At 46.6% G+C, this 144,179-nt stretch overlaps 1 protein-coding gene across 3 annotated transcripts; it reads left to right on the top strand.

Moving 5' to 3' along the window:
- Positions 1-15,139: 15,139 nt before the first annotated feature.
- Positions 15,140-101,422, top strand: HIPK1 (homeodomain interacting protein kinase 1). 3 transcript variants are annotated; one of them, XM_073587070.1, is made up of 17 exons: positions 15,140-15,398; positions 18,169-18,228; positions 55,466-56,546; positions 63,547-63,670; positions 71,584-71,703; positions 71,978-72,064; positions 73,098-73,282; positions 73,486-73,648; positions 73,854-74,076; positions 75,090-75,214; positions 85,287-85,421; positions 92,436-92,575; positions 93,020-93,196; positions 94,044-94,256; positions 94,468-94,712; positions 95,505-95,635; positions 95,829-101,422. In XM_073587070.1, the coding sequence occupies exons 3-17, from the start codon at positions 55,468-55,470 to the stop codon at positions 96,324-96,326; spliced, it is 3,645 nt and encodes a 1,214-aa protein (XP_073443171.1). In that variant the 5' UTR covers positions 15,140-15,398; positions 18,169-18,228; positions 55,466-55,467; the 3' UTR covers positions 96,327-101,422. The 3 variants fall into 3 exon arrangements, with proteins under 3 accessions (XP_073443171.1, XP_073443173.1, XP_073443172.1); XM_073587072.1 differs by lacking the exon at positions 85,287-85,421; XM_073587071.1 differs by lacking the exons at positions 15,140-15,398; positions 18,169-18,228 and adding an exon at positions 40,342-40,747.
- Positions 101,423-144,179: the final 42,757 nt, after the last annotated feature.

Here is a 144,179-nt window from a genome sequence, read left to right on the forward strand (position 1 = left end):
CGAAGGTTTGGATTATGGATGATGTTAGTCTTTGATCAGTTGCACAGCGGAAGGCATGTGTAGGGTGATAGATATGAGGGAGGAAATGTATTGAGGTGCAGAACTGTGGAAAGATTTGTGTGTGAAAATGATACGTTTATATTGTACTATGTAGTGGATGGGTAACCAGTGCAATGACTGGCACAGGGTGGAGACATCGGTGTAGAAGAGGGATGGAAATATGCTTCTTCCTGCTGCATTCAGGATGTATTGGAGCACAGAGAGTTTAGTAAGCGGGAGACCAAACAGCATAGAGTTGCAATAGTCCAGACAGGAATGAATAGGAGCTTCAGTAAGAGTTTTTGCTTTTCAAAGGTGACAAAGGTGAGAAAAGATACAGTTGTGGCCAAAAGTATTGACACCCCTGCAATTCTGTCAGATAATACTCAGTTTCTTCCTGAAAATGATTGCAAACACAAATTCTTTGGTATTATTATCTTCATTTAATTTGTCTTAAATGAAAAAACACAAAAGAGAATGAAGCAAAAAGCAAAACATTGATCATTTCACACAAAACTCCAAAAATGGGCCAGACAAAAGTATTGGCACCCTCAGCCTAATACTTGGTTGCACAACCTTTAGCCAAAATAGCTGCGACCAACCGCTTCCAGTAACCATCAATGAGTTTCTTACAATGCTCTGCTGGAATTTTAGACCATTCTTCTTTGGCAAACTGCTCCAGGTCCCTGATATTTGAAGGGTGCCTTCTCCAAACTGCCATATTTAGATCTCTCCACAGGCGTTCTATGGGATTCAGGTCTGGACTCATTGCTGGCCACCTTAGAAGTCTCCAGTGCTTTCTCTCAAACCATTTTCTAGTGCTTTTTGAAGTGTGTTTTGGGTCATTGTCCTGCTAGAAGACTCATGACCTCTGAGGGAGACCCAGCTTTCTCACACTGGGCCCTACATTATGCTGCAAAATTTGTTGATAGTCTTCAGACTTCATAATGCCATGCACACGGTCAAGCAGTCCAGTGCCAGAGGCAGCAAAGCAACCCCAAAACATCAGGGAACCTCCGCCATATTTGACTGTAGGGACCGTGTTCTTTTCTTTGAATGCCTCTTTTTTTCTCCTGTAAACTCTATGTTGATGCCTTTGCCCAAAAAGCTCTACTTTTGCATCATCTGACCAGAGAACATTCTTCCAAAATGTTTTAGGCTTTTTCAGGTAAGTTTTGGCAAACTCCACCTTTTTTATGTCTCGGGGTAAGAAATGGGGTCTTCCTGGGTCTCCTACCATACAGTCCCTTTTCATTCAGACGCCAACGGATAGTACGGGTTGACACTGTTGTACCCTCGGACTGCAGGGCAACTTGAACTTGTTTGGATGATAGTCGAGGTTCTTTATCCAACATCCGCACAATCTTGCGTTGAAATCTCTTGTCAATTTTTCTTTTCCGTCCACATCTAGGGAGGTTAGCCACAGTGCCATGGGCTTTAAATTTCTTGATGACACTGCGCACAGTAGACACAGGAACATTCAGGTCTTTGGAGATGGACTTCTAGCCTTGAGATTGCTCATGCTTCCTCACAATTTGGTTTCTCAAGTCCTCAGACAGTTCTTTGGTCTTCTTTCTTTTCTCCATGCTCAATGTGGTACACACAAGGACACAGGACAGAAGTTGAGTCAACTTTAATCCATGTCAACTGGCTGCAAGTGTGATTTAGTTATTGCCAACACCTGTTAGGTGCCACAGATAAGTTACAGGTGCTGTTAATTACACAAATTAGAGAAGCATCACATGATTTTTCGAACAGTGCCAATACTTTTGTCCACCCTCTTTTTTATGTTTGGTGTGGAATTATATCCAATTTGGCTTTAGAACAATTATTTTTGTGTTTTTTCATTTAAGAAAAATTAAATGAAGATAATAATACCAAAGAATTTGTGTTTGCAATCATTTTCAGGAAGATTGCATTATCTGACGAATTGCAGGGGTGACGATACTTTTGGCCACAACTGTAGAATTCTGGAAATGTTTTCTTATGGTGCAGGTGGCATGATCAAGTGAGTGATTGAATATAGGGAATAAAGGAAAGTTCTGTGTCAAATATAACCCAATGACATTCATGCTGCTTGGGAGTTATGATTGAACCACTTAAGGAAATTGCAATTTTATGTATAGGTCTGTTAGTAGAGGGAGGAAACACTAGAATTTCAGTTTTGGAGAAATTCAGTTTTACGAAGGCAGCAGGTATGCAGATGCAGACCAGGAGCTGATAGAGAAGCACAGCAACCAGATAGAATAAAGGAATAGGTGTCATAATACCAATATACAGGTGTGTGTCTAAGTGATCTTAAATAGGCAGATGATGTCATGGCGGGTAATTTGTAAACTCAACGTGGGGAACAGAAAAGGGCAGTGGCCATAGGGGAAGGTGGTGAAGCCCTGCTGAGCCGAGGCAGTTATGTAACAGAGGCAGTGTATAGAGAGAAGAGGAGGGGGCCTAGGACTAAATCTTGTGGAACCCTGACAGCGTGATTGACATCCAACACAGCAGCATGTCACCATCGGGCCCCTGCAAATCTTGGCACATGTGCCTCCCTAGTCATGCACAACTGTACAATGAAGCCGAATAGTGTACAATCAGGTTCACTACATGACTAGAGAACAGAATGCCACACACGCACTGAGAGTTGCAGAGACTCATGGTACTGTCACTGTGCAGGATGTCAATCACAACCAGGAAGGTGTGCTTACAAGATTTGAGGCCAGACTAGTTGAGGTTGAGGTTGAACGCAGTCCTCTCTGCACTGTAGTAATAGGTAGCAATAGATTTATATAAAGTCATAGCAGTGGTGTACAAGGGGTTGAGGAGCTGACTAGTTCCCTTTAAAACCAATGGGATTGTCTGAGATTGGATACTTTTTCTGGTAAGTGTAAGCCAATCAAAAGAAGCAGTCCTACATATATTATTCAGTTTTGCCCAAAATTAAATTTATCATTTATTTTGGGGGGCATTAAAAAGCACATAAAGATTGTAATGATGAGGAACGCCAGTGTACAGAAAGATTGGATTTGGCTAAGGCTGGCAACACAAGTTTGAGTTTCACGGTCCACATACAAATTGCGACTTTTAGATTGGCTGTGAGTTTCTTGGCCTCAAGTCAACAGTCCTATAGACATATAAGAGCCTGTTGAGTTCTGGTGGGGAGACCACAAGGTTGGTACGGAAATGGCTGTCAATAGATTTGTCATATAAAAGGCATTTTATTACATACATATAACAAAAAACCTACACACATTAAGTATCCACACAACTGTACCAACTTGGAGAATTCATTCAACAATTTACTTGGTATGAAACATGAACTATAAAAAATAGAAACCAAAATAAAATATAGTAAAAAAAAAAAAGAAAAACTACTTTGAGTACTTGTGTAAAAGTGTATCACATTTTATTAATAGGTTATTGCAAAGTTATTACAGTTACACATGCATCAGTACTTTCCAAAAACTTTTACACTATGTGCGCACATTGCGGATTTGCTTGCGGAAATATTTGCGCGGTTTCGGCATCTCTTGGCAGAAAATGCAGTGGAAATTCATGCGTTTTTGGTGCGGATTTACATGCTGATTTGTACGTGGATTTGTTAGCTAAATAAAGATATATTATTTAAAAAACAATTCTGGATTCTCAGTGATTAACCTTGCTTTAGGACTCCTTTGCGTTTTTGGTGCAGTTCCGTTCAGAAAAAAACGCTGCGGAAACGCAACAAATCTGCATCGTGTGCAAATAGCCTTAATATATATGACATATCACAGACTACAGGATTCATATAACACACATTTTTGTATGTGTATCCAGTGGAAGTTTCTATATGTATATCAGCTGCCTGCTCAGTTACTCTGTATTCCTAATTATTGTTTCACTTGCTTACAAAACCTCACAATGAGCATTGAAATCAGCCTTTTCAATAGATTTTCATTTGTCTTCACAACATTAGAAGTTTTTAGTTTAACATTTGTCAGGCAAAACAGAGCTAAAAAAAAAGCAAACACACCCCATGATCAAATAATTGCACATCAATGAGCCCTTAAGTGATAGCTCTGCAGCTGCTACAAGAAGGACCCTCCCGGGAGACTACTATATTTTATGCTGTTGTTTAGATTCACTCCCTCGACCCAAAGGAATCTCTACAAGTTTAATATCTATTACCATGAATATTTCTAGAAAAATAGTAGTTGTCTGTTTATATTATCAACATGGTTGTACTTGTGTATAATAACAGTAGAGACCAAAAGCCTCTCACTTATTCTGCCATATGTTGCATTGTTTTTCAATTTAATCAAATTTTTCTCAATACAAATTATACTACTAGAGTAACCCAATGGCCGGAAAATAAAATCTTTCCTAAATTTTCATGATTTGTTTGATAGATTTCAGCATTTGTTACCGTATATTTCCTTTTGCTTTAGCAATACAGAGCTAAATAATTAAAGCGTCCAATGTTCCATGCCAGAATTATTTTTTCGTTGGCGGAAAATAATTTTTACTGCCTTCATATGAAATCTATGGGTGCCCGAGTATTCGCTATGGGTGCCAAATTATGACAAAATGAAGCTAGAATGCACACATGTTCTAAGAATGTAAGTGATCTAAGTATGAAGAGGTAAATCTCATGAGAATATAGGATATGATAGGCTGAAATCCAACATATCCAATTCTTTTTCCCGCAACATCTGTTGCCTGGGGACAATTGACACAACATTAACTGGTTATCAGGTTTTGCTAAAATAATTGGGTTCCGCTGGTCTTCATCTAATCTTTATAGGCATCATAAAGGGGTTCTACTGTCATATGATATTGAGGACCTAAGGCCGGGATCACACACAGCGAGATACAGCCGAGTCTCGCAGGTTAAAACCAAGCTCTGGCACCGGCACTCCGGAGCGCAGTGTGCAGCCGCACAGCAATACATGGAGCTGCACGCTCCGCTCCGGAGTGCCGGTGCCAGAGCTTGGTTTTAACCTGCGAGTCTCGGCCGTATCTCGCTGTAGTGTGACTCCGGCCTATCTCTAAAAAAGGTCATCAATATCAGATTAATGGGGTTGCCAGGTGTCAAACCTCCTCAAATGAGATATTGATGACCTATCCTAAAGATAGGACATCAATATTATATGACCAGAAAACAGTACAGCAAACATTGGACCTAACATTGTATGTTATAATTCTGAGTAATACACACTTGATCTTTTTGAAATCCTTATAACATAGAATAGACACTACATGTGTTATTTTTTTTTTAGTATGTGACTGATTCCATGTAGGATTTTTCTGTCTGGATTATGATTTGTTCATTATATTTGGAACTTCATGTACCAGTTGTGTAGACCAAAAAAAAGCAGAAATGTAGCATGCAAATCACAGGGATCATGTACCAGTTGTGTAATGAAGTTGGTGTTACAGGGGTATTCACGTTTTATAATGTTATGACGTATTACTATTAAATGCCGTAACATTATTATTTGATCCAAGCAACAAAGGAACACAGGGACACCAGCACTTCTCCAAAACATCGGTGCTCCCATCCATTCATTGTGCAGAGAATTTAAACAGCTCAGTTTAAATAAATATGGATTTGTGGTTTTGGTGCTTTTTTTTTCTATAGGTTTCCATGTGGAGCCTGAAAAAACCGCATCTAAAAAAAAAATGTGTTGCATCTTTAAACGCATAAATAAACCCTTTCTGTAGGACTAAAGAAGCATTAAAACACAGATTCATATCTGCACCAAAAATGCATTAAATATGGGGGAACAGGCATAAAAGACACAAAGCAAACACACAATAGTCGGAGAAGATGGTTATTGCGTTGTGGTGCAGAAAATGCACAGAAAAAGACGTAGAAAAAGCGTAGCATTTAAACTATATACAGTATGAACACGGCCTTAGTTACATTTTTGGTACATTTTTTATTGTTTTAGTAGAGAAAAATATCAATCACGTCATTTTTTTTTTTACACCATTTATCGATCCCCGTAAATAATCTGATTGCTGTGTTGTGCACATTTTTACGATCACAGGGACACCAAATATGTCTGTGATTTGTGATGTTTATTTTTTTTAAAAAAAAGCAGTAAAATGACATTTATGTAATTGTTTTACATTATTTTTTAGCAATGTAATAGGAAGAAAACAACATTTCTTTTACTATCCCTCTAGAATACAGGGACATATAAATACACTGCTAAATACTATGCAACTCGATGTCTCAGTATAATCTGCCTGTGGGGTTAGTGGCTGCATTACAGATCAAGTATACAAAATTCCCCCAATGATTTCACTTGTGAGTGTGGTTCAACAGCTTTACCTCCTGCATGCTTTATAGAGGATGGTGGTTTGAGTCCTGGCAGACTCACAAAAGAAAAAAGTGACTTCTTTGTAATTGATTTTCATTACTTTTAGCATTATTATAGGAACAAAAAATCTGACTTTTTCTTCAGGTGTAGAATACAAATACATAGCAATACATAGCAGTATACAATGTATGTATATGTATAATATGCATCTGGTTTCACTGACTGCAATACAGCTCAAGATTACCAAATTCTCCAGTCAATGTCATAGCGGGCTGTGGCTCATCGCTAGTAGCTGCAAACTGTGACGATGAGATCATTGGTTTAAGTCTCAGTGAGAACAGATCACATGACATAATGGGAATTAGTTAATTTAATTTATGCAGAGAGAAAAGCTGCCCCATCCCATAGGAGCAGGAGCCACAGAGCAATGAAGGCATCGGATAGAGATGAGTATTGGAAGCCGGGAATGAGCCCTCAAACTGGGACAGTCCGACTGAATCCAGGATGGTTGGAAGCCTTTAGGGTATATGCACACGTTGCGGATTTGGCTAAATCCACAGGTAAAATTACCTGCACTTTACCTGTGGATTCCTATAATGGAGCATGTGTAAAAACGCTGCGAATCCGCACAAAGAATTGACATGCTGCGGATTCAAATCTGCGCAGAAAAACCCGCAGCATATGCACAGTGTTTTTTTGTTTTAAATTTGATAAAATGGCACTGTACAATGCAGCAGAATCTGCTACGGATCCGCAGCAGAATCCGCAACGTGTGCACATACCCTTAGGCTACGTTCCCACGGTGGATTTTCCACTTGTGGAAAAACTGCTGCAATTTACAATGCCAGCAAAGCGTATGAGATTTTAAGAAATCTCATGGACATGCTGTGAAATATATCCACAGAGTAAACTGACAGCGATGTGATTTGAGATCCCCAGCATGTCAGTTAATACTGTGGTTATAGGTGTGAGTTTCATCCTCTGCCATGCAAAGTTTGAGATGTGCTGCTTCTCTGCATCTTTTTTGCATATCCTCTGCTGTCAGAGGTCCGCAGCGAATACGTTCTGTGGGAAACAGTCGTGCTTTTGGTATATAGTATTAGGCCTCATTTACATGGCAGTTTTTACATCTGTATCCTGCATCAGTATTTGTAAGCCAAAGCTAGAAGTGGAACCTAAACTCAGCGTACACACAGAGAAAACGTATTAGGCCGGGGTCACACTGGCGAGGAATACGGCCGAGTGAGAGGCGCAAAAAGCACGCATTAGACACGGACCAATGATTCTCTATGGGGTCCCTCGCACCAGCCGTATATTTCTCATCCGTATTCTACGCTCCGTGCCACTCGCAGCATGCTGCGATTGTCAGCGTACTACGCCCGTAGTACGCCAATGCAAGTCTATGGGTGCGCAAAAAATACGGATTACACACGGAACACACGTGTGACTTGCGAGAAATACGCACCAGGTGTCTTTTAGAAACCCTGTCATAGGGCTCCATTATATGTCCATTTTGCAAGCCTGCGAGAAAATCTCGCCATACGGATTACATACGGATGCTGATATGCGCAAAATACGCGACCACACCTTGATTACGGATGACATACGGAGCACTATTTAGGGGTCTGTCATCCGTATTACGCATGTAAAATACTGACCGTATTTTGCGCAGGTTAGTGTGACTCCAGCCTTAGGGTACCGTTACACTTAGCGATGCACCAGTGATCCCGATAACGATATGGATCGCTGGTGCATCGCTAAGTGGTCGCTCGTGAGCTGCCATACAGGCAGATCTCACCAGCGACATAGCAGCGGTCGGGCGTCGCTACTTACCTGTCAGACGCGGCGATTCTGACGTCCTCCCGCCCGCGTCCACGCCTCGCTCGTCGGCGCCACAGGAAGCCCAGCAGGAAGCTGACGACGAGAAACAACCCAGGACGTTCTCGCACGACCAGCGATGAGCAGCGGGGGAGACGGTAGGAGGTAAGTATCAGACATAGTGATATCGCTAGCAATATCACTGCTACATCACAAAATCGGTGACGTTACAGCGATATTGCTAGCGATATCGCTATGTGTAACGGGGGCTTAAGACCAGGCTAGTTTTATTACGTCCACATTTCTTTGCCTACATTACACATACAAGTCCTAGCCAGACCTCAAGTCAAAGGACAGAAATTGACAGTGTCATAAATCCCTATGAAGCTGTTAGTTCAGGGCTTAAGTCGCACGCTCGAGCTGGGACTTGTATCCTTAATACGTCTGCACATCTAAGATCGGATACAGGCTGTATAGATGGATTTGTACCATTTCAGTTTATAGGTTCCTCTCCTGGTTTTGTCTTAAAATTACTGAAGCAAAATAGTTCCCATACACTGCTGCCTGAATGAATGTGAAGGTAGCAAGGTTTCTGATTTTTGCTTACAATGTAGGAAGCTTAATGGAAAATTGAAATAAAACATGATCGCTTTAAAAAAAAAAATACATTTACCGTAACTTAAAATCCTGATTTAAGCAATAAGCCAATTTCTGATGCATTCCCTTTCACCAGAACATAGCTTTTCATTGAGCGGCTTGCTAGCCATTCCATGTGGGATCACAGGTAACTTGAATGTGAATAATGTACTAAATTGCAAGGACGATGAAGAGAAAACAGCAATGCAATATTTTACATACAATGTAAAAGTTTTAGGCAGGTGTGAAAGAAATGCTGCAAAGCAGAATTGCTCTCAAAGCTATATGTTAATGGATTATTTACATTAATTAACTAAATGCAAATTGCAAATTCTGTCAACAACAGAGAAATCTAAATTAAAGGGATACTTGGTGTGGCAACCGTTTGCATTGAAAATAGGGTTAATTCTTCTAGTGCACTTGTACAAAGTCAGAGATTTTATAGAATTATAGTAATCTGTCTGAGTAATCAATTTTATTCAAACAGTTGATAATGATTATTATTTTGATGGGTAGATTGAAGCATGATCATTAGCTGTAACAGGAACAGCTGTGTAGGATGCTTAACCCATGTAGGAGGAAGAACAGTCAAATGGCTACAAAGGTGAGATTGTGGAAGACAGTTTAATGTCACATGTCATACATCCTGGCAAGACTGAAGCACATCAACTAGACACAAGGTTGTTATACTGCATTGGCAAAGTCTATTCTAAGCAATGATTTCAAAGCAGATTTCAAAGCAGCGGCTGGACAGACATCTGTCTGGGATGATTTAGCGAATCCTGCTTTGAGCAGGGGGTTGGACCAGATGGCCTCTATGATTCTATGATTCTATGGGGTTTCAAGAAGCTCGCTTGAAAAAGCACCAATAAAATGGTCATCATTGAAGATCGTAGCAGAAAACTTAATACAACAAATGAAAGACACATCATGCTTACTTCCCTTCCAAATCGGAAAATGCCCAGCAGTGCCATCAGCTTATAACTGGTAACATCTAGTGGGACATTGGTACACCCATATAATGTTGGGAAAAGTGTCTAACTTGGCCAAAGGGTCCTTCATGGAAGTATATTTGCAACCAAAAATCCAGACCTAAGCCATGGAAACAATGCCAAGCAACTCAAGTATGCACAAATACAGTACATAGGATCTGGGATGCAGAAAAATGGCAACAGGTTCTGTGGACTGATGAATCAACCTGTGAAATATTTTTCTCTAACAGAAGGCAGTTGAGTCATGAAGGACAGGAGAGCTGTACAATAATGAGTGTCTGCAGATAACAGTGAAACATGGTGGAAGTTCCTTGCAAGTTTTGGGCTACATTTCAGCAAGTTGAGTTTTCAAAACTTCATCCCTATGTAGCAGAAACATTGTGCATCAAAATAAGAGTATTCTGCAGATATTTAACTGCCATGCTATTTACTCATTCTTGGCCAAGAAAAGCAGTACAGAATAGATCAATCATGGAACCAGTGGAAAGAACATTTCTCCAATGTGTCCTGGGAGCCAATATTAAACACAACATTAGCCCCAATGTTGGTCTTGCTACTGTGAGCAGCCTGCATAGCCTAAAGTGCTACCATGGCCTGCAGCATCTCCGGACATGTCTCCCATCATAAACTTTCTTGGTTGGTAATGGCAAAGGGCACTATCAACTGTGGATCTTGATGATTTGCATACAGCACGGCAGGACATTCCTCAGAAAAACATCAATAACATCACTGATAAAAGCCAAGGCATGTAAGTTCATGGATTTTTACACTTGGCAATCATACTGGATATTGAATAAATCCAGATGTTTGGAACATTTTTCCATATTTCATCATTTGCATATCATTAGCATGTCTATCCATCCTATGATTTCCATAATTCTTCAACTGTTCTTTCTTGGTCCTGCAATTTCAATATTGAAGAATGTAGTTTTGCTTCTAATCAAGTAACTAGTGCAGCCACACTGAGGATACTGTGCACAATTTTGGGCTCCAGTGCATGAGAAGGACATAGATGAACGAGAGAAGATACTGAGAGGAGCAACCAAGGTTATTATGGGAATGGGTCGACTCTAATACCAACACAGAGTATCAAATTTGAGGTTATTAAGTTTGAAAAAATGAAAGTTTAGCTCTCAACCATCTAGGATTCAGAGAGACTTTCCCAATTAGAGGGCTCCGTCCCTGTACCTTTTGGGCAGGCACACAATTCTCTGCTCAGTGCATAAACTAAATCACAACATTCAGACCTCTCCAGTGATTGGGTCTCTCTGGGACCTAAACTTGCATCTCCACATGCTCAGGCTGCAGCTCTAGCTATGAGCCATAGCCCACAACAATGAGTGTGGGAGAATTTGATAATTTTGACCTCTATTGCAGGCAGTGAACACAGAAGTAGATTATGGGTCCATAGAGATACATTGTATAAAACAATGTATTTCTATGGTCCCTGTATACTGAGGAGAAAAAAAAGTCAGATTTTTTTTGTTCCTATAAAACTACTTAAAATAATAAACATTTTTTCAGTTTCACGAGTCTCCCCTGCATTTGGACCCACAGCATTACAGGTAGGAGCTAAAGTTACTAACCCACAAGTTCAGGTGATATAAGTTTGCATACTTGAGCTGTATTGCAGGCACTGACTCCACAGGCAGATTATACTGATATTTATATTCTAGAGAGAGAGCAAAAGATTTTTTCATCCTATAAAATTACTAAAAAATAAGGAAAAGCACTTGATAATAAAATATATAGATATTTTTAATGCGTACTTTTAGAAAATAATGACCATCACAAATCAGCAAATAACAGATATATTTGGTGTCTCAGTAATCGTGACGACCCAAACAACACAGTAATCAGGTTATTTATAGAGACAAGTAAATGACATAAAAAATGGCGTGATTGTTATTTTTCTCTATTAAACACATAAAAAATGTAATAAAAATGTAACGCAGAGTTCGTGTTCACATGTAGCGTAAATGCTGCGTTTTTTCTACTGCTTTTTTTCTACAGGTGCCCTCATCACACAACGAATTACAATCTTCTTGATTATTGCATGTTTTCTGAGTTTCTTTTATGCATTTTCCCCCTTATGTGATGAATTTTTGGTGCAGATGCGAAGCAGACTTTTTAACGTCTTTTTTTAACGGTACAAAAAAGCTTTGATTCGGCGATTTTTTTTTCATGTGTTTTTTCAGAAGAAGCCTACAGAGAAAAAATGCACCAAAACTGCAGGAATCAGCAGCGTCTTTACTAGAATTGAGCGAATTTGTTCGGTTCCCCGTTTATTTGGCACGCTATAGCGCTAACCGAATAAGCTACAGTGGAAACCCAGACACGTGGAATGTGCAGGCTGATCCACTGATAGGCGCCGCAGCTGCATGTATCACCGCTCTCCATGCATGCGCTGTGACTGTGACACAGCCTCGAGACATGCAGCTGCAGCGCCAATTAGCGGGAGTCTAAAAAAAGCACATGTAAAAAATGACGTTTTTAAGTGCAGAATCAAAGCTTTTCTGCTCTATAAAAAAACACATTAAAAACGCAGTTTCACATCTACACAAAATATGCATCAAATAAGGGTGAAAAGGCTAAAAGATGCAATAACCAGAGAAGATTGTTATAGTGTAGTTTGGCGCGGACACCTGCAAAAACAAAAGACACAGTATTTCTGTAACGTGTGAACACGGCCTTATAGACACAAAAAAGCCAGATGTCATAAGTGAAGGCCACAAAGGTGACCATAAAGTTGAGAAAGTTCTGATGGCTATGACTGTGAATGAACAAAAACTGAGCCCATAGTTCCCAACCGGAGACAAGCAGGACGCATGGATGATGTCGCTCCAGCCCTGGATAATCTAAAGCTGTGGCGGGAGGTAAGAGATTCGCAGCCTCCCATTCAGCTGCTTGGGGGGACCACTGCATCAGAGACCTATGAATTGATCCACTCATCTCCAGTCACAAGTGTCCTGGATACAGTGGACAATTCTGGATTTGGATCTGCGCCCTACAGTCTTGGGCATCTGCTGATTTTCCCTCACTGCCAGCGCCCCTCTGACATCTCCTAATGCCAGGGTAGAAAGAAATGGTAAATGGATGTGACCAAAATTTTCCGCTAAGTGCAACACATAATTTGTCTTTCTGTTCTTCAAAAGTTGGGAGGTATAACATAGGGGCAATCTTATTACTATATGCAAATATATGATGGGTCAGTATGGCGATCTTTCCAATTAATTGTTTACACCTAGGTCTGCAACAATGACAATGGAGAATCTTCTACGCTTGTCGAAAAGAAGGTTTTATTATCATCACAGACATCGATTCTTTACTGTAAGAGCAGTGAGATTATTTAACTCTGGTACACCATGTTTTGTTGCTTTGCAGTTCTGGGGTCCTGGATTCAAATCCCACCGAGGACAACATCTGCAAGGAGTTTGTATGTTCTCCTCGTGTTTGCATGGGTTTCCTCATACACTCCAAAGACAAACTGATAGAGAATTTAGATTGTGAGCCCCAATGGGGAGAGTGATGACAAGATCTGTAAAGTGCTGTGCAATTTGATAGTTCTATGTAAGTTAGCATAGTAAATGAATTAATAATGATAACTGAATAATCAAAAAAGTACAAGGAGGGTATGTGTGTCAAGGTTGCTGATTAGACAGAGCATGCACTGCTTGCCGCCTCTAAACTTTAGAGTCTGCAATGAAAAAGCCTGGATCCAGCCCTGTGCTTCACCCACGCTTCAAAGGCAATGCGACCACTGCTGGCAGAGCGCCCGTTGCAGACCAGCCACAGGCTAGGCTGCTTGCCTAGCAGCCCACCACCTCCTACCAAACTGGAAGCCAGTATGCAATACAGTGGTGTGGCCCTAAAGACAGAAGATTAGAACGCTCCTTTAGGCTGGGTTCACATAGCGTTCGGGTGCTGCGCTTAATGCATCCATTACATAGCGGCATTAGCGCTATGTAACGGATGCGTTTACGCACCCATACACTGCTATAGATGAGCGTATCACTAACGCATGTCATAATCGGCATGCCTTAGCGATGTGCCGTCATTCGGTGACAGACCCTCGGACGCGGTCTGCAGCGTCCGAGGGTCCGTCACTGCTAGCGCAGATGCTCTGCGCTAGCACGATCGCATAACGCGATCGCGGGAGGGAGTAGCGTTATCGCAGTCCATCTATGCTATGCATTGAATGGACTACCTTAACGCTATGTGAACCTGGCCTTAAGGATGAAGTGAAAATAGTATTCTCAAGCTTAATAATGCTAAAACAGGATGTGAGTTTTGGGCCTGGACAGTACCTATATACAGTAAATACATAACATAAAAAAAAAAAAAGCACCATTGGCGGGATACAAGCCCAGGCTTCCCGCATCGGAAGGTAACAGCACTACCTATGGTGCCACAATGCTGTTGTTATTTCTTTTGGCTAAAATAAATTTATTTTGAACATATACATTTTGCACACTTCTTGCTGCATTTTTTGAGTGGAGTTGTGACGACTGAAAAAAAAAATCTCAATTTTGACATTTCAATTTCTTTAGTTTTAGTGGGGAAAAAGTGAGGTGACGGAGTTTTTATCATTTTCTTAAAACTCTTATTTAGTCTATTTTGGCAACTTGAACCTGCAATCATCTGATCTCTTGCTTCAATACCACAGCTCTATATGAAGCCCAGTCACAGGGTGCCCTTCACGACATTGCCATCAAGGCCTGCGCGAAAGCATTATACATGACAAAACCACATGGACGTGCCAGTAAATCCAAAGTTGGGAAGTGGTTAAATTCAGAAATATTATTTTTAAGGATAAAGAAAATTTCTTCTAGGAGAAAGTCTACTTGGTCCGAAGGCATGTGGGGGTCATGTGGCAAGAAATGATTGATAACTTCTAATCAATTAAGTTGTTGAAAGTTTTTTTAGGTTATTGATTGTTTTTATCATTTTAAGGCTATTTATTGAGGTGTGCTAGTCTTACAACTCCATTGAACATACTTTATATCATCTTACTTTTCTATATTATTTTGTGTATACACTCGTGCACAGAAATTTTTATGTTTGCATGTACCTATATCTGTGTATATGCATGGTATCATTTTCTTCAAGGATCAGACCCTTTTATTTATTTAATTTAACAAATGAAATGTGGATTTGTGCTTGGGTTCAGTGGTGCATTGTATAGGGCTCTTACACTCTACTGCTGGAACCCTGGGTTCAAATCCAACCAGTGACATTACAACAGTTTTTTTTTTATATTTTACTCCCACAGTGTTGTGAGACTTTTGACCTAACCCGATGATGTCATTTCCTTTTCCTGTTTTATCTTGTATATAACTCCATTTTCATCCTGCCCCATGGCCTAGGGGGGTTTACTGGTCCTGTGTCAGAAGGCATAGCCTGGGTTTAGTGTGAATAAACATAGTACCGGCTGTCTGTTTTCTTATGCTAATTGTGCCATTTTAATTTTTTAACTATTTATTTTTTTAAACATTTATTGTTTGACTGGCGGTTTTTATAACTTATCTGCATTGTACTTGACCTACAACTGATTTTTCCGTATTTTGGCCTTGGAACTGCATTGTGCCTCGTCATAGCACATCCCCATAAGGTGAGCTTATGATTTTATTCCTTTGGTGTTGCTGTTATTTCTCGTTTCACTAAGATTAGTGATGAGTAAATGTGCTCAGGTAAGGTGCTTTCTGAGCATGCCTGGATGCTACCTGAGTGACTTCCGCATGCTCGAAGTATGTTTGAGACTCTGCAGCTGCGCGTCTCATGGCTGTTAAACCACAACAACACATGCAGGGATTGCCTAACAGGCGATCACTGCATGTGTTGCGACTGTCAAACATTCAGCCATTGTCTTGAGTGTATTTTTCGAGCATGCCCAAGATATTCAGTTAGCACCTGCGCATGCTCAGCTAACCCCTTATCTGAGCACGTTCACTCATCACTAACTCAGATGCCCACACAATGGAGTGCCCTGTATCCCTCTCCTTTTCTTAGGTGCACTTTTATTGTGAGACTATGTATGTATTTCTGCCTCCATCAATTTCTATGTGACAAGCAACAATGCTGGTGTAATATATTCAGGTCTCTTGTTTGTATAGGCCTTCTTAAATATCACACTAGCCATATCCTACAGCTTTCTTTATCACCTAGATGTAGGATCTGGTGTTGGGGTACAGGAGGGGGGATCATGTGGGCGAGCAGAAAACCTAAGTCACAAACCCCAAAACATACTCTTGAGCTTAAAATAACTGTTGCACCTAACTATGCTCCAGTTTATTTTATTTTTTTATTTTTTTTTTAGCGCCAACATGTGTTCATGAGATTTAAGACCTGTTAAAGTTCATAAAAAATGGAGTTTAATCTACTGTGAACCCCAAGCCTGTGCTATTATAATATTGTATGTTTTTTATTGCATTGTTCCCATCCCACCTCCTAGCTGTTCCAGATGGCGTCTACCTGACGCTCCTCCTGTATGGTAGAGTGGTGTACCCTTCAAGCGTCTCGGACTATGAGCAATCTATGCCAATTATTACTTGATGTAAAATTCTGCTATATTTAAGCCATGTCTGCAAAACCTCCCCATTTATTTTTTTTTTTTTCTTTAAAAGTGGTAAAAGCTTTTGAAAGAGGACAGTTGCCACATGTCCTCCAATGTGGAACCACCGAGAGCTTTTCATATACACTTACATTGGGAATATGCTGTATTTTCCTTTATAATCCTTAATATTGATACCTTCAAGCAACATTTTCTGCAAGGCACTTGCCCCCCAGCAGGCTCAGACTGGCCCACAGGGTAACAGAGGAATCCCCCGGTGGGCCCCTGTGCAGATCTGGGCCTCCAACCCCACTATATGGGCATAATTCACTTGATTCACTCTGTACAGAAAAAAACAGCATCTCATCAATCATTAACCAAGCTATCTAGTTTATTATTATATAGAAATATAGGTAAATTTGTGAACACGGGTAGTGTAATATTTGTATGCAGATGAAAAGTGGGCCCCTCACAAAGTCAATGTTACTGGTGGGCCCTTGGCACCCAGTCCGACACTGCCCCCAACATGATGCAAGTCAGCGCAAATATACAATACGGAGGAGAATGCTTGGGCTCCTGATCCCTTCAAATCTTACTCCAGATACCCACACATCCCATTTGGGCTTCAGGATAATGGATTGGGTTCTGCTTTCTAGGAGTGCGGTGGTGACAGGAAAGCAACAGCTCCAGAGTTTGGAGAGCTTTGAGCTGAAAAACCTGAAGGTGTGAAGTTTAAGGCCCCGTTCACATATTCAGTATTTTACCTCAGTATTTGGAAGCCAAAACAAGGAGTGGAACGTCAGAAGAAAAGTATCATAGAAACATGTCACCACTTCTGGTTTTGGCTTACAAATACTAAACATATGAACGTGGCATAAGGCTATGGGCCCACGTAGCGTTTTATTCCAGACACTAAAAACCGGACTCCTTTCCAGAAATCGCACGTTTATTCCATGCGATTTCGCCACGATTTAGCCGCGATTATGTTCACGATTTTGCTGCGATTTTCGCGTGCGATATTCAAGCACTTTCCAAGCGATTTGAAGCATCGCTTGGAAAGTGATTGACAGGTTGGTCACACTCGTCAAACATAGTGTTTGACAAGTGTGAGCAGGTTTTTACTATTGAGGCCGCCTATGCGGCCTCAATAGTAAAAGAATGTTAAAATGCTAAAAAACATAAAAAAATCGGGGTATATTTACCTTCCTGTGTCACGCGCTGCCAACCTGGGCCTCAGCGTTCCCAGTAATGCCTTGCAAGACCTGTGATTACGTTGGTCTCGCGTTGCTATAGCGATCTTGCGAGACCACATCATCACAGGACCTTGCCGCAAGGTATTACTGGGAACGCTGAGGCCGGGAATGCAGCGCGTGACGCCGGAAGGTAAATATACCCCGATTCTTTTTTTTACAGGGGTATGGTATCCAGGGCCTGGAGGACAGTCTCCTCTCCTCCACACCGTGGGTACCAACCGCACATGAGACGCTTAACTTCTCGCATGGTGGGCATAGCCACATGCGGGAAGTAAGCGGTTCTCATGCATTCCTATGGGTGCGGAATCGCGGCAATTCTTTGCGATTCCGCACAAAAGAATGACCATGCTGCGATTCCGCCGCGGAAAAAAGCGCAGCATTAGCACAGCATGTGCGGAATGCCATAGGAATGCATGGGGGGGCGTTCTGTACACGATTTTTAAATGTTTTTGCACAGAAAATCGAGGCAAAAATGCTTAAAAATCGCTACGTGGGCACACAGCCTTAGTGTGACATAGGTAGTGACCTGACGACATAGGCTGTGAATCTTGTTTTTAATTATTTTTATTAATGCACAGGTTCATCCATACAAGAACATCTACTAGAACGCAATGGATCCCTCTGCAGTCATGGACAAGGTACCACCTTACAACTATATCATTTATGTCACTTACTGCCCCATAAAATCCTGACTAAATGTACAAACGATGCAACTCTTCTGTACTCATCACTATATTTTTGATCTATACATTAATTTTGATCAGTTTATGTAACTGGGACCAAGATGTGCTGGGGGGGGGGGAGTGGATCGCAGATAGTCTAACTCCTGGCAGTGTATGGGAAATGTGGTGTACTTCAGTCGCTATTTTATACTTGTCTGTGTGAATGGAACACTTATATCTACAGGGGGTTTCCATACTAGAGGAATCATGATGCTATACATTTTTAATAAAGATATGTACAAAATACAGATTCGTGATTGGAAACCCGAGCAAAATTTTATAAAATTGGTAAAAATCAGTAACATTTGGTAAAAGGCGGGAAGATATTTGCATTGCCACAAAAATATTTTCAGCACTTAGCAACGATAATGGTGGTGTATTATGAGTGTTTGGCATGTCTTTGAGGGGAGGGGGTTTTCAGAGCCCAGAGGCGCGGTGTTCTTGTAAGCACAGCAGTCATTTCCCCCCAACTTAACTTTGTGTGCACATTGCGGCTAGCCAATCAGGGCGCAGGAAAAACCCACAATGTCCTGACACAACGGCTTGTGCCATTGGCTGCTGAAATCACATGTTCCTCTCCATACAAAGAGCGGACATCTTGTTTTAGCGCCACTTGACACTGTAACAGCGCAGAGAGGCCGCTCCTGATGCTGCCACTGTTAACAGCAAGATTTTAGCTAGTTAGGTGGTTGCATATCAGTCAGATAGTGTAGTTAGCTCTGTCCAGTGTGGCTGTAAAAATTTCCCTTCTGGAATTTGTTTTCTTATGGGGCATTACTGAGGTCCACAGACAAAGCCAGCAGGGCACGTGTTGTGCTCCGTGCACAAGTATAGCATTCTAACTAATATTTTTTCAATAGCTAAATGTGGAACAGCCTGCTGTATCCCACCTTGTCATGTTGTGGCATTGATATGAAGCTGTCTGCAGACCTAAGGCACATTAAAACATGTATTTTTTTCTGTTGATAAACATGATACTGCTCACTATATCCAATCTTTTCATTAGTGGCGTTGAAATTGTTCTGTGTACAGAGCTGTTGCACATTAAAATTAATTTGTATTTTTATTTACAAATGTGATACAGCAGCTGAGATCTGTGTTTGAAATTGTTTAGAGCCTATCTTCTAGATTATGTGCTTCTTTGGCATCCAATTTCTCACGGGCTTCATTTACACCAGGCTTGAGACACGCATCTGTTAGACCTATCTTCTGGTGAGCATCAAACGCTCTCTGGTAATTGGTGTTGGGTAGATGAGTAATAGTTGTAGGCTGGATCCTGGATCTTCAACTTCCCATAGCCGCCGTGTTATTGATCCTGTTCGTTTCCATTCCCGCCCCCAAAAATTCTTCTGTTACTAACGTCATACAGTAGCGGACATGTCACTTTTAAATTGTTTGGAGCATCCACTCCATCTTATACAGGCCTTATCGACAGGCCCCCAAAATTCTTCTGCTACTAATGTCATGCAGTAGAGGACTTGTGACTTTGAAATTGTTTGGAGCACATCTTCTTTGTCATCCACACAGAATTTTTTTTTCTGTGACGAACTCTATTCAGCATGTCATATTTCACCTTCTCATTTAGTACCACTGAAATTCAGCAGAGTAAAAAAAATCTTTATTTTTAGTGTGCTATGGGCACAGTTTTAGCAACTATCTGAGCAACATGACTGGGGAAAAAGCGAGGTCATGGGGGTAGGGGGATTAGGCTTGGTGTTCGAGGTCTAAATGGAGCAGTTGGTGAAATTGATGCCACTTTATTGGTGTCTGCCACTAATTTTTGGAAACGTGTACTCGTGGTTGGGTGTTCATCTGCTGGGTTGGCTGTATTGGAAGGTCCCTATTACTGTGGTGAAATTGATGTCACTTTGTTGGTGTCTGCCAATACATTTTTGGAAATGTGTAGACTCCTGGTTGAGTCTCCTTCATGTGTGTTGCCTGTAGCAGTAGGCTTCTGAGACCAGCAGTCCTCCACTCATTGCGTCAACTACCCGTGTTACTATTCTTACATTTTTCTGACAATAGTAATCTACGAAACTGATATTTGTGCCATCTGAGTGTGGCTGAGCATCAATTTCAAATGTTGTGTGGTTTTTTTTTTTTGTTTTTTTTTTAATCACTTGTATAGCGCCAATAATTCAACATTCGCTTTACAGACATTTGCAGACATTACTGCCAATGTCACCATGGGGACTCAATCGAAATTTACTATCTATATGTATTTTGAGTGTGGATAGTATAAGTACTGAGAGGAAACCCTTCCATACATGGCTAGAACACACAAACTCTGCAGATGCTGTCCTCGGTGGGGTTGGAACACAGCAGCCTTGCAGCGCTGGAGTCCTAATGTTTTTGCATTGACGACTCAATGTTTCGCTGATTGGAAGCCGATCACTGTGATGCAAACTGTGTACCTCACTGCTATCTTAGACTAGGTTCACATTGTGTTTAACCAGCCCATTCAACGCATAGCGTTGACGGGCTGGTTAAACTGTATAGCATAACACGATCGCATTATGCTATTCCTGCTAGAGCAGGTGATTCATCTGTGCTAGCGGTGATGGAGCCTCAGACGCTGCAGCCCGCGTCCGAGGCTCTGTCACTGAATGACGGCACATCATGAATGCATGCCGCTTTACCGCATGCGTCGCGATGCGCCCGACAATGGGGGTCAGTGGCAGCGTTAACGGACTGCGTTGCACCGCATTATGCAATGGTGTAAGGCTAGTTTCACATTTGCGCTTCTGAGCGCAGCGACGGCCTGTGCACGGCCGCCGCTAAGCCCCTGCCGCGCCTCCGCTGGTAGCTCCGCCTACCGGCGCATGATGCTGCATGCGTCCTGTGTCCCCTATCTTTATCACTGGGGGCGCAGGCCGTGCGCAGTATGCGTTTGGCGGCGCATGCGTCCTTTTCACGGTGCGCCGAGCGCAACCAAACTGCAGCAGGTTGTGTTTGGCGCTGGTCGGCGCACCGTGAAAAGGACGCATGCACCGCCAAACGCATACTGCGCACGGCCTGCGCCCCCAGTGATAAAGATAGGGGACGCATGCAGCGTCAGCTACCGGCGGAGGCGCGGCAGGGAACGGGGCTTAGCAGCGGCCGTGCGCAGGCCGTCGCTGCGCTCAAAAGCGCAAATCTGAAACTAGCCTAACGCAGTCCGTCTAACGGACTGCCATAACGCAGTGACACCCCCGGCCTTAGAGAAAATTACTGTCAAGATTGTCTTCAAGCATATTTTGATACTGAAGAATGGGTGTCCCTTTTTAAGGGGGGCGGCAACTGGTAAAATGTACTTTTAGATCATGGATAGGACACGCTGGCACCCAGAAGTCAGCACTATGGCTAGTTTCACACTAGCGTTTTGGAGCGCAGCGACGGCCTGCGCACGGCTGCCGCTAAGCCCGCCCCCTGCCACGCCTCCGCCGGTAGCTCCGCCTACCGGCGCATGACGCTGCATGCGTCCTGCGTCCCCTATCTTTATCACTGGGGGCGCAGGCCGTGCGCAGTATGCGTTTGGCGGCGCATGCGCCTTTTGACGGTGCGCAGACCTGCGCCAAACGCAACCTGCTGCAGTTTGGTTGCGCCGGCGCACCGTCAAAAAGGCGCATGCGCCGCCAAACGCATGCTGCACACGGCCTGCGCCCCCAGTGATAAAGATAGGGGATGCAGGACGCATGCAGCGTCATGCGCCGGTAGGCGGAGCTACCGGCGGAGGCGTGGCAGGGGGCGGGGCTTAGCGGCGGCCGTGCACAGGCCGTCGCTGCGCTCCAAAACGCTAGTGTGAAACTAGCCTATTTTGAATCATAACTATACGGGTAACAATCATGTTGCAGATAGTGCTGCAAGAAGGTGCACATGGGTCAGTCTCTTTCATGAGGTCCAACTCCACAGTGGTGGCGGGATAACACTCAAACTTTCTTACTCCATCCCCTTGTGGCAACCATGGGCAACAGAGGGAATCATTATCCTCTTCATCTCGTAACTGGTGCGCTTCCATCACTTCTTCCTTCTCGTCCTTTTCATGGTCCTTCTCCATTTGTTCCTCGCATGGCAACCGCCTGTGACATGACAGACCTGAACTTAGAGATATTATATTGCTAACCCTAAAGCCATCCTCCTCTGCTTCCTAGTCTTCCCCCAGAACCACCACCACCTCCTCACCCAGACTATTTAAAGTGTGGTCCAATATTTAGATGACAGTAATAGTGATGCTGATAACATCGACATCGCTAACCACCTTAGCAGCCATTTTGAAAACATGCAGAAGGGTGCAGATGTGTCCACTGTGCAAGTGTGAATTGCACCACGTCCATACTGTGATGTGCCAGGCTATGCAAAATGTCATTTTGCACCAGATCTCGGCGCTACTGCCAAAGTTGCTGCAACATGTGCAGAGTTGAATTCCACGGTGTGGTCACTAAGTGTATCAATCAGTTAACCAGTAGTTCAAAAGATCTCTATGCCAACTTAAGTGGAATAGTGAATGTGCGCGCACAACAGTGTTTTCTACAGCAGTGCATCCATGCTGGGACAGTGGTGTAGGAATTGCTGTACCATCTGGTTGAGGATTTGAACCATGCAAGGCACGTATGTAAGGTTGGCCCGGCATGTTTGCACAGTTATCGCACATGACCTTCCCTGGCTCCAGGTTGACTGCAGGCAGCCATTGCTCAACCTCTGCATGGATAGCTGTCCACAACTGTTGATCTGTATGACTTCGGCCTCCAAGGCATATAAATTTAAACACTGCCTGATTGCGGTGAACCATGGCTGCGCAGTACAGAGGTGGGGGGATTCCCTCTGCAGTGTTGTAACGTCTGTTTCATTAAGGCAGATGTTGAGGGTACAGGTGGAGGCCCTAAAGGAGGTGGAGGAGGCAGAAGCACTGGAGGAAGTATTGGATACCGACGCTTGTTCTGCAAGCCCTGAGGATTCTAAGACTTGGTGTCTAGTGACACCTTGCTGTCTAGTGCTTTAAATCTCCATCCCCTGGTGTGTAGTAGTTTAGTTCTCCAACTCAAGCTTTTTAGTAGTTTAGTTATCCATCGTATGATGTGTTGTGGTTTAGTTCTCAAACCCCTGTTGTCCAGTAGTTTAGTTATTCATCTTATGGCGTGTTTTTCTCCATCCCCAAGCTCCCTGCAAGCCTTGGGGATTGCAAGACTTGTGGATCAGCCCCTTCCATGTCTGCCTCTACAGCCACCAGAGTCACCAAGTGCTCAGTCGTCTAGCTGTAACTCCATGCTTGCTCCTCCAGGTGTCATTGTTCAAATGCAACCTGGCAGGCAACTGGTATTGGGGGGACTGCGACGGCCATCAGCTCTCGGAAACTGTCTGTTTTCATAAGGCGGAAAGGCTGTATTTCCGTGGCCAACAGATTGGAGTGGCCATGCAATAATCAGAGATGATAGCCCATGAGTCATACAGAGACAAGTGTTATGATTTTAGTAGCGAATAGCTCTCAGCTGGCCCCTATCGTCCAGACAATGGCACAATTGGGTGATGAATCACCAGAGGAGGCTACAGGCTGTTAACAATAATTATTTCTCAGAAAAGTAATAGTGAGTGTACAGCTTATCCACGTTAAGATTACAACACATGGAATATGCATATATCCCGCTGTACGATCACTGCTAACTCCACGATAACTCTACACTCCTCGCTGCCAACAACAATCCTGTTTTAACCCAATAGATAAATGCAGGCTGATTGGTTGCTCGTCATTCATTTTTTTTTTTTTTTTGAGGTTCACACCATCAGGGTGTGTCTTCCCTCTCTCACTCAGAGTAGCAATCATATACTGGGACCCCAGGCTCACCCACTTCCTTGACCACTTTTATGCATTGTGGCCACGTTTGAAATCCTCATGACAACTCTTATCCTGGGAGACTTCAACTCTCATCTAAGCTGGACACTTTGCCTCACTACCTGTGAACTTGACACAGTAACGTCCCACCTCATTCCGAACTTTAACAGTCTTCATCACAAGCATAACCCACCTCTTCAACCTGTCACTAACAATTGGTGTCTTCCATCCTGATTGAAACATACCTCGATCACACATTCTCAAAAAGCCCAATCATTACCCTACCTCTGTCTACCTATCTCCTCATATCATTTCTCCCCTATGCCACCAAGCTACTGGAATAACATATCCATTTTGAACTGTCCTCCCATCTCTGTTGCTCACTCTTTGACTGCATACAATCTGATTTCAGACTGCACCCTTCCACTGAAACTGCCCTGATTAAAGTCCCCAACGATCTACTAACTGCAAAATGAAAGCTACGCGTGTTTGTCCTTCTCCTGGACCTGGAAGCTGTCTTTGACCCAGTGGACCATTACCTCTTACTACAGACTTTCTGATCTGTTGACATTACAGACTTGGCCCTTTGTTGGATCTTCTCATAGCGAACAGACAGGACATTCATTGTCTCCCACTCGCACACTACCTCCTCATCTCGCCCCCTATGTGTCAGTGTCCACCAAGGTTCAGTTGTAGGATGGGAATCTATGCTTAGAGGGCGTGCTCCCTCCATCTTAAATGGACCATCCGCATCAACCTAAGGTATTCCCAACCTAAAGCTGGCAACACCTTCTATTTATGGCTTCTCCTCCAATATAAGTGCCTGAGCTACATTGTTAGTTTGCCTTGCATGCTTGCTAGTTGTAAGGTTCTTCAGGTCTGCCTGTCTGCTTTTCTACCCTGTACCCATCTGCTCTTACCGGTCTGTGCCCATCTGCTCATACCTGTCTGCGCTCTTCTGTCCATCAGCTGGTCCAGATCGCACCTGCCAGCACCCATCTAACACCCTGTCCAGCCTGCAACTGCCAGTGCTTTTGTTCCTCAGCTGGTCCCATCTGCACCCATGGTTCCTGAGTCCCTACAGTGCCTGCCTGCATTTTTCATCCCTCCTTTGGACCTTAGCCGCTTACCTGCTGTAGGGGGTCAGCTGCCACATTCTGTAGGTCAGCCATGGAGTAGCACCTGGTGTCACCTCTTTGTACCTCCCATGGGTTGCAGTTTTCGCCTGCTGCTACTAGTCTGAGTAGGAATTTGGTAGGCTACCTAGTTACCCCCCTTCCAGACTTTCAGAGGGATACGGAACAATGATTATACCACCTTGCCCATTAGTCTCCATCTGCTGGGTTGGCTGTACTGGAAGAGGGGTCGGTCCCCGCTTTACTAATTCTACTTGATTGCAATTGATGACACTTTGGTGTCTGCAACTAATTTTTTGTAAATGTGTAGACTCCTGGTTGGGTCTCCTTCATGCGTGCTTCCTGTAGCAGTAGGCCTCCGACACCGTCAGGCCTCTACTTCGTTTGACTCAACTGCCCGTGTTACTATCCTTACATTTTTCTGACAATGGTAGTCTACAAAACTGATATTTCTCTCTCACCCATGACAGCAGCACGGAGAGAGGGGATCCGCCCTTCAGGGACAGGAACCTACAGAAAAAGGGTGGTACCTCTCCTCCGCCTTCAGTTGGGTTCCTGTCCCTGACGGAGGGACCCACAGGACTGTACCTGTGCATCCAAGAGTCCGGGGCCGGCCTGTCCGATAACACAGGTCAACGAAAAAAAATTTTTTTTCTGGTGTCCAAAATATTTTAATGAATTTGGGGTATTTTTGGGGTGCTGATTCTGAATATGTCATCAGTTTTGCCAGATTGGCTCAAGTTTTTGAGATTTTTGGTATCTTATTTATAGCACTTGTTGGTAAATGCGACGCATCATCTCATTAATTTCTTTGGATTAGTACTTGAACTGAGCAGTTCTCAATATAGTTTTGTGTTAATTAGTGTTCTAAAAGTTTGTTCATAGCTTGATTTTTGCACTAACTTTATGTTGTTGTCTGTTTTCCAGTGAAAAGCATGAACTCATCATGAAGAAGTTGTCTTAACGATCCAGACTCATTCTGTTACATTTGTGGTGAATATACACTGCCAAAACATAGAAGAAACATAACAGACTTCGTAAAAAAAGTGTATTTTGCCTATTTTGGGGTTATGCTTGGGGACCAAGACAAGTTTTGGGCACCACACATAGTGTGCAAAGCATGTATCGAATTATTACGAAAATGGAGCAAAGGACAAAGAAAAAGCTTCAAATTTGGTGTTCCAATGGTGTGGAGAGAGCCAAAAAATCATCATGATGACTGTTATTTCTGTGCAGTGCAAGTGCAAGGATTCAATAAGCATAAGAAACGAAAATGGGAGTAACATGGAATCTGCAAGAAGGCCTGTCCCTCATTGTGAAGATGTGCCTGTACCTGTGTTTACCATAAATAACAGTCATCATGATGATTTTTTGGCTCTCTCCACACCATTGGAACACCAAATTTGAAGCTTTTTCTTTGTCCTTTGCTCCATTTTCGTAATAATTCGATACATGCTTTGCACACTATGTGTGGTGCCCAAAACTTGTCTTGGTCCCCAAGCATAACCCCAAAATAGGCAAAATACACTTTTTTTACGAAGTCTGTTATGTTTCTTCTATGTTTTGGCAGTGTGTATTCACCACAAATGTAACAGAATGAGTCTGGATCGTTAAGACAACTTCTTCTTGATGAGTTCATGCTTTTCACTGGAAAACAGACAACAACATAAAGTTAGTGCAAAAATCAAGCTATGAACAAACTTTTAGAACACTAATTAACACAAAACTATATTGAGAACTGCTCAGTTCAAGTACTAATCCAAAGAAATTAATGAGATGATGCGTCGCATTTACCAACAAGTGCTATAAATAAGATACCAAAAATCTCAAAAACTTGAGCCAATCTGGCAAAACTGATGACATATTCAGAATCAGCACCCCAAAAATACCCTAAATTCGATGAAATATCTTTGGCACCAAAAATGCTGTTGACCAGTGTAATCGACAGCGGGGAGGCCCCTGTCGCGGCAGGTGCGGTGCCCGAAGCCGCCACCGCCGGGGCCGATGCGGGCTGCCGGGTGAGGGGGGGGGAGAGACGCCGGAGTCGCCGCTCCAGAAAGGAGATCGGGGCTCAGCGGGACCCGGTGGAGCGTGGGCAGTGCCATGGTATGGAGAGTACCAAGATGGCCGCTGCCCCGGAAGTAGAGCAGTGACTTCCGGGTCCCGGAACCGGGCGCATGCACAGGAGCGTGCTCCCCGACCAGCGCGTGCAGGGGGAGCGGTGACGTCACGGGGCGCTAAGTTTAAAAAGGTGAGGCGCAGAAACTCCTGGCTGGAAGCGATCCTAATAATGGAGGATAGCGACCAGCAACAGGAGCAGAGGCAGCAGCTGAAACAGCAGCACCAACACCACCACTGACAAAAGGAACGAAACAGAGTGCCGTTCCAGCAGTCACTCCATGTGGCGTACGTCAGCGGCGAGGAGCAAAACGCCACCAGGAGATCAGCCAATATTGGACCTGACTCCGTCTCCCGAACCAGTACCTGCAGCCACGCGCCTTTTCTGGGGTAAGTGATCTTCGTGAATGTTACCCTTGTAATGCAATCCCTCTCCCTTATTAGGGAAAGAAGGCCAAAAAGAACAGGGAATGTCCCACTTGCACTAAACCCCTACCGGTATCATGGGAGAAAAAAACTATGCGAGTCCTGTACAAAAGAAATTGTTTGTCAGGAGACTCCGGATTTTGCATCTGACCTGAGGGCCGCAATTAAATCAGAGGTCCAGAGTGCCCTCGAATCCCTTAAACATAAGGATAAAACGAGGAAAAAAGACACGGTAGAAACCTCCCAGTCAGATTCTTCCACATCGGGAGAAATCTCGTCTAAATCCTCAGAATCCGGCCACTCATCCTCAGACGAGGAAACAGGAGGGCACCATTGTTTTCCCCTAGAAGAGGTAGACAAACTAGTGAAAGCTGTAAGGTCTACCATGGGGGTATTGGACCCGAGGCTGGATAAAACAGTCCAGGACATAATGTTCGGGGGACTAGGCCAGAAAAAACAGAGTATTTCCGCTGAACGAAATCGTCAAGGGTCTAATCAAAAAGGAATGGGATAAGCCAGATAGGAAAAATACTAAGGTCCCTTCCCTTAAAAGGAAATATCCCTTTGAGGAGGAGGCATCCACGTCTTGGGATAGAGCCCCGAAACTCGATGTAGCAGTTGCTAAGGCCTCAAAGAAATTCGCCCTTCCCTTTGAGGACATGGGCACCCTCAGGGACCCCCTAGATAAGAAGGCGGATACCTTTCTAAAGGGGGCTTGGGAGTCGGCAGGCGGTAACCTCAGGCCAGCGATAGCGGCGACATGTACCTCAAGAGCCCTAATGGTATGGGTGGACCAACTTGAGAAACAGCTGAGGGAAAGGACACCTAGAGATAAAATTTTAGATTCTATCCCAGTAGAGTCAGCATGGGTTTGTAACTAATAAGTCATGTCAGACTAACTTAATTTCCTTCTATGACGGAATCACTGATTGGGTGGATCAAGGAAATGGTGTAGATATAGTATATCCTGACTTCAGCAAAGCATTTGACCAAGTATCTCATACAATCCTTATTGAAAAAATGACTAAGTATGGAATGGACAAGGCAACTGTTAGGTGGATTCATAACTGGCTTAGTGATCGGACCCAAAGAGTGGTCATAAATGGCTGCACATCCAGTTGGAAGAATGTCTCAACTGGGGTACCACAGGGCTCTGTCCTGGGCCCTGTATTGTTCAACATCTTTAGCAATGATTTAGATTTAGGAATTGAGGGTAAACTGATTAAATTTGCAGATGACACAAAGCTAGGAGGGATAGCTAATACTAGAGAAGAGAGAGAGAGGATTCAAAAAGATATAAATAAACTGGAGAAGTGGGCAGCAACTAATAGAATGGTTTTTAACAGGGAAAAATGCAAAGTACTACATCTGGGCAATAAAAATGAAAAAAAAGTATATACAGAATGGGAGGAATAGGCCTAAGCAACAGCACATGTGAAAAAGACTTGGGTGTACTAATAGATCACAAACTGAATGAGTCAACAGTGTGATGCAGCAGCAAAAAAGGCAAATGCAATTCTAGGATGTATTAACAGAAGCATACAGTCTAGATCACGTGAAGTCATTATTTCCCTCTACTCCTCTTTGGTCAGACCTCATCTGGAATATTGTGTCCAGTTTTGGGCACCACACTTTAAAAAAGACAAACTGGAGCAAGTTCAGAAAAGAGCGACCAGAATGGTGACCGGTCTGCAAACCCTGTCTTATGAGGAAAGGTTGCAGGATTTGGGATTGTTTAGTTTGCAAAAGAGAAGACTGAGAGGAGGCTTAATAGCTGTCTACAAATATCTAAAGGGCTGTCACATTGTAGAAGGATCAACTTTATTCTCATTTGCACAAGGAAAGACTAGAAGCAATGGGATGAAATTGAATGGGAGGAGACACAGATTAGATATTAGAAAAAAACTTTTTGACAGAGTGATCAATGAGTGGAACAAGCTGCCATGAGAAGTGGTGAGTTCTCCTTCAATGGAAGTCTTCAAACAGAGGCTGGACAGACATCTGACTGGGATGATTTAGCGAATCCTGCTTTGAGCAGGGGGTTGGACCAGATGGCCCAGGAGGTCCCTTCCAACTCTACGATTCTATGAATAAGGGGAGCGGCTGCATTCCTAGTGGACTCATCGGCCGATTCAGTCAGACTATCATCCAAAACAGCAGCACTTTCAAACGCGGCCCGAAGGACACTATGGCTACAGACCAAAATGAAATTATGCTCCATCCCCGTGAAGGAAAATTCCTTTTTGGGGAAACGTTAGATGACATCCTCCAGAAAGCAGGGGACAAGAAAAAAGGATTCCCAAATTTAGGGCCAGCGGCATTTAAGAGACCCTTTCGGAATAGGAGGTTTTTTCAGAGAAGACCACCAAGGGAACAAAAGTGGGATGACAAAAGGAGAGAGGCTTCTTCTTTAATAACTCTCCCGGAGACAAAAAGCCCTCCAAGTGACAGTACGCCCAGGGTGGGGGGGGAGGTTATCCTTTTTTTCTTCCAGCCTGGAGGAGAATTTCAACAAACCCATGGATAATAAACCTAATCCAGGAGGGCCTAAGGATAGACTTTCTCCCGCCTCAAAAATATGTAACAACGCCGCTGAGATCCAGCATGCGAGAACAGGAAGCGCTAGAAAGCGAGGTTCTAGGCCTAGTAAAAAAAGGAGTCCTCCAGGAGGTTCCCTTGCAGGATATGGGCAGAGGGTTCTACTCCCCGCTTTTTCTAGTGACCAAACCAGACGGCACCTTTCGTACAATTATAAATGATGGCTCATATAAGGGAACAAGATATAATAATAATCCCGTATCTAGACGATTTCCTAATAGCAGGCAGTTTGGCTCAAAAATGCAGGGAACAGAGAGACAGGGTGATGAACACTCTACAAGACCTGGGCTGGCTTCTAAATCTAAAAAAAATCAAGATTGGAGCCCAGCAGGGTACAAGAATTCTTGGGCCTAAAGGTACCGTCACACCTAGCGACGCTATAACGATCCCAACAGCGATACGACACGACAGGGATCGTTGCTGCATCGCTATGTGGTCGCTATTGAGATGTCACAGTTCAATCTACCCAACAACAGAGCAACGATCTAGCGTGTCATAGCGACCTTTGTAACGATGTCGGGAACGCTAATCCCCACCTTGTCTTGCTTCTGAGTCGCTAACGAGGTCGTTAGGCTAGGTGTCAAACGTGAAGATACAAGCGACTCAGCGGGACATGAGCGACCAAAGAAATGTCCAGACACTTCGGGCACGATCAGCGATACCCGGCAGGGGGGCTGGTCGCTGGTCACGGTCGCAACTACCCTGAAATACATTGGGGAACCGAAACCTGCAGTTCCAGCAAAGGTAATAGGTTTCTGACAACGATGAGAGACAATTACCTTTCACAACTGGTTCAGGACCCAACAAGAGGGGGGGCACTGCTAGACCTAATATTAACCAACAGGCCAGACCGCATATCAAATGTAAGGGTTGAGGGTCACTTGGGTAATAGTGATCACAAATTAATAAGTTTTCATGTATCCTTTAATAAGATGTGTAGTAGAGGGGTTACAAGGACACTAAACTTCAGGAAGGCAAATTTCCAACGGATGAGAGATGATCTTGATGCAATTAACTGGGACGATATCCTGAGACATAAAAATACACAAAGAAAATGGGAGACATTTATTAGCATCCTGAATAGGACCTGTGCACAATATATACCGTATGGGAATAAACATGCGAGAAATAGGAGGAAACCACTATGGCTAAATAGAGCTGTAAGGGGCGCAATAAGAGATAAAAATAAAGCATTTAGAGAATTAAAGCAAGTAGGTAGTGATGAGGCATTAAATAAATACAGAAGATTAAATAAATTCTGTAAAAAGCAAATCAAGACAGCAAAGATTGAGACAGAGAGACTCATTGCCAGAGAAAGTAAAAATAATCCCAAAATATTCTTTAACTACATAAATAGTAAGAAGCTAAAAAATGATAGTGTTGGTCCCCTTAAAAATAGTCTGGGTGAAATGGTGGATGAGGATGAGGAAAAAGCCAATATGCTAAATGACTTTTTTTCAACAGTATTTACACAAGAAAATCCCATGACGGATAACATGATCAGGGATAAAAATTCTCCATTAAATGTCACCTGCTTAACCCAGCAGGAAGTACGGCGGCGTCTACAAATCACTAAAATTGACAAATCCCCGGGCCCGGATGGGATACACCCCCGAGTACTGCAGGAATTAAGCACAGTCATAGATAGACCACTATTTTTAATCTTTAAAGATTCCATAATAACAGGGTCTGTACCACAGGACTGGCGTATAGCAAATGTGGTGCCAATATTCAAAAAGGGGACAAAAACTGAACTTGGAAATTATAGGCCAGTAAGTTTAACCTCAACTGTGGGTAAAATCCTGGAGGGTTTTCTAAGAGATACTATACTGGAGTATCTGGAGAAGAATAACCTTATGACCCAATATCAACATGGGTTTACAAGAGACCGTTCCTGTCAGACTAATCTGATAAGCTTTTATGAAGAGGTAAGTTCCGGACTGGACCAAGGGAATGCAGTGGACGTGGTGTACATGGACTTTTCAAAAGCTTTTGATACGGTGCCACACAAAAGGTTGATACATAAAATGAGAACAATGGGGATAGGGGAAAATATGTGTAGGTGGGTTAAGAGCTGGCTCAGGGATAGGAAACAAAGGGTGGTTATTAATGGAGCACACTCGGACTGGGTCACGGTTAGCAGTGGGGTACCACAGGGGTCAGTTTTGGGCCCGCTTCTTTTTAACATATTTATTAATGACCTTGTAGGGGGCATAGAGAGTAGAATTTCAATATTTGCAGATGACACTAAACTCTGCAGGGTAATTAATACAGAGGAGGACAATTTTATATTACAGGAGGATTTATGTAAACTAGAAGCTTGGGCTGATAAATGGCAAATGAGCTTTAATTGGGAAAAATGTAAGGTCATGCACTTGGGTAGAACGAACAAGTTGTATAATTATGTGCTTAATTGTAAAACACTGGGCAAAACAGTCACTGAAAGACCTGGGTGTATGGGTGGACGACAAACTCACATTTAGTGGCCAGAGTCAAGCAGCTGCTGCAAAGGCAAATAAAATAATGGGATGCATTAAAAGAGGCATAGATGCTCATGAGGAGAACATAATTTTACCTCTATATAAGTCACTAGTGCGACCACACTTAGAATACTGTGTACAGTTCTGGTCTCCGGTGTATAAGAAAGACATAGCTGAACTGGAGCGGGTGCAGAGAAGAGCGACCAAGGTTATTAGGGAACTAGGGGGTCTGCAATACCAAGACAGGTTATTACACTTGGGGTTATTTAGTTTGGAGAATCGAAGGCTTAGGGGTGATCTTATTACAATGTATAAATATATGTGGGGACAATACAAAGACCTTTCTAATGATCTTTTTACTCTTAGACCTGTGACGGGTACAAGGGGGCATCCTCTACGTCTGGAGGAAAGAAGGTTTAAGCATACTCAGACGCGGATTCTTTACTGTAAGAGCAGTGAGACTATGGAACTCTCTGCCATATGATGTTGTAATGAGTGATTCACTACTAAAATTTAAGAAGGGACTGGATGCCTTTCTTGAAAAGTATAATATTACAGGGTATATACATTAGTCTCCTTAATATTGCGTTGATCCAGGGAGCTAGTCTGATTGCCGTATGTGGAGTCGGGAAGGAATTTTTTCCCCCAATGTGAAGCTTACTGTTGCCACATGGGGTTTTTTTTCCTTCCTCTGGATCAACATGTTAGGGCAAGTTAGGATAGGATATGGGTTGAACTAGATGGACTTAAAGTCTCCCTTCAACCTTAATAACTATGTTACTATGTTACTATGTTACGACACGACAGGGATCGTTGCTGCATCGCTATGTGGTCGCTATTGAGATGTCACAGTTCAATCTACCCAACAACAGAGCAACGATCTAGCGTGTCATAGCGACCTTTGTAACGATGTCGGGAACGCTAATCCCCACCTTGTCTTGCTTCTGAGTCGCTAACGAGGTCGTTAGGCTAGGTGTCAAACGTGATGATACAAGCGACTCAGCGGGACATGAGCGACCAAAGAAATGTCCAGACACTTCGGGCACGATCAGCGATACCCGGCAGGGGGGCTGGTCGCTGGTCACTGTCACAGACAGCGATCTCGCTGGTAAGATCGCTATAACGTCACAGTTCTAGTGACTCAGCAGCGATCTCCCTAGCGATCTCGCTTGGTGTGACAGGGCCTTAACACTAGATTCAAACATTCAGGAGTGTCTCCTCCCAGACCACAAAAAGATCGCTCAAATTATAGCAAGAGCAATACAAAATCCCTCCATGACACTAAGGAAGGCCATGTCACTGTTGGGTTCACTATCCGCCTGCCTGCCAGCAGTTCAATGGGCTCAGTTACACACGAGAAATCTCCAGTGGGACGTATTGGCCAACCAGGCAGTAATAGGAGGACACCTAGAGGGTCGCATTACCCTAAATTCAAGCACTATTCATTCCCTAGCTTGGTGGGAAAACCGGGAGAATCTATCCAAAGGGATCCCCTGGGCATCAAAGATAACACACATAGTGACAACGGATGCCAGTCCCACAGGATGAGGAGCGCACATGAACGAGGTGACTCAGAGCGTATGGGGAAATCAAGAACTAAAAGCCTCCTCAAATCAAAAGGAGCTTCTAGCAGTAGGCTATGCCCTAACACACTTCCTACCCCTACTCCAGATCCACCATGTCCGTATCCTTTCGGACAATCGGGTCACAGTGGCCTATATAAATCACCAGGGGGGAACCAGGTCCCGAGCCCTAATGGACACATCCGCCAAAATCCTCAAACTAGCGGAGGAAAACCTGTTATCTGACAGCCCTACACATCCGCGGTACAGAGAATCAAAGGGCAGACTTTCTGAGCCGCACCCAATTACGACAGGGGGAATGGGTACTAAAGCAGTCCATTTTTCGGCAGATTGTAAAAATGTGGGGGACCCCAGACGTAGATCTGTTCGCCGACTTCAAAAACAAAAAAGTAGACGCCTTCTGCTCCCTAGATCCCAGGGGGAATCCTTTAACTCTGGATGCATTTATGCTCCCATGGACACAGAGTCTAACATATGCCTTTCCCCCAATCATGCTCATTCCAGCGGTCCTAAAGAAAGTCAGGGAGGACAGGGTGAGAATGATACTGATAGCCCCCTTCTGGCCCAAAAGAACCCGGTTTTCCTGGCTAGGAATGCTCTCAGTAACCGACCCATGGGTCCTACCGGATCTCCCGGACCTGCTATCGCAGGGCCCAGTGCAACATCCTCAGGCACCGAACCTCCATTTAACAGCATGGAATTTGAAAGGGCACTGATGAGGGACAGGGGTTTTTCAGAAAACCTGATAACTACAGTACAAACAAGTAGAAAACTGGTTACCATGAGAGCTTATGGCAGAACATGGAAAAAATTTCTATCCACCTCTAGGGCAAAGGTTCAGGACGGGGTTCAGATTGATAAGATCCTAGAATTTCTACAAAAGGGCCTAGAACAGGGTCTGGCGGTCAACACATTAAGTACAAATAGCGGCGTTGGGCGCTCTCTATAACCATGATGTGGTAGGTGACCCCTGGGTAGCACGGTTTATTAAAGCCGCAACCAGATCTAGGCCAATAGCCAGTCAAGATTACCATCATGGGACCTGAATCTTGCACTTTCAACACTGACAGGCCCTCCATTTGAACCAATTCACTCGGCACCCCTAAAAATCCTATCTCTTAAAACTGTGCTTCTGGTGGCACTAGCATCAGCCCGAAGAGTGAGCGATATTCAAGCCTTGTCAGCGGGGCCTCCTCTTACAAAAATTCTAGAGGAGAGTCATCCTAAAACCTGACCCAGCCTATTTACCTAAAGTGTCATCACATTTTCACAGGTCCCAGGAGGTAGTCCTTCCTTCTGCCCAAATCCAAAAAATAAGGGGGAAGAAAAGTTCAACACTTTAGATGTTAAAAGGTGCCTAGTACAGTACTTAGAGGCCACCAAAAAGTGTAGGAAGGAAGGCTCTCTTTGTATGTTTCCAGGGTCCTCGGAAGGGGCTCAAAGCATCCAAGAGTACCCTGGCAACATGGATAAGGGATGCGATTGCCCTGGCATATTCATCCAGTGGGAATACCATCCCAGAGGGGCTGAGAGCTCATTCCACAAGGGCAATGGCGACCTCATGGGCTGAAAAATCTGAGGTATCAATAGAACAAATCTGTAAGGCGGCCACCTGGTCATCACCTTCGACCTTTTTTAGGCACTATAGATTAGATCTAGCCTCTACATCTGACCTGACCTTCGGGAGAAGGGTCCTTCAGGCGGTGGTCCCTCCCTAAGCTACCAATCTCTGAAATTCTCTCTGTGGTGCTGTCATGGGTGAGCGAGAATAGCTTAGTTACTCACTGATAACGGTGTTTCTCGGAACCCATGACAGCACCCGCTTATTCCCCTCCCCTTCACGAGTATGGTGAGCACATTTTACTGTTAGTAGAGTGTTTCCGTTTAGGCACGGTGCTTTGATAAGTAAGCAGTATTAAAATATTGTGTATATATTTCTGTTGTCTAACTAACCTGGAGACCCTCTGATGCTCTGTAACCAACTGAAGGTGGAGGAGAGGTGCCGCCCTTTTTGTGTAGGTTCCTGTCCCTGAAGGGCGGAACCCCTCTCTCCGTGGTGCTGTCATGGGTTCCGAGAAACACCGTTATCGGTGAGTAACTAAGCTATTGTGCCACCTGAGTGTGGCTCAGCATCAAATCAGGTAGACGTGTTGCCTGTGGTATCAGGGCTCCGAGCAAAGGGGGCCTATACCGATCCCTCACACACCTTGTCTTACTGTGATGTTCAATTGAAAGCTGTAAATGCTGTCCCAGACCCCGATACCTCATGCCTGGCTGACTACTGCAGTGCCATGCTAAAATCTGTACTGTGGGTGAATTGAGGCCACTTTCCTGGTGTCTGTCCCTCATTTGATGTGTTTTGGCAGCATTTGGGGCCGTTATAAGGTCTTGTGTGTGTTTGTTTTTGCCTCGTATTGAGGTGAATGGCGTTCGGTTATGTTCAACGAATATTGTAAATTTGGCGAACATAATCAGAACCGAACATTTAAATATTCGCTCATCTCTAGTCTTCAGCAGGCTTCTCATCGGTCACTTAAATCTGCCAATAACTCTTCCTCAAAAACAAAAGGTGCGCCCATTGGTCATTGTGAAAGCTGTGAGTTTTTATTTTTTTTCTAGTGAATAGTGGTGGAGCCCATATAGCTAGTAGGCTAGTATCACTGCACACAACATTTAACCACAAGTCTGCGTTTGACAGCTGCATTTAAATTAATATTTTTTTAGTTCTGGTGACCTTTAAAAACAAATTTTGGCTATTTAAAATGGCTCTGAAATTGAGCCATCATATGCCTGTACGGGATAATGCGCTTTGGGGTCTTTTCCTCTGTTTTAATAGGGAACCTGTCAGGAGTCATGCTACCCAAAACAGATACTTGAAACTTAGCTGCACAGTTGCAACCAGGTATACGGTATTCTCTGGCATTTTCACAAAAATATACTTTGAAAATATATCTGGAGGTTAGACTAGCTGGGCATAGCCACCACTGGCTCCTCTGCCGCAGGTGACTGACAGGTCTCTCCCTTGGATGAACATGGAGAGATCTGTCAGTCACTTGTAGCTGAGAGAAGCCGGCTGTGGGGGATCTTCGGTGTTTCTCTGTCACACTGGAGTTATAAAGGGCAGCATGCATCACCTCATGGGTTCCCTTTGAGCCAAGCTTAAAAATCACTCACCCGGCGGTTTTAGTTTGTGGTGTGATCAGGAAACTAGGAGCGCTCGTTCACAGTAATCGGCCAGTGTAATGGGCCCCTAAGGGTGGGATCACATGAGTATATAAAAAAATAAAAAATTCAGCGTTCCATCCACATAAGGGTATGTGCACACGCTACAGATTCTGCTGAGGATTTTTCCGCGCAGATTTTCTGGTAATCCGCAGTTAAAATGACTTGCGTTTTACCTGCGGATTTGCCTGCATTTTTCCCCTGCGTTTTGACACCTGTGCAATGGAACAGGTGTCAAAACGCAGTGGAATCTGCAGAAAGAATTGACATGCTGCGGATTTGAACCCACAGAAAAATCTGCAGCATGTGCACAGCGTTTTTGATAATGGTAGACTTGAATGGAAATGTAAACACAGCAGAATCTGCAGCGTGTGCACACACCCTAAAGTGGGCAGATTTTTTAAAATATTTTTTATTCTCTCGTCATCCATATACAATCATGCAGATTCAGTCAGTGGAAATAAAAATTGCTCATCTGCATGGTCCTTGGCGACCCCTATACACTCCTTTCTTTGGATAAATGTGTGACTGTGACTCACCAACTTGGGGACATCTAGGAGATTTGGGGTCCGCTGCCGAGGAGCAGGGGCGCCAATCTTTGTTTTTACGGTGCCAACATCCGCTGGTAGGTAGGTGTGGCGCCACAGAGGTACTGCACCTTCTCCTAAGGTGTAGTGCCCCACCAACTAGGTAGGTTGGGAACTCCTTCCACACTCCAACACCTGCATCCCACACAGGATAGTTCAGTAGGTCCGCCTAGCAGCTTCAGGCTTGGGGTAGCAGAGCACCCTTCGTGGAACCCTGCTTCGTAACACGAGATGTGCTGGGAGGTGGGTGGAGTTAGTATAAAAGAGAGGGAAAGTTGAGGATAGTAGGTCAGTCTGACGGGAGGTCAGGCGAGAGGAGTTCAGTTCTGAAGTTAGTTTTGAGTTCAGTTTGAGTTCAGTTTAGAAAGAGTGCTGCAGCTGCCTCAGTGATCTGAGCCAGCTGGCACGGGAAAGAGAAGAGAAGGAGAAAGACGTACGCCTGCAACCTAAGCTTCCATAAGAGGGAGAAGGAACAGCGTGGAACGAAGGAGTAGGAGAACAGAGGAGTTGTGGGTTAGAAGAGGAACCCTGCCTATAGGTTCTCAGCGCAAGGCCGGGGCCCGGTCCCCGAGGTTGTATGGACACTTATGGTTCTGCAGCAGACACCGGTGGAGTAGTTGGCTGTAAATGCACTACTCCCATCCAAGACTTGGGACACAACAGCAACCGATTTGCGAGCCAGGACTCTGAGAGGAGTTCCCAATAGAGGCTACAGCTGTCTGTCATACAAATAAGGTTCTAGGAACATCTGACAGGAGGAATTCCAGAGAACTATGGTACTGGAGCTCTTCACATTAAAAGACGCAATAGAGGAGTTGTTCAGGAAAGGCATATGTTGGCCGAGTGTTGGAGAGAACCCTGACTTGCCCGGAGGTTGATTGAGTCTCTATCCTGGAGGACATGGCAAGGAGGCGGGCACCAGTGGGTACCACGAACTGTGAGTAAAGCTTTGAAACTACAAGCCCTGGTGTCAATTCATTCGTCGCTAACACCTTCAGCACCGCTACATCTGGGTACCAGCATCTATACCATTCTGCGCCTCTCCTCATCCATTGCACCTACACTGCCCTGGGACTACAGCTCCACCTGTGGGGAGCTACACCATCTTTGCTGCACCACACCATCAGTCCCAGTGGATCTGCATGCAGCGTCGGCTCAACATCTTACTTGCCAAACACCACGGGTGGCGTCACGAAGTATTCAAGTAAGCTATAACACTATTGACATCACCGCCATTGATATTGGGCGCCCAGGGCCACGGACCGGGTCACCGCTGCTGTGACACATCCCCCTGACACCGGCCCGGTACTGAGTACCCTGCTGCCCTGGGTGTGAGGGGCGACCCATAGGCTTGTGATATTAGGTGTTGCATCAGGCTGAAGAACATTGGGCTCACCTGAGGATTTGATTCTGGGGGCCTACCTTTCTCCCCCACTCAAGAGTCCCATGGCAGCTGCAAGGTTTGCACTATGAACTCTCCTAAAGAAGAATCTAGGGCCCAACGGAGGATTCTCCGGTTCTCTGGTGGGCCAGTCCAACCCTGTGTTGGTTATCTAGGGTGATGGGAAGCCAGCATGGTTGCTTGTATGGTGCTTGATAACGTCTTGTATTTTTAATAGGTGTAATAAGATATTTATCTGAATCCTTGTTATATAAAGTGTTTGTATATGTTCTTGCTGCTCTAGTCTGAGCTTTGCAGCAGTGGTTTAGGAACAAAGACTCCAAATAGCTTTCAAAGCATGATGGGAGTTGTGGTATCACTGTTCTACAGTCACCTGCATTACTGGCCTGGGAATAGCAGACTGGCCATAAAGAGGTGCAGCAGCAGCCACACTCCCTCAGCCTCCAGTCCTGGGCGGCCTCTAATTTACAACCTCCTAATACAACAATACTGCGCTGTCCATCAAGAAAGTTCAGGCACAGCACGCAGGCGCAGCAGACACTCGCGGCCACCAGCGCCTCTCCGAGTCTGCTGGTCCGTGACGTCAGCGGGAAAGTTCCATTCGCACAGGGAGCTGCCTCCTCTCCATCGATTGGTAACGCCTGCGCCGCTGTCTCCGGCTTCCATTTGTCAGGTCTGGCTGTGTCGTTGACCGTGGGAGCTTCCCGGCGTCTCGGTTCTTTCTTGTCTTCCACAACCGACCCTCATCCCCCGGGAACCGTCACTCGGGGCCGGCGCACTGCCTGCAGAGCGTTGTGTGAGAGTCCGGCAGCTTTCCTGGCCCAGAAACGGAGACCGGGGGAGAGGGGAGGTGATAGGAAAGGAACCCAGGAGAAGAGTGACGAGAGTCGGGCACGGAGCGCAGGCCTGAGCCGTCAGCAGCGGAGGACGCGGCTCATCCTGTCCCCAGCTCGGAGTGTGCCGGCCGGCTGCACCCCAGGTATCCTGCCCGGGGTCTGATGATGAGCCCGCGGCGGGGGTCCGGACCTTCCCCGGCAGCTCCTCTCACCAGCGGCTGAGACTCCCACCACACCAGCGGTGAGTATGTGATCACACCCACATCCAGCCGGTAGTCGCAGCGATCGGATCGCCGATTCTCTTCTAGAATTCTCCGTGTACCTGGTGACTTCACCATTCAGCAGTGGTCATCGTTGTGATCGGTGATTCCCCGGGCATCCTGGCCCTCCAGGTGCCAAAGTGTGTGCCTTCTGTCACTTTGAGATTGTCAGTGCCAATGTTGTGTGCGAATTGTGGGTCTGCCCTGGCAGCAGATGACACCACTGATCAGGGGGCAGCATCCTGCCTATGTGCGAATTGTGGGTCTGCCCTGGCAGCAGATGACACCACTGATCAGGGGGCAGCATCCTGCCTATGTGCGAATTGTGGGTCTGCCCTGGCAGCAGATGACACCACCACTGATCAGGGGGCAGCATCCCACCTATGTGCGAATTGTGGGTCTGCCCTGGCAGCAGATGACACCACCACTGATCAGGGGGCAGCATCCCACCTATGAGCGAATTGTGGGTCTGCCCTGGCAGCAGATGGCACCACTGATCAGGGGGCAGCATCCCACCTATGTGCGAATTGTGGGTCTGCCCTGGCAGCAGATGACACTACTGATGAGGGGGGCAGCATCCTGCCTATGTGCGAATTGTGGGTCTGCCCTGGCAGCAGATGGCACTACTGATCAGGGGGCAGCATCCTGCCTATGTGCGAATTGTGGGTCTGCCCTGGCAGCAGATGACACCACCACTGATCAGGGGGCAGTGTTCATTCCTGCCTGGCATCAGCTGATGCTGGATGGGTTTCTAGGATCCCCAGTACCAGTATGGCATTATGGCTTATCACGGCTGCCTAATTACAGGTTGCTGGCAGTTTTTTTCCATTTTTTTTTTTCCATAGATTTCTGTAAAACCCATCTAGAAGTGCCATTGCATGTAATTATAAGACTATAACTTGTCATCTTAGTTGGATGGCACATCTGGATTACACCAGTGCGGCGTGGCAGATGTGCCATTCAGGATGCCATGTCACATCTGGGCTTTGTCCCTGGCCTGTAGTGGCTATGTGGCAGCGGGAGCGGTGGCCCTGTGTCTTTTGCTCTGATTTCCTACAATAAAACGTGCTGAATAAAGATTCACAACTCTTCCAGGGCTGCGATGCCCAGCTGGCACCTCCAAACACTTGTTTTATTGATGACTACCCAGCAGTGTTCTTCTGTACAGCAGGAGCTGTGGAGGACAATGGTGGTCCGTCATCCTCCATGATTTCTACATCAGTTTTTGGCACATGTCTAGTAAGTGAAAAAATTAATGGCCCACTTGTGGGTGAACACTTGTAGGAGGGTTTATTGCCACTTGGCTAACATCTCGAAGGGTCATGCAGAATGAATGACTTTGTCCTGTACTGGATGTTTCCAGTTTCTGGAGATTTCTTATCAGTGTCGAGTATTAATCACTTGCCCTCTTTAGGTCACTGGTAATGAGCAGCTTTGGTGCCAGCCGGTGAGTGTTGCTGGCATTTCATAATTCTGCTCCTGTGGTATTTGGACGGAGGTGATTGCACAGATAGAGGCTTCCTGTGCTCGGCTCTTATTTCTAGGTGTGTAATGTATCTTGTGCTGGTTTTGCCTCTAGCTCTGACTATTCTGCTTCCAAGCTGATTAGGTGGCAAATAACCCATTACTCAGAGGTCAGTGTGCCCCCCTGGGTGATCAGGGTGTGACTTCTGGTGCATGCATGGTAAGGAGCTGGGTTGCAGCAGGTATAGGTTGGTTGTTCACTGACTAAACCTTTTTTGGGAGAAACATTTATGTTCACCTCTTTATCCTGTTTTGCAGTTAGATCCTAGGTAAGCCTTTATGCTGATAACCTTATTTCCCACACTCCAGAATGGAGACCTGTGCCTAGATGGCCCGTGGACAGAATCCTGGAGACAAGTTGAGTACTGTGTAGTCCTTGGGATCTGGCTGCACACGGGTCTTCACGGATGAGCCGTGACCACCTTGAGCTTGTCTTACATTCCCACCTGCATGTTCTGGTCACATCGGTTCATCCAGCCGTAGATCCTGTGTCCTCCTGTTAATCTCCTATAATGTAGAGAATTTTGTGTTGGCCCAGAGGTCACCCCCCTCTCACTTTACATCTCCTCCATCATGGAGGAAACACGTCTTGTTTTTCAAAGAGCATTGTAATCTCTGAGTAAATGCTGCCTTATCAGTCATCTGCAGAAATGATTGACGGCCGGATGGGGTGAATGGCATTTTATCTGCTACACTGTAGTCACGAAAAACACATTTTTAAATTCCATTGTTTTTCTTTAAATACAGTCAAGGCCTGTCAGGAATAGTAATTTCCTTGGCAACCTAAGCGATGGAGGAGGACTGGTATTGCTGCTTGGAATCTGGGGTGGCTGTTGTGGTTGTACTACAAATTGGGACATTTTTTGGTATAAAGTAGGTGCCATGTGCTGCGCGTCTTTCAACACCAACTTATCAAAGTCGACGTTTTATATGCCACCTTTGACTCAGGTCATTTAGCTATTCATTTGCCATAATTTTGCAGTTTTCTGGTCTGAAGTGTGAATTCTGTCCATAGGCCTGAATGAGTACGTTCACAACTCATAGTGGTGGTTTCCCATTTTCTCCTTGAATTTCTGACTCCAGCATGTTAAGGCCATAGAGCACAACTTCGTTAAGCTTTAGGGTTGTTGCTCATCGATGCCATTTAATGAGCATTTGCGTCATTAAATGAACTTGTCGGTTACAGATAACTTTGGAACAGGTTAAAGGCGAGCCAATAAAGTGTTTGAAGCCACACACGTGTATTATCTGCTGTAAGCGAGGGCCATTGCTGATCTAATGTGCATGTCCATCAGGCCAGGTGGGGAATGGTGGCAGGTTGTTTTTAGTTATTGATGCAATCATGGCTGCTGTACCATTTGTGGCCGGCGAGGTGGATGATTGTTAGGCAGCAGGTCTGTACAGCTTCTCCATTCTCCTCCCATATTCATTGGTTGTACTTCATTAGCATACCAACAGTTAAAGAGAAAAGGAGTCAAAGATCTAAATAAGCAGTGTACATGGTGCAAGCAAGAGCAGAAGGTATAGGTCTCAGAAGAGTCAGTCTGCCAAGGACTTCACACGACTGTCCAACAGAGGTAGGAGAGGAATGGCTTCCCTTTAAGATGCCCTTTGGTATATTTTCCCTGAATGTCTAGGCTTGGCATTGCAGAATGTCTGTACTTTGTTTTTGAAGACTTCTTTACCAGTGAGGTGACCTGAAGTACATGGGTGTCTTCTCCATGTCTGGATCTCTTAGGTCCCAGCTCCCGCTACTAATTTTGGCCTGTTATATTGTACAGTAGATTGCTTTAGTGGTAGATGATCTTGTCTCCAATCAATTATACAGTTATGGCCTACTGGAGTGACTCCCTGACTCCTGCTATGACTATCTAAATGCGTTGCCATTCAATATACTGCCAGTGACATGTACTGTGGCTTCAGAGTCTCCACAAAAGCTGAAGCTACAGATTAGTCATGGAGTCTATGGGTCAGGTCACTTCTTGTATAAATGGGTGGCGTTTAAGAAGAATGCAGCTTGCTTCTAGGAAGTCGACTTTTCATCATAGCGCGACATTCTTGGCTCCTAGATTTAAGTGGCTTTGAGAACATCCTACTCCCAAGAGCTCTAAACCCCTGCCGCCTTCCAATTGTTTTACTGAAACCTTTTCACGGAAAAAGTAATTGTGAAACTGTAGCCCTGCTGGCTTTCTGTCTTTATGGGTTTAATTGTGACTGTTGATGGCTACCATGGGCCAGGCCGGGGTGTTCTTTTCTCCTAATGTTTGTTTTTTCTGCCTGCCTAAGGCCGTATTCACATGTTCTAACCAAAAATCCCCCTGCCCCCCCAATGCAACATATTGTCACAAGTTTTGCAAAACAAAATCTGCAGAAACATAACCACTAATCCAGGCCAGTTCTATGAATTTGTTACTTTTATTGGATATACTTCATGGGTCCTTTTTTTTTTTTTTTTTTTTTCAACAGTTGATCTAGTTATTGCCTTTATAAAATGGTCATTGAGCCAAACCTGCCATTTTTATTCCAGAGATGACTGATATGAAGTTTCTTGGGTAAAATATGAAGGCGTGAAGGGGGTCCCCAGCTATAGGTGGCATGTTAATCGAGCAGTGTATAATCTTGAGGTTGTGGGGGGGGCTTTTCTTGAGGTTGTGGAGGGGTCTCTACATGAGTTTCATGTGTATTCATCATTGTGTAGTGTTTGGGCATTGGAGGTGTAAATTGGCTCTTTTAAAGCCACTTGATATGCACATATTTTGAGGGCTGAATTTCCATGATTACATTTGTACTAGCTCTTCTGGATTTCCTCTTATATTTTAGCTTCAATCCTTCTCCCTGCATCCTAGTGTGTGCTGTCATTATGGAAGCTTTTGACCACCCAGCCAGCATACAAATTTTTAAAAGAACTATGTAGGCGAAAATGACAAGCCTCACCAAGGATGACGTCGCTGACCCTACACTCAAGGTTATGTACACACGTCCATTAAGCCTCCATTACCATGGATCCAGAAGCAATCTGTTAGCAAAGTTATGCAGAAACGTTGTTTTATGTTAAAGAATCACGATGAAATCAGATTTTAAAAAACAAAGTATATGGAAAATGAATCCATTAATTGGCCTTCGGTTTTCTTCCATTTGAAACTGAACCAGTAAGGCAAACACTGAACCTTTTTCAAATGAAATAAACAGCTGGCTATTTCACGGGTCTGATTTCCATAGACTTCAGTGTTTAAAAAAACAAAAACAAAACAAAAACACATCAACTGAAATCAGATTTTTGAAAACCAAGCTTTGTCTGCTCAACCAATGGATTGCTGCTGGATCCATTCTGACAGATGCCTACAGGCCATGTTCATTAGTCATCTAAGCTGGGCTGGCCATTATCATTAGATGGCTTAAATCACAATGTCCCCCCTGAAAAAATGAATGAACCAGGGCTGAGGACCAGTTGGTATTAAAAGATGTATTTTTATTAACAAAGAATTAAAAATGTTCAACTAGAGAGATGTACATATCAATGAAGGGACATTATAAACCCATAGGTTTTTTACATCTATCAACCACCCAAATGATAAACCATTATCAAAATAGTAATAAGTAAAAATTGCTGCACATCACTTATCCTATAAAAACATCCACATAAATGCGAATACTTTATAATGTGTTATGATAAATATCAATGAATCAACTAATAAGATAAGGGCTCTCAAAAATATCACTACTGCAACATGCCAAAAACGCCAGTAATCTGGACTGTGCCAATTCCCATAAATGTGTCAACAGGGCATATATAATTACCATCTGTATGGCAGTATCTTCCTTTATTCGCGGTATATCAAACCGCTCTCACTATATGAACAGCGATTACCACCCTCTTTTGCGGTGTAGAACACCGCTTAGAAAAACGGGCCGGAATCAGCCTAATATGCATGGTGATCAGCATAAGATGTGAACCTATAAACCGGCATTGTTGCAGCAATCATATAACAATGAAAAGAATAATAATATGGAGCAAGGCAGCCATTACCAGTGATCGACAAGGAGTCTCCTCGGGCGTCCCTCTGCCCCGACGCGCGTTTCGCTTTTGCTTCAACGTACATCTCTCTAGTTGAACATTTTTAATTCTTTGTTAATAAAAATACATCTTTTAATACCAACTGGTCCTCAGCCCTGGTTCATTCATTTTTTCAGGGGGGACATTGTGATTTATGTCATTGTTTATGATATTTACTTCTTGATTATAGAGGCATTTTCATAAGTGATTTATCATTAGATGGCTGCCTACCGAATGAATCTTTGGCCTATGGCCGTCTCCACTAACTCTACCAGAGGCTTTGGCCCAGAGATCTCCTGTGTATGGGACTATCTGAGAAAGCCACCACCTGACACATGGCGGCAACTTGTTTCAGGGAGAATAATGCAATCAGCAATTGTGCATGACCCATTCCGATGTCATCCGGCGCTGATGTCCGTAGGTTTATGGGGCCTTAGTATGATATATTTTTTTTTTTTTTTAATAATGTTTATAACTGTATCTATCCACAACAAATTACAGAGCTGTCCCTAGTAATCAGTATGTGAGGCCTCCTTAAATCAACAGATCTGCAGCAGGAGCTTTATGCTGAATCTGATATTGATGGCCTAACCCAAGCTTGTCCTAGATGTTGTAAAAAGTTTACAGCACTCATTTAGGCCATGCAAAGTATATAGCTGGCTATACATGCATGATGGCTGTCGGGTGTTCTCCTCCGACTCCCCAATATGCATTCACATTAGTTTTGGTCGTGTGCTAGGATTTTAATAGGGGGAGAAAGCCTTCTGCCCTCTGTTATATGTTTCAGTCTCGTACACATTTGTCACCCAATACATTGAATCTCGTCTGAGCAGATCTATTCACAAGGCCCTAGTTCAGCATCCTGTGCACTCTCCGGTCTGCCAGTATACCCTGGCTTTTCTCTTCTGACCTTACCATGAGCCTACTAATCAGGTGGTGGGGATTCCAGAAAATGGAGGTATTGCAGGGCTCCTGTCTGGCAGCCATTGATGTGGCCACTGGACCAGGTTTCAGCAAAGCAATTCTCCCATCTCTATATAAGGCTTGGAGGTTCTTGAGGTGCCAATTTCTAGGTGGCTTGCATTCATGCTACTTCTCTAGTCCTTTCTCCTGTTCACGCCTTTTGGTTAACCAGACGGTGTCTGCTGTTTCTTGCTACTTTCTTTAGTGCCTGATGTCTTATCATAAAGCCTTGTGCCAGTTGTTGTGGGTACATGTAGCAGAACAATGTGTTCTCTTACATAAGGCAGAGTCCACAGGGTTGCGCAGCCAGGGCGACACTGGTCGAACAATGTTTTCGATATGTCTGCTTTGCAAGAAGCACAAGTATTTCCTAGTTTGGTGTTTCTCCGGAATCTGGGTGGGGGAGGTACATCAGGACTAATCTATTATTACATATGCATGCATACACTGGTCCTTTTTGTTTGTCATAAGCCTCCCCCTTGTTTCCTACTGGACTGAAAATAGCAGAATGCAATCTGCGGCTGATCACATTACTCCTGTGTTTCTGGCCTAATCTGGGGGCTGTGCTGTCAGAGGCACTTGTTCTGTGCAGATATCACTCTGCTCCAAGCCTCCCTCCCCTCTCATCCAGGCCGGACAGTCTGGACCTGTAGTGACAGATAATGTTCCTCCAGTGTCTACACACGGCTTCTCATCTGCTCCCCTTCCCGGAACCATTCATCTTGTATTATGAGAACATCCAGATGTGATTTTTGGGATGGAGGAGAAATCTGTTCAAATTGCTTCTCTTTTTTTTTTTTTTGGGCTTTGATCAGTAGCCCCTTAACCTAAACCCTGCACTCTGTTCTCAGGTTACTGCCCTGCACTCATGTTATGTAATCCTAGAGCCAGCAAAGGACCTGGAAGAAAGGCAGGGGGTCGTCCTGAGCTTCACCTTGCTGGGCTTGTTCTAGAAGTAGTGTTGTTGGTGGTTTTTTTTTTTTTTTTGTTTTTTTTGTTTTTTTGTTTTATATATATAAATTGTCAAGAAATTTAAACTTTTACGTTAACTTGTGTGAAAGTGATGTTGTCAAACTTGAGGATTAATGGGATTTTTCAAAAAACAAGGATAGTTGAAGCAATGTCCACCTGGTGTCTTTAGAGTGATTTCCAATACAAAAATGACATGTTTATTTTTTTTCCCACCTAGTGTTCTTTAAAATTGTATTCAGTAAAGAAACAAAAAATGCTTAAACCACTCAAATGGTAAAGTGGATTTCCCAAAATAAAATGGGTGTTTTCTCTATACTTTGAAACTGCTCAGTGACCACTGCATAAAATCAAGCAGATATGTTTATTTCAATGGTGGTGAGACAGTTTGCTGTTCCCAGTAGGCCCTGTGCTGCACCATTACTGGTCTACATTTGGAAGTTCAGACATGGGCCAAGATGTGGCATAGCAGTCTACTATAATTTTTCCTTTCAAAGGGGGACACAGTCAATGGGAGCCTATGAAGGATGTTTCCCACTGTAAGCATATGGGGTGGCATGTGTCACAGCCTTCAGGAGATCTCCAATGTAGGCTACAAAACCAGAGCAGAGTCTTGGGCCCACCTCCATACACATTGGATGAACCTGCTGACTTTGCAGGGCTTGGTCCAGCATAAATGTGTATTGCCCCCCCTGATCTTGGGGTTAAAGGCTTGGGATGCAGATTGTCAGATTTTTGGACTGTCAATCCTTTTCTCTGAGATGCCACCACCAGAGTCGTCCAGACAGCGTCTGTCATGGAGAAAGCAAGTTCTCAGCCAAGTGAGTGCTCTTGTGTATAGGCAAGTCAGGTGAGATGGCTGATGGCCGAGCAATAGGTTGTCTTCCAGCGATCTAAAGTGTATGGGGGAAAGTGGTGTTAAGACTTTAGACTTTTGAAGTTTATTTTCCAATGTTAACCTGACTTGTATGATCAGTAGGCTCAGAATTACATGGCTTGCCTGATTATCTCCATAGCTTCTTTTCTCAGTGGGACTCCTGTAGAATGCCAGTTGGATAAATATCTCTAATATTGCCAAATATGCTCATGGTTAAATACTCACCCTATATGATGGAGACCTGCCCGGCAGGAGCACCACATGGCTGTCTACAGACCAAGCAGTGAGTGTTGCAGGGAGACTGCTTGTTTAGCGGTGTAATAACACACAGTACAGCAGCATGCCCCTGGCTTAGTCGGGTAAATCGGACTGACTGGTTCCCTTGACCGCCCTCAGATGTTCCCTCTTCTGCGTATGGATACCGGCTGAGCCATGGACACTTTTGTTGTGCGTGACTGAGTACAGAGACCTTATGAAAACTGATGAGTGTTTGTTCAGGATGTCGGTTATTTATCTGTATAGTCATTTGCTAGCCAAATAGTTGAGCTGTGGTCGGAGAAATGACTGCCTTTGTATTCTTTCCTCATGCTATCTTGCAGTCTGGCATTTTTCACATCCTTCTCAGGTGTTGGATGATTTGTACTTTAGTTCCCTCATTGGTTTCTTTCTAAAAATGTACAAAACAAAAGCCAGTGTTTTCATCTCATCCCCTATCACATGCAGCCAGGTTTTATCTATTACTAAGCCTACTGGGTGTAAACCATGAAGTCCTATAGTTACTCAATTTGGAATTTGAGTTTGTGAAGAGTCGTCTTTAAATTGCCGTAACTTTTTAAATTTTATTTTATATTTTCACAGAGCTGGTGTAACATTGTGGCATTGCTAAGATGCCACTGAAACATAGCTGACTGTCGACTTCACCCTTCTGCAATTACGGTGGCTCTGTCACTAGAGTTCACAATATAAGCTATATACATTAAAGGAGGATCTTTAACTTAACTTTTAAAAATCCATGAGCATGCCTGATTCTGCCATTCTTTTCTGTCTTGTGCTGCTTCACTCCATTGCAGAGTTAACATTTGTTTCTTTTGGAGTGCAGTATGTGAAATCTCTCCTTGCAATCCAACTGGACGTTCAATTTTCTCTGTGGCCAAGTGTTTTCAAACTAAGCCTCCCTCCCAGATGCTGTTGATATAGCATTCTAAGACTGCTGGGCTGGGACAAACTGAGGCATACACCACCAGAGAAGACTCTGGGGGAAAAAAATGCACTGTAAGTAGATTTCACATAATGCGCTCCAAAAGTAATATATGTGGATCTCAGCCACAGTGGTAAATGGAGAATGGTGGCAAAGTCAGAGCTCAGGGATTTTTGAAAGGTATTTAAAGCCATTTCTTTGAGCAAGTGACCATTCCTTCGTAAATAGGTCTTAGGCTACTTTCACACTTGCGTTTTTTTGCACTGCGCACTGTGCGCAGTGCAAACGCACATAAAAAACGCATCATGCGTTTGTGTTTTTTTTGCGGGTTTGGGTGCGTTTTTTAAAAAAAAGCATGTGTTTTTTGTGCCTAGACTATAATGTGTGTTTGGCTGTAAAAAAAACGCATTGCGTGCGCATGCGTTTTTTTTTGGGAAAGTCGGACGCACAAAAAATGCAACAGGATGCATTTTGTGCGCCCGAGCGCACACTACAAAAAAATGCATGCGCGTACATACGGATGTGTATGCGCACCCATGTAAAAGATAGGGGAAAAAACGCATGCACGTACATACGGATGTGTATGCGCACCCATGTAAAAGATAGGGGAAAAAACGCATGCGTTTTTTGCGCTCAAAAACAGAGCAAAAAAACGCAAGTGTGAAACCAGCCTTAGACCTGATGAGGCTGGTGTACTTCGTAAAACCAGAATGCCTGTAGTCTACTAAGAGCTGGACTTATAAAATGCTGTTTTTTTATTTTTTTTTTTTTAATTTTATTATACAGCAGGATACAGCCTTCTCCACAGAAAACGTCCCAGTACGCCAATGTAAAAGATCTGTAATGAATGCAGCTTGTATAGAGATGTGGGGCTGGCTTTATCCAAAGCATTCTATGGCAATACTGCTGACAGCTGTCCGGCAATGTTATTATAGTCTCCGCTCACTGAAGGGGCCATTCCATTATGATTATAGCTGTCCAGCTCTTTCCTTTACAAGATGAGGTGCTTTCTTGATGTAACAAAGTTTAAGCACTATATGTACTTTGAGATGTTGCTTTCTCCCACTTTTGCCCATATAAATCCTTCCTGACCGCCCTTTGTTTTCTCTTCTTGTGGAGTAACCCTTGTCCTACCCTGACATCAAAGCTCCTGGCACCGTCTTGCTCTTTTGAAGTTGATACCAGCTCTTTCCTACCACTGAGAAGGGAAATTAATGTTGAGCCTAGGCGCAGCTCGCTTCACCGCTTATGTATTTTTCTTCTTCCCTATGAATTCACCTTTCACTCTGCAGGATCCCAAATCCACATACTTAAGGTCAGCACAAGTCGTGTCACCAACTTGGCGCTTTGCTTTTTCGAGCTTTCTCACGAAGATCATATTAAGGACATTACGTGGCCTCTTCAGCAGCAGTCTTGAGGTTTGTCACTGTCCATAAATATATATGTATATTTTTCCTTTACAATACTGTGCCACTCTTCATGGGTTGTCTAGTATTGCTCCGCAGACCTCCTTACAGGGGACGGTATGCCTGTTTGGGCTTGCTCTTGGCTTTCTTCCGTTTCTTCTCTGTCCCATCAGTAATGACAGGCTGCCTAGAAGTAGTAATTATCCCTATTTTTATAGCCCATTGAGATAGCAGAGGATGCAGCCGACAGGACGTGCTGTAAGAGGCCTGTTGTAGGTAAGAGCCTGGCTTAGCTTGTTTTATGGAAACGCAGATTGAGGGAAAAGAAAAAACAGGCCTTCTGTGACGGGAAAGGATTATCCGTCAGTAAAAATAGACCACGGCGAGATTATGTAAGCTGTACATTATTAAATAATTTAGTGCTACATAAGTGTTCTACGTGTCCAACTTGGGGACGATGAGGGGGCTTGGTGCCAATCAGGAGGTGGAGATCCCACTGGAGGAGGTTACTGGAGTTCTTCTTTAATATGACCTAAAAGTGGTGATGGATGCCATTCATATCACTACTATTGTACTGGTTTATCGCAGGCACCTGTAAAATATCCTATGGAAGAGTAATCCACTCTGGTGACCTACTGCCAAATAGATCCTGGCAAACTTCGGTGAATGACGTGAATTGGTCAATAACTTGTAATTTTGTCAGATTTTAATGGAATGGTAAAGGGCTGTTTGCATAGTTATTCCCATGTAGTGTTCAGAGGTGGCTGGGGGGCTGTACTCTAGGTCTATAGCTCTCAAAAGTGAATTAAAGTGAATCTGTCTGCAGGATAAGACAGTTAAGGGATGCCTCTTATCAAGCTCTGTGGTTTTGTTTGCTTTCAGCCATGGTTTTGGCACCAGGAGCTCATCATTGCTGGGACACAGCAGGCTGGTGTGACACGCCCCCTCTTGTGTTGGGCAGCTTACTGTCTATAGACAATGTATGTAAAGAGTCTGTTGGGGGTGGGGTTAGCTTCCTCACCTCTGCTGTATCACTAAATCTAAAAATTGCACCCAGTAATCTAAGTGATACATCAAAGGATTCAGCTTCTTTGCCTATGTTGGGCTGCTCTCACCAGAAGTCAGAGGTAATAATCACAAGCTCTCTTGTCTGATTGCCTTCTTCTGGCTCTCATAGACTTGCATTGAGAAGTGACTTCCTGTCCATACAGCGATCACTGGAGCCATCTGGCAGGTTACAACCTGCAGAAGACCGCCAGAGCTGCGCAAAGATCAGACGACAGCAGCTTTACTATGGTCAGGGAACATAAATTAGTGATATCACTTTTTTTCTTTTTTCTTTTTTTTATTCCAACCTTCAAATGCTGGAATGGTGCTTTAGTTTACCTTACAACCCAACACTCTCCGCTTTGTCCTTAGCCCAGTCATCCTCTGACTTGCACTAGACAGGTCTTCCCAACTTTTCCACTAATGGATGTTATAAGTATACCCCTTTTAAGATCAGTTTTACATTTAGTTAGAGCTGCTGTCATACACCATGACTGATTACACAGTGGCATGAAATCCATTGTGTATTTCTCTGACGGCATGTGCCATGGGTGTGAAGCACCTCCACAAAGGGACTAACCCTAAACAGTGGACAAAACGGTCTGGAAATGCATAGTGGCACGTGGAAGATTTCGATAGCATGTGAGTAAGGATTCAGGAACCTCAGTCACTGAAGGTTGTGGATGGTCATTGCATTTAAAGCTAAAATGTATGTGCAATCCAACGTGGGCAGAATGCAATATTTAATAAATGAGTTTTCTGAGGTTATAATGAAGCCTTGTGTTGTCATCTAGACCTGGTAATTGCCATTCTAATGTGTGCATCAGTCCACACATGACCCCACTAGCGGCTGTGTGATCTAACCCTGTATTGGCCTTGGGCTCTGTACATGCCTCATCACGAAGGCTGACAGCAGTGCTAGTCTAATGGGTTAAAAGCTGGGTGTTTTACATTGACTTCATTATGAAAACTACAAGTCGCTTCTGATTTGCCTCTGAAATCTTGCCTTTGTTATGCTGTGAAATGCGGCCTTCACTTGTGTGAATCCGAAAAAGGGGGGTGGCGAGCGATGGGAGAAAACTCCACCGGTCCCTTTGAATGTCACGGCACAGCTGCGCTCTCCGCATTCAGCGTGATAATGAAATAGCCCCCCCACAGGACATCGGTTACTAATTTCCAAGGGTCACATTAAACACTATAAGGGGTCGCCTTGTTCTGCTTCTAGCTGCGCCCCCCACTCTGTGCTCGGAACTCACTGACTGCAGGGTTATTTTTTTTTTTTCTTGGTTTGCCCTTCGACCTCCAGGCTAGACTCCCATTTTCCTGGCTAATCCCACTCACTGTTTAGAGAGGCAGCCATATAATTAACGCTGAGGACTGAATTACAGGTTCGCTTTCCTGACTGCTCTTCTTGAGTGGCCATCACAATTATCAGGACGCTGGAGGAGCGCTATCCCCCTGCGGTCTCTGGCTGTCTTGTAATCTAATCACCACTTACCCTAAAGTACAAGGCGTGTAAAGCGAAGTTTGTAAGGGTAACATTTCTGTAGGGTCTAAGTGTAATATAATGTGTAGCAATGTGGTCAGCAAGACCTTCTTCTGGGCGATCGGTAATAAGGACAGTCTGCCTTTCCTGTATTAAATTTTGGGTTTGAAGAAATTGCCTTTACCTGACCAATTTAGGTGTGACCAGTGGGCAGTATGTGTTTTTTGGAAGTAATCAACCACGTTTTCTAACTGTCTACAATAACAAAACGTGGCTGATTACTTCCAAACAATATGGCACCACACCAGTTATAGTAGGTTGTTTGTTGCCGATCTACTTCATTGTATAAGGCTTCAGTCTGCCAAAGGCATCCGCACTTTTCAAACCCTGAACAATCCCTTACCATTCTTCTTCCTTTGTATCACCACGGAAATGGTGTGCGTGTTTTGACATGCACGCTCAGCTGATCAGAATGTGCATATTTTTCACGGTGATTTTGAGATCATATAGCAGAGCTAGAAAGAAGAATGACTTGCGCCACCCTTACACTGAGCCTGGTATTGTGGTTTGATGGCTGCCGGCTATTAGCGGCCCTTTGGCTCACGCGAGGGCTGTACGCTGCACCGTGACGACAGTTGCTATTATTTCTGTAAATCATCTGTTTAGATTCACCCTCCTGTGTATTACCACTTATCATTTGTGGATTTGCCTGAAATGTAAATGCATTTTCGTAAACTCTGCACACTGGAGCCTTCACGGTAAATTGTTAAGAGGTCTCATTCCGCTGAATGGCAGATGGAAAAAGCCGACTGTCTGAGCCGGCTCTATACACTTCAGGCCACAGCAAAATGTCATTCCCTAGGAGGTCAGATCACTGTAAATTCCTCTTTTGTGCCCCCTCGAGAGCTTCCATTTGGAAAAATAAACATAAAGCCTTCCATGCTGAGAAATTGTTTTCTGGAATCCGTCCTGTAAGACCACTCCAACTGCTTCCTCTTTATTTTTAGATAAGCCAGAAAGCTAGATATTGTAAATGAAGGCAGTCGCAGGAAGCGTTCCTTCATTCACCGTACAAGTCGGTCTACTTCCAGGTTGTGTGCGTTTCGGAGACTTGGCTCTTTCATAGTGCATACAGTCTACAGTTTAACTAAAACTGTCCTCCTTCTGTCTTTCAGGTATGGCATCACAGCTGCAGGTGTTCTCACCGCCTTTAGTATCGTCCAGTGCCTTCTGTAGTGCAAAGAAACTTAAAGTCGAGCCTTCTGGCTGGGATGTTACGGGACAGGGTAATAGCAACAAGTATTACGCACACAGCAAGAACCTCTCAGTCGCTCAAGGGCACGCGAGCTCATCTCACCAGGTAGCGAATTTCAATCTACCGGCTGCCTACGAGCCCAATCTCCTTATCCCAGCTGCTGCAGCCGAGCATATAGTGGTTACTGCTGCTGACAGTACTGGCAGTGGCCCCACCACCTCCTTCCAGAGCAGCCAAATCTTAAACCACAGAAGCAACGTTTCTTTACTGGAACCGTACCAAAAATGTGGACTGAAAAGAAAAAGTGAGGAGGTGGACAGCAACGGAAGTGTGCAGATTATTGATGAACGGCCACCTCTGATGCTGCAAAACAGAACCGCGGTGGGTGCCGCTGCCACAACCACCACTGTAACCACTAAAAGCAGCAGTTCGAGTGGTGAGGGGGATTACCAGCTCGTACAGCATGAAATCCTGTGTTCCATGACCAACAGCTATGAAGTCCTAGAGTTCTTGGGCCGAGGGACTTTTGGTCAAGTGGCAAAATGCTGGAAGCGGAGCACAAAGGAAATTGTGGCTATAAAGATCCTAAAGAACCATCCTTCCTATGCCAGGCAAGGTCAGATAGAGGTGAGCATCCTCTCGCGCCTGAGCAGCGAAAATGCGGACGAGTACAACTTTGTACGCTCATACGAGTGCTTCCAGCACAAGAATCACACTTGCCTTGTATTTGAAATGTTGGAGCAGAACCTCTATGACTTTCTGAAGCAAAATAAATTCAGTCCTCTTCCGCTGAAGTATATCCGGCCCATATTACAGCAGGTTGCCACTGCCCTAATGAAGCTGAAAAGCTTAGGGCTGATCCACGCTGACCTGAAGCCTGAGAACATCATGCTGGTGGATCCGGCACGCCAGCCATATAGAGTGAAGGTGATTGATTTTGGCTCGGCCAGTCATGTTTCTAAAGCAGTGTGCTCGACCTACTTGCAATCTCGGTACTACAGGTAAGGCTTTGACGTCTATTTTATATCCAATCGTATATTGAAAAGAATCTCTAAACTTATGCAGAAGTTGTCCACACTCGTGCCACACTTTACCAGGCCAAGCCACAGCATAAAGTAGAGGGGCTTGGAACGCCCTTATTAAGGGGAGGCTGGGGAAAGCCAGGCCAGGAAAGTTTTGCCACCAATATTTCCATTGAGTAATGACCCTAGTGGGACTTACACAAGAATATTGCATCGTCACTGGATGGATGGTGGCTGAAAAGTATCTCGTTACCGCTGACAATTGGATTGATACTTTTACAAGAGTCAGTTGTCCAGTAAATGATAGTTTTAATGCCATGACCTAGTTTTCCCAAAGTAAACCTTCTCACCACACCTATTGCTATGAATGCAAAGCAGATTATGTAAGTCACTTTTGTCCGCAGTTCACTTGTGTAACATAAGGCAGGTTGTGGCTCTGGATAACACGATCTGAGAAGTTCCTCATACAGTTTGCCAACTTTTTATAGGGAGCCGAAAAAAATGATGTAATGTAACTGAGCAAAGGCGAGTACAAGAAGTGCTAGTGCTATATATAACGCAAGCTTTCAGAGGAACAGGTATAGCAAAGTTATGGCCGACCGAGTGCCAGAACTCTTCTATATGTGGACCTCCATGGATTGTTTTGGTGTCACGGTGGTGCTTTTTTCCTTTGGAATGTCCATGTAGTAGCTGACGCCAGAGTAGTGCTGACAAATCGAGTACTGGTCAGCATTGTGCTGGGCTCCACTCATGATCTGTGCCTTAAACTTCATCTTACAAGGGTAAACCTGCAGCTGCTCCTGATGGCTTCCTTCTGTGAAAGCTGCTTGCTGACTCTGCAATCTTACACCATATACGCTTTAATTTTTGTACATATAAGATCAGGTACAAACGCTATAAGGGTTATGCCTCACTGCTCACTTCATCAGATAACTCGACTATGGATGTAGAGGGACGCACTACTGCATACAGTCTCTGGAACCCCGTGGATGCTCCGGTAGGTATTGGGCTTATCTTTTAGCTATCGGAGTAGGGCATGTCCACAATCTCAGCCATTGATGTTGGATATGTAACAGTTTTACTCCAAACCTGCTCTTGGATCAAGCTTTCTTTGCATGGTGTATGGCCCTCTAGTGTCACCTGTCATTTCCTGTCCTGCAAGTCGGTGTCTGACCTATTAAAAGGCTGAAACATGCAAGCCAACTCCTCCAGAAGGAAGTAAACTGGTCTCCAGATGCCCTGTAGTCAGCGTTATTTTGACGCTCTAGCCAGTAGAGCGGCATCAATGACACCTCTCCCAGACCATCGGAAGCCTAGTTTTTTTCTAAATATTAAAGGGTTAAAGGCTTGAGTCATGGGTGTCGCTGGTTGCCTAAGATCCTTATTAGTCATGAGCGAATGTGCTCAGATAAGGTGTTATCCCAAGCATGCTCAAGTGCTAGTATCTTCAGCGTGTTCGAATACAATTGTGTTCGCATTGCCACAGCGGCACAACACATGCATGGATTGCCAAGCAGCCGCAAGACATGCATCCACGGCAACGCTAACACTCTGGCACCTGAGCATGCTCGGATAACACCTGGGCACGATCACTAATCCCTATGTGTCAAGCCTCTTTAATAGGTCTGTCATTGACTTACAAGACCTCAACCTATAGGCGACAGTAGACTTTTCTCTTCCTTCTGGGGCAGGTAAGTCTCTTACACTAGCTGGATCTCCACCAGACCATCCATAGTGTGCTGCCACTGCTCATATCCCATTGCTTTACCTCTTCTTCCTGTATCTTCTGCCACGCTAGCGCTGGCATTATGCCTACAACATCAGATTGAGCTTAGCTGCCTGTGCTGGTACAAGTAGATGTGAGCAGGGCTGTGGAGTCGGAGTCAGTGCTCATTTTGGTGGAGTCGGTATAAAATGGACCGACTCCGACTCCTAAAATATATAATAAATTGGGTACAGTAATTCAATGCAGGATGTGCTGAATATTTTTTCATAGGAGTTTGGGAAAGTTATGAAATGTCCTATAAATGGCTGTTATATTCCTGATCTAAGGCTACATTCACAGACAGCGTTTTTCCTGTGTTTTTTGAGGATACGTTTTTCAGCTGCAAAAGCTGATCATCTTTTTAAAAAACTGCATCACCTGAAAGGTTTTTGAGCTCATAGATATTGTTTTCAATAGCAAAAGCAGATTAGAAATCTGCTCTATCTATCCATTTATCCATATCTGTCTATCCATATCGTATCTGTACCAAAAAGAATGAAAACCGGGTAGTACACCAATATATATTCTGTTCTATAGAAATATCTTGATTATTGGATCATAAAAATGATTAAATGTCTGAGGTTCACATTGTACTACAATACATTTTTCACTTAAATATAAGCAATATGTGTGGGAGTCGGAGTCGTGGAGTCGGAGTCGGAGTCGCAGGTTTGCCTTACCGACTCCACAGCCCTGGATGTGAGCATTGCTGACTTGCAGCCATATGAATAAGACAAAAGTGCAAGGGGCCTGGCAGCATGAATGGCATCTGAAAGTGGTCTTGTTACCCATCACAAGCCTTCAGACACCCCAACATATCTTTCTAGCGCAGGATAAACATTAAAAGCCAAACTGACATGGTATAAGGACACTGTCATGACATGTCTGGAGAGGGCCTTCAGTTGTGGTGGCCTTCCCCCATATTCAGTGTAAAACATGCATCTAACGATCGCTGATTACACTTCCTCTTGTGATTTGTAGCTTTTGGGTTTGTGTAATTGTTGTTTAGGTCTGGACATATGTCGGATGTAATGTATTCTCCTCTACCCCATAGGATTCTGGCTTCTGTAATCAGTGCAGATTCGTTCTCCGCTAATAGGCCGGCCACTCTCATCCCTTCCAGACCTACTCGCTCCCCTCTCGGTCTTGTATGTAGAGCACTGTTGGGTGCGAATGGTGGTTCAGTGGCATGGAGCAAGCGGACTTATGTTGGAGGACATGTCTTTACTGTCATGTGTTAGACTTCTCTGTTCTGCCCTTTTTTTTTTTTTTTTTGGTGCCGTACATATTGTAGTTGCTATCTTGCTTAGCCTGTATGTCAGGAGTGCTCTGCACACCCTAAATGTGTCCCGGTTGCTAATGGGGTTGACCACTATTCAGGAACACCTTGTTAATCGTGGTTTCCCTCTAGTAAAGTAACACCTATGCTCGCCCCTGGTGCCGGCGCTGTTCTAGTAGGCTCTCCCAGGGCTTCTAACTGACTGGGAGCTGCTGGGAGAGCCCGGGCCATCATGCCTAGAAAGGCACTGGAGGGGCGTTCAGAGTATATTTTACTAAAAATAAACCTATCCGTTGAGGGTTGTCTGAGTAGTCTGTGATCCCTTTAAATTATTTCAAGGTAATAACCCTGTAACCATTGAATGTCATATCAGGAGCGCACCATAAGTGTCCATGTAACACCATGGCAGTTGTGTTCCACCTCTGTCCCCTTAAAGAAGCCTTCCTGTGATCTTGCACCCTTCCCTCCCACACCATCACCTCCCTCTATCATTACATAAACAGATATTGGGCTTGCTCACACCAGTGTATACATCAGCATAGTGTTATCTGTTGTCTTGGCACTAGGAAAAATGTTATTCAATGGAGCACTACGGAGTCCGTTTAGTCTTTTAACAAAAAAAAAAACCCGCTCACCAATTCAAGTCTATGGGTGTGTGGAAAATGGACTGCACTTGGCTGACAACTGAGTGCAGTCTGATTTCTGCAGGCTCGGAATAGAGAAGGTGGAGAGATTGAGTGTCTCGAATCTGATCACATTATGCTGACATTCGTATGAAACTGTGATCGGAGTGTCATTAGCATAATCTCAGATGAGAGAAGCTACGGTTGTGTGAGCGTTAATATACTCAATGCCACCTACTCCAAGAAGCAGCACTGGTCCGCTCCTCATCTTGGTGATGTCACCACTCTTCATATTCTCCAGGTCACTATATGCTGTGAGCCAAAAGTGACTTCTAGAGTTGAGCGACTTTTGTCGGATTGGGTTTCGTGAAACCCGAATGAAACAAAATTTGTTTTGGATGAAACTGGTCCCACTAGGGCAAAAAGTCGGAGTTTTGTCTGAAACCCGACCCCAATGCAAGTCAATGGGGAATAAAAGTCTGCATTGAGTGGATGAATGACTTTTTTTTTTTTTTTTTTTTTCCCTAGTCGGACCAGTTTCATCCAAAACAAATTGTTTCATTCGGGTTTCACGAAACCCGATCCGACCAAAGTCGCTCAACTCTAGTGACTTCCAATGTAAACCTGTGGTGGTTGGGGCTGCTCGCTCTGACTCCATAGGCTTGTAGAAGTTATGGGGTCATACAGTGCACTATGACCCGGAGAGCAGTGATGTCACTAAGAGGAGCAGGGCGGCGCTGGATCCTTGAGAATACACCAGTTGGTGACCATGTATATTAACTGACCCTACACTACATATATGGCTTTAAAGAAAAAGTTTATATAGTGGCTTCTTTAAGTTTAGTGTGTAATAGTTTAGGGTAAAGTCTAGACCAAAACCTGTAGTATTCCTATAACATCATGCCCAGATTCCTTGGGATACATTGTGCACCATGGTGTGACCATGACGCCAATCCCGAGTCGTTATTGCTAATAGATGCAGATCAGGGCGGTTATACCTTATTACATGTACTTATTGGGTGTGAAATATAATGTCAGTGTATTCATCACACTTTGCAGTATTGTGTGTTGTAATTCTGGAATACTTCTCGTCACTTACTGAAGACGGAAAAATGTGACCTATGCCACAGATTGATAGAACATTTCCTGTGAGCGCAAAATGACTTCTCCACTTCCATCTGGCTGAGATCCTTGTTCCTCCTCTTCATTTTATACAAACGTCCTAAGGCCCATGACTATGACGTTGGGATAGGTGAACAGTCATCTGCTGCCCTTTCCAACCCTTTGTGCTGTCCGCCAGCTTGGGCAGGGTGCTCGCGAGGTATCTGATTACTGAACTCCAAGCTCCACCACTTCTAATTTGAAGGATCCCAGACGTCTGAGAACCTGGCCTAGAGACCAAGTGGAGACTCAAGCCCATTAATGTGTGCTTGGGAAATCCTGGGGTTACACAACATGTCATGGGACATGTGCACACATAACAATTCTGCATCAAAAACTAGGAGGCCCCGAAACATCTGCCTTTTCGTTTGTAAACTTACACTGGTGTGGTGACACCGGATTTGTCATAGAAAACCATTTTAGTTTACCAGTGTCAGAACTGCTTAATGTGCCAATGACCTGTGTCTTTAACAAATGTTCCTGAATGCTTGCATAGTACTTGGCCGATGCAGTTCTTCACAAATCTCATTTATACAGGCCAATAATCGGGAGTGAGCATTTCTTGATTATTGGCCTGTCTAAACAGCAAAAAATGCTTGTTTGTCAGGTGAGATTAAGTTTTCTGAAAGATTGCTCATTCTCTGCTGCACACTGTCCTGTGTAAGCAGTAATGTACTGCCACTGGTGTTTTGAGCACATGGTGTGGTCTAATTGTCTAATGGCCCCATAAACCTTTAACCCCTTCACAACCTGACATTTAGGTACCTCATGGGTTGTGTCCCTCCCTTTGATGCAGGCTCTGGCGCTGAGCCTGCATACTTCCCAGTACGTGGCAGTTGATTTGATCAGATGTCATGTGTCCCAACAGCTGTGGGTGGAATCGCGAACCACACACAGCTGTTAACATCTTAAGTGCTTATGTCCAAATGACAGCGGCATTTAACTCGCGCAAAACTGATGCGTGTCACATGATCGCGTGGTGCTGATGGGTTGGCATGACAACCTGGGGGTCTGCAGAAGATCCTCGTGCTTGTCAATGCTGATCCTCTGAATGCTGGCCTGTGGCTGGCATTCATGACATCAAGATTTATGCTACAAATAGCTGGGCTGATGCCCTGCTACATATAGCTCAGATGGTCGCAGCTTCAAGTCTTCTAAAAGGACTTTTCAAACGTAAAAAGTAGAAAAAGTTTAAATTTCAAATCTTTTTTTTTTTTTTTTTTTTTTTCCCTCATTCAAAATTAAAACCAAGAAAAACACACTTGGTATCGCTGCACTCAGAAGTTTCCAGTATATCAAAATATAAACTAAATTGATCAAATCAGTAAATTGCATAAGGAGGGAAATCAAATTTGCTACTTTTTTTTTTTTTTTTTTTGGTCACCTCAACATTAGGATAGCAGGCGCTCAAAACATCTTTTCCATGTCAAAACTGTATAAAAAAAAAAAAAAAATAAATAAATAAAACATTCAGCTTGGCACGCAAAATATAAGCTCTCATCCAGCTACGGTTTTCCAGTCCGCTATATATCATAGAATCCATGGTGTCTTTCAAAAATTACAACTTGTCCCGCAATAAAAACAAGCGCCCATACAGCCGTGGACGGGAAAATGGCTATGGCTCTGGGAAGATGGGGAACAAAAAATGCAAAAAAAAAGTCAAATGCAAGGTCGTAAAGGGGTTAAGTTGGCAGATTTGTGTATGGGAGACCTTAAATGGCCTGCGAAACAACCCCTGAACAACTTGCATGTAGCAAATGGGCTGGCTAAACACCTTTACAATGCGGACTCCTCGGAACTGCTGGCAATGGCCGTATGAGAGAGCGGTCTGCTGGATTCTACTTTGGCCAATGCTGAACTCTCCTGACCCCAGACCACCTCCTCCCATTCTCAGGCCCAGTGATAACTCCACAGCCAATCATCCATTGCGTTTTAGTGAACATGCTAGTTTGGTTTCTGGTTGCTATGTATGGACAGCGTTTGGTTACAAGCAACCTAGATCCATTGTCATTGAGAAATGTGCAATGAGCTGTTTACTGGTCATTTAGGCTGGATAAATTTAGATTTTTACCCTATTCCTTCTCTTCCTGGATTAGATAAATTTGTTTTATGACTTCATTTTTTTTAAATTTTTTTCCTTCCACCCTCCAGAGCTCCGGAGATAATCCTTGGGCTGCCGTTTTGTGAAGCAATAGACATGTGGTCTCTGGGTTGTGTCATAGCAGAGCTGTTCCTCGGGTGGCCTCTGTATCCAGGTGCTTCGGAATATGATCAGGTAACGTTAAACTCTTGCATTCCTCAAATGGTTAAAATCCTAAGCTGTATAGAAAATGAGCACTTTTCACAGTTAACCAGGTGGTTTGAGAAATGCAGCAGCGTGCATATGTCTGGAGCCGTGACCCAACGTTGTCACTGAAGTGGACGGGAACTCCTGGTCCCACCTATTGGCCGTAGCAGTCCTAACAGGCAACGTCAACCCTTTAATGAGTCCTGTCAGGTGACGTGGGATAAGCCATATCAGATACTCGTGTTCCAGTCTTCCTTTCTGAAGAGACTCAACACCCTGCAAATGATGAGGGAGTATTGCATGGCCTAGATGTCCTCATACCTTCTTGGTGCTCTCCACGGAAAAACATTGCTCCAAAATGTCACTTGCTGTTTGTTACCCCCTACTCCATGTTCCTAGCCCATGTATAGGTAGAAGATCTACATTGTCAATGCTCAAACTTTATTTGCACTGGTGGGCAAGGAGCTAGAGTATTCTGAAAGCGGCTACCCTTTCAGTTCTGGAATTGGGGGCCCTTTGTGTATCACAGGGCAAAAAGGTATAAATGGCTGTGTTTCATTGAATGGTATATGTATACCGGGAGGAATTGTCATAGCTTGTAGTGCAGACTCATAACTCTATAATCATTGCCGGCTAGTAACCCCCGCTGTTCCTCAGCGCTGACTAGTGCTGATGATGATCAGCCATGTGTAGGTGTCCCCTGTACAGCATAGCTGGTGTTCTGTCAGTGCTCTGACATCATCCTGGGAATGAATATGGATGAGATCTCCCCCCAGTATATTTCCTGCGGCACATGAGACGCAACTTTCCATCCAGGTGTTTGAGCCCCGCATATGATCTGAAATCTTGATGCCCTTCATTGTTCTGCTGTATAGTGGTGAAGTGTAGGAAATGTGTTCTAGAGCTACATGTATGGGGCCGTTCCTGCGTTACATGGTGCACTGCTAATTTTGGAGACGTTCTGTATCAGTAGCTGCTGGCTACTGTTAAGGGCTGGCACTGGTTTTCATTGTTCTTTTGTATAGCCACATGAAACTGAGCCTCCTGATCGGTCTGTATCTGCAGTAGGTGTCATGTGCCAGGCCAGTGATTCCATGCACACCTGCAATAAATACAACCCTGGGCCCCATTCAGATGTCAATGACTTCTCACATATAGAGGGGGTCAAATGGTCCCAGTGTTCAATCAGTGTTTGAACCGCTGTAAAAACTGCCACTGACCAATGATTTTCAATCAGAGGGGGTGGGGAATTGCAAAGCATCTTCTATGCAGTTACAATGCTGCATGCTAGTGCCACATACCCTTGGACTTGTATTTGTAGTTTTGATCTGTTGGTCACATCAAAACCGTGGGGGGGGGGGGAACCTCTGAAGAAAACACTGTTTTACAGTACCAGCAAAAAACTGATATTTTTTTCATGCATCCTGCCAGGCTCCATGCAGATTATTGTTGGTGACCAAAAGCGCTGTTAGTCTTGTGAACACTGTGCTAACCTTACTTTTGACAGCACTGCGGCCCCTCGCCTTGTGTATGCCGCTGCCCTTATGGTTTGCTAGAAGACCCTTTGAGAATTAGCCTGTAGCACGTCTTGTGCAGACTCTTCAGGTTTTGCTTGTATAGAAACCTAATTTCGGCACTATTTTGGGCTTGGGGTGGTTCTCCTTCCGGTGAGGGTTTCTCAGCAGCTGCTGTTGGGTGGCACCTGTCTGTTACACCGTAACTGAAATCTCCTGAATGTGCACACGATGCTGCGCACGGGTTAGCCATAAAACCACTGAGAGTTTACATACTGTAGATGCAGACACATCCTCATGACCCCCTTGGTAGGTTTCTGCAGATCTTGCCAAATTTAGAGAGAATGCAAATCTAAAATCTATGACTTTATTGCTGTAATGTCTCAAGTGTATTTGCACATGTAGACCATTACCCTACCTTACTATATCCGGCATGGATTTACTAATATAGCACCGGATCATGACTGTAAGTAATGTGCTGAGCCGTTCTGTCTACCGCTCACTAATGTGAGGGAAAGCTTGCAATTCTGGCTCCATCTCTTCAAAGCCATTTCACTCATGCAGAAATGATCCCTGGAGCAGGTTGCCCTATATATGCTGTTCAGGCTCGGACCTCAATGGTTTCAGTAACAGGCGCCGGGCTGGCTCGTGTCTGGGGGGGGGTCGCCGGGCTGGCTCGTGTCTGGGGGGGGTCGCCGGGCTGGCTCGTGTCTGGGAGCTGGCTTGTGTCTGGGGGGGGGTTGCAGGGCTGGCCTGTGTCTGGGGGGTCGCCGGGCTGGCCCGTGTCTGGGGGGCTGGCTTGTCTGGGGGGGTCGCCGGCCTGACCCGTGTCTGGGGGCTGGCTTGTGTCGGGGGGGGTCGCAGGGCTGGCTCGTGTCTGGAGGCTGGCTCGTGTCTGGAGGCTGGCTCGTGTCTGGAGGCTGGCTCGTGTCTGGAGGCTGGCTCGTGTCTGGAGGCTGGCTCGTGTCTGGAGGCTGGCTCGTGTCTGGAGGCTGGCTCGTGTCTGGAGGCTGGCTCGTGTCTGGAGGCTGGCTCGTGTCTGGAGGCTGGCTCGTGTCTGGAGGCTGGCTCGTGTCTGGAGGCTGGCTCGTGTCTGGAGGCTGGCTCGTGTCTGGAGGCTGGCTCGTGTCTGGAGGCTGGCTCGTGTCTGGAGGCTGGCTCGTGTCTGGAGGCTGGCTCGTGTCTGGAGGCTGGCTCGTGTCTGGAGGCTGGCTCGTGTCTGGAGGCTGGCTCGTGTCTGGAGGCTGGCTCGTGTCTGGAGGCTGGCTCGTGTCTGGAGGCTGGCTCGTGTCTGGAGGCTGGCTCGTGTCTGGAGGCTGGCTCGTGTCTGGAGGCTGGCTCGTGTCTGGAGGCTGGCTCGTGTCTGGAGGCTGGCTCGTGTCTGGAGGCTGGCTCGTGTCTGGAGGCTGGCTCGTGTCTGGAGGCTGGCTCGTGTCTGGAGGCTGGCTCGTGTCTGGAGGCTGGCTCGTGTCTGGAGGCTGGCTCGTGTCTGGAGGCTGGCTCGTGTCTGGAGGCTGGCTCGTGTCTGGAGGCTGGCTCGTGTCTGGAGGCTGGCTCGTGTCTGGAGGCTGGCTCGTGTCTGGAGGCTGGCTCGTGTCTGGAGGCTGGCTCGTGTCTGGAGGCTGGCTCGTGTCTGGAGGCTGGCTCGTGTCTGGAGGCTGGCTCGTGTCTGGAGGCTGGCTCGTGTCTGGAGGCTGGCTCGTGTCTGGAGGCTGGCTCGTGTCTGGAGGCTGGCTCGTGTCTGGAGGCTGGCTCGTGTCTGGAGGCTGGCTCGTGTCTGGAGGCTGGCTCGTGTCTGGAGGCTGGCTCGTGTCTGGAGGCTGGCTCGTGTCTGGAGGCTGGCTCGTGTCTGGAGGCTGGCTCGTGTCTGGAGGCTGGCTCGTGTCTGGAGGCTGGCTCGTGTCTGGAGGCTGGCTCGTGTCTGGAGGCTGGCTCGTGTCTGGAGGCTGGCTCGTGTCTGGAGGCTGGCTCGTGTCTGGAGGCTGGCTCGTGTCTGGAGGCTGGCTCGTGTCTGGAGGCTGGCTCGTGTCTGGAGGCTGGCTCGTGTCTGGAGGCTGGCTCGTGTCTGGAGGCTGGCTCGTGTCTGGAGGCTGGCTCGTGTCTGGAGGCTGGCTCGTGTCTGGAGGCTGGCTCGTGTCTGGAGGCTGGCTCGTGTCTGGAGGCTGGCTCGTGTCTGGAGGCTGGCTCGTGTCTGGAGGCTGGCTCGTGTCTGGAGGCTGGCTCGTGTCTGGAGGCTGGCTCGTGTCTGGAGGCTGGCTCGTGTCTGGAGGCTGGCTCGTGTCTGGAGGCTGGCTCGTGTCTGGAGGCTGGCTCGTGTCTGGAGGCTGGCTCGTGTCTGGAGGCTGGCTCGTGTCTGGAGGCTGGCTCGTGTCTGGAGGCTGGCTCGTGTCTGGAGGCTGGCTCGTGTCTGGAGGCTGGCTCGTGTCTGGAGGCTGGCTCGTGTCTGGAGGCTGGCTCGTGTCTGGAGGCTGGCTCGTGTCTGGAGGCTGGCTCGTGTCTGGAGGCTGGCTCGTGTCTGGAGGCTGGCTCGTGTCTGGAGGCTGGCTCGTGTCTGGAGGCTGGCTCGTGTCTGGAGGCTGGCTCGTGTCTGGAGGCTGGCTCGTGTCTGGAGGCTGGCTCGTGTCTGGAGGCTGGCTCGTGTCTGGAGGCTGGCTCGTGTCTGGAGGCTGGCTCGTGTCTGGAGGCTGGCTCGTGTCTGGAGGCTGGCTCGTGTCTGGAGGCTGGCTCGTGTCTGGAGGCTGGCTCGTGTCTGGAGGCTGGCTCGTGTCTGGAGGCTGGCTCGTGTCTGGAGGCTGGCTCGTGTCTGGAGGCTGGCTCGTGTCTGGAGGCTGGCTCGTGTCTGGAGGCTGGCTCGTGTCTGGAGGCTGGCTCGTGTCTGGAGGCTGGCTCGTGTCTGGAGGCTGGCTCGTGTCTGGAGGCTGGCTCGTGTCTGGAGGCTGGCTCGTGTCTGGAGGCTGGCTCGTGTCTGGAGGCTGGCTCGTGTCTGGAGGCTGGCTCGTGTCTGGAGGCTGGCTCGTGTCTGGAGGCTGGCTCGTGTCTGGAGGCTGGCTCGTGTCTGGAGGCTGGCTCGTGTCTGGAGGCTGGCTCGTGTCTGGAGGCTGGCTCGTGTCTGGAGGCTGGCTCGTGTCTGGAGGCTGGCTCGTGTCTGGAGGCTGGCTCGTGTCTGGAGGCTGGCTCGTGTCTGGAGGCTGGCTCGTGTCTGGAGGCTGGCTCGTGTCTGGAGGCTGGCTCGTGTCTGGAGGCTGGCTCGTGTCTGGAGGCTGGCTCGTGTCTGGAGGCTGGCTCGTGTCTGGAGGCTGGCTCGTGTCTGGAGGCTGGCTCGTGTCTGGAGGCTGGCTCGTGTCTGGAGGCTGGCTCGTGTCTGGAGGCTGGCTCGTGTCTGGAGGCTGGCTCGTGTCTGGAGGCTGGCTCGTGTCTGGAGGCTGGCTCGTGTCTGGAGGCTGGCTCGTGTCTGGAGGCTGGCTCGTGTCTGGAGGCTGGCTCGTGTCTGGAGGCTGGCTCGTGTCTGGAGGCTGGCTCGTGTCTGGAGGCTGGCTCGTGTCTGGAGGCTGGCTCGTGTCTGGAGGCTGGCTCGTGTCTGGAGGCTGGCTCGTGTCTGGAGGCTGGCTCGTGTCTGGAGGCTGGCTCGTGTCTGGAGGCTGGCTCGTGTCTGGAGGCTGGCTCGTGTCTGGAGGCTGGCTCGTGTCTGGAGGCTGGCTCGTGTCTGGAGGCTGGCTCGTGTCTGGAGGCTGGCTCGTGTCTGGAGGCTGGCTCGTGTCTGGAGGCTGGCTCGTGTCTGGAGGCTGGCTCGTGTCTGGAGGCTGGCTCGTGTCTGGAGGCTGGCTCGTGTCTGGAGGCTGGCTCGTGTCTGGAGGCTGGCTCGTGTCTGGAGGCTGGCTCGTGTCTGGAGGCTGGCTCGTGTCTGGAGGCTGGCTCGTGTCTGGAGGCTGGCTCGTGTCTGGAGGCTGGCTCGTGTCTGGAGGCTGGCTCGTGTCTGGAGGCTGGCTCGTGTCTGGAGGCTGGCTCGTGTCTGGAGGCTGGCTCGTGTCTGGAGGCTGGCTCGTGTCTGGAGGCTGGCTCGTGTCTGGGGGGGGTTGCAGGGCTGGCCCGTGTCTGGGGGGGGTTGCAGGGCTGGCCCGAGTCTGGGGGGGGTTGCAGGGCTGGCCCGAGTCTGGGGGGCTGGCTTGTGTCTGGGGGGGGTCGCCGGGCTGGCCGGTGTAGGGGGCATTTAAAGGGAGGCTCCCTCTGTAAAACTAGGCTAACGTGTGGCGCTGCACCCAGGGTAATGTTGTGTTGCTTGTCTCGTCTGTAGACTGCACAGAGGCTGTGCTATAGATAAGCTTCTCTTAATCTGCTTTTAGTCAGGGTTGAAAAAATGTGACTGAAGCAAACTCTGTAGTGCTTTCCTGGTCTGCTTGTGCTCCATATGTCGTAGTTCCTGAGCAATCATTTATTTTTGTTTTGAGGAGAGGAGGTGGAGTGGATGGCTGCACCTGCTGGGTAGTGCATGATGGGATTCCCAGTATATAATGCCTCCCAGTAATGACAGTTTATGGCAGTAGTCTGCATTGCTCTTCTTGTATGGTAAGGAGCAGCATGTCATCTGGTCTGTTGCTATCGGCACGTCGCCGCGTCCTCCTGCCAGACCTGTGATGCTGTGCAGTGATCGGGCCTTTGACACATTAGTAACTTTCCAGAGGAAACCTGCAGTAAATACAGCGTTAGTTGGGTCTCTTCCCCTGTGTCGGTCTGCTGAGAATCTCTTAAGCTGTGGGTGGGAAGATGGCTTGTTTTTCCTTCCCTTAAGTCATAATGATCAATTTAAAATAACTTCCTTTCTGACATGCAGGATCCGGAGCTTCAGCACTTGTTTTTTTTTTTTTTTCTCGTGTGCTGGGTCCAGACGCGTTTTGCATTCCACCTCATTCAGTTTCTGTTAGATCTTTGTGCACTGAGGTTTTATTAATGATGACTTTTCCAGCATGTCTTTCATGCTAACGTTCTGGGTAATGTATATGTAGATTTGTCTTACTTTGCGCACATACATAGACATTTATTTTTAAAATGTGTCCATATAATCTAATCCTGTGTGATCTCCTAGTGTACTCTGCAAAAAGTGCACCTCAATTTAGACTAGGGCTCCAGAAGGTCAACCGCAAATTACAGCATGAAGAAAGTGTTCTCTTCCATCATGGTCACGCGTCTCGGGAGTTACAGTAAAACTATGGCACGTCCAAGCGACACATCTGATCTGTATAGGAGCTTCAGGGCAACGGCATAAAGTTTGTACATCCTGAAAAGGAATGGGTGAGGAAGAGGACATGGCTATGTACCAGCTTGGTAGGGTTGTACAGACTTCAGTATTATAGCTCTGCAAGAGAGAACTGATTTTTATCACTACAGCATGTAGCCCAATAGGGGATACATCACTGGAATGGGGGTCTGTCTCTAACTCATGATGCTTGGAAGGGGTAGTAGAGACCTAGTGACAGATTCCTAAAATCTGTGGACCTCAGATCTCTCCATGATAAATGAGGGATTGACTGAAAACCTCCACAGTTGGATCCACTTCTCATAAATTGACTGCCTATTGTGGTGGTCTTACAAAATGCACTAGCTTCCTTTTTAAGCACTTCTTTATTTTGAAAGCTGGGGTACTTGGACTGATTTTTATTATATTGGGCATCAAGCAAAAGTGTGCGATGTTATCCTTCTACGATAAATGACTAATTGCTGGGACCTACAGTGATTGCTGCTGTTGGTGAATGAAGCAGTGTGGTTGCACATACAAAATGCCACTGTACAGTCTGTGGGATTGGGCAAGAGCTGGTAGAGTGCAGCGTTTAGGCATTACATGGGGCTGCAGCACTCGGGCTGTGATCTTCATCCACCGTGAGGAACCTGGGGTCTAATGATTGGTGAGACCCCCAGCGATCAGTCACTTACTTTACCTGTGGGTAGGTGACATGACCACTAAGCCGAAATACGTACAGACTAAAGTCCGCAGGTAACGGCAGCTTTTTAACTGAAGTGCTGCTGGAGTTGTGCCTTCGGGTGCTCAGTAGTTGCGTACATCTAGGAAATGCATGCCCATTGCTTTGTCGTATCCACTTATAGCTGGACATCATGGTACACTATTGCGGTTTTCTAGACGATAAGAAAAGTGCTTGTTTTGGTAGTCGGTAAATGGCTCCTGTCGTCCAGTTGGTGACAGATCATCTGGATGTGACGGATACACTTTGCTCCTCTCATCAACTTGAAAAGTACAAAACCCTTAATGGCATTTTCACTTTGTGCTGTTCTTCCTTGAGAATGTTTTCCAAGGTCACTATCTCATAATATAACTATACCTTGAGTATGAAGAGCTGTCATCACCGCATGTTCAATTGCTGCCGTCTTGTGTTTCAGATAAGGTACATCTCCCAGACTCAAGGACTTCCTGCAGAGTATCTGCTCAGTGCCGGAACAAAGACTTCCAGATTTTTCAATCGAGACCCAGATCTGGGCTACCCATTATGGAGGCTAAAGGTAAAAGCCAAATGTGTATGTCATCTGCACCTGGATGGAAGGAAAGTGTCCTTCCCTGCCGAGGCTTCTTGCACACTGATTCTGTATAGTGAAGCCGCATATATCTGCAGGTTGGCATTTATTAAGGCCAGTCCATTGCCACCATCATGAGAAATCACTGACGCACAAATGTATATTATTGTGACCTCTGGGGCAATCATTCACTTTCCACTGAGCTTACTATTAATACAGAGTAGATTTAATTAGAAGTCTGAACCATTTTTTTCCCCTGTAGACACCGGAGGAGCATGAAATGGAGACTGGAATAAAATCTAAAGAGGCTCGCAAATATATCTTCAACTGTTTAGATGACATGGCACAGGTTAGTGAGAAGCCACGACTTCTTCAGTGGGTCACTTCTGTATTCAGGGCTTTTGTCATAATGGTGAATAAGGGGCTTCTGCCCCTCTGGTAGGGGGTCCCTTTTCCTAGAGAATACATTGGACACATACTATGTCTTTTGTATTCTGTGATTCTTATTAGCCCAACACTCAAGTGTGTTTTCTTCCTGAAGGTGACTGCAACTTTATTGCCTAATCCAATCCGAATTATTCAGCCCTTATTGCAAATATGGATAAATTAAATATCTTAATGCAACAAGGGGTCTCATCAAATTCTGCACATTGCCACTTGTCTCAAAAGTCAACTTTTCTGACAAGCATCTTTGGCTGTAATGACCTGCGTGCATGCGTAACCAGACATCAGCTTGAGGAATCTTGGTTAATAACTCCTGGGCAGTGGCCTCCAGTTTATTAATATAATTGGGTTTGCATGTTTTCACTGTTGCCTTTTTATGGCCACCAAAGATATATATTAAAAGTGTATATATGTGTATATATTTATATTAGTATTTGGACCACTATGACAATAGAATGTTAGTGACTTAAAGGCCATTATTTATGAGGGATGGATCAAGATTACACAGGGACAGCTCCAGAAGCTGCTGTCTGGCTATGTATCATGTTGGCATTAGGTTAGAATAGCCAAAGATGCTCTACCAAGTGCGGAAGGATACTCGAGGAGAAGGGGTAGAATAATTCTACAGTAGACAGTAAGTGGAATTCCGTGATGAAATTGGAGAAACCGCTTGTTACCTCTAGTAGTTTTCTACGAATAGTGGAAGGCTTGTACGTTTTTTTCTGGTAGCCCGAACTTGCAATAGGGATTGAATACTTTGGTCTGCACCCTCTATATATGCAGTCTAGTGTCCCCACTATGATGTCCTTGCATGGACTGCATAATCTGACAATGCAGCATGATGATTCTTATTCGCCGCAGTTTTAGTAGGTCAGTCCCGTCTGCTTCCATGAGATGCCAGCTTTTGTACATATTATCTTTCCCCTTTCTTGTAACAGGTGAATATGTCGACAGACCTAGAAGGCACAGATATGTTGGCAGAGAAGGCAGACAGAAGAGAATATATAGACTTGTTAAAGAAAATGTTGACTATTGATGCAGATAAGCGGATAACTCCAACAAAAACCTTACATCACCCCTTTGTTACCATGAATCATCTGTTGGATTTCCCACACAGTAACCAGTAAGTAGCAGCGTTACCAAGGGCATTTCCAGGAATACTCCAGTCGTGCTCGTCTCTGCATTAGTCACAGAGCTAGATGTACATGCATGCATCCTTTTCTCCCAATGTGACCTCCGTGGTCAGGCACGTAGTCACTGAAAATCAATCATCTGACGAGGTTATTGGAACGGCTTAATTTTAATTTGCTTTCTTACAATCCGCAGTGTAAAGTCCTGTTTTCAGAACATGGAGATATGTAAGAGGAGGAACAATATGTATGATACAGTGAACCAGATTAAGAGTCCGTTCACCACTCACGTGGCTCCAAACACAAGCACAAACCTGACTATGAGCTTCAATAACCCGCTCAGCACTGTGCACAATCAGGTATGTCTTCCAAAAATGGCGGCTTCACACGAGCAATCCCAGTTTTGGCTTCTACACTCTTAGCAATTTCTTCAACTTTGTCTAGCTTCATTGTAAGTACTGGAAAAGCATTGAATGTGTGTTCCCTGTGATCTCCTGTGCCACTGTCTTATGTCTAAAAGGCAAACTGGAGTTCATGGAAAATGACCACAAGTCTTTCTTCTAGGCTAGTGTACTGGCTTCCAGCTCCTCTGCCTCAGCTACCTTTTCTCTGGCAAACTCTGATGTGCCACTATTAAACTATCAGTCAGCGCTTTACCCGCCATCTGCCGCTCCGGTGACCGGTGTTGCTCAGCAAGGAGTGTCTCTTCAACCTGGAGCAACCCAGCTCTGCACCCAACCTGATCCATTCCAGCAAACTTTCATAGTTTGCCCCCCAGCATTTCAAGGTATCTCATTTATTTATTTTTTTTCTTTAAGCATGCTATCTAGCCCATGTGTTGTCTTACATAGACACCCACTGAATTCTAGATTAAAGGGGCAGAGCAAAGAATGCCGAAACTCAACCCAATTCAGGTGAATGGGGCACCGTTGCCGTTCACTGTACAGAAAAGTGGCGCTGGTCAGAACGTTATTGGCCCACTATTGACCATGATCTATTATTTCTAAACATTCCAATTGTAGAGTAGGAAATGCGATCCATATGGTAAAGGTAGATCATTTATTGCATCGGGGATCTTGCAAATGTCCATGAATCTGTCTGATCATGGACTGGCTGTGGGTCTCCTGACCGGAGTGTGACCACTTCATATATTTCTATGATGTTGCAATGCTTTGACCACTTGTCACTGTGCACTGTGGTCCATGATCAGACGGATACAGATGTCTACCTGAGCCATTCCTCAAGTAGGCTGTCAGTTTAGGGTTGTAGAACTGAAAATTGAATTGATGTTTACATCCTAGGTTTCATCTTAAAGTGAATCTGTCTCCAGGCTTTTGCTGCACTGTCTGAAGGCTGAATGATGTAGATATTGATTCCTGCAATGTGTCACTGGGCTGCTTGTTGTCATTTTGACACCCCATTTTGTCTGCTGCAGTTCTACCAGTTCTGAATTCTGAGTGCTGTCCAACCCCACCCACATCACTGATGGGTGGCTTTCTGCCAATACACAGGATACCCAAAAGCTGCCAATCACTGATGGTTATACAGAGCTTATGAATATGGAGAAAATGGCAGAAAACACTTCTCTTCTAATAGTCTTCTAGAGCTAATATCACTGTTTTATCAGTGGGAGATTATCAAAACTACAGCAAGCAGTCCAGTGAATGATACAGCCTGGGAATCTGGTTCTATCTCTACGTTATGCTTTTTTTCAGATTAAAGGGAATTGGACTCTTTATTTTTCTCACCTTTTAAAGTATTTCTTAAAATTATTATTTTTTTTTTTTTTTTTTCTTAAAGCTGCTGGGCTTCAAGCAAGCGCCAAACATTCCGGTTTTCCTGTTCGGATGGATAGTACTGTCCCCATGGTGCCCCAAGCTCCTGCTGCCCAGCCTCTCCAGATTCAGTCAGGGGTCCTGACGCAGGTAATTCAATGAGGGTGCGAGCTTTGTAGTTTATCATGACTGGATGGTCATGGTCAGAGGGGAAGTGATCCTTAATATATTGGATATTAAATGTCATCACCAGCTGGTGCCGTACCAGTGCATGTTATTCTAGAACCATGCTGCTGACATTCACCCTCCACTTGTCTGTCATGTCATCTTTATTACTGTAATATCCCTTGTGTTAACATAATGTGTACTAAAGCTTCTTACCGGTAAACTGCAGATCGCCGACCTCCCCCCCCCAAAAAAAATCCATATTAAAGACAAATTTGACTACGAGAAGAGTTCATGCGAATCGCTTCGTATGTCACATTCCGTTTACCAAGACGGTGGTCTGTGGCCACTGCACCGGCGTACCACCTCTTACCTCCCGGTCACACGTGCATCACGCTGCAACAATGACTCTACGTCAGACTGGCTAATGAGAACGAACCAAGGATGATGGCAAGTAAGACTGCACTTCTGTGCAGGGGCCAGACTACTGCCATGGCCGATGGTATGGGATATGCACATCGATTCACAACAGCTCTTACTAACATGTTGTCTAGTAGCAACTCCTACATGTGGTACTATAGCTGTGTGCTCATTTATAAGCCTAGTGCTTTGCATTTGGGCTTGAGTTGGGCCCATCTTTGATTTTGCCCAGTCCGGGTGTGAGTCACGGCTCCCCAGTTTCTGGCATCTTTTTTTCTTTCTGATGTCCTCACTGGAAAAGTAGCCTGGGTGTGCCTATGACTTCAGGACTATAATATGGACTTGGCCCCAATTGCATCAGTCCGTCATGAGCAGAACTTCTGGTTTCTCCACTGTGCGGTCTTGTGGAGCAGTGATTAGCTGACAGTGTTATGAGCGTTCAATGAAACCTCCCCATAAATGTGCCCTGATACATAGATGAAGGTTAGATTAGGCAATTCCCTTGACATATTTCCCATTAAGCAGCTCAGACATACCGTATCTGCACAAACGTTGGTGGCCTTGTATCTTCAGCAGGTTCCATTTATTACTATGCAGTGGATGCTACAAATCAGGTTTAGACATATTATGCAGAACAGTCTGCTTTTTTGATTAGAGAAAGTACTCACTGCTGCATTCCCAGGCCTCCTTACTGTAACACTTTGAGGAAGGTGCAACTGACCCGATTTTAGGGTCATTTCTTTTAGAATGTGCTTTTCATGCTTTCCATGTTTGCAGTAGCCTTCATCTGTACTGTGACAGTGATGTATGTTGTGTCCAGGAAACTATTCCATTGCTAGATAAAGACTTGTATGTATATATTTTTTTGCGAAGCCATTTATCTTTTAAAATTCTGTTCCCAGCCTTACAGCGGGCATAAAATGAGCCATTTCACTGCTCCGCATCCACTCTCCTCAAGCTAATTGTGCCCATCTGAAAACTGATCATGGCTTACGCACAGCCATTGATCTCGCAAAGTAATTTGTCTAAAAATACATCAGGCAGCTTTTGTTGGAAGGGGAAAAACTGCCTCGAATAAGTCGTGTTTCATTGAGTTTCTAATGGAAACATGACCTCAGAAAGCAGACTCCTGGAAACGGACTACAGTCCTATGAATCAGCCGCACAGGATGCCAATAATAGAGTACAGTAATGGCACAGGTGGAGGACATTTGCTACAGTCTCAATATAGTTTCCTTTCATTCCATCCTTTATGACTCACTTTCTAGGATTTATCATTTTTTCTATAAACTGCTTATTAAAGTGACTCTGCTTCTACATCATGCAGTGCTCCGAAATGGCAAAATCCTGCTGATAGAGACCCTGAGTCCAGCACTGGTCACTTACTGGGCTGCATGTTGTGTTACTTAACCTCCAGTTGATAAGTGTTACCAATAGTGCTCCACTTTTATGAGGTCTGTATAACCTCACACACCGCCGGCAGCTTTGTGTACACTGCATGTAGGTGGAAAGCGGCCTACCGATTGTGGTTATACAGCGCTCCGCAGTTGGTGAACTGGTGGATCTGCAGCGGATAAAACTGGGGTTATATCTACATGCTACCCAGCAGCTTAGTAACTAATAATCACTGGATTCTGTCATCAGGTTTTTGCTACCTTATCTAAGAGCAGCATAATTGGGAACAGACCCTGATTCCAGTGAAAAATGGAGGCGTACATGGCTGCAGGTTTACTAGTTGAGTCTTTGTGATCTGTTTTATCATGCGATCAAAAGTACATCAAGCAGCCTGGTAAGTGACGATTACTAAAATAAGGTCATATGACAAGCAGCAGAAGTGTACAGACAAAAACTTAATGACATTCACTCGTTAAATACTTTGTGCTGCCATTGCTTATGGTAAAGGAAAATGAGCCGGTTTCTTCATCAGCATGAGCTTTACTGCAGAGTTCATGCTGCTTTTACACTATTGATAGGATGACAATCTACTACCGTGTAAATTGTGATGCCGATTTGGCCAGTCCCATTATTTGAAGTGGTTTCAGTCCATTGCATTACCAGGGCACACTTTTTTTTTTTTTTTTTTATTCACTAAAGTTAACTTAATGGGAAAGTCCTCATGGGTTTTAAAGCAATTTTTTACATCAAAATACCCCTTAAATTTGACATAAAAAGCAAGTCAATTGCTAATTTTAATGCTATCCTCATACAGTGAGAGATTGATTCATTGACCTCTGCTGCAAGTACTGAGCATGGTGTGCAGTAGTTAAATTCCAGGAACGGAATGTCCAATTTGGTACCCTCCAGCTCATTGATTTCCATACAACAGATCTACTTGGCTCCTGACAAGCTGCTGTTATCTGTCATGTAGAATCACAATCCCCTGGTTCCCATCATCACTACTCTTATGTCCCCATTACACACAGCGAGTTCGCTAGCGATATCGCTAAAGCGTCACCGATTTTTGTGACGCAGCAGCGATATTGCTAGCTATATCGCTACATGTGATACTTACCTCTGACCGGCTCCCCCGCTGATTATCGATGATCGCGCGTGGACACGTCAGGATCGCCGCGTCTGACAGGTAAGTAGCGACTGCCGACCGCTGCTGCATCGCTGTGAGATCTGCCTGTTTGGTAGCTCACTAGCGACCATTTAGCGATGCACCAGCGATCCTGACCGGGTCGGAATCGCTGGTGCATCGCTAAATGTAACGGTATCCTTACTGTCCTGAGCTATGTCCTTGTTCAAATGCCTGGTTATCTGTGTAAATAAGCTTTAATAATGTAGACTCCATTTGAAAGTGTTACAGCGTCATTGGTGCTGAGCTTTATAGTCCTACTTAGTTCTGCTACTTGCCAAAGTTGGCACTCAAGGAGAAGTGCCGTAAGCCATTAAGTTTGGAGACTGCAGAGTTGTGAGCAGCTCAAGAGAGCTTGAGAATCTTAAGATCTCTGCTTGCAGTCAATGGAGGTGTTAGATTAAAGGGAATCTGTCACCCTTTTTTTCGACTATTAGTTGCCGGCACCGACATGAGGGGCTTATCTACAGCATTCTGTATTGCTGTAGATAAGCCTCCGATGCAACCTGAAAGAAGAAAAACAAGTTAGATTATACTTACTCGGGGGGCGGTCCGGTCCAATGGGTGTCGCGGTCCAGGTCCAGCGCCTCCCTTCATACGATGCCGTCCTCTTCTTTTCTTCCTGTTGTGGCTCTGGCTCAGGCGCACTGCTCTGCCCTGTTGAGGGCAGAGCAGAATACTGCAGTGCGCAGGCACTGGACTTCTCATTACAGAATGCTGTAGATAAGCCCCTGGTGCCAGCAGCTGATAGGCGAAAAAAAGGCTGACAGATTCCCTTTAAGTATATTAGAAAGTGTAATGCTAATACAAGGAATAGTAGGAAAGGGTTTTGAGGATAACGTGCTCCTTCCTGTGATTTGCCCACTTCCTGTGACTTCATGTTGATAGTCAACAGAGCAGAGAGGAAGAGAAGGAGCTGCTCTCTCACCTCATGTTTGACAGCGAGCTCAGACTAATGCAGCAGACAGCCAGCTGTCAGCGACTCCCCATCAGCAGCAGCGTGGACGAGCAGGATCTGTTCTGTTGGCATGACGTCACAGGAAGTCGAATCTCACCAGCAGCAGTCGGTGACCGCTCTGAGCTGCGAGATTGGTGCAGATCAGGCAAGATGGCAACAATAAATGATTGGCCCTATAGGGAAAAAACATTTTAAACATTGCTTAATTACCATCGTAAATGCGCTGTCCTTTGCTGATTCTACATAATCCATTGCCAAGGACAAACCCTCAACCCCTTTTTTTCCCCTTTTTATTGGTAATCCACACATACACTGTGTTCAGGCCATTAACAGATTACTTTTTGGTGGGCCCCTATCTATGTAACTTTCTACATGCACCGATCCGTATAGCAGCACATATGTATATTTATGTTTCCGTACACAGGAATGTCTGAAATCTCACTGTTTTTATGTATATTTGCTTTTCTCTTCCTTTTGTGTGCTGTACTAACTTAAGTATCAGACACTTAAACAGGCGATTACATTTAGTTTCCTTTTAGCACAGTATCAGAAATTCATGTGTTCAGTTCACATCTGATATTTGTAGAAATATTACCTTGGCAAGTTTGACAATAGTTAGCTGCTGCGTTACTTGTTGCCTATACACAAATGACTGCGTGCCATAGGCCATCTGGTCACATAATGTTACTGCCATATGGTAACAAACTGTAAAAATTAAATTAGAAGGAAACCTATCATACAATCACAGCGAAAACTTGCAAAGCTTGGTTGAAGGGGTTGTCGACTAAAACACCCCCTTCTCTATCTGAATGTTTGGTGCAGATAAACACCTCTTCACACCTCCTGTGCCTGCGCCATTACAGCATTGTCGGCACTTGCTTTTCCCCGGCATGAGCTCAGCGCTGGCGTCACGGTCCCCACCTTCGGGCACATTGTACATCAACAGGAAGCCAGGTCTGCGGCTGCTCGGACTTTCTCTTGATCGCTTTGTCTGAAAGCGAGACAGCGACGCCTGTGCTTGGGTGCTGGGCTTGCATGTCATAACCACACAAGCACCCAGGGAATGCGAGTGCCTGAACGGTGCCTGCATGGTAGGTGAGTAGAAGCGTCTTCATTTTATCGGCACCAAACATTCAGATTGGAAGGTGTTGTCCACTACTAGGACATCCCCCTTTTTGGTCTGACAGCTTGTGTTCTGTTCTTGGTGAAGTGACTTGCCAGTTCTTTTGTCCTTATTGATGAAATGACAAAGTCCCTTCACCATACAGCACTATCGCCTTTTACTGGGTCAGTTCTTAAAGGCAATCTGCACCAGTTTTCTGCCTATGCACAGTGTACACAGAAAACTGCCAATCAGTGGTGTGGAAGAGGCAATACAGAGCTCAGCATTCAGAACTGGTACATCTGCAGCAGAGAACTGTAATTTTATCAAAACTGCAACACTTGCCTAAATAAGTGACAAATCACTGGAATTAGGGTTTCTGCCCCACATTATGAAGCTCTCAGATGGTGAAAGATTGCCTTTAATGAACTAGTAAAAAGCTTGCAAAAGACTGAGAACCAGTGTCAAGGATTTCTCATGGAGAATAACCTAGCTGAGACTTTTTAGGTCACGTGTTTTTTTGGAATGTTATAGATTTAATAATTACAAAATGAAATTTTCTTTATAAACCCTTGCGCAAGTTTTTACACGTGACAAGGTTATGCCTAGATTTTTGATTCCCTCACTGTCAATGCTTTTCAATAGGACCACAGAATATCCTTAATTAATCACAAGATGCAAATCTCACGGTATAATGTACCAGAAATCCCCCAGGAGATGTACATCATTAATACTGATTAGCTATCCTTAGGACAGGTCATCCATATTGGAGTCGCAGTGGTCCTACTCCTACGACCCCCCCCACCCCCACCTGGTCAGCTGCGGCTTATTGGATGTAGCAACTTGGTAAAGTGTGTAGGAATAGTCCGAAGGAGAATTCATCAACATCCTGGAAACCCCTTAAAGGAAACGCCACCGGTGAAAAATAACTTTTTAATATCGTATTGGAGAACGTCACATTTTTGTTATGGATTGTTGGTTCGGTCTCCAAACTCTCATTTCAGTGACAGCTGGTTTTCCCATTACTGTGACAGATAGCCGTTTCTCTGCCTCTATGTAACTTGCAGTAGACATTGTGCATAAAGTTCAATCGCCTCCTTCCCTCTCCAAAGAATTTTACAAGCACCAACTGCCATCTATCTCTGTAATGGGAAAGTCTCTTTACCGAATGCAGATTTAACTTAAAATTGAGCGAAAAATCACACCGGTAGGAGAAAGTAACACATTTCTATAATATATGGAAATGAGCAACTTGGTAACGTGTGATAATAATTTGAGGTATTGAAATGACTTTTATGGATTAAATTATAGATGTAAAGCTGCATCATATACTGCCCACCATAAAGGTTACGCAGGACCCCTACCTGCACGCAATCTATTCTTGCCTGCCAAGTATAAGGATCCAGTTTGGCTTGGACTAGTTGGAAGGCTTTCTGTAGCCATCATGGTGGCTAGATCACTTTCTCAACCATCACAATACAACGCATAGGCCAATCTGAGTTCCTCGGTTACCATATGTGTTATAAAGGAATGCTTATTATAGAAGCACTCTGCTGTAAAGTTGTCAGCAGTTATCACATCCCTCTTACACTACATGGGAGATCCTAGCAGCTGATCAAAAACTACTGAATTGTTAAAGGTGGGTGTCTGCGACTTGTATAGAATGACAGGATTAACTGTTGTAGTCCCCCATCTGTGTGTAATGCAATCACTGTTAGGATTTTGCTGTTTCCTCACTCCCAGCACGTGTTGCGCGATCACTAATATGCGATTTGCATACCTCCGATCACTCTTCTATGTAAATACATTGCATGCATTGAGACGATAGAGAAGTGGAAATGTAGCTGTAGGTATCCTAACAAGTGAGCACACTGCACGATTAGGATTAGCCATATTGTAGTCCATCAAATTCTAAAAATGTCCCATAGGGACCCCTTAAGCTAAGCAGGTGATAGATGGATGCAGTAAATCTCTACACCTGTGTAAGGCTAAACCTTGTTCCACAAACATGTATTTTACATAAAAACTAATTTTTCAGAAATGGGTCACTCAGTGCTGCCACCTACTGCCTGCCTGACTGTCACAATGCAATGTGACTTAAGGCAAAGGAGGTGGTGGTGCTGGGTGGGGAATAGAGCTGGAGTGACACAGGCTTCAGATTTACACATTGAATTGATATGTAAATAAAGCTGAAGAACAAACAATCTCCATAACAGGAACAGAATGGCCATGCAGGCGGATTCTGAGATTTGGCTTTGAATGGGTTAGGGCCCCGTCACACACAGCGATCTCGCTAGCGAGATCTCTGCTGAGTCACAAGTTTTGTGACGCAACAGCGATCTCACCAGCGAGATCGCTGTGTGACACCTATCAGCAACCGCCCCCCTGCCGGGTATCGCTGATCGTCCTCAAATGGCCTGGACATTTTTTTTTTTTTTTGATCGCTGGTCTCCCGCTGGCCAGCACTCATCGCTGCGTGTGGCAGATGGGAGACCAGCGAGCTGGAGCTGGTAACCAAGGTACACATCTGGTTTCTAAGCGCTGCTTGTTACCCTCGTGTCGCTAGTGCTGATCGCTGGTGAAGCTGCCTGTTTGGCAGCTCACCAGCGATCATGTAGCGACACACCAGCGATCCTGACAAGTTTATATCGTCGGGATCGCTGGTGAGTCGCTATATGTGACGGGGCCCTTAGGCTATGTGCACACGTTGCGGATTCCGCTGCGGGTTTTTCCGCGCGGAAACGCAGGTAAAGTGACCTGCGGTTTTGCCCTGCGGTTTCACACCTCTACTATGTTAAAGGTGTGAAACCGCAGCGGAATCCGCAGAAACAATTGACATGCTGCGGAAAAAAAAACCGCAGCAAAACCGCACGGAAAAAACCGCACCGTCAGCACAGCGTTTTTGAAACCCCATAGGGTTTCATTGTACTGTACTTGGTCAGCGGAACTGCTGCGTTTCCGCAGCGGCAAAATCGCTGCGGAAACGCAGCAGAATCCGCAATGTGTGCACATAGCCTAAGATGCGCATGTAAATAGTTTTGGGATGAAGGGTGAAATCCTACAGACAGACCCTACTCCTTATCGATATACTCCCATGTCAGACTTTGTGCAAAACAGACATCGTGCTTTTTTTGTTTTTTGTATCAGTGATTAAGAAAAAAAATACAAGTCTGTGAAAAACGCAGACAGCACACGGATGGCATATGGTGCTGTCTGTATCTAACATCGCAAAGGATAGAAGTTTTTCAGTCATAATATTGATAACTGGTACCTTTTGTTTTAAATAGTACATGGAAAAAGACGTGAATGAAGCCTTAGAATCTTCCGTATACAGTGGGGACAATAAATATTTGATACACTGCCGATTTTGCAAGTTTTCCCACCTATAAAGAATGGAGAGGGCTGTAATTTTTATCGTAGGTGCACTTCAACTGAGACAGAATCCAAAAATAAAACCAGAAAATCGCATTATATGGTTTTTGCTTGATTTTCACTTTATTGCATACAATTATTTGAGCCAATAAGGCTAAGTGCCCACGTTGCAGAAATGCTGCGGAAATGTCCGCAGCATTTCCGCAACTCCCCGCTGCGGGTAAAACGCATGCGGAAAAACTAAGGCTATGTGCACACGCTGCGGGTTTGTATCTGCGGATCCCCAGGTAAAGCCGCAGCTAAAATGACCTGAGGTTTATCTGCGGATTGGCCAGCGGTTTTCCCCTGCGGTTTGACACCTGGACAATGGAATAGGTGGCAAACCACAGCAGAATCTGCAGAAAGAATTGATATGTCAAATCTTTCTGCAGATTCAAAACCGCAGCTTTTCCGCAGTTGAAAAACCGCAGCATGTGCACAGCAGATTGTAAATCACATAGACTTACATTGTACTGTACACTGTCTGCAGAACTGCTGCGGATCCTCAGAGGCCAAATCCGCAGCGGATCCGCAGCAGAATCCAGAATTCTTGCTGGTTGGTAGGTGATCAAATAATTATCTCATGCAATAAAATGCAATTTAATTAAAAACAATCACATTGTATGTATGATTTTTTTTTTTTTTTTCCAAATTGTCTCTCATAGTTGAAGTGTACCTATGATAAAAAATTAGACCTCTCCATTCTTTGCAGGTGGGAGAACTTGAAAATCGGCAGTGTGTCAAATACCTATTTCCCCACTGTAACACCCCAGGATCTTGGGGCCTTGTTTTAAGCAGACCAATAATCTGTACCGCACATTACTAGGAATCCTCATTTACCTGTTCTAGGCCCGTTTTAAACAGGCTGTCAATCACCCAACAAATAAACAAAATGCTAATTTATTTGCTGGAATGATTGTTAAGCAAGCTCCATGTAAGCCGATCAGGGGTGGTGTAATGTGGTGGTTAGACACCGCATTTACATGCACAGTGAGCGTTTGTGCACATACAGCCTCATGGTCTCATTTACCTGTGTGTCTTTTTTTTTTTTTTTTTCCTTTTTGTCTTGTTTAAATGCTTAAAAATCATTGCACTTGACAAATGAGCATCTTCCTCGTTTGTATGATTGCCGGCTTGTTTTTAGGTGGGCAAATAATTGGGAAATGAGCGTTCCTAATTACTATATAAGGCTCTTGATTTTAAAGGGGTATTCTGAATTTTCACAAGGTGATGGTATAGTTCTAGGAGAAGACTGCATCTTTGGCTGGCAAAGAGCCGCTTGATTCATGGTCACTGCAGTAAATGGCCCAGTGCTGTTATTTTCTGATGCGCGGACCCCAGGGATTTCACACTTTCCGATCATAAAGAAATGGGTTTGTTTCATGCTGGCACATGCCCATCAGACAATAAGCTGGAATAAAAATCCCCACTAGTGAGTCCTTTCCGGGTTTAAGCTGTAGTCCGATGTTATCTTTTTGCTGGAAATTCCCTTTAAATATAAGAAGCATTTGCGCGTTCTCATGGTACTGTTAAAGCCTATATTCTGCTGTAATTACACTGTTTCACTCACCTCCTAATCTACGTTTCAGGGAAGCTGTACCCCACTAATGGTAACAACTCTTCATCCACACGTAGCCACCATCACGCCGCAGTATGCGGTACCCTTTACCCTGAACTGCGCAGCCGGGCGGCCGGCGTTAGTTGAACAGACGGCGGCTGTACTGGTAATTTTGTTTCACTTGATTGTGTCCACTAACAGTCTCCTTCTCGTATGTGTATTTCTGTCTTCCTTTCCTCTTACAGTAGAGCATTTAAGAAGAGCATGGAAGCATGAGCTCCATCTTGTGGCTGTGTTCTTGCAACATCCTAAGCGGCTCGTTCTTTTAATGTCATTTTTTTTTTTTTTTTTTTTTTATTTTACTCCACTTTATTTCCTTTCTCCAATTGATCGCCACGGTGCTGTTTGCCTCTTATGTTTCAGCCTGGCTTACTTTAAAGCAGCAGTTCCAATGAGGGGCAGTTTTGATTCCTACACTACAGTGGTGTTATTTTTCTCTCCCCCCCCCCCCCCCCCCCCCCCGAACCATTTTTTGTTTTGAAGTGTTATAGTTGACATCAACAGATTTTCCCCTGCCATCCATGCTGACATAACTTGTGTCCTCCAGCTGTGGTCACTGATCTATTCAGGCACTGGCTGGAGGGAATAAGAGCTATAGTAGTTTTGTGGCATGTTTGCATTTTTCTAGATACATTAGTCATCTAAAACTTTAACATTTTTACTAATCTGCCTTTTGTGTAACTGGGATTTCCCTTTCTGTATAACGGTAGGAAGTGCCCATGCCCGATTTTAGGTTAGCCTTCCATAAAGTAGGGTGGTAGCTGCCTCCAAAACAACCAGTAGAACACCACCTTGTGGCATTAGGAGCCCAATAGTGTGCTTGCACGTTGCTAATCAAAGGATTGTTGGATAATATTCCAAGCACAATTGACTTGAGGAGAGTAGAAATGATAACCAGTAAGCTATTGAAGCCCACCCCCCAACCTTTTCTATTGAACTAAAATGGCAGGTACTGGGTCAGGTCCTTCATACAGAATTATGGCAGGCAGCTCGTGGACCGTGATGGAAGTTGCTTCTCTGCATGCAGAAGTGAAGTTCTAGTTGCTTTAAATTGCTTGTTTTAGAATTAACCTTGCAAATGCCTGAAGAACGGCGGGCTGCTGACACCTCCAACATCGACTGCTTCTCATCTGTACGGAGTTCTAATTCATGGCTTCGGCGGTACCTTAACCTATAAAGCCCCAAAACTTTTTGCAGCCATTAACCCAATCAATGAAAGGCTTTCTGTACCCTCAATGATATTGCTTTTCCACAGATGCCGACATTCTTGTCTGAACTTTAAAGGTGAGCTAAACTTGGGTTCAGAGAGAGCAAATGTTTGGGATTGCATCTCTAGTTTCCCATAAAAACTTCAAGGTTCTGACATTCCACCTACAAAAAGACCAATCTGATTACGTGCTGTTACACCACACTGCATGTACTGTGACTTTCATTATGATTCTTCCAGATCAATTAAACATTAAGTCAGTATGGCTCAGGGTACGTGCACACGCTGCGGATTTGGCCGCGAGGATTTTGTAAAATCCACAGGTAAATCTGCAGGTCAAAAGACCTGCGGATTAGCCTGCAGTTTTGCCTTGCGGTTTTTCATCTCCACAATGGAGGAGATGGTAAACCGCAGCGGAATCCGCAGAAAGAATTGACATGTCAATTCTTGCTGCGGTTCAGAAACCGCGCGGAAAAATCTGCACCGTCTGCACTGCGGTTTTTAATATCCATAGGATATTATGGTACTGTACACCGCAGCAAAAACTGCTGCGGATCCGCAGCGGCCAAATCTGCTACGGAACCGCAGCAAAATCCGGAGCGTGTGCACACACCCTCAGATTCCTTACTATGAGTCATGATTTCTTAACGATGCATGAACTCTAAGTAAATAGCTCGTACTGCTTGACTAATCATCCGTCATCATTGAATGGACATTTAGTTTTGTTCCAAACCCCTCCCTTGTTTTTGAATTGTCTATTAATATTAACTCCCCTACCTGCATGCATGACGGCAGCGTGTGTGCTGTATGGAAAATAGAGACAGAACATGTAATCTGGAATTTATTCTCCTAACTAATGACGTGTATATAAAGGTGCTTTAATGCAGATGAAATGCTGTCATTGCTGAAATGTTGTATGCTAATTGTAAGAGCAGTGGGTGAGCGCTGCACTCGCAGCTCTCCTGCTTTGCCTCCTTTTCCCCACCTGCAGCCTGCCTTCTGTCTGACATGGAGCAGGCAGTGAGGGAGAGAAGCAGGAGAGCTGAGTGTGCAGCACCCACTGCACATCTTCCTCATTGGCATACGATTTAACTTATGAATTTGTCTAAAGCTGTAGAACAGGTTTCTACAAGAATGGTAAGAATTTAATCAGCATTATATACATGTCATTAGTTTAGATTATGAAATCCTGATGACCAGTTTTCTTTTGCGATTGCCTTTCTGATATTAAAGGTATTGTCCAGCAGATAATTGTATTTCAAGGCCCAGGCTGGTTTAAAAAAAAAAACAAAAAAAACAAAAAACCCTCTCCCTCAGTCCCAAACAGTCTCCAAGGCCATCCCCGCTCCCAGTGTTGTTTTCTTGCACCCATGACCTGTCCGCAGTGCTGCAGCCAATCGTTGATCTCAGCAGCTCTGAGCTGCTTGTAATGTCACTTTGGGCTGAGAGTTTATTGGCTGCAGTTCTGTTCTGTTGACCTCATGGCACTGCAGCTGACAACAGCTGGCATCGGGGGAGAATAGACACTGGAGGGGTGAGTAAAGCATAGTTTGTGGTTTACAAAAAAAAAATGCAGCTTGGTTAAAAGGTTTATACGAAAACTGGAAAACCCCTTTTTTCCCCTCACAAAAGCAAATTAGTATATAAACCTTAATCACTCGTGCCCTTATTCAGAACTAATTGACAGCCATGTTTCAATCAGGCTGGTAAATGGTTGTTCCTGGCCTTTAATCCCATGTTAATTTAATGTTTGCAGCTTTTATCTAAACCACCCAAAAAGTACCTAGACTTTGTGCAGCTTGCACGCCTTCTCATATACTACAGACTGCTCAATCCCTACAAGTGATCACTTGTTGGGTTGGTCTCATGATCTTCCTCTCGTGATTGTAAGGCCTCTGTCTGTGCATATTGGAGCAATCGGATATGCAGGACCAAATTGTTACATCCCTGTACACTCACTATGGATTCCAAGGATTTTCTCTTGTAATCTAACTTTAGCTCACCTTTAGTTTACCAGCCAGCTTGCCAATGGATTAGGTCGCCCTTTTTTTACTGCTTTTGCCTAAGTTTGCATTACTCCATTGCAGAGCTTTGCATATTTTGTTCTTCCTTTGCCAAAGCAGTTCGTCGCTTGGAACGCCAGATCTCTGCATCACATTTGGGATGACCTTGCTCTGTATTTAACTATATGCTTTGTCTTGTGCAGGTGTTGGCTTATTGGAAAGAAGCATGGTGTGATTTAACACATTTATTAAACTTGATTTTCTCCCTTTTGGTTTTGGAATATTTTTTTTTTTTTCCTTTATATTTATTTTTGTTTTTTCATGCTTAAAATCCTTTGCTAGGACCAATGTATTGTAAGTCATGGACATTTCACTTGCAGAAGTACTTTCCAAATCTGTAAATGTTATATGCGATGTGCTGCACTACATGGTTTTGTGCCAACAAACGATCAATGTGCATACATTATCTGTAGCACCAAATGATTAGAGTTCACTATAAAACTGTCCATTCTCACCTCTCATCCCCCTAGAAAATAAAACTTCTAAATTCTTTGCATTGTTTAAAAGGCTTGTCCAGTTTTCATTGTTTCCAAGGCTGCATTTGCTTGGAGCAAGTACAATTGGCAGATGACCACCTTGCGCTTGGGCACCCTGGCACCATCTTCCTGCTGGAGTTTAATGCAGATGTTGTGGTGATGGCCCACCTAAAGCACATGAGTGCTGCACCCAATGCCAAATTTTGACCCTGTCCATAAATGTCATCAGGGAGCGATGGGTGGAGTAAGTACTTATTTCGTTAACACACAAGCAGCTCGTGCCAACTTTTTAAATGATGCTGGACAACCCTCTTTACATTGGCCATAGAGGTTCATTATTGAAGGGTTTGTCCATCTACTTGATGTATACCAACACTTTCAAATGGTATTCTCCAAACCTTCCCAGGAACTCCTCTGGTTTTGTCTCCTCATCTACAGTTAGGCAAGTGTTACAGCGGTGTCATGTCTTGAACTGCTAGCACTGGGGCCCAGGATACAGAGATCAAAGGGGATTGGGGGAAGTAGTGTTACAAGAGCAGTAGGGTAACGAGTAATTTGATTATGCCTAAGTTTTTGTATGCTTCTGGCTCTTGAAAATTTTTACCAAAGTCTTAGAACTATCACATTGGGACAAGTTGAAATACCAATGTTTAAAGGGATCGTTGTGTTCCATCATGACAACTACTGTCCATACAATGTTTCTGACAAACCCAGCTCTGTGTGTTGCACTTAACATTGGTTGTCCCCTTTCAAAAAAACTTCCAAGCGGCAGTGGTAACGTCTGACAATAGCCTGTAGCCAATCTGAGCTCATCAGCTCTACCAATATAGTGAGCAATATAGATGGCATAAACCACTGAGTGGCTGCAGCGGTGACATCACTGGAGTCCGAACAGGCTTGGCTAACGACTGAGGACAGGGCTGAACCAGGAAGGATAAATAAAGGGCAGAAAGAGTGTCACTTAACATATAATCTGGTTCAACAGTCAGGGTCTGTTTGGCTGCAGCATTGATATCACTGGACTTAAATCTGAGCTCACGCCATCAGTGATTTGCCTGCAGAGCTGTTGCCGATATACAGGGTGGACCATTTATATGGATACACCTAAATAAAATGGGAATTGTTGGTGATGTCAACTTCCTGTTTGTGGCACAATAGTATATGGGAGGGGGAAAACTTTTCAAGATGGGTGGTGACCATGCCGGCCATTTTGAAGTCGGCAATTTTGGATCCAACTTTATTTTTTCCAATGGGAAGAGGGTCATGTGACACATCAAACTTATTGAGAATTTCACAAGAAAAACAATGGTGTGCTTGGTTTTAACGTATCTTTATTCTTTCATGAGTTATTTACAAGTTTATGACCACTTATAAAATGTGTTCAAAGTGCTGCCCATTGTGTTGGATTGTCAATACAACACTCTTCTCCCACTCTTGACACACTGATAGCAACACCGCAGAAGAAATGCTAATCGATGGGGGTCAGATTCATTGTAGGAATGCTCAGACCTGACACCCATAATGTGGTGGTGCACCATCTTGCTGGAAAACTCAGGGAACGTGCCAAATTCAGTGCATAAAGAGGGCAACACATCATCATGTAGCAATTTCAGATATCCAGTGGCATTGAGGATACCATTGATGAAGAATGGCCCCACGATCTTTGTACCTCATATACCACACCATACCATCAATTATGGGTGTCAGGTCCGAGCATTTCTACATGAACAGTTTCCTGGAAAGTGGATTGGTCGTCGTGGGCCAGTTGAATGGCCACCAAGGTCTCCCGGTCTGAAGGCAATTGTCTATGCTGTGAAGATGCGAGATGTGCAGCATCTGAAACAACGGATACTGGAAGCCTGTGCAGTATTTCTTCTGCAGTGTTGCTATCAGTTTGTCAAGAGGGTTACATTGACAATCCAACACAATGGGCAGCACTTTGAACACATTTTATAAGTAGTCATAAACTTGTAAATAATTATAATCTTTATTTTTATATAGCGCTAACATATTCCGCAGCACTTTACAGTTTGCACACGTTATCCCTATCTAAATTCACTATGGGAATATGGGAGGAAACCGGAGAACCCGGGGAAACCCATGCAAACATGAGGAGAACATACAAACTCCTTGCAAATGTTGTCCTTGGTGGGATTCGAACCCAGGACTAACCACTGAGCCACCGTGCTGCCCTAACTCATGAAAGAATGGTTATGTTAAAACTAAGCACACCATTGTTTTTCTTGTGAAATTCTCAAGTTTGATGTGTCACCTGACCCTCTTCCCATGGAAAAAAAAAAGTTGGATTCAAAATGGCTGCCATGGTCACCACCCATCTTGAAAAGTTTTCCCCCTCCCATATACTAATGTGCAACAAACAGGAAGTTGATATCACCAACCATTCCCATTTTATTTAGGTGTATCCATATAAATGGCCCACCCTGTACAGCCATAGATGCTGCTTTAATTTTTTGTTCCAAAGTGAATTTTGTATTTTCAAAAAAAAAAAAGCACTAAGCCAAAGCGTAAGTTTTCTGAAAGGGGGCAACCATCCAGTGTGGTAACCGCAGGCATGGGTGGCTTTATTTATGCACTTGGAGAATCTGTATAGAATATGGTGGGAAATGAATCCTTGTGATGGATGCTTCTACAAATAGAAATGGTTACACGTTAACCTAGTAGGCCCAAATTTGTAGCTATAGAGTTCTCTCAAACCGAACTCCCAGCATGCCCCATTATCTGAGCTTACACCGTCTAAATGTATACTGATAACTGCTAATAATGAGGTCTTGTATATTTTCCACATCTCTCGGTCATCAGTGAAGACACGGTGATATCATGTTTAATGAGGAGACATTATTTCCTTGCCAGTGAGTTCATAGCAGCATCATGAATTGCTTAATTGTAAAGCTCCAGAAATAGTATTTCGAGTGTTTTTCCAGCTAGTCCTTAAGTCATCAGTTACCTTGCATTAGTGAGCTTGATTTAACAGCTGCCTTCCTGGCCACATTCTTTGGCCATGAGGGCTCTATGGATAGAGCTTTGAGGTAGGTCAAGGCCCTGCTGCTCTTACAATCTCTGCTTATGGTGATTGCTATTTAGAGAATCTCAGCCTCTCCTGTTTCATAACTGGCCTATTTCTACTACACGTGAGGGACATTAATGGTCCAATGAAGGTGTAGAAGACCTGCGATTTTGTGGGTTGGTCACACACCATGCTCTGCAGCACAGTCAGTTTCATCAGCTGATGTTACTCAGTTCCTTTTCTTTATTCTATCTTCTGCAAGGTGATGATAATCCTAAGACAAAGGTGGATATTTTATGTTGAAGTGAGCTAAAGTCTTTTTATCCTTGTCCCCACTTGTGTCTTCCAGCAAGCATGGCCTGGTGCAGCACAGCAAATACTGCTGCCATCCACATGGCAGCAGCTTCCTGGAGTCGCCCTTCACAACCCCGTGCAGCCAACAGTGATTCCTGAAACTATCGGAAGTAACCAGCAGCTGGCAGACTGGAGGCAAGTTCCCATCGCAGAATGAGGGTTGGGAAATGTCTAGCTGCCCTTACCCTATGATCCGTATCATGGCCTATTGGTGTATAGTTTTTAATCACATGCCAGGCCTATAAAGTCATCTAAGACCAACATCAATCACTCCTGCTCCTGTTATGCTTTAGCTGATTGGCAGGAGATCATCATAGAATTTCCAACATTTTCTTGTGATTACAATCTTGCTAGTTATCTTTGTTATTGCATTCAGTGTGCGGATGACTCTTTGGTTGCCCAAAATGTTGGTATGTGGTGGTTGAGCATCAGTAAAGATTACCATGCAGTGTATAGGCTACAATGGTTAGGTAGTCTTTCACTGGTAGGCATTGCATACATGCAGAAATGGGACATCTGACTTTGTCAGCTAAGGCATTAGATTTTTATCTGAGGCTATGCTTGTCTCTCCTGTACTAGAAATGCACATTCCCATGGGAACCAGTACAGCGCACTGATGCAGCAGCCGTCACTACTCGCCAACCACGTGACCTTGGCTGCGGCTCCGCCCCTAAATGTTGGGGTTGCTCATGTTGTTCGACCACAGCAAAGTGGAAACATGTCGACAAAGAAAAAGCCACCATCGCAAAATACCAAGTAAGGGCTGCTTTATTAAAAATAAAACCATCCATGGTGTTCTTCCCAATATTTCTACCAGGTCAAGACATAATCTCATCAGATGTACTTCATGTATGGTTGTCATACTAAAATTCACAATTGAGGGTGTAAAGATCGCTCCACTTCATCCATAAAACTTGGGCAATTTTTTTTTTTTTAGCAGCAGTTAATGCAAAACTGTATAGATTTCTGTTGCATTGCAATTCTGTATTGTATATAAACAAAAGAAAAAATGTATCTGTTGCATTTACTCATGTACAGGGCATTGCAGGACCTTAGTTAGCTAGTGGTCAATACCCATTTAATGGAAAAAAATAATAATTTATCAGCCCTGCTCTATTAAATCACATTGGTCCGACTGCTTTCCATGTCTTCCCTGGACAGCACTCGAAATAAAAATATGGTTGTGCGAACAAGCCCGTATGGTGTAGATGGACCACAATGCCAGGCTTGATAGCAGCCATGTTATAACTGGTGTCTACTCATTCCTTGACAGCATGTGGAGACCGCGCAGACGTTTTCCAAGACCTTTTTAATAAATTAAAAGCTACAATCTGATTGGTTACTATAGGCAAGTGCTTGACCTCTGCGTTAGTTTTCTGACCTCCCCCTTCTCCTGGTATCACTCCCTCCCTCTACCCACTTCACACTATCGAAATGATGAGGTGCCTAATATTTCTTGCTCTAGCACTGGGGACTGATTTCTCTTCTCATGCAGGCACAGTGGCATATCTCCTACCAGTGTCGCTTTAATTCTGCCGGTCTCTCAAACACGTGATCCAGGTTTCCACTACTGTTATTAATCCTGACTACTTAAATTTTGCAGGACCCTGTCTGCTTTGGACGTTCTACCATCCCAAGTGTATTCAATAGTAGGAAGCAGCCCTCTTCATGCGTCCACTTCATACAACCCTCTTCTCCCGATCCAAGAGCAGCGACAACCCATTGTGATCCCTGATACTCCTAGCCCTCCTGTGAGTGTTATTACTATCCGCAGCGATACGGATGAGGAGGAGGACAGCAAGTACAAGCCAGTAAGGTAATCATGGCAGGGTTTATTCAGAATTCAAGCTGAGAGTATTGGCTAATACTTAAATGAAGAACTTCAGCAATGTTAATTTTGACATCATACATATTCCCGTTTTTCTGTATTTAAAGTCAAAACTGTAATCTCATTACATTTTTCCCGAAATGTCTTGTGCAGAAGACTTGACACTTAACATTTTATTGACTTTTTCCCCCCCTCATAGCTCGGGCATGAAGATGCGGTCCAACGTCATCAGCTATGTGACAGTCAATGACTCTCCAGATTCGGACTCTTCTGTTAGTAGCCCATACTTGACAGACCAACTGTCTACTCTCAATGGTGTAAATGGAGTTTTTGAAGTTCCAGGCGGCAGAGGACACCACACACAGAGTTCCAGCTCGCGTACAATTATTGTCCCGCCATTAAAGACTCAACCTCATGATTGTAGTCTGGACAACCACTTGTCAGGTGTGTTTAGTTCATTGTTGTATATGGATTCCGATCTTTGCATGTTCAACGTTGTTAAATTACATGTTAACTACTTCCTTTTTCAAAATCTTTATTACATTTTTATATAAATATAAGATACAAAGTAACAGTATTGTCATAAAACCACTTCCTGACCTTAAAAGTACTTGTATATCCAATTACTGGTCCCCACTTTTAATGCAGACTCAAAAGCGGAGCCAGCATCACTCCCAGTAATGATGCTTGCCTCCATCAGCAGTGAGCGAAGCAGATCTCAGATTGATGCTATTAACCCCCTTTTAAATGCCACTGTCATTCTGACAGCCGCATTTAAAATGCTGTTCCACGCGACAATCGGCCACTCCTATGACACAATCGCATGTTGCCATGAGCCACCACTACAGTACTCTTTATGAAGGCTGAGTGCTCCGTATAAAAATATTATATACATTTGAAATGTGGATATATACAATCACATTTATGTATAAATTTTTTTATGCCAAGGAATACCATGATTTTTACGTTGATGGGATATTTTCATTGCTGCCTTATAGCAATAAAAAGTCAAAACTGTAGCGTATGTATGTGTATATATATATATATGTGTGTGTGTGTGTGTGTGTGTGTGTATATATATATATATATATATATATATATATATATATATATTATTTTGGGCACTGGAAGAAATTTTAAAAATGCTCATCACCAAAAAGTTTTTCCCTTTTAGTTCTTGGAGTCTGAAAATGTATTTTTTTTTTTTTTTTTTTTTTTTTCCCCCAATACATTCAGGTATTCTAGGTAATTCTGGAAAGTTGAAAACTTCTACATCTTCCAGTGGACAATCTAGTAGTTGCATCTCCCAGGCAAACTATCGTTCCCACCGTATGGTAAATGGAGTGCAGCCCCTCAACCTCAGCCAGGTAGGAATTTTCTTTCTTCAATGAATCACATATTCACCTTGTCTACTGGCATCTCACCAGAAAGGTTTAATTGTTCTGCGCAGACATCTTCATTATTTTTTGTGATTTACTCAATTCACCTTTTTAAACTGACTTGCTTCTTCGAAGACACAATCCTCATCGCTCATAATGCTCTTCTATTTTAATATTTCAGAACCAGCAATCAGCCTTCATGGGATCCCAAGAACGAAGCATAAATCCTGCTCCTCGCAGACAACAAGCCTATGTCGCTCCACTCCCATCGATTTCTCAGGCACCTTTCACTTTCCAGCATAGTAGTCCAATGCATTCGTCTGTACACCCTCACCTTGCTGCCGCTGCGTCAGCCACCAGCCACCTAACAAGCCAGCCTCATATGTATACGTATGCTCCCACCACTGCAGCATCCCTGGGGTCCACTACATCAATAGCTCATCTGTTCTCACCTCAGGGCTCCTCAAGGCACACAACATATGCTACCCATCCCAGTACTCTGGTCCATCAGGTCCCAGTCAGCGTGGGACCTAGCTTGCTGACCTCTGCCAATGTGGCTCCGGCACAGTATCCTCACCAGTTTGCCACCCAGTCATACATCAATGCCTCTAGGGGTTCTGCGATCTACACTGGATATCCTTTAAGTCCGACAAATATCAACCAGTACAGCTACCTATAATCCAGAATCTGGAATATTTTTTTTTTTTCTAAAGACTTGACTGTTATACAGCAAGATTTGCTAGAAGCACGCTTGGAGAAAAAGGGGCTCTTCCTTAATGACTGCATTGTTGTAGTCACATTAAGCTTGCTCAGTGTTAATTCATTCTGTGGTTTTGTGTATCACACGTTTTGTAGCACCCTCCCGCAATCGGTCCTAAGTGTCGAAACTGCATTGCTAGCGAGTCGGGTCTCTCTTCTGCCGGAGACAGATGGCTGTGGACTGCAATAACATTATCCACTGTTTTTTTTTTTTTTTTTTTTTTTTTTTTTGTATTTTATCCTTTTTAGTATTTTAGATCAAATGTTTTAGCTCCTGTTAAGTTTTTGATTTTTTTTTTTTTTTTTTCATAGAAGCTCAATCTCGTGTGATAAATGAAGTATTGCGAACGCTTTTGGTTTTACTCTTAATCAGTAGTTACTAGGATGCAATGTTAAGGTTTTATTGTTAGTAGGATTTTAGACTGCTTTTAACTGATTTCTTTGCTTCCCACAAAGTATTTTTATGGTAATAGCTGCTTCTAAAACTTGATGCTGTGTGACTTTATTTTTTTTTTTTCTTTCAGTGGATATACATAAAACACTGGTGAATATTATGCAATTTTTTTTTTTTTTTCTTTTTGTCTTCAAAACAATGTGTGACTTGTAGCTGTAGCGATATGTGATTAGTCCTTTTTTAAATTTGATTTATTCATTTAAATTTTTTTTTTTCTTTGTGTACAAAGGAATCTAGCATGAAATGTCTTGACAGCATATGTAAGTACGTAGCAGCGAATATGGTTAGCAACAGGCTTGGTGTCGTGTGTGCAAAGTACTGTCGTGGTAAGTGCTTACTACGGCACCACTGCAGGAATGTTTGCGTAGCCAGTGGCCCCTTCTGTAAATGACCACAAGTCTAATCTCTTGCTGCTATGTGCCAGGTGCACATAGCTGCAATATGTTACCTATGTCAGGGTGAATGCAAGTACTACAAGCAGCCAATCAAAACACCACTTTGGTTTGCTTAATTTAAGTGAAGGGTGGCTTATCCGAAAAGTATAAATTGTACCTACACTAAAGTTTCCACGAAGCAGTGATGCAATGCTAAATGATATGTAAACTTTTTTACTTTTTCGCAAGGCAATTTTGTAGGTTTTCATGGGGGGGGAAACTATCATTTTTGTGCACACAGCATTCATGCAGACCGCTGTATCTCCATAGTTATAGACTTCAAACAAACCCCATGTAGTCAGGAGAGTGGGACGAGGCGTGACTGCAAGATCAGACTAGACAAGGCTTGAATTTAGTCACTGGGGTGGAATAGTCTGCACTAAAGCTGTGGCCACAGTGGCAAAAAATGATTTGTGGAGTTGTTTCAATCTTTTAGCTTGGATGTATTGTAGCAATAAAACCTGTTTTTTGTAAGTGTAGATACTATCTAATCCTTAGTGGGTTTTTTTTTTTTTCTTCTGTACGTGGACCACCTTATGGCCCCTTTTAGTCATGTCTCTGAATTGGATGAAATAACAATGACCAGATTTTTAATATAGGTCCCAGAGAACCCCTTTTTAAGAAGTCTGTCCTATCAGCTGGGAAGTTCTCAAATTGGCCAAAAATATAACTTATTCGCGCACACACAAGTCGTCCTTATTTTAGACGCGGTCACACGATTCAGGCAAGTCCACATCTGTTCTGATACAAGCACTTCCTCTGTTTCCTTGTATGATTGGGTGGGAGGGCTGGCAGACCTGGTGCAGTGAGAAGGGTGGCTGAATAAGTTAATAAACTAGCTATGAAGGGTATGTACAAGGCAGGCTTGCTGTCTAGCTTCATTCAATAGCTAAGCCACCTCCATTCATCCTGCTGGTGCTGCTTGGTTAATAAACAGAGCTGAATCAGAACATAAGTGGACTTGCTTGGATCGTGAAATCTGAACACCGGTGCCCATTTAATAAAGAACACTGGTTTGCGTGGTTTTTTTTTTTTTTTTTTCCCCCTCAAAAGCAACCAAGAACTTTATCTAGCAGGACAAGCCTTTTTAAAATTGAGCAAGAAATATGAGGAACTTAAGATCTCTGGATCATAGTGCTCACTTTGAGCTTCAGTAGAACTTGAAGATATCTCACTCTGCATCCCCCCCCCCCACACACACACTTCCAAAAATATAATTATGAATCCTCTTTTAGTTTAACATCTAAAGACCAACTGACTCCAGTATTCTAGTGTGCATTGTATAGTAGTCCTGTTGTGGGGCTTTGAACTGGTGGCTATTTCATTAATGGTGTCATTTCAGAAAAGTGATGGTCGTAAGACTACCTGCATGCTTTAGACCTCTTCTGGTGTATGCCATGAAAATTGGTCTTGTAGTCAGTCCTGCTTGTTCTAGCATGCTTGTTGTCACCTACATATATTAATAAATATGTATATTATTTTAATTTTTTGCCTTCCTTTTCCGAAAAGCTGGAAGACAAAGCCTTTTTTTTTCATGTTCCTTACTGTATTTCAGACTATTTTAGAGGTTTTTGTATTTTGTGGTGCTTTCGTATTTTACATAAAAATGTAACTTCTGGAATTCAAAGTAGGCAAAGCTTTTCCAGCATTGGCACCATCCTTGTCAGTGCATCTGAAGTTTTCGATTTGGTGTCTTTGTATTCCAAACTGTTAGTGATACTTGAATTTATCTGTACTTGTATCTGTCAGTTTCCACGGATGATGTGCGTGGGTGGGTAGGTCTTTCTCTTTTTTTTTTTTTTTTTTCCCTTTTTTAATATATCAATGTATATATACACATAGTTCTGAAGTTTTTTTCTTTTGTTTGTAAACCAAAATAAATTGTGGGAATGTATGTGAAGCAGTTAGAAACGATCACTGTAGCACTGATTATATCGAATATATAAAAGTATATATATGAAAAGTTTGAAATGTACTCGCGTAGTTGTGAGTATATTAAAGTAAATCTGAGTTTTTTTGCACAGGTATGTATGGTGAATTCTTGTTTCATGTATGTCCACTTAATGTAGTGCCTTAAATGCCAACGTAGTGATTAGTTTACAGTATGCTTGCCTTATAGGGCTGGCAAGCCCCATTTGAATAGAAGCAATTCCTTAAACCTAGACGCAAGAGTCTAATAAGGCTAGGGAACCATAGTGCTGGGCTAATATTTGAGAGCTATCATTTTGCGTTTTTGCCCCTCTAGTAGTTAAACATACCGAGGCGTCAAGCAGTTGTTGCTTCTGACAGGCACATAAACTGTTAAGTGTTGTAGATAAGCATTTCACATCTTGGATCTGTTAATATAGGTTATAATAGTGAATCATTTCACTCATGCAATTCCCCCACCAGACTTTATATTCTCCCTATATCCAGACCTTGTGCTCGTCAATTGGTAAACTTCTTCGTGAGACTACTGTGTGTAGGATGCTATACCAAAGAAAGCTTAGTGTAGTAAATGTGTTGTACTGACTGGTATGATGGGCCATATCTAGCCTGCCAGTAATTCATGTCATAGAGCGCATGTGAGTTTTAGTCAAACGTTTCTACTTGCACAGGTTATTTAGCTGCCTATGGCACCACCCATGTGTCCTATAGTTACTTGGTTTGACACAATCTTTTGTCCATGGTGCACTATCACTGTCTCCCATAAGGTCTGTCAATACATCATGGATTTTCTCACTGAAAAGTATTAAAGGACAAAGCCTCTAGGTAAATGTGCATAGATATAGCTTATTACACTGTGGATTCTCATTTGCACATTAAGAACTCCCAAGATGTTGGTGTCTTACCAGATTATCTTCTCCCTAAGGAGCTTATATTTTTTTCATAGGCTACCAGCACCTGCAGATTGCTGCAGCTATAAAATTCAGGGATAAGGAAATGAAATGAAATGTTAGCAAGTTAATAATACACTGCCAAAAAGGTCTACCACCTCGTTAAATCTGTGCACTCAATAGATAATCCTTGCGACCTTTGTGTGGGTGAGTGCAGGTGGAGCATCCTTTTATAAGGAAGAGGTGAAACACAGCAGGATTTCTGTGAGATTCTTCCAAGTGTAATGTAAGGTGGCACAGACTCTTTCACCTTTGCTATCATGCTGTACATATCCATGGCTTTCGTGTTAGGAACCCTATATTGACTGTATAGCGCCATAGGATAGGCTATGCTTTTTTATATATATTTTTGGGTTTTTTGTTATTCACTGTGTGATTAAGGTTTCCAACACTTATTAGAATCCCATAAATCTTTTACAATTTATTTAACCTTTTAAAACCGGACATTATGTATTGGGTAATCAAGTTGTCTTATGTTTGTCCCCCTATGCCTCCATTTTTGGTGTGTTTTTTTTTTTTTTTTTTTTTTTTTTTGTAGCTATTTCATAGCGAACACTGAAGCTATTCCTATAGTAACTCTGCTAACGTCTTAGGCTGGCACAAGAAACAGATTAAGTAATAATTACAGTTGTCTGTTATCCAAATTGTATCGGTAACAAAAAAATAAAACATTCCTATAATAAACATTCTTGCATTGCATACAGCTTGAAGAACTACTAAACATAACCCCCTTTTTTCACCCACCTCTTGGTTTTTTAGCTTTGTTGATCACTACATGTAGCAGTATGTAATAACCTATATTAGTGTTTTGTTTTTTGCTTTTAATCATTGACATAGCAATGTATTTTTCTTTTTAAGAATTGTTTTGATATGCTAGTTGCTGTGTTGGAACCTAACAATTCATATTTTATGATTGTGCTTTTTATTATTTTCCTTCCTTTTTATATAAATATAAATTTTCTCCAAGGGGTAAAGCGCTTGGCCCCTTGAGATTTATTGATCTGTTTTTGTGTTTCCGGTGTTCTGAGGGTTATGTAAAATCAGTTGTAAGAAAACAAGAAAAAAAATAGATATTTAAAATTTATTACTAACTATATGGGAGAAGGGTCCATTGTGAAAACCTAGTTTATCATTGGATTCAATGTTTGTCTTTGGTTTTACAAAGTAGCTTGTATTTTATGTATTTTCTACGTCATACGGCAAATTGTTTAGCAATTGAAATGCATCAATAAAGAGGGGTAATTTTTCTTTATTGCTTTTGACTCTGCTGTCTTTATTTGAAATTATGAAACACATTAAATCACCTAAGGGGAAGCAGATATTAGATATAGGCCGTCTGAGCCTGGCTGTACAATTGGACAGATGTATATAAAACAGTCATTTAAAAAGTTAGCTGGGACTATAGGAAGAGATCCAACTAGTTCAAAGCCATGCTAGGTCAGCTTCTCCCCTCTCCAGTTGATTGACAGGTCACTGATCTATGCGCACACACACTGACCAGCAGGGGCTGTATTGAGCAATTCATGTTTCTCCATACAGTCCTAGGCCAGCTTGTCTAACTTTCCTCAAACGTCATAGCTGTTCAGAGTAAACCATGCCTGGCTGCAATGGAGTAGCCTGGCTCTAATTTAGGTGTGTGTGGATTAGACCGCATGAAACTAATGACATTTTTCCTGTCTCCCATGACGGCACACATGAGAGAGGGGATCCGCCCAGTCAGGACAGGAACACTACTGAAGATAAAAGGGCGGTACCTCTCCCTCGCTTCAGCAGTTGGGTTTCCTGTCCTGACAGGGACCCGTGTGCTGAAGACAGCGGTCACACGTACCTGCCCCTCTCCCGTGCCGGCGTTTAAGATCAGGCTGGTTTTCCTGAGCGCTGCGCGTCGGGTGGGGGAAGCGCCGTCCGCGGGTCCCCAGGGGGCTCAGCGTCCATGCGGGCGCAGAAGCAGCACGGCTGGGGTCCTGGGGCTCTGCCGTGGCTGCCGCGCTGCCCTCTCCCCCTCTGCCAGGCCCAGAAGCGGCGCAGGAGCGTCAGGAGGCGGCCGCTTCCGGGTCGCGCCCCTCTGACATCACGCGCAGGGCATGCTGGGAAGGGGCATGCCCGCGTGACGTTGGGAGGCGGCGCCGACGATCCAAGATGGCGGCGCCCATAGAGAACAACGCCGGCGGGCGAAAGGAGATCCCGGCGGCATGGCGGGGGGGAGGGGCTGTGGGGTAACAACAGCAGCAGCAAGAGCTCTCGCCAGATGCCAGGCCGAGCCGCCAGCATACCAGGAGCAGTCGCTCGAGTGGTAGGAGCGGCAGTCGTAAACACGACTGGCGTGACTCTGAGACGTCCAGGAGGAACGTCACGAGTAGAGTTGAGCGATACCGTCCGATACTTCAAAGTATCGGATCGGAATGGATCGGCCGATCTTAAAAAAAAAAAAAAAAAAAAAAAAAAAAAAAAAAAAAAAATCGGTATCGCCGATACCGGAATACCGGAAGTCCCATTCAAGTCTATGGGACTTCCGGTATCGGAATAAGAAAAATCCTGTTTATCCCTTGTACAGCCTCTCTGGGGTCTGTGCCGGCCTGCCGGGGGGCTGTGCACCCTGTGGGGGTCTGTACCGGCCTGCTGGGGGGCTGTGCCGGCCTGCCGGTGGTCTGTGCACCCTGTGGGGGTCTGTACCGGCCTGCCGGGGGGCTGTGCCGGCCTGCCGGGGGGCTGTGCACCCTGTGGGGGTCTGTACCGGCCTGCCGGGGGGCTGTGCCGGCCTGCCGGTGGTCTGTGCACCCTGTGGGGGTCTGTACCGGCCTGCCGGGGGGCTGTGCTGATGTCCGGGGGTCTGTGCAAGCATCGTCCGATGGGACTACAAGTCCCATCTGGCGATGCCTGCTACCATGACAGTGATTGACACATTAGCCAATGATGGGACAGTAGTAGTCCCATCATCCGGCTAATGTGTTAAATGTTAAAAAAAAAAAAAAATACTACATGCATGCTACATGCATGCTACATGCATGCTACATGCATGCTACATGCATGCTACATGCATGCTACATGCATGCTACATGCATGCTACATGCATGCTACATGCATGCTACATGCATGCTACATACCACATACATACCACATACATACTACATGCTACATACATACTACATACATACTACATACATACTACATGCATGCTACATACATGCTACATACATGCTACATACATGCTACATACATGCTACATATATACTACATGCATGCTACATACATGCTACATGCTACATACATGCTACATACATACTACATACATACTACATACATGCTACATACATGCTACATACATGCTACATACATGCTACATACATGCTACATACATGCTACATACATGCTACATACATGCTACATACATGCTACATACATGCTACATACATGCTACATACATGCTACATACATGCTACATACATGCTACATACATGCTACATACATGCTACATACATGCTACATACATGCTACATACATGCTACATACATGCTACATACATGCATGCATGCTGCATGCATGCTGCATGCATGCTACATGCATGCTACATGCATGCTACATGCATGCTACATGCATGCTACATGCATGCTACATGCATGCTACATACATACTGCATGCTACATGCATGCTACATACATACTACATGCTACATACATACCACATATATACTACATACATACTACATACAATACATTCATACAATACATACATAGACATACAGTACATATAACATAGAGTAACATACTTACCAATACTTGTCACATTGTTCCCCGAAGCCATTGTCTTTTACGGAATAAATATTAACATAACAAACCACAAAAATACTCACCCACGATCCGAAGCAGTCCACGAGTGTGTCCCACGACGATCTTGGGTAGAGAACTGCAGCATCAGCTGTTGCTGCCGTTCTCTACGGGCTGCAGGAATCCAATGACGGAAGGTAGGTATCCTTCCGCACTGTATTCCTCCGCCACTTAAAAAAAAAAAAAAGTCCCTAGTCTCACTTTATGCCATTGCTGCGTGGGAATTTCCCACACAGCAATGGCATAAAGTGAGACTAGGGACTTTTTTTTTTTTTAAGTGGCGGAGGAATACAGTGCGGAAGGATACCTACCTTCCGTCATTGGATTCCTGCAGCCCGTAGAGAACGGCAGCAACAGCTGATGCTGCAGTTCTCTACCCAAGATCGTCGTGGGACACACTCGTGGACTGCTTCGGATCGTGGGTGAGTATTTTTGTGGTTTGTTATGTTAATATTTATTCCGTAAAAGACAATGGCTTCGGGGAACAATGTGACAAGTATTGGTAAGTATGTTACTGTATGTGGTGTATTTGTATGTGGTGTATTTGTATGTGGTGTATTTGTATGTGGTGTATTTGTATGTGGTGTATTTGTATGTGGTGTATTTGTATGTGGTGTATTTGTATGTGGTGTATTTGTATGTGGTGTATTTGTATGTGGTGTATTTGTATGTGGTGTATTTGTATGTGGTGTATTTGTATGTGGTGTATTTGTATGTGGTGTATTTGTATGTGGTGTATTTGTATGTGGTGTATTTGTATGTGGTGTATTTGTATGTGGTGTATTTGTATGTGGTGTATTTGTATGTGGTGTATTTGTATGTGGTGTATTTGTATGTGGTGTATTTGTATGTGGTGTATTTGTATGTGGTGTATTTGTATGTGGTGTATTTGTATGTGGTGTATTTGTATGTGGTGTATTTGTATGTGGTGTATTTGTATGTGGTGTATTTGTATGTGGTGTATTTGTATGTGGTGTATTTGTATGTGGTGTATTTGTATGTGGTGTATTTGTATGTACACTTAACACATTAGCCGGATGATGGGACTACTACTGTCCCATCATTGGCTAATGTGTCAATCACTGTCATGGTAGCAGGCATCGCCAGATGGGACTTGTAGTCCCATCTGACGATGCTTGCACAGCCCCCCGGCAGGCCGGTACAGCCCCCCGGCAGAGACCCCCGGCAGGCCGGCAGAGACCCCCGGAAGGCCCGAAATGACGGCGCATCATGATGCGCACACACCGCGCATCATGATGACGTCAGGCTGTCAATCAACTTTGAACTTCCGATTCCGATGCCGACTTCCGTTATTGAAAAAATATCGGAAGTCGGTATCGGAATTCCGATACAGCAAGTATCGGCCGATACCCGATACTTGCGGTATCGGAATGCTCAACACTAGTCACGAGTGCATCTGAGGAGCCTCTGAGATCGGTACCCCTGATTGACAGCGGTGGTGAGTGATCTTCGTGAAGGTCACCCTTATAGTAACGGGGTTCCCTTTTCTCTGATCACTAGGGGTTGAGGAAGGCCAGCAGCAAAACCAAAAATAGAGAATGCGCCCTATGTAAAAACCTGCTGGCAGATCAGTGGCAGAAAGACCTCTGCGCTGACTGTATAAACAAAACTATACAAGAGGAGACCCCTGATTTGGTGGCTAGCCTGAAAGAGTTAATACAACAGGAGGTGAAAGGCTCCCTAAAGGCAGCCCTTAAAAAGAAAGAGAAAAGAAACCGTAGAGGGAGCTCCGATTCAGAGGCCTCGCCAAGGCAGAAGGGGCGGGATAGACCCTTGTCCCCCTCCACCTCCTCTTCCTCTACCCAGTCCTCAGAATCCTCCTCGGACAGCGATATAGGCCGCCGTCCATGTTTTCCAGCAGAGGACATGGAAAAGCTGGTCAAAGCAACTAGGGCTACAATGGGCGTTAAAGAGGAAAAAACTCCCAAATCATTAGAGGATGTAATGTTTGGAGGACTGGAGGAAAAACTAAAACGTACCTTCCCTGTAAATGATAAAATAAAAGCACTAATTGACAGGGAATGGAAAAAACCAGAGAGGTCAGGGGGCTTACCTTCCACATCAAAAAGGAGGTACCCTTTTGAGCAGAAGGATTCAGAAACCTGGGCGAAAGTCCCTAAAATTGATGGGGCCGTAGCCAGATCCTCAAAAAAGGTATCCCTACCATTAGAGGATTCCGGCGTGTTGAAAGACCCGCTTGATAAAAAAGCAGACTGTTTCCTAAAACACATCTGGGAAGCTTCAGCAGGTGGATTGAAGCCAGCGATAGCTGGTACCTGTACTGCTCGTGCCCTCATGGTCTGGCAGCAACAAATAGAGGACCAGATCAAGGATAGAGTTCCTAGGGACGAAATTTTGTCTAATTTGACACTGGTGCACGGAGCAGCGGCTTTCCTAGCGGATTCCTCTGCAGACTCTGCAAGGTTGACAGCTAGAGCAGCAAGTCTGTCAAATGCGGCAAGACGAGCCCTGTGGCTTAAAGGGTGTCCCGGAGATTTACCATCGAAGCATAGGTTATGTTCCATTCCATGCGATGGCCAATTCCTCTTCGGGAAAAAACTAGAAGAGATTTTGGAACATGCGGGGGATAGGAAGAGCAGCTTTCCCCGATTTCTGGGAGAACCCAAAAATCAGCCCTTTCGGAGGAGGAGATTTAACAGGGGTCGTCCCCCGGGAGATAGAAAAAGCTGGGACTTTAAAGAAAGAAGAGCATCGGGCTATATGTTTAAAGGGCCCTCCACTTCCTCCAAAAAATCTCCCCAATGACGTTGGGCCGGAGGTAGGGGGAAGGCTTTCTCTCTTCATTTCCGCCTGGGCAAATATCTCCCCCAGTACATGGGTCCTAAATATAATCAAAGACGGCTTAAAAATAAAATTCATCCCTCCGCCCAGGCATACCTTCATAACACCCAGAAGGAAAGCCCAAGAGCAACAACTGGCCCTGGAGACGGAAGTCTTGGGACTAGTGGAAAAACAAGTCCTACAGGAAGTCCCAGTGCAAGAACAAAGAAGGGGGTTCTACTCCCCCCTCTTCTTAATACAAAAACCAGACTGCTCTTGGAGAACCATTGTCAACCTGAGGAGACTCAATCAGTGGGTAGACAATTGCTCCTTCAAAATGGAGTCAATCAATACGGCCACAAAGATTCTGTTCCAGCATTGCCTCATGGCAGTGATAGACTTAAAAGATGCCTACTATCATATCCCAATTCATCGGGAATATCAAAAATATTTGAGTAGCGCTCCATGTCCAGGGGCAGGTGAAACACTACCAATACGCAGCCCTTCCGTTTGGCCTGTCTACAGCCCCCAGAGTATTCACCAAAGTGATGGCCGAAGTAATGTCTTTTCTGCGTTCCAGGGACATAGTGATTGTCCCATACCTAGACGACTTTCTGGTAATAGGGAGGTCGGATTCCCACTGCACACATCAAGTGAAGGAAGTGATAGGAATTCTAGTAGGACTAGGATGGATAGTAAACATCCCCAAATCAAGGATAACCCCAGCAAAAGAGCAATCCTTCCTAGGGTTGATATTGGACTCCGAGCAACAACGCTGCCTCCTACCAGAGAGCAAAGTGACCAAGATAAGAGGCCTAGTTCGCACAGCAATGCAAAGACCAAATATGACACTGAGGAACGCAATGTCCCTTTTAGGCTCACTGACATCATGCATACCCGCAGTAGCATGAGCGCAGTACCACGTAAGGCAACTACAGTGGGAAGTTTTGTCAGCACAAACAATTAAAAGGGCATTTAGAAGGCAAACTATGTCTCTCAGTGGCTGTAAGAGATTCCCTGCTCTGGTGGACGGTAGAAAAGAATCTAACAGCCGGTGTCCCGTGGCAAAAACCAGTCGAGGACATCATTACAACAGACGCGAGTGCCACAGGATGGGGAGCACACCTGAGATCCCACTCAATACAGGGGACCTGGTCCTCGCTAGAAAGGGATCACGGTTCAAATGTAAAAGAACTATGGGCAGTGGAAAAAGCCGTGAAACATTTCCTTCCCTTCGGGGCCACCACACCCGGGTCATGACGGACAATCAAGCAGTAGTAGCCTACATCAATCACCTGGGGGGAACGAGATCTCGGGGCCTCATGCAAATATCAGATCTACTCTTCCAGCTAGCAGAACAACATCTGTTTTCCATCACAGCACTGCACATAAAGGGGGCTGAAAATATACAGGCAGACTTCCTGAGTCGCAGGCACCTAAAACAAGGGGAATGGTCCCTAAACCCCCAAGTCTTCCAACAAATAGTTCAGGCCTGGGGCAAACCAGAAATAGACCTGTTCGCTACCGCACAGAACCGGAAGGTCAGGAAGTTCTGCTCACTAAACCCAAGGGAAAACCCCTTCACAGTAGATGCCCTACAAATACCCTGGAAGTTCATCCTGGCCTATGCATTTCCCCCGATATCAATGATCCCAGTAGTGGTCAGGAAAATCAGGGAGGATCGAGCGAGAATAATTCTTATAGCTCCATTCTGGCCGAGAAGGCCTTGGTTCTCCCTTCTGAGGCTCATGTCAGTGACAGATCCATGGATACTACTGGAGATTCCAGACCTGCTTTCCCAGGGACCAGTGGTCCACTCTCAGGTGAAGGGCTTCCATCTAGCAGCCTGGAATTTGAGAGGGCGCTACTGAGTCGCCAGGGATTCTCTCCAGGGTTAGTCTCCACCCTGTTGAAAAGTAGGAAACCTATAACATCCCAAATCTACGGTAGAACGTGGAAAAAGTTCCTAGACTTCCTGGGGGAACCCTTGGGGGATGTAGCGCCAGTGGGACCTATCCTAGAGTTCTTACAGTCGGGGCTACAACTGGGGTTAGCCACTAATACACTCAAAGTTCAAGTCTCAGCTTTGGGGGCCCTATATAACTGCAACTTAGCAGCCAATAGGTGGGTGTCCCGATTCATAAAGTCCTGTGGCAGGTCAAAGCCGGTCATTATCCTAAAGATACCACCTTGGGACCTCAACCTAGTCTTAGAGGCCTTAACCAAAGACCCCTTTGAACCACTACTAGAGCTGTCACCAAAGCTACTTACACTTAAAACTGTCTTACTGGTAGCCTTAACATCAGCCCGAAGAGTCAGCGACCTTCAAGCTCTGTCTATATGTTCTCCATATACACAGATATTGGAGAAACGAGTGGTTCTAAGACCAGACCCGGCCTATCTCCCCAAGGTAGTCCAAAAGTTTCACAGGACTCAGGAGATCTCCTTGCCATCGTTCTGTAACAATCCTAGAAACCCTGGGGAGCAAAAGTTCCATACATTAGATGTAAGAAGAGCCATATTACAATATATGTCAGTAACTAGTCAGTGGAGGAAAGATCAGTCCCTTTTTGTAGCCTTTCAGGGTAGTAGAAAAGGGCACGGGGTAGCTAAGAGTACCATTGCCAGATGGATCAGGGAGGCCATTATGTTATCCTACTCCGCAAGTGGCGCTCCGGTTCCAGGAGGCATCAAGGCTCACTCCACCAGAGCCGTGGCTACCTCCTGGGCAGAGAAGGCTGAGGTATCAATTGAGCAAATTTGTAAAGCCGCTACTTGGTCCTCACCTTCGACCTTTTTTAAGCACTACCGACTTGATCGGTCTTCCTCTACTGACCTAACCTTTGGTAGAAGGGTGCTGCAAGCGGTGGTCCCTCCCTAAGGTGTCTTATTCTACAAAAGTCTCGTGTGCCGTCATGGGAGACGGGAAAACACCAAGGTTACTTACCGGTAGCCGGTTTTTCCGGAGCCCATGACGGCACCTGTATATTCCCCCCCCTTTTCACTCCTTTGGTGTGCACTATAGTTTGGGTGTTTTTTTAGTTAGATATAATGTGGTGATAGTTTTACCATGTGTACTAACCCGGGGGGCCTCTCATGCTCTGTAAACCAACTGAAGCGAGGGAGAGGTACCGCCCTTTTATCTTCAGTAGGGTTCCTGTCCTGACTGGGCGGATCCCCTTTCTCATGTGTGCCGTCATGGGCTCCGGAAAAACCGGCTACCGGTAAGTAACCTTGGTGTTTCCCTTTTAAAATCCGCTAATGATATAAAAAGTGTAATTTTTTTTGCCTTCCTAGCTGCTACAAATCTGTTCAAGGAAGTTCTAACTTTCTGCATATACTGTATGGAAGGCAGCATTTCAAGAGACTGCATCTATTTCTAGACTCCCCCAAAGAAGACCCTTCTGAAACCTTAATTATTCTGGAGCTAGTCATGGCACTAAGCTACTAGGGGATGATCATTGTCACTGATTCTGCTAGCATTAGTTGCTATGCCACATATAAACTATAAGCTCCTGTGAAAACCATTGTTCAATAACTTTTTTGGTTTTAACATAAGGCTGCATCACAGAACAAAATAAATATTTTCTCATTGCTCATTAATGCTGTCTGGCAAATTTTAACCTTACCCTTAGCATACTATTGGTCGATTATAATAACCAAATGCATACGACGCCCATATCTGGCACCAAATGTAACAAACACCATGTGGGGACTAACATGAGTCAAAGAGGAATCAAACCAAGACTTCAATACCTTATCACGTTTTTGAGTTGAGTTTTTATATGCCATACTCTCATAGAATGCTACAGTATTTGCCATATTGACAAAGTGTGAAATTTGTGGAGATCTTTCCTGAAAAGTGAGAAGGCAGTGAGGCCAGGTCTCATCAGGGATTCTTAATAAACACAACTTTTAGGGCAGAGTGGTAAAAGGGGTTGTATGATCTGAGGATGGCTATGACCTCCTTCCAAAAGTCTGCAATAGGAGGGCAATACCACATCAGGTATATAAAATCTACTGCCTCTTCCCCACACCTATGTCAATCTGCTGTTACACCTAGCCATTTTATATAACCTACTAGGTGTCAGATGACATTGATGTATTACATAAATTTGGACTAGATTGTTAATTGCCAGCAAAACATATTGTGGGTTGGTGAAGGCCTCGCTCCAATCCTCTGATGGGGAGGGTTCTCTTTTTGGGCTCCACCAACAATGGTGATAGGGATCATTTCCTGCTTAGTAGCTGGGTGTATAAAAAGTCAATCAACCCCTTAAGGAGGAGTTTAAGGTGCTAGGAACCTAGCAAGGTGCTATGAGGATATGAACATTTCAATGTCTGGGAACTGTAGGGCATGCCTTGGTTGCAGATAACTAGAGTGTCTGAGGACTTGCAGAGCTGCTAATGTTGATTGAAGGAAACACCCTGGCTATACTCCTGTGCCTGACTCAAGACCCTTAAGTTTGACCAAAACTGGGCATCTTCCCAAATTGCTACATTCCCAAGAGCACTGTTATACCATAAGGTGAACTCTGCTGCTGTGTCCTTAAACTGAAAAATCTTTTAGGTGGCTTTCTACATTTGAACTGCAAGTCTTTTGAATTGACAAGGAAGAGTGTGATCTGATCCCTCAAAGACACTTCTTAGATTCTGAAGATCAGTGTGCAAGGTGGTGGTCAGAATTGGGCAAATATCTGCAAACCAGTGTTGTAGAAAGCTAAATTGACCCGTTAAGTAGTATAAGGAAGTCCAGGAGTACTCATCCTTGGGCTTCTGAAGAGTGGTCAGTTTGTTGGTTTATATGAAGGATGCAAAAACATAGTTGATTAAAGACCTTTTGTGGGACCATGGAGGCTGAACGTTCCAGAACATGTAGGAGTTTAGGGAACACTATCATTTTAATGACATTGATTCTACGAGCTACTTACAGAGGGGAGGGCACCCTATATTCTAATTTTCTCCTGCAGGTATGACAAGAAATGGCAAGAAGTCTCAACTCCATGATTTAAAAATGTCTTTACCTAGATATTTAAAGTGGGATACTATTTTGTAGCCTGCAGAATTAATGCTCCATCCCATAGTGCTTAGAGGTAACATGTATTTCTGCCAGTTGAATTTGGCCGGTTCGCCGGTCTAAAAATCAATCAGATCCATTGCCAAAAGCAGTGTAACTCATGGAAATAGCCAGGAACAGGTTTAAGTCATCCACATCTAACCCATAACTGATGGCTAATGGTTCCATGACAAATAAAATGGACAGAAGGGCACTCCTGTCTGGCTCCTCTCCAGAAGGGAATTGCTGGGGACACAACAATTTAACAGGACCTTTGCTTTTGGAGATAGATACAAGACTGCAAGCCATCTTCTGAAGCCTTGTCCAATGCCAAATCTTAGAAAGGCCTACTCAAGGTAGGCCCACTTGACCGAATCAAAAGCCTTAGCAGCATCCAGAAATTCCAAAGCTCAATCTTGCTGAACTTTCCAACCCAACTTTGCAATTACTTGCGCTCTCCTTAGAGTATCGGATGTAGACAGAACCCGGAATAAATCTCATGAATAATTTCGTAAGTTACTTTATTTAGTCTGTTTGTTAGACCTGGATGTATATGATGCAAAGTCTTTGGGAGGCTTATACAGTTTTAGTATTACAATATTGGGATCATATAGAGATTTGTGTAGAAAGCCTTATTCCAGTGAGGAATTATATATTTTAAGAAACTGAGGGGCCAGTTGGTCTAAATATATTGGATAAATTTCCAGAGGAAGTCTATCTGGACCTCGAGACTTCCCTTGCCCCATATCTCTGGATGCTTCCATTACACTGGGGAACGCAATTTTTTAGGAGTTAGGTCAGATAACTGTTCTTAATTAATTTTTGGATGCTGAATCCAGAAATGATCTCAGTTTTTCTCTATCACGTCAAGTTTTTGAACTATAGGATTTTTGTCTTCTCAAAAATATGTAAACTACTGTACCTAAAAAGTTGTTTTTTTTTAAATAGTACAAATATGAACAAAAAAATGAAATATATAAGAAATAGGCATGACAAATGTTTTTTAACACTATCATGTTTTTTACAAAGGATATATATATATATATATATATATATATATATATGCGCAAGTATTTAAGGTAAAAATGTACATTTATAGCTTTTTTCTGGAGTGTTTAACTTGAGGACAATCACGTTTGATGCTCCAGCAATAGTCAGCCATCATATGTACATCCCATCTACCCTGGTAACGGTCTTCCATAACCTTCAAATCTTGGTGAAATCGTTCACCTTGCTTATCGCTAACAGCACCAAGATTTTCCGGAAAGTTGGCAAGATGGCAATGCAGAAAATGTAGTTTAATACTCATGTTGCAACCAAGCGCTTTGTAGCTCTCCAATAGTTTCTGAACAATTTCTTTGTAATTACTTGCACGTGTATTTCCAAGAAAGTTCTTGACGACGTCTTTGAATGATAACCAAGCATTCTTCTCAAGATCTGACATAGTCCCGGTGAAATGTTCATCTTTGATGAGCTGTCGAATTTGTGGACCATCAAACACACCAGCCTTGATTTTTTCAATGGACAGTCCAGGAAGTGCCAACATGATGTACTTAAAACAGTCGCCGTCAGTTGGCAATGCTTTTACAAATTGCTTCATGAGACCTAGTTTTATGTGCAGAGGTGGGAATAGTATATTCTTCCTGTCAACAAGTGGCTGATGTAGAATGTTAGGATCTCCAGGTTTAAGACCAGATCTTGGAGGCCAATTCGCCTCAACCCAATGCTTTTCTCGAGCTCTGCTATCCCACATACAGAGAAAGCAGGGATACTTTGTGTACCCACGTTGCTGACCAAGAAGGAAGCAAACCATTTTAAGGTCAACACAGATGATCCAATTGTGTGTGTCATAACTCAATAACTCTCTTTACATCTCCATGTTCTTCACGAAGAGAGACAGAATGCCCAATAGGGACTGCACCAAATAAATTGCCATTGTGTAGAAGGACACACTTAAGACTCCGCTTTGAGCTATCAATAAACAGTCGCCATTCATTTGGATTGTACATTGAAAGCCCTAATTCTTGTAGTAAACCAGGAATATTATGGCAAAACACAAAACCGCTGTCACACCGAAAGTACTGCAAAAATGTACTTTCTCTAGTACGAAAGTATACCTTCGCTCCTTGTTCAAGTAACTGTTTCTCATTCAGCCTTGATGCTAGTAATTCTGAAGCTTTTTTTGATAAGCCCAATTCACGTGCTAAATCATTTAAATCGTGCTGATCAAATCCCTTACGAACTGAATCCTTGTGACTTTCAAATTCTGCATCATTGCTGTCACTGTGTTCGTCAACATCACTCAGAACTTCTAGAGATGGTAGCTGTTCGACAACTGGCACTGGAATTTCAGCTGAATGAGGCATTGGTCTGATAGCTGACGGTAGATTTGGATATTCTATTTTTTATTTTTCCTGTTAAATCCTGATGTTTTCACTAAACAGAAGTAACAGTCTGTGGAATGACTTTTTTGCTCTCTCCACACCATGGGGATACCAAATGCCAACTTTTCACGTGTTCCTTTGGTCCACATCCGTAAACTCTCGACACACTGCTTGCACACTATGTGAGGGGCCCATGGCTTATCTTGATCACCGAGTTTTACTTTAAAATATGCAAAATATGCTTGTTTGACAAATGCACTGATGTTTGCCCTTTGAACTGGAATGGTGAAAACACCACAAATATAGCAGAAGGAGTCAGGGTTGTTTAGGCATTTACGACGAGAGGAAGAAGGAGCAGACATGATCTGAAACAAAGGAAATATGTACATAAGTAAATAAAACACTGAGATGGAAAGTTACAAGCTTTGAAAACTAACAAAGAAAAAAATCATAAAAGATATATAAATTACAACTAAGCGCCCAATGTAAAGAGAAAAGCTATCACAAATCCTATTTATTCCTACTATGATACATTTTTTGTGTAAAGATATTGATAATTATGACGTATTGGGAGCTGTACACACCTCTCACCACACTGTCTCAGTTGTGACTACATTTACAAGTTGCCACGTAGCTCTATATGAGTCGAATTATACTCAGATAACAAGTCTTATTACAGAAATCAGTGCAATTGTGCTTCTATGGCAGGTAAGTTGAGGAGGAAAAACTTGACGTGATAGAAAAAAACTGACTACATTTTTGGAATCAGCATGCCAATTTTAGTATAAATCAGCTCAAAAACCTAACTCAACAGAAATTTTTTTTCAAATTGTTCCCCAGTGTTATCTTTCATTCAGAAAGAACTGCAGCACGCTCTTCTCCAAGGGTTGTGAGATATGTATACAGTCTAGATATTCCTGTAGTGTATCCTCCCAGGTAATAGTTCCTGGTAGAAGTCAGAAAACGCAGAGAATCTCAAGAGAATCAGATGCCTCACTCCCTCACCCCCTCCACCAGGATCACTAACCATAAGGACCAGAAAAGAGGCAGTATTATGGTTTACTAAGCTGCCTAGCAGATGCCAAAGTCTGATTAGCAAACAATCCTTTTTTGAACTTAGCAAAGGATAGATGTCTATCCACTTTGTATTTTAAAAGTTGTGGGTACTGTCTACTAGTCTAAACCCACAGTGTTTATTTGTGTCAGATGGTGTCAGTCACAAAAGAGCAGCCTCTACTGACCTATATTGTGACACTAAGGAGAATTTTTTTACTATAAGAGATGGTGGATTTCATACATCTCAAATAGGTCTTCAAGACCTCTGAGGTCATCTCCCTCCGCAGTGTGGGTTTTGCAGAACACTTGAATTTTGGTTCGTTATTCTGTCATTTTCACCAATTCGGGACAACCAGGAGGGATTTATCCTATATTTACTACTAGATTTGAGCGAATATCTTCAGTTCCCTGCTTATTCAGCAAGCTATAGTGCTTGCCGAATAAGCTACAGCGGGAACCCGGCTTCCTGGATTACGCCAGCTGAACAGCTGATTGCCATAGCTGCATGTGTCACTGTCACAGCACATGCATGGAGAGCTATAGCTTGCCGAATGAGTGAATATCTTCGGTTCACCGCTCAATCTACCTGTGAGTACTGTGACAGAAGATACTTGTCTGAAGCTCTTAGCAAGAAGTACCCGCAAAGTCCCACTGTTAATAAAAAAAAAAAAAAAGTACTGAAACGGATACAAATAACACATCAACTGGCCTAAAGAGAAATGGAGAAACATTTTGCGGACTGATGAAAGTGAAATTGTTTTTTTTTTTTTGGGTCCAAGGGCCGCAGACAGTTTGTCAGACAACTCCTAATCTCTCCATTTAAGCCACAGTAGCCTCTGAAGACAGTGAAGCATGGTGGTGCAAGTATTATGATATGGGTATGTTTCTTCTGTTTCTCTTACTATGGTGCCAGACCTATTTACCGCATACCTGGGATCATAGACCTGTTTGCATATGTTTAAAATACTTGAAGAGGTCATGTTGCCTTAGGCTGAAGAGGATATGCCCTTGTGAAATGGGTGTTTCAACAAGACAATGACCCTAAACATACCCGTAAACGAGCAAAATCTTGGTTCCAGTCCAACAAAATTAAGGTTGAGTGGCCAGCCCAATTCCCAGACCTTAATCCGATAGAACGCTTGTGGGGTGACATTAAAAATGCCATTTCTGAGGCAAAGCCAACAAATTCCAAAAAATTGTGGGATGTAGTCCAAGTATCATGGCCTGGAAAAATAGTTGACAGGTGCCAGAAGTTGGTTGACTCTATGCAACATAGATGTGAAGCAGTTCTTAAAAACTGTGGGTATGCAACTAAATATTAGGTTAGTGATTCACAGGAATGCTAAATCCAAAAGTACATATTGTGAGTTTGTAAAGACAAATGGAGACACTATTTTTTTAGAACAGCCCAATGTTCATTTTTTGTTATTTTCTGTAAAGGATTTAAAAATTATATACATTTCTCTTCATGTTTTGAATAAGAAAACAGTGTGCAATGTTCCTAATGCATGGAAATAAAAACTAGTATAAAGAATTTGTGATTAATGCATGTGTTTGAACACACTGCTATTATTTTGATCACTACTGTACTATACGTTCACTGGGAGTTCCGCAATAACTAGCCTAGTAGTGAAAGCACCTGCGCCCTCGTCCGTCACTCTTCAGTCAATTGTGTAATTGCCCTGATAGTTGGAGACAGCGGAGTATTATTCCCTGACAAATTGGCAGCAGCGGGATCTCCTTGCTGTAATTCCCTGACGTATTGGCAAGCTGTGGGATATAGAGCATTAGTAACCTGGTTTGAGCAATTATTCCTGTCACTAAAAACTTGTACGATCCCTATAAGGATTCTGTGCTGAATTTTGAGGTTTGGACTCCGTGTTTAACTATACTTGGCACATTACTATACTTGTAGCAGTTACACCTCTCCCCCTCTTTTGTTTTTCTATCCTTTCGTTTCGCAATCATGTCTGCAGTTCTGGAGGCCTAGTACAACCAGCAGAAGGAGGCTCTTCCTACCACCTGTATGATCAGACAAATTGACTCCACTTGCAAAAACAGTCAGCAAATGGTCATGTTGCAGTGGGACGAGGAGCAAGTCTGTCACCCGAGTCCTGATGAGAGGGTGGGAAGCCAAGGCATGGACAGTGCTGCTACAAAGGACCCACCTAAGGATGCAAGCCACATCACTGACCGAGGAAGCATAGGATTCTACCTGCAGATGACCCTACCGCAACTCGATGCAGATGCTCGCAAAGGACGACTGAAGCTGATTCAACAATAACAATAACAATAATAGTCTGAGCGTCAAGCCAAGCGAGAGGGACAGGCTAAAAGAGGCCTCTAGCTGAAATTAGCCCAACTCCAGAAGGAGCAATCTACCCCACTGAACAGTGAGACCAGTAATGCCAAAACCTTTAAAGCCAGTCCCAAGCATTTTTCTGTCATGGAAGAAGACACTTGTCTGAACACATTTTTGAAGGGGTTTGAAAAGGCGTATAGACAGCACCACTTATCCGATGATCAGTGGGCTTGATCCTTAACCCCATGGCTAGGAAATATCAGATGACCCCTGAACTGTAGTGCAAAAAGTTCTGGACTCTCCAATGAGGTCCTCATAACAGCTACATTGATGTGGTGGATGGGCTCAGAATCAGCTTCAAGCAGTGGGTCCAGGGACTATTGGTTACAACTAGTGATGAGTGAGTATACACTGCTCGGGTTTTCCTGAGCATGCTTGGGTGTCCTCCGAGTATTTTGGTGTGCTCGGAGATTTAGTTTTTGTCGACGCAGCTGCATGATTTGTGGCTGCTAGACAGTCTGAATACACTACCGTTCAAAAGTTTAGGGTCACTTACAAATTTCCTTTTTTTTTTTTTGAAAGCATAGTTTTTTCCAATGAAGCTAACATTAAATGATTCAGAAATACAATGTATACATTAATGTGGTAAATTACTATTCTAGCTGCAAACATCTGGTTTGTAATGCAATATCTTCATAGGTGTATAGAAGCCCATTTCCAACAACCATCACTCCAGTGTTCTTATGGTACTTTGTGATTGCTAACTGTGTAAGAAGGCTAATGGATGGTTATAATAACCTTGAAAAACCTTGTGCAAGTATGTTAGCACAGCTGAAAACTGTTTGGCTGATTAGAAAAGCTATAAACTTGACCTTCCTTTGAGCTAGTTGAGAATCTGGAGCATTACATTTGTTGGTTCCATTAAACTCTCAAAATGGCCAGGAAAAAAGAACTTTCATGTGAAACTCGACAGTCTATTCTTGTTCTTAGAAATGAAGGCTATTCCATGTGAGAAATTGCCAAGAAACTGAAGATTTCCTACAAAGGAGAGCACAAACCGGTTCTAAACAGATAAGAAAGAGTAGTGGGAGGCCCCGCTGCACAACTGAGCAACAAGACAAGTACATTAGAGTCTGTAGTTTGAGAAATCGACGCCTCACAGGTTCTCAACTGGCTGCTTCATTAAATAGTACATGCAAAACGCCAGTGTCAATGTCTACAGTGAAGAGGCGACTCCGGGATGCTGGCCTTCAGGGCAAAGTGGCAAAGAAAAAGCAATATCTGAGACTGGCTAATAAAAGGAAAAGATTAATATGGACAAAAGAACACAGACATTGGACAGAGGAAGATTGGTAAAAAGTGTTATGAACAGACGAATCCAAGTCTGCGGTGCTTGGATCACACAGAAGAACATTTGTGAGACGCAGAACAACTGAAAAGATGCTGGAAGAGTGCTAGACGCCATCTGTCAAGCATGATGGAGGTAATGTGATGGTCTGTGGTTGCTTTGGTGCTGGTACAGTGGGAGATTTGTACAAAGTAAAACTTGGTCAACAGTTACATAAAATGTCGGACCTCTGAAATTGCAAACAAAGACTTCTGCACCAAATATTAACCCTTTAACCCTACAAGGCTGTTTGCACCTTCATGACCAGGCCAAATTTTACAATTATGACCATTGTCGCTTTATGAGGTAATAACTCTGGAACGCTTCTATCAATCCCACTGATTCTGAGACTATTTTTTTCATGTTATATTGTACTTTATGATAGTGGTAAAATTTATTTAATATGATCTGCGTTTGTGAAAAATATTGAAATTTGGAACATTTTTTGAAAATGATGCACTTTTCAAATATAGAATTCTTATGCAACATTTTTTAATAAAAACATTTTTTGTTAGGAAGTTATAAAAGTTATAAACTGACCATCGATTTCTCATTTTTCAAACAAAATTTACAAAACCATTTTTTTTAGGGACAACATCACGTTTGAAGTGACTGAGGGGTCCATATGACAGAAAATACCCAAAAGTGACACCATTCTAAAAACTGCACCCCTCAAAACCACATTCAAGAAGTTTATTAACCCTTCAGGTGCTTCACAGGAACTGAAGTAATGTGGAAAGAAAAAATGAACATTTATCTTTTTTTCACAAAAATTTTATTTTAGACACAATTTTTTTTTTATTTTGACAAGGGTAACAGGATAAATTGGAACCCCAAAGTTGCTGTGTAATTTCTGCTAAGTACTCTGATACCCTATATGCGGGGAAAAACCACTGTTTGGGTGTTTGGGCGCACTGCAGGGCTAAGAAGGGAAGGAGCAGCGTTTGATTTTTTTGGGAGTTGGAAGTTTCGCCCCCAGCAGTTCGCCCCCAGCAGTTCGCCCCCAGGTACACTTCGCCCCCGAACATTTCGCCCCCAGGTTGTTTCGCCCCCGCACATTTCGCCCCCAGGTTGTTTCGCCCCCGCACATTTCGCCCCCGCACATTTCGCCCCCAGCAGTTCGCCCCCGCACATTTCGCCCCCAGCAGTTCGCCCCCGGATGTTTCGCCCCCAGCAGTTCGCCCCCAGCAGTTCGCCCCTGGATGTTTCGCCCCCAGCAGTTCGCCCCCGGATGTTTCGCCCCATTTCGCCCCCGCACATTTCGCCCCCAGCAGTTTCGCCCCCGGATGTTTCGCCCCCAGCAGTTCGTTCCCGGATGTTTCGCCCCCAGCAGTTCGCCCCCGGATGTTTCGCCCCAAGCAGTTCGCCCCCGCACATTTCGCCCCCGCACATTTCGCCCCCAGCAGTTCGCCCCCGCACATTTCGCCCCCAGCAGTTCGCCCCCGGATGTTTCGCCCCATTTCGCCCCCGCACATTTCGCCCCCAGCAGTTCGCCCCCGGATGTTTCGCCCCCGGATGTTTCGCCCCCAGCAGTTCGCCCCCGGATGTTTCGCCCCCAGCAGTTCGTTCCCGGATGTTTCGCCCCCAGCAGTTTGCCCCTGGATGTTTCGCCCCCAGCAGTTCGCCCCCGGATGTTTCGCCCCATTTCGCCCCCGCACATTTCGCCCCCAGCAGTTCGCCCCCGGATGTTTCGCCCCCGGATGTTTCGCCCCCAGCAGTTCGCCCCCGGATGTTTCGCCCCCAGCAGTTCGTTCCCGGATGTTTCGCCCCCAGCAGTTTGCCCCTGGATGTTTCGCCCCCAGCAGTTCGCCCCTGGATGTTTCGCCCCCAGCAGTTCGTTCCCAGATGTTTCGCCCCCAGCAGTTCGCCCCCGGATGTTTCGCCCCCAGCAGTTCGCCCCCGGATGTTTCGCCCCCAGCAGTTCGCCCCCGGATGTTTCGCCCCCGGATGTTTCGCCCCCAGCAGTTCGCCCCTGGATGTTTCGCCCCCAGCAGTTCGTTCCCAGATGTTTCGCCCCCAGCAGTTCGCCCCCGGATGTTTCGCCCCCAGCAGTTCGCCCCCGGATGTTTCGCCCCCAGCAGTTCGCCCCCGGATGTTTCGCCCCCGGATGTTTCGCCCCCAGCAGTTCGCCCCCAGCAGTTCGCCCCCGGATGTTTCGCCCCCAGCAGTTCGTTCCCTGATGTTTCGCCCCCGGATGTTTCGCCCCATTTTGCCCCCGCACATTTCGCCCCCAGCAGTTCGCCCCCGGATGTTTCGCCCCCGGATGTTTCGCCCCCGCACATTTCGCCCCCAGCAGTTCGCCCCCGGATGTTTCACCCCCGGATGTTTCGCCCCCGGATGTTGCGCCCCCAGCAGTTCGTTCCCGGATGTTTCGCCCCCAGCAGTTCGCCCCCGGATGTTTCGCCCCCAGCAGTTCGCCCCCGGATGTTTCGCCCCATTTCGCCCCCGCACATTTCGCCCCCAGCAGTTCGCCCCCGGATGTTTCACCCCCGGATGTTTCGCCCCCAGCAGTTCGCCCCCGGATGTTTCGCCCCATTTCGCCCCCGCACATTTCGCCCCCAGCAGTTCGCCCCCGGATGTTTCGCCCCCTGATGTTTCGCCCCCAGCAGTTCTTTCCCGGATGTTTCGCCCCCAGCAGTTCGCCCCCAGCAGTTCGCCCCCGGATGTTTCGCCCCCAGCAGTTCGCCCCCAGCAGTTCGCCCCCGGATGTTTCGCCCCCAGCAGTTCGCCCCCGCATGTTTCGCCCCCAGCAGTTCGCCCCCGGATGTTTCGCCCCCGGATGTTTCGCCCCCAGCAGTTCGCCCCCGGATGTTTCGCCCCCAGCAGTTCGCCCCCGGATGTTTCGCCCCCAGCAGTTCGCCCCCGGATGTTTCGCCCCCAGCAGTTCGCCCCCAGCAGTTCGCCCCCAGCAGTTCGCCCCCGGATGTTTCGCCCCCAGCAGTTCGCCCCCGCATGTTTCGCCCCCGGATGTTTCGCCCCCAGCAGTTCGCCCCCGGATGTTTCGCCCCCAGCAGTTCGCCCCCGGATGTTTCGCCCTCAGCAGTTCGCCCCCGGATGTTTCGCCCCCAGCAGTTCGCCCCCGGATGTTTCGCCCCCAGCAGTTCGCCCCCGGATGTTTCGCCCCCAGCAGTTCGCCCCCGGATGTTTCGCCCCCAGCAGTTCGCCCCCGGATGTTTCGCCCCCAGCAGTTCGCCCCCAGCAGTTCGCCCCCGGATGTTTCGCCCCCAGCAGTTCGCCCCCGCATGTTTCGCCCCCGGATGTTTCGCCCCCAGCAGTTCGCCCCCGGATGTTTCGCCCCCAGCAGTTCGCCCCCGGATGTTTCGCCCCCAGCAGTTCGCCCCCAGCAGTTCGCCCCCGGATGTTTCGCCCCCAGCAGTTCGTTCCCGGATGTTTCGCCCCCAGCAGTTTGCCCCCGGATGTTTCGCCCCCGGATGTTCGCCCCCGGATGTTTCGCCCCCAGCAGTTCGCCCCCGGATGTTTCGCCCCCGCACATTTCGCCCCCAGCAGTTCGCCCCCGGATGTTTCGCCCCCAGCAGTTCGTTCCCGGATGTTTCGCCCCCAGCAGTTCGCCCCCAGCAGTTCGCCCCCGGATGTTTCGCCCCCAGCAGTTCGCCCCCAGCAGTTCGCCCCCGGATGTTTCGCCCCCAGCAGTTCGCCCCCGCATGTTTCGCCCTCAGCAGTTCGCCCCCGGATGTTTCGCCCCCAGCAGTTCGCCCCCGGATGTTTCGCCCCCAGCAGTTCGCCCCCGGATGTTTCGCTCCCAGCAGTTCGCCCCCAGCAGTTCGCCCCCGGATGGTTCGCCCCCGGATGGTTCGCCCCCGGATGGTTCGCCCCCAGCAGTTCGCCCCCAGCAGTTCGCCCCCGGATGTTTCGCCCCCAGCAGTTCGTTCCCGGATGTTTCGCCCCCGGATGTTTCGCCCCATTTTGCCCCCGCACATTTCGCCCCCAGCAGTTCGCCCCCGGATGTTTCGCCCCCGGATGTTTTGCCCCCGGATGTTTCGCCCCCCAGCAGTTCGCCCCCGGATGTTTCGCCCCCGGATGTTTCGCCCCCGGATGTTTCGCCCCCGCACATTTCGCCCCCAGCAGTTCGCCCCCGGATGTTGCGCCCCCAGCAGTTCGTTCCCGGATGTTCGCCCCCGGATGTTGCGCCCCCAGCAGTTCGTTCCCGGATGTTCGCCCCCGGATGTTTCGCCCCCAGCAGTTCGCCCCCGGATGTTTCGCCCCCGGATGTTTCGCCCCCAGCAGTTCGTTCCCGGATGTTTCGCCCCCAGCAGTTCGCCCCCAGCAGTTCGCCCCCGGATGTTTCGCCCCCAGCAGTTCGCCCCCGGATGTTTCGCCCCCAGCAGTTCGCCCCCGGATGTTTCGCCCTCAGCAGTTCGCCCCCGGATGTTTCGCCCCCAGCAGTTCGCCCCCGGATGTTTCGCCCCCAGCAGTTCGCCCCCGGATGTTTCGCCCCCGGATGTTTCGCCCCCGGATGTTTCGCCCCCGCACATTTCGCCCCCAGCAGTTCGCCCCCGGATGTTTCGCCCCCGGATGTTTCGCCCCCGGATGTTGCGCCCCCAGCAGTTCGTTGCCGGATGTTCGCCCCCGGATGTTTCGCCCCCAGCAGTTCGCCCCCGGATGTTTCGCCCCCGGATGTTTCGCCCCCAGCAGTTCGCCCCCGGATGTTTCGCCCCCAGCAGTTCGCCCCCAGCAGTTCGCCCCCGGATGTTTCTCCCCATTTCGCCCCCGCACATTTCGCCCCCAGCAGTTCGCCCCCGGATGTTTCGCCCCCGGATGTTTCGCCCCCGGATGTTTCGCCCCCGGATGTTTCGCCCCCAGCAGTTCGTTCCCGGATGTTTCGCCCCCAGCAGTTTGCCCCTGGATGTTTCGCCCCCAGCAGTTCGTTCCCTGATGTTTCGCCCCCGGATGTTTCGCCCCCGGATGTTTCGCCCCCAGAAGTTCGCCCCCAGCAGTTCGCCCCCGGATGTTTCGCCCCCAGCAGTTCGTTCCCTGATGTTTCGCCCCCGGATGTTTCGCCCCATTTTGCCCCCGCACATTTCGCCCCCAGCAGTTCGCCCCTGGATGTTTCGCCCCCGGATGTTTCGCCCCCGGATGTTTCGCCCCCAGCAGTTCGCCCCCGGATGTTTCGCCCCCGGATGTTTCGCCCCCGCACATTTCGCCCCCAGCAGTTCGCCCCCGGATGTTTCGCCCCCGGATGTTTCGCCCCCGGATGTTTCGCCCCCGGATGTTGCGCCCCCAGCAGTTCGTTCCCGGATGTTTCGCCCCCGGATGTTCGCCCCCGGATGTTTCGCCCCCAGCAGTTCGCCCCCGGATGTTTCGCCCCATTTCGCCCCCGCACATTTCGCCCCCAGCAGTTCGCCCCCGGATGTTTCGCCCCATTTCGCCCCCGCACATTTCGCCCCCAGCAGTTCGCCCCCGGATGTTTCGCCCCCAGCAGTTCGTTCCCGGATGTTTCGCCCCCAGCAGTTCGCCCCCAGCAGTTCGCCCCCGGATGTTTCGCCCCCAGCAGTTCGCCCCCAGCAGTTCGCCCCCGGATGTTTCGCCCCCAGCAGTTCGCCCACCGGATGTTTCGCCCCCAGCAGTTCGCCCCCGGATGTTTCGCCCCCAGCAGTTCGCCCCCAGCAGTTCGCCCCCGGATGTTTCGCCCCCAGCAGTTCGCCCCCGCATGTTTCGCCCTCAGCAGTTCGCCCCCGGATGTTTCGTCACCAGCAGTTCGCCCACGGATGTTTCGCCCCCAGCAGTTCGCCCCCAGCAGTTCGCCCCCGGATGTTTCGCCCCCAGTTCGCCCCCAGCAGTTCGCCCCCGGATGTTTCGCCCCCAGCAGTTCGCCCCCGCATGTTTCGCCCTCAGCAGTTCGCCCCCGGATGTTTCGTCCCCAGCAGTTCGCCCCCGGATGTTTCGCCCCCAGCAGTTCGCCCCCGGATGTTTCGCCCCCAGCAGTTCGCCCCCAGCAGTTCGCCCCCGGATGGTTCGCCCCCGGATGTTTCGCCCCCGGATGTTTCGCCCCCAGCAGTTCGCCCCCAGCAGTTCGCCCCCGGATGTTTCGCCCCCAGCAGTTCGTTCCCGGATGTTTCGCCCCCGGATGTTTCGCCCCATTTTGCCCCCGCACATTTCGCCCCCAGCAGTTCGCCCCCGGATGTTTCGCCCCCGGATGTTTCGCCCCCGGATGTTTCGCCCCCCAGCAGTTCGCCCCCGGATGTTTCGCCCCCGGATGTTTTGCCCCCGGATGTTTCTCCCCCGCACGTTTCGCCCCCAGCAGTTCGCCCCCGGATGTTTCGCCCCCGGATGTTTCGCCCCCGGATGTTGCGCCCCCAGCAGTTCGTTCCCGGATGTTTCGCCCCCAGCAGTTCGCCCCCGGATGTTCGCCCCCGGATGTTTCGCCCCCAGCAGTTCGCCCCCGGATGTTTCGCCCCATTTCGCCCCCGCACATTTCGCCCCCAGCAGTTCGCCCCCGGATGTTTCGCCCCCGGATGTTTCGCCCCCAGCAGTTCGTTCCCGGATGTTTCGCCCCCAGCAGTTCGCCCCCAGCAGTTCGCCCCCGGATGTTTCGCCCCCAGCAGTTCGCCCCCGGATGTTTCGCCCCCAGCAGTTCGCCCCCGGATGTTTCGCCCCCAGCAGTTCGCCCCCAGCAGTTCGCCCCCGGATGTTTCGCCCCCAGCAGTTCGCCCCCGGATGTTTCGCCCCCAGCAGTTCGCCCCCAGCAGTTCGCCCCCGGATGTTTCTACCCATTTCGCCCCCGCACATTTCGCCCCCAGCAGTTCGCCCCCAGCAGTTTGCCCCTGGATGTTTCGCCCCCAGCAGTTCGTTCCCTGATGTTTCGCCCCCGGATGTTTCGCCCCCGGATGTTTCGCCCCCAGCAGTTCGCCCCCAGCAGTTCGCCCCCGGATGTTTCGCCCCCAGCAGTTCGTTCCCTGATGTTTCGCCCCCGGATGTTTCGCCCCCAGCAGTTCGCCCCCAGCAGTTCGCCCCCGCATGTTTCGCCCTCAGCAGTTCGCCCCCGGATGTTTCGCCCCCAGCAGTTCGCCCCCGGATGTTTCGCCCCCAGCAGTTCGCCCCCGGATGTTTCGCCCCCAGCAGTTCGCCCCCAGCAGTTCGCCCCCGGATGTTTCGCCCCCAGCAGTTCGCCCCCAGCAGTTCGCCCCCGGATGTTTCGCCCCCGGATGTTTCGCCCCATTTCGCCCCCGCACATTTCGCCCCCAGCAGTTCGCCCCCGGATGTTTCGCCCCCGGATGTTTCGCCCCCGCACGTTTCGCCCCCAGCAGTTCGCCCCCGGATGTTTCGCCCCCGGATGTTCGCCCCCGGATGTTTCGCCCCCAGCAGTTCGCCCCCGGATGTTTCGCCCCCGCACATTTCGCCCCCAGCAGTTCGCCCCCGGATGTTTCGCCCCCAGCAGTTCGTTCCCGGATGTTTCGCCCCCAGCAGTTCGCCCCCAGCAGTTCGCCCCCGGATGTTTCGCCCCCAGCAGTTCGCCCCCAGCAGTTCGCCCCCGGATGTTTCGCCCCCAGCAGTTCGCCCCCGGATGTTTCTCCCCATTTCGCCCCCGCACATTTCGCCCCCAGCAGTTCGCCCCCGGATGTTTCTCCCCATTTCGCCCCCGCACATTTCGCCCCCAGCAGTTCGCCCCCGGATGTTTCGCCCCCGGATGTTTCGCCCCCGGATGTTTCGCCCCCAGCAGTTCGTTCCCGGATGTTTCGCCCCCAGCAGTTTGCCCCTGGATGTTTCGCCCCCAGCAGTTCGCCCCCGGATGCTTCGCCCCCAGCAGTTCGTTCCCGGATGTTTCACCCCCAGCAGTTCGCCCCGGATGTTTCGCCCCCAGCAGTTCGCCCCCGGATGTTTCGCCCCCAGCAGTTCGCCCCCGGATGTTTCGCCCCCGGATGTTTCGCCCCCGGATGTTTCGCCCCCAGCAGTTAGCCCTCAGCAGTTCGCCCCCGGATGTTTCGCCCCCAGCAGTTCGTTCCCGGATGTTTCGCCCCCGGATGTTTCGCCCCATTTTGCCCCCGCACATTTCGCCCCCAGCAGTTCGCCCCCGGATGTTTCGCCCCCGGATGTTTCGCCCCCAGCAGTTCGCCCCCGGATGTTTCGCCCCCAGCAGTTCGCCCCCGGATGTTTCGCCCCCGGATGTTTCGCCCCATTTCGCCCCCGCACATTTCGCCCCCAGCAGTTCGCCCCCGGATGTTTCTCCCCCGGCAGTTCGCCCCCGGATGTTTCGCCCCCAGCAGTTCGCCCCCAGCAGTTCGCCCCCGGATGTTTCGCCCCCAGCAGTTCGCCCCCAGCAGTTTGCCCCCGGATGTTTCGCCCCCGCATGTTTCGCCCTCAGCAGTTCGCCCCCGGATGTTTCGCCCCCAGATGTTTCGCCCCCAGCAGTTCGCCCCCAGCAGTTTGCCCCCGGATGTTTCGCCCCCAGCAGTTCGCCCCCGCATGTTTCGCCCTCAGCAGTTCGCCCCCAGCAGTTCGCTCCCAGCAGTTCGCCCCCGGATGTTTCGCCCCCAGCAGTTCGCCCCCGCATGTTTCGCCCCCAGCAGTTCGCCCCCGGATGTTTCGCCCCCAGCAGTTCGCCCCCGCATGTTTCGCCCTCAGCAGTTCGCCCCCGGATGTTTCGCCCCCAGCAGTTCGCCCACAGCAGTTCGCCCCCAGCAGGTCACCTTCGGATGTTTCGCCCCCGGATGTTTCACCCCCAGCAGTTCACCCCCGGATATTTCGCTCCCAACAGTTCGCCCCCGGATATTTCGCCCCCAGAAGTTCGCCCCCAGATGTTTCGCCCCCAGCAGATCGCCCCCGGATGTTTCACCCCCGGATGTTTTGCCCCCGGATGTTTTGCCCCCAGCAGTTCACCCCCAGCAGTTCGTCCCCGGATGTTTCGCCCCCGGATGTTTTGCCCCCAGCAGTTCGCCCCCAGAAGTTCGTCCCCGGATGTTTTGCCCCCAGCAGTTCGCCCCCAGAAGTTCGTCCCCGGATGTTTTGCCCCCAGCAGTTCGCCCCCAGAAGTTCGTCCCCGGATGTTTCGCCCCCAGCAGTTCGCCCCCAGATGTTTCTCCCCCGGATGTTTCAACCCCAGCATTTTGCCCCCCCATGTTTCGCCCCCAGATGTTTTGCCCCCGGATGTTTCGCCCCCAGCAGTTCGCCCCCAGCAGTTCGCCCCCCGGATGTTTCGCCCCCAGCAGTTCGCCCCCAGCAGTTCGCCCCCCGGATGTTTTGCCCCCGGATGTTTTGCCCCCGGATGTTTTGCCCCCAGCAGTTCACCCCCGGATGTTTCGCCCCCGGATGTTTCGCCCCCAGCAGTTCGCCCCCGGATGTTTCGCCCCCAGCAGTTCGCCCCCAGCAGTTCGCCCCCGAATGTTTCGCCCCCGGATGTTTCGCCCCTGCACATTTCGCCCCCAGCAGTTCGCCCCCGGATGTTTCGCCCCCAGCAGTTCGTTCCCGGATGTTTCGCCCCCGGATGTTTCGCCCCCGAATGTTTCGCCCCCAGCAGTTCGCCCCCGCACATTTCGCCCCCAGCAGTTCGCCCCCGGATGTTTCGCCCCCGCACATTTCGCCCCCAGAAGTTCGCCCCCGGATGTTTCGCACCCGGATGTTTCGCCCCCAGCAGTTCGTTCCCGGATGTTTCGCCCCCAGCAGTTCGCCCCGGATGTTTCGCCCCCAGCAGTTCGCTCCCGGATGTTTCGCCCCCAGCAGTTCGCCCCCGGATGTTTCGCCCCCAGCAGTTCGCCCCCGGATGTTTCGCCCCGGATGTTTCGCCCCCAGCAGTTCGCCCCCGGATGTTTCGCCCCATTTCGCCCCCGCACATTTCGCCCCCAGCAGTTCGCCCCCGGATGTTTCGCCCCCGGATGTTTCGCCCCCGGATGTTTCGCCCCCGGATGTTTCGCCCCCAGCAGTTCGCCCCCAGCAGTTCGCCCCCGGATGTTTCGCCCCCAGCAGTTCGCCCCCGCACGTTTCGCCCCCAGCAGTTCGCCCCCGCACGTTTCGCCCCCAGCAGTTCGCCCCCGGATGTTTCGCCCCCAGCAGTTCGCCCCCAGCAGTTCGCCCCCGGATGTTTCGCCCCCAGCAGTTCGCCCCCGGATGTTTCGCCCCATTTCGCCCCTGCACATTTCGCCCCCGGATGTTTCGCCCCCGGATGTTTCGCCCCCGGATGTTTCGCCCCCAGCAGTTCGCCCCCGGATGTTTCGCCCCCAGCAGTTCGCCCCCAGCAGTTCGCCCCCGGATGTTTCGCCCCAGCAGTTCGCCCCCGGATGTTTCGCCCCATTTCGCCCCCGCACATTTCGCCCCCAGCAGTTCGCCCCCGGATGTTTCGCCCCCAGCAGATCGCCCCCGGATGTTTCGCCCCCAGCAGTTCGCCCCCAGCAGTTCGCCCCCGGATGTTTCGCCCCCAGCAGTTCGCCCCCGGATGTTTCACCCCATTTTGCCCCCAGCAGTTCGCCCCCGGATGTTTCGCCCCCGGATGTTTCGCCCCCGGATGTTTCGCCCCCGGATGTTTCGCCCCCGGATGTTTCGCCCCAGCAGTTCGCCCCCAGCAGTTCGCCCCCGGATGTTTCGCCCCCAGCAGTTCGTTCCCGGATGTTTCGCCCCCGGATGTTTCGCCCCATTTTGCCCCCGCACATTTCGCCCCCAGCAGTTCGCCCCCGGATGTTTCGCCCCCGGATGTTTCGCCCCCAGCAGTTCGCCCCCGGATGTTTCGCCCCCGGATGTTGCGCCCCCAGCAGTTCGTTCCCGGATGTTTCTCCCCCAGCAGTTCGCCCCCGGATGTTTCGCCCCCGGATGTTCGCCCCCGGATGTTTCGCCCCCAGCAGTTCGCCCCCGAATGTTTCGCCCCCAGCAGTTCGTTCCCGGATGTTTCGCCCCCAGCAGTTCGCCCCCGGATGTTTCGCCCCCAGCAGTTCGTTCCCGGATGTTTCGCCCCCAGCAGTTCGCCCCCGGATGTTTCGCCCCCAGCAGTTCGCCCCCGGATGTTTCGCCCCCAGCAGTTCGCCCCCGGATGTTTCGCCCCCAGCAGTTCGCCCCCGGATGTTTCGCCCCCGGATGTTTCGCCCCCGGATGTTCGCCCCCGGATGTTTCGCCCCATTTCGCCCCCGCACATTTCGCCCCCAGCAGTTCGCCCCCGGATGTTTCGCCCCCAGCAGTTCGCCCCCGGATGTTTCGCCCCATTTCGCCCCCGCACATTTCGCCCCCAGCAGTTCGCCCCCGGATGTTTCGCCCCCAGCAGTTCGCCCCCGGATGTTTCGCCCCCAGCAGTTCGCCCCCGGATGTTTCGCCCCCAGATGTTTCGCCCCCAGCAGTTCGCCCCCGGATGTTTCGCCCCATTTCGCCCCCGCACATTTCGCCCCCAGCAGTTCGCCCCCGGATGTTTCGCCCCCAGCAGTTCGCCCCCGGATGTTTCGCCCCCAGCAGTTCGCCCCCGGATGTTTCGCCCCCAGCAGTTCGCCCCCGCATGTTTCGCCCCCAGCAGTTCGCCCCCGCATGTTTCGCCCCCAGCAGTTCGCCCCCGGATGTTTCGCCCCCAGCAGTTCGCCCCCAGCAGTTCGCCCCCGGATGTTTCGCCCCCAGCAGTTCGCCCCCGGATGTTTCGCCCCCAGCAGTTCGCCCACAGCAGTTCGCCCCCGCATGTTTCGCCCCCAGCAGTTCGCCCCCAGCAGGTCACCTTCGGATGTTTCGCCCCCGGATGTTTCACCCCCAGCAGTTCACCCCCGGATATTTCGCTCCCAACAGTTCGCCCCCGGATGTTTCACCCCCAGCAGTTTGTCCCCGCATGTTTCGCCCCCAGAAGTTCGCCCCCAGAAGTTCGCCCCCAGATGTTTCGCCCCCGGATGTTTCACCCCCAGCCGTTTCACCCCCAGCCGTTTGCCCCCGCATGTTTCGCCCCCAGAAGTTCGCCCCCAGATGTTTCGCCCCCAGCAGTTCGCCCCCGGATGTTTCGCCCCCGGATGTTTTGCCCCCGGATGTTTTGCCCCCAGCAGTTCGCCCCCAGCAGTTCGTCCCCGGATGTTTTGCCCCCAGCAGTTCGCCCCCAGCAGTTCGCCCCCGGATGTTTCGCCCCCAGCAGTTCGCCCCCGCATGTTTCTCCCCCAGCAGTTCGCCCCCGGATGTTTCGCCCCCAGCAGTTCGCCCCGGATGTTTCGCCCCCAGCAGTTCGCCCACAGCAGTTCGCCCCCGCATGTTTCGCCCCCAGCAGTTCGCCCCCAGCAGGTCACCTTCGGATGTTTCGCCCCCGGATGTTTCACCCCCAGCAGTTCACCCCCGGATATTTCGCTCCCAACAGTTCGCCCCCGGATGTTTCACCCCCAGCAGTTTGTCCCCGCATGTTTTGCCCCCAGAAGTTCGCCCCCAGAAGTTCGCCCCCAGATGTTTCGCCCCCGGATGTTTCACCCCCAGCCGTTTCACCCCCAGCCGTTTCACCCCCAGCCGTTTGCCCCCGCATGTTTCGCCCCCAGAAGTTCGCCCCCAGATGTTTCGCCCCCGGATGTTTCGCCCCCAGCAGTTCGCCCCCAGCAGTTCGCCCCCGGATGTTTTGCCCCCGGATGTTTTGCCCCCGGATGTTTTGCCCCCAGCAGTTCGCCCCCAGCAGTTCGTCCCCGGATGTTTTGCCCCCAGCAGTTCGCCCCCGCATGTTTCGCCCCCAGAAGTTCGCCCCCAGCAGTTCGCCCCCGGATGTTTCGCCCCCAGCAGTTCACCCCCGGATGTTCACCCCCAGATGTTTCGCCCCCAGCAGTTCACCCCCGGATGTTTCGCCCCCAGCAGTTCGCCCCAGATGTTTCGCCCCAGCAGTTCGCCCCCGGATGTTTTGCCCCCGGATGTTTTGCCCCCAGCAGTTCGCCCCCAGCAGTTCGTCCCCGGATGTTTCGCCCCCAGCAGTTCACCCCCGGATGTTTCGCCCCCAGCAGTTCACCCCCGGATGTTCCGCCCCCGGATGTTTCGCCCCCAGCAGTTCGCCCCCGGATGTTTCGCCCCCAGCAGTTCGCCCCCGGATGTTTCGCCCTCAGCAGTTCGCCCCCAGCAGTTCGCCCCCGGATGTTTCGCCCCCAGCAGTTCGCCCCCAGCAGTTCGCCCCCGGATGTTTCGCCCCCAGCAGTTCGCCCCCGCATGTTTCTCCCTCAGCAGTTCGCCCCCGCATGTTTCGCCCCCAGCAGTTCGCCCACAGCAGTTCGCCCTCGCATGTTTCGCCCCCAGCAGTTCGCCCCCAGCAGGTCACCCCCGGATGTTTCGCCCCCGGATGTTTCACCCCCAGCAGTTCACCCCCGGATATTTCGCTCCCAACAGTTCGCCCCCGGATGTTTCACCCCCAGAAGTTCGCCCCCAGATGTTTCGCCCCCGGATGTTTCGCCCCCGGATGTTTCGCCCCCAGCAGTTCGCCCCCAGCAGTTCGCCCCCGGATGTTTCGCCCCCGGATGTTTTGCCCCCGGATGTTTTGCCCCCAGCAGTTCGCCCCCAGCAGTTCGTCCCCGGATGTTTTGCCCCCAGCAGTTCGCCCCCGCATGTTTCGCCCCCAGAAGTTCGCCCCCAGCAGTTCACCCCCGGATGTTTCACCCCCAGCAGTTCGCCCCCGGATGTTTCGCCCCCAGCAGTTCACCCCCGGATGTTCACCTCCGGATGTTTCGCCACCAGCAGTTCGCCCCCGGATGTTTCGCCCCCGGATGTTTCGCCCCTGGATGTTTTGCCCCCAGCAGTTCGCCCCCAGCAGTTCACCCCCGGATGTTTCGCCCCCAGCAGTTCGCCCCCGGATGTTTCACCCCCAGCAGTTCGCCCCCGGATGTTTCGCCCCCAGCTGTTCGCCCCCGGATGTTTCACCCCCAGCAGTTCGCCCCCGGATGTTTCGCCCCCAGCAGTTCGCCCCCGGATGTTTCGCCCCCAGCAGTTCGCCCCCGGATGTTTCGCCCCCAGCAGTTCACCCCCGGATGTTTCACCCCCGGATGTTCACCCCCGGATGTTTCACCCCCGGATGTTCACCCCCGGATGTTTCACCCCCGGATGTTCACCCCCGGATGTTTCGCCCCCAGCAATTCGCCCCCGGATGTTTCACCCCCGGATGTTTCGCCCCCTGTCAGTTCGCCCCCAGCAGTTCATCCCTGGATGTTTTGCCTCTAGCAATTTGCTCCTGGATCTTTCGCATCCGGGAAAAACCTGCCTGAACTGAACATTGGCAGGTTTGCTTATCACTAATAATACACCATATGAGTCTAAGATATACAATTCTGATCAAATTATTTTTTTTTATTCTCAAACTTTGTTTTCTAGATGATTAATTTTACAAACAGACAGGAAAATAGTAGGATTTCATTGGTTACTAAGGAGGTCGTGCCCCCTTGGGAGCAGAACGGTTCCTGGCTCCCTATGATACATTCAGGGCTGCTTGTTCACAGCCCTCTGCAAAGCTCCCCTTCACCCTCCGCTCATGTGCTCTGTCCTGGACAAGAGGAGGGCTCCCCCCTGCCTGTGTAAAGCCGTTACAGGACGGAACACATAGGGGGGGCTTTGCAGAGGGCTGTAAACCAGCAGCCCTTTATACATCATAGGGAATATACTGTTAGCTGCATGCTCCTGTGCAGCCACGCCCTCTAGAATCCATCCACAAGTACTGCTACTAAGGAGAAACAACCTTCTTAGCAACCACTGAAATCCTGCAGCACATGGAGCTTTAACTTGGATGAGACTTTTCACACAGAAGTGAAGCTGCTGGAAGGTCTCCTTTGGAAATGAATATCATGGGCACAGGTACTATAACATAACATGTTTTTTGCAGAGTTATGCTTTAACTGTATATATCAAAACTGTTTTAACAAGAAACATAAAAAGGTATAGAGGGGAAGGATTAGAGAAAAAGAGAAAATACAAATTGCAGGTTATAATGCTTGAATTATTTTACAGCTAAAAACACTGCTCTCAAAACATACAATATGTGACCATGAACTAAAAATCAAAGCTGTAGGCAATGCCTCTCAGATAATCCATCAAGCTTCTATTATCGAAATCTTGCACGATACGTTTAACCCTTGCTGAAATTGCAGCATACTTTTTGTTTCTTGCAGCGATGGGATTTCCTGCTATTATCTGAATCATTTCAAAACTATGGAGCTCTTGCTGATGTTTGACAGTGAATGAACCGGTATATATTTTGGAAAAGAGTACCACATGTTTCTCAAAAGCTACGGTGCCATCCTTCGACATCATCATTTGTTCGCTGTTGATCATTCAATGTTCGTTCATACACATTCCAGAATTGAACTGGAAGCAAAGGTGCTTGACGTCCTCTGCGATTCATTCGACCGATATAGCTGTCTTCAAAATAGTTGGCAATAGGTATTGCTTCTTGTGGAAAGTCAGGATCTTCCACCAATTCTTCAAATGATTGCACAACATTCTGTGGTGGTAGAAAGGCCAGGGCAGGTATCATGCGTATCCAGCGGGCAAATTCATGGTCACCTTGGTATTGCATCTTGAGTCCTTCATTTTGAACTTTACGCCAAACCGACTGTGAAAGGTGGAAAAAGCAACCAGTCTTCACAAGGTTGGGGAATTCACTTTCAAATGCCTGTATTGCAGCTAGTTCACAATCCAACATCAGGTTGTCTGGCTGCAGTCCAGGCTGCAAGTTCTTCAGCTCTTGCAGCAACCTCTGGTATGTAGAACGGCTCTTGTCTGTCAGCAAGGTGTACACTACAGGAACAACAAGGCCGCTGTGGACTACATGGATTGTGTAAAGTTGCTTAAACAAGGCTGGTGTAGTGAAAAACATGCCATCAGCAAACCACTCTTTACTTTGTGCCAGTAGATGGAGATTGTCTCTTGTTCCAAATATCAACATACGGCTGTGTCCATTTCCTAATTTAAAATGAAAGTATTAGTAGAGGAAATAACAGAAAAAGTGTAACAAGCAGCAGACAGAGTTTTGGGATAAATTCACAAAAAAAATACTCTGTTCATATCTCACATTAAATACTCACATTTTGCTCCAGATTTTCTGATTTCATAATAAAAAAACTGAAGCAGAATCTAGTGTGAAGGGGCCAACCAATAGTTTTTTACAACATATATTGTCCCAGTGGAAAATTATATATTTTTGTTTAAAATTAAAATTACTTCCAAACTTGAAATAGGTCACATTTTTAGGGTACCTTTAGACCCTTCAACTAGACGGCCGTTCAGCACGGCCGATCGCCACTATGCTGAACGGGCCGTCTAGTTGACAGCCGCATCCAGACGCGGCGTGCGGCTGGACGTCTGAATGAACGACTGGGCGGTCCGCCCGCCTGAATGGGGCATTCCATTCAGGCGGATGGGCACGCTAGTCGTCGGGTGGGCAGCGCGGACGTTCGTGACGTCCGCGCTGCCTATGCTGTCTCATTGAGAGGATTGTGCAGGACGCAAAAAACGCCAGTAAAATCACCAGTGTGCTTTTGGCCTAAGGCATAACTGAATGGTCCATTAGGCTGGGGTCATATGCAGCATTAATGTGTAAATGCCATCCACATGCTGATGAAAAAATTTTGTTTACAAAAAAAACATGCAGTGCAGCATGTCAATGTATGCTGCCATTATACAAACAAAATTCCAGCCATTCAGACAAGGGGCTGAAATCCTGCACTAAAACCTGCACCTAAATCCATAGAGTTAAGTGAAGATTTTGATACAGAATTAGGGTACCACAATAGTGGCCACAATTGCAGGCACAAATAGATTCCTGTGGGATCTCCAATTGCTACCGCAATTACAGCCGCTGCGGAGATGCCGCTCCACAATCCCCTTCCGTCAGTGGGCACGAGGCCTCTGGCTTTATCCAGACAAGCTGGATTTACAGGCGTATTCCGTGCTGTGTTTCCTGCCTGAAACCCGCCCTTTCATGTCTATGGTGCGGGTTACGGGCGGATTCCGGCCGGGGCCGGAAAACGCCCCACCGGAAAATAGCTTCAAAGCTATTTTCCGGCGGATCCCGGAAGGAATGGGAATGGGCAAGAGGGAAACCTCCTGAAAAATGCCTGCAAACCACGCCAAATACGCTCGGTTTAGGCCATAGCAGGGCATGGCCATGCCCATAGAAGAGCTTGGCCACTTCCCCTATTTGCAGAAGCGTTTTGCCAAAGCGCTTGCAAAGTGCTTAAAAAGTGCTTGGAAGCAGCAGGCAAAACGCATCTGCAAATCATGGTGTATCTCACCTGAGCTCCGGAGTTCAGCCCGACCTGTCCACGGATCTGCAGGACTGAACTACGAGAGCCAAGGAATCAGCCGGCGATGGCAGTTCAGTCCGTGCATGCCGCAGACAGGCGAGGCTGAACTCCGGGGCAGCATCCAGGACAGGTATGGCCAGTACAATGCTGCATATTTGGAATTAGTGTTGGCCTGTCCGATCACTGAAGATCGTAATTTATTACGATTTTCAGGCTGATCGTTATTTTAAATTACGATCCGATTTGTAGCCAGATCATGATGATGATCTGAATTAGAAATCGGAATCCTTCGTAATCTGAAAACACTGTCCGGGCATACACTCCCGAACAGTGTGCGCATATATATATATATATATATATATATATATATATATATATATATACACATACACACACACACACACTATACAGCGTGTGTGCATATTTAGCTTTAGTAAATGGCTCCAGGCTGCGCTGTTAAAAAATAAACAAACCCAGTTACTCACCTCTTTCTCCAGTGTCCAGTACTGGCTCCGGCTCCTAGCCCAGCAGTGCAGGGAATCCCGAAATCCAGGCGGCGCATCGCCGCCTCTGTGCCTGCCGTACTATAACTACAGTGGAGAGTGATCCCAGGACCGCTCACTAGACGGTCCTGGGAAAGCACCACATCACGTCACAGAACAGCCCGGCACATGTGCAGAGGTGGTGATGCACAACCCAGAATGCATAGCATTGGGATTTCGGAATTCCCTGCACTGCCGGAGACAGCGCTGGACACCGGAGAGAGAGTTGAATAACTGGGTTTGTTTATTTTTTAACAGCGCAGCTTGGGGCCATTATATATATGCAAGAAAGCTGGAAGAAGAGTGGCTCAACTGAGATTGTTGCTGAGGACTCAGTGTGCTGCTAGAGCAGGGGTTGGCTTCCGCCCGTACTTAACATGCATCCATGAAGAAAGACCTCCGCGCTCCTGAAGTCCTATACAAATCCGTTATTGCATTTCAAAGTTCCAAAAGTGCCAGACCACCATCACCCACCCACATATATGCATATATATACACACATACACTGTTCGGGCGTACAGTGTGTATATATACTGTATATATATATATATATATATATATCTATATCTAGCTCTGGAAATTGGATCTGAATTAATTCCAATCTTTCGGTATGATCAGTCCGATCTGATCCTGTCTTTCCAGTGATCGGCCAACACTCGTTGAAAGCAGTAGGCCTCACTACATTATATTACCCTCAAAGTTTCCCTTGAAGGCAAAAATCACATAGTATTTTATATCAGCACCTTATAGTGTAGCATTTTTCACATTTGTGCAAAATAAACTTTGCAATAATTATGCATAATGGAATTGTTTTAATACAATGTTAAATGGTTAAGTAGCTTACCAGAGTCATGCAGAAGGAACTGCTGCTGGACACCATCAATACTGATCTCCTGGAACTCGAGGGGGATAACAAGTTGATCAAGGGTTTGAGGTAACCTTGGGATATTGCCAAGTTGCCTTGCTAATCGTATTGTCCTCTTCAGTGATGCTTTCCTTGGGAGAAGTGCGGCAACATTAGAATGGGCTCCTGAAACGACGTCTGTGAGAATCTGTTGTGGTGTCTCCTGTGTTGTCCTTGCCCTGGTCACAGCCTCATTAACAAGTCGGATTGCTTCAGGTCTTGCAGCTTGTGCTGCGTGATTGTGAAGATTGACTACTTTCACAACTTCGCCAGATTCTTCATTGGTCCAAACACGTCCCTTGCAAGTCGACCGTTTTTCACATACCCAGATGGAATGAACATCGTCAGCGGTTCGTTTGGAAAATAAGGAATTGTGATTCTCATGGACCAACTTGCTCCTTCCATGTTTGGACAGAACTGAATTCATAGTTGTAGAAAGTGAATTGCTGTGGAAGCTGACTGATTTTTTGTGGCAGTACACTTCTCTCTTTGTGGAGATTTCAGACACTGCTATATTCTGATGTACAGATGGAATAAAAGCTAGTCTAATGTAACTTGCAGGACATGTGACCATGCTACTTGTTACATCTGCAACAAAACTTGCAACAAAGCAGGTCAGTGCTTGGTCAGGTAAAAGTTCAAAATTGTTTAGATTTTAGGCCTCTTGCACACTGTAATTTTAGAATAAAAAAAGAGAAGAGCCAGCACTGCCAGTGGTCAGAACGCATAACATGTGGTGCATATGCACATATCTTACTGCATTCAAAATGAGACATTTAGCAAAATATTGATCAATATATTGAGCCACCCCGCCACGCCAAGGCAATATCATATGGGGGGTCCTACTCTACATTTTTATTTATTCACTGTGCCATTGCGGCCTCCTAAATGTTTTAAAAGCAAGACCATATCAAATGCAATCCATACCTGAAGCATATCTGCATCACTCCCGTGCAGCCAGACGGAGCAGGTGCAGATAAAGGCCAACCAGGTCTGAACACAGACATCTCAGGTTTGACCTCCACACACTGCTCAACCAGCAAACACAGATGAAGGGCAATGCAGGCTCAGACATGGATGCAAAAATAAATAAAGCCTGGGGCAGGGCGGAGCTGCCGTGAGTGTGCACAGCAGCCTAGATCAATCACAATAAAACATTGTGATTGATCTAGGCTGCTGTGCACACTCACGGCAGCCCCGCCCTGCCCCAGGCTTTATTTATTTTTGCATCCATGTCTGAGCCTGCATTGCCCTTCATCTGTGTTTGCTGGTTGGGCAGTGTGTGGAGGTCAAACCTGAGATGTCTGTGTTCAGACCTGGTTGGCCTTTATCTGCACCTGCTCCGTCTGGCTGCACGGGAGTGATGCAGATATGCTTCAGGTATGGATTGCATTTGATATGGTCTTGCTTTTAAAACATTTAGGAGGCCGCAATGGCACAGTGAATAAATAAAAATGTAGAGTAGGACCCCCATATGAGATTGCCTTGGCGTGGCGGGGTGGCTCAATATATTGATCAATATTTTGCTAAATGTCTCATTTTGAATGCAGTAAGATATGTGCATATGCACCTCATGTTATGCGTTCTGACCACTGGCAGTGCTGGCTCTTCTCTTTTTTTATTGCAAATTGGTTTTGTGGCTGACCACCACTGTTGCCGTGCACGCTGGGTCATGTTCGCCATCTTTTCTGTGTTTATTGTGATTGATCTAGGCTGCTGTGCACACTCACGGCAGCCCCGCCCTGCCCCAGGCTTTATTTATTTTTGCATCCATGTCTGAGCCTGCATTGCCCTTCATCTGTGTTTGCTGGTTGGGCAGTGTGTGGAGGTCAAATCTGAGATGTCTGTGTTCAGACCTGGTTGACCTTTATCTGCACCTGCTCCGTCTGGCTGCACGGGAGTGATGCAGATATGCTTCAGGTATGGATTGCATTTGATATGGTCTTGCTTTTAAAACATTTAGGAGGCCGCAATGGCACAGTGAATAAATAAAAATGTAGAGTAGGACCCCCCATATGAGATTGCCTTGGCGTGGCGGGGTGGCTCAATATATTGATCAATATTTTGCTAAATGTCTCATTTTGAATGCAGTAAGATATGTGCATATGCACCTCATGTTATGCGTTCTGACCACTGGCAGTGCTGGCTCTTCTCTTTTTTTATTGTAATTTTAGAGTGGTTTCACACTTGTGTTTGTGGCTGCCAGAGGTCGATCCGCTCTGGATCTGACATCCAGCTGACCCCAGGGCAATTCTGGCTGAATGCTGGCATTCTGCTTGCATTGCCCATAGAAGTGAACGGCTGGGTTCCGCGATCTGCAGACGCCCGTTCGCTTTCGTAATGCCGCATTCCGCTATCAGTGTCAGAACAAAAAGAAGAGCATTTTCTTCTTTTCGTTCCGCTGCAGGTTAGCGGAATGCGGCATTACAGAAGCGAACGGGCGGCCTGTAGTGCATATGTAGCGGAAGTTTGAAAGCACCCTTATGCTGCCACTGTTTTAGAACTCCAAAGCACGTGCTTTACTGGCATTTTTCAGAGCGCTTTTGTGAGCGCTCTCGGTAATGACCCATAAGATACAGGCTATTGATGAACGCTAAGTGCTCAAAAATAGCTCCTGTAATAAAATAAAAAGAGCTGGCCGAAACAACACCTTGCTTTTCTAGCCATTGACTTATCTACTATATAATTGTCTAAGGGTCACTTTCGTCTTTCTGTCTGTAACGTTTTATTCGTATTTTCATTGGTCGCGGCGTCTGTCTGTCATGTAAATCCAAGTTGCTGATTGGTCGTGGCAAAACGCCCACGACCAATCAGCGACGGTCACAGTCTGCCATAAAAATGGCCGCTGCTTCACTGCCCTGTACTCACCGCTGACCGCTCACACAGGGTTAATGCCAGCGTTAACGGATCGCGGTGTACCGCACTCCGTTAACGCTGCTATTAACCCTGTGTGACCAACTTTTCGCTATTGATGGTGCCTATGCAGCATCAATAGTGAAAAGATGTAATGTTAAAAATAATAATGATAAAAAAAAAAGTTATTCTCACCCCCTCCAACGTCGCGCTGTCCTCCGCGCCTCTCTCCAATGCATACCGTCCAGGACCTGCGATGATGTCACGGTCATGTGACCGCGACATCATCGCAGGTCCTACGCTCAGACCGGAAGCCACCGCCAGCACTTCAGAGAGGCGCGAGGACTTCAGGGCCCGTGGCTGAGGTGAGTATATCTTTATTATTTTTTTTTAAACACGAATATAGTGCCCACATTCCTAGACTACGTGGACAGTGCAATATACTACGTGACCAGTGCAATATACTACGTTGGCTGGCCAATTTACTATGTGCGCTGTGTAATTTACTATGTGCGCTGTGTAATTTACTATGTGCGCTGTGCAATTTACTACATGGACTGTGCAATTTACTACGTGCACTGTCCAAAATACTACGTCGGCTGTCCTATATACTACGTGGCCTGTACAATGTACTACGTGGACTGTCCAATATACTACATAACCTGTGCAACATACCACGTGGCTGTGCCTTCTAGAATACCCGATACATTAGAATCGGGCTACCATGTAGTATATTCAAAATTGGCAATCTTCTTAGCGATTTTCCAGTGCTTAGCACTTGGGAAAGTGGCTACTGTGAAAGCGGTCTTAGGGCTAAAACACAAGGCCAAAATTCCCTGCCTAATTTGGGGCCGAAACATCTGGGGGCGAAACATCCGGGGGCGAACTGCTGTGGGCGAACTGCTGGGGACAAAACATCCGGGGGCGAACTGCTGGGGGCAAAACATCCGGGGGGCGAACTGCTGGGGATGAAACATCCGGGGGGCGAACTGCTGGGGGGCGAACTGCTGGGGGGCGAACTGCTGGGGGGCGAACTGCTGGGGGCGAAACATCCGGGGGCGAAACATCCGGGGTGAAACATCCGGGGGCGAACTGCTGGGGATGAAACATCCGGGGGGCGAACTGCTGGGGACGAAACATCCGGGGGCGAACTGCTGGGGGGCGAACCATCCGGGGGCGAACTGCTGGGGGGCGAACTGCTGGGGGGCGAACTGCTGGGGGGCGAACTGCTGGGGGCGAAACATCCGGGGGCGAAACATCCGGGGTGAAACATCCGGGGGCGAACTGCTGGGGGTGAAACATCCGGGGGCGAACTGCTGGGGGTGAAACATCCGGGGGCGAACTGCTGGGGGGCGAAACATCCGGGGGCGAACTGCTGGGGGCGAACTGCTGGGGGCGAAACATCCGGGGGCGATCTGCTGGGGGCGAACTGCTGGGGGCGAAACATCCGGGGGCGAACTGCTGGGGGCGAAACATCCGGGGGCGAACTGCTGGGGGCGAAACATCCGGGGGCGAAATGTGTGGGGGCGAAACAACCTGGGGGCGAAATGCTGGGGGCGAAATATTCGGGGGCGAAGTGTAGCTGGGGGCGAAATGCTGGGGGCGAAATGCTGGGGGCGAAACTTCCTAAAACCGATTTTTTTTTTAACGCAAAATTGTCTAGAATCGAGAGCGGACGTCATGTTGCATTTGTAAAGATCCTTATGTGCCTAAACAGTGGAAATCCCCCACAAATGACCCCATTTTGTACACTAGACCCCTAAAGGAACTTATCTAGATGGGTGGTGAGCACTTTGTGCCCACAAGTGCTTCACAGAAGTTTATAGCGTAAAGCCGTGAAAATAAAAAAAAAATTTCCACAAAAAATATTTTATCGCAATTTTTTTTTCACAAGGGTAACAGGAGAAAGTGGACACCAAATTTCTTGTGCAATTTCTCCTGAGTACTGAAAAAACTCTGAAATAACTGCTGCTTGGGCGCACTGCAGGAGTCTGAAGGGAACTAGCACCATCTGACTTTTTGAACGCAAAATTGGCTGGTATTGAATGCTGACGCCATTTCGCATTTGGAGAGCCTCTGATGTACCTAAATGTTTAAACCCCCACAAGTTACCTCATTTTGGAAACTAAACACCCCAAGTAATTTATTTAGATATGTGATGAGAACCTTAAATCCCCAAGTGCCACACAAAAAAATTATAATGCTGAATTGTGAAAATAAGAAAATCTAATTTATTCTGTCGTCCATGACAGCACCACCTGAGAGAGGGGATCCGCCCTTTAGGAACAGGAAACCTACAGATACAAAAAGGCGGCACCTCTCCCACGCATCAGTTGGTTTCCTGCTCCTAGAGGACGGGACTTCCTTCAGATCGTCCATCATGGAGTCGTCGAGGGATTCCCAAGCCGGCTGACCGACCCAGGTAGCGGGGGGTTCTCCTACCTCGGTCATGCTCGGGTCCCTGGAAGCGCCACGGTGGGGCCGGGTAGGTCGCCACGGCAGTGGTCGGAGCAGGTGGAGCACAGGGTCCGGTGGACAGCCGCCTCCATATTGCGGGCACCAGGTATGTATGCCCCGGGCCCCTCCTGGTGCGTTCTCCCCCAGGGGTCCGGTCCCCCTCCTATCCAGGCGGCGGTGGAGCCCGGTCGGCGGGCGCAGGTCGGCGTGCATGGGGAGGCGGGCATACTGGAGCCGGGGGCGCCGTGCCGGCTCCTTCTGCGCGCTCCCACGGGCTCTGATGAGCGGCGGAAGTGACGCGGTGGAAGGGGCGGGTCCGGGAACGCCGAAACCGGAAGTCGGGTGCCGGCCGGCTTTTCAGTGCACGCCACGGGTGCACGGCGGTCTGGGGTGGTGCGCGGTGCCCGGGGCGGGGAGGGGGTGGCCGGTACAGGCGGGGGGGGTCCCAGGTGGGAGGTGCCGCGCCAGAACCCTGCTGACCCGGACACTGGGAGGCCTTAAAAGACAGGAGGTGACGCTGCTGGGGTGCTTCTGAAGGCCCAGCAATGGAGACGACAGAAGCCCCCATAGAGCAGCAGGACGAGGCGCAGGAGCGCCCACAGAAACAGGCCACGGTGAAGCCTCATGTGAGTGGCCAGCAAAAAAAGCAGAAACGTCCGAGCGAACAGAGCCACAGAAGTTCCTCCAGGATAAAGGACCCTCCTGCCTCCCTCCGTGATCCGGTACCTGCCTCATCTGCATGGGTAAGAGATCTCCGTGAATGTACCCTGATGCAGTGTTCCCTTATGTTTTTTTCGCAGGGGAGGAAAGCTACGGGAAAACAGAAGCACAGGGAATGTGCCCTCTGTAGTTGCCCCGTGCCAGACGGCCACCCTAAAAAGTTGTGTCAGCCATGCATGCGACAAACGATAGGGGTTGGATAGGGACGGGAGCCCAGGGGTAGATTGACAGGCCCTTACACTCTCCCCCGTCCATACAGGTAGCAGAAGAAACGCCGGACTTCACCACAAGCCTGAGGGAAATTATCAGGTTGGAAATGAAGGCCCTATCTAAAAGGGATTCATCTAAAGGAAGAGAATTTAGTCTCTCAGGTTCGGAGTCCTCGGCCGCCCCTAGGATCGATGACTCCTCAGATTCCCCGGCCTCCACTTCGTCTTCTTCAGAGGAAGACTCAAGCCGATTCTGCTTCCCCTTAGATCAAATGGATAGGCTGGTTAAAGCAATAAGGCCCACCATGGGGGTAGCAGACGCAAAACCAGAACTTTCCGCACAGGACGTGATGTTCGGGG

Source organism: Dendrobates tinctorius, unplaced genomic scaffold (assembly GCF_039654945.1).
Source record: "Dendrobates tinctorius isolate UK_male_01 unplaced genomic scaffold, ASM3965494v1 ptg000098l, whole genome shotgun sequence".
Taxonomy (NCBI): domain Eukaryota; kingdom Metazoa; phylum Chordata; class Amphibia; order Anura; family Dendrobatidae; genus Dendrobates; species Dendrobates tinctorius.

Bases quoted from the DNA above. Each gene is read 5' to 3' on its own strand.
- HIPK1 (XM_073587070.1), top strand. From the start codon at position 55,468: ATGGCATCACAGCTGCAGGTGTTCTCACCGCCTTTAGTATCGTCCAGT. The intron at 73,283-73,485 runs GTAAGTAGCAGC...TACAATCCGCAG, and splicing joins GATTTCCCACACAGTAACCA to TGTAAAGTCCTGTTTTCAGA. The intron at 85,422-92,435 runs GTAATTTTGTTT...TGTGTCTTCCAG, and splicing joins AACAGACGGCGGCTGTACTG to CAAGCATGGCCTGGTGCAGC.